The sequence below is a fragment of the Haliotis cracherodii genome, unplaced genomic scaffold (assembly GCF_022045235.1).
Source record: "Haliotis cracherodii isolate W230 unplaced genomic scaffold, xgHalCrac1.p SCAF_14, whole genome shotgun sequence".
In the NCBI taxonomy this organism is placed as follows: domain Eukaryota; kingdom Metazoa; phylum Mollusca; class Gastropoda; order Lepetellida; family Haliotidae; genus Haliotis; species Haliotis cracherodii.
The window spans coordinates 33,261,550-33,383,758 of NW_027266269.1; the positions used below are offsets into that span (position 1 = coordinate 33,261,550).

The 122,209-nt window shown below is 41.0% G+C and overlaps 1 protein-coding gene across 1 annotated transcript; it reads right to left on the minus strand.

Moving 5' to 3' along the window:
* Nucleotides 1-18,930: 18,930 nt before the first annotated feature.
* LOC139460748 (uncharacterized) lies at nt 18,931-100,164 on the minus strand. The gene is made up of 4 exons (XM_071242218.1): nt 99,881-100,164; nt 31,501-31,605; nt 28,053-28,110; nt 18,931-19,637 (listed from the first exon to the last, which is right to left on the minus strand). Exons 1-4 carry the CDS (start codon nt 99,927-99,929, stop codon nt 19,535-19,537), a joined length of 315 nt encoding a protein of 104 aa, XP_071098319.1. The 5' UTR covers nt 99,930-100,164; the 3' UTR covers nt 18,931-19,534.
* Between the last annotated feature and the right edge of the window lie 22,045 nt (nt 100,165-122,209).

Below are 122,209 nucleotides of genomic sequence, written 5' to 3' on the forward strand. Positions count from 1 at the left end.
ACTGACGCAAAATCACGCACAACGACAACGGTATTTATCAGAATTTCTGACTATTTTCGTTGGTTTCAATGAAAAATACAACAACAAAAAGCAGTACACAGATTGTCAGAATGTTTCTGATTACTTACATGTCACATTTATGTATAAACGAACCCTGAGTCAACGAAAGTCCCCTCGTAAAATCCCGCGCACTGTTGACAGTCGACACGCCATTTTGTAAAATTCGGTCACCGGTAGTGATGTCAAACTTCAACATATTTGTTGTACATATTTGGTAATTTCTCTGAGGTCAAGGTCCTTGAATGAAAGTACATACGATCATTGTTAACTGCTTTTTACTGTTTCATGAGTTATAGTTGTAGCACGGGTTGCGATCGGTACCTTTGATCTTACCCGTGCTGTAGTAGTAAGAGCACAGTTTGTTAAAAACAACTCGTCTTGGTGTGTTGTAACTATAACTTACAACACACCAAGACGAGTTGTTTGGGCAGTAAGAGCACGGTTTGGCTTGGCATTTGATTGACAGACAAAAGGACCGAGGGGCGGAGCCCTGAGGTGATTCTTTTGTCTGTCATTCAAATGCCAAGCCAAACCGTGCTCTTACTGCCCAAACAACGAGTAGGTGGGGTGTTGTAAGTGACTTGTAGCACGGGTTGCGACGGTCATTCCAAAATTGCGCGAGTTTGTGTAAAATTTAGTGACGTATAATATGACGTTAACTTTTAACGTTAATGTTTAACTCTTAATCTAATTGTTAAATCATGTGTAAACTTTGGAATTTTCAAAGGCACATTAGAAATGTCAACTATTAATTTTCCGAATTTAGCAAAATGCGTTCTGTGTCCAGTTGTTTTTATGTTTGACAGTTACATTGTAATCTTTTAATTAAGTTATAAACATTTCTATAGTTTTTTGTTGTTTATTTACGTTTTTACTCCTGAACACTGTGTACAACACTAAAGAAACATTGTAAGTTTGAAATTTCTGAAGCCAGTAGGCGGGGCTTGCTGATCTTGGCATCAGCCAATGGTAATAATCTTTAACAAACCGTGCTCTTACCACCATGATACAACACGGGTAAGATCAAAGGCACCGCTCGCAACCCGTGCTACAATGTAGATCTTGCATATCTTTTGTACATTTTTTTCACACAATTAATTTCATTCACGTTGGATATTAATCTATGTTCAATATGATATCATACGTAGATTTAGGCCACAACATATATGAACGTTTGATAATCTCCTGTTTGTTTGAACAATGTTCACATATGAAGTTGATAAGTTTATAGTGTCGTACACGATATTTCTTTAATTTGAACAAGTTTACATATGACAGGTACATTAACATTTCATCTTTTATGTATTTCTAGGGAGTGTAATAGTCAATAGTATAAGTTCATATAAATAGTGTCCATGAATAGGCGTTTCATTTTATTTTATAACTAAAACTGACGATATAACATAACCAAAATCGATATTATTTTTCGTTAAATTATATGCACACATTTCTTGAAGAATTGGCTTGGTCTTGGAAATTTTTTTATGCCGTTTGATATACAGAACAGTGATATCTGAGGATTCGCCATGAGCGCGTTAGTCGCTATGGTGATTGTGATTTGGGTAATTATTTCATTGTAATTTTTTTTAATTAAACATTAAAAATCCCAATAATTCCCATGAATAGAGAAAATCAAAATATTTGTTATGAACTTTGTATTTCAATTTGCGTCCATTGTTAATTAGTATGCAAAACTGCTGAGTAATTATGTATTCCTACACAGTGATTCGGTCGCTTGCTTCCGGGAATTCAAATCATATTTTCACCCTTTGACATTTGGTCATGTGACCCAAATTAGCCAATCACAACACAGAACACACTTTCTATATATAGGTTTACAATTGTTGTTTAACGCCGCACTTAGCAATATTCCAGCTATATGACGGCGGTGTGTAAATAATCGAGTCTGGACCAGACAATCCAGTGGTTGACAGCATGAGCATCGATCCACGCAATTGAGATACGATGACATGCATCAACCAAGTCAGCGAGCCTGACCATCCGACCCCGTTAGTCGCCTTCACGACAAGCATAGTCGCCTTCTACGACAAGCATGGGTTGCTGAAGACCTATTCTATCCCAGATCTTTATGGTGGTGATTGCTACCACTAAGGTGGGAGTCCCGGATTGCTTTCAAAGGTTTATTGGCTTCCTTCAAGAGGCTGTAAATATTGTTGTCTCACATAAGACATAAAGGATTAGTGACCGTTGTTTATGGTACAATAAAACACCCCCGTGGTATAGTTTCACTCCACTTTTTACTTGTCAGATAAACAAAGGCATGATGCACATAACTCACAGCTGATGTAAAGTGATTGCTGAGTTTTAATGTTCGCGCCTTTAGGACCTCATTGACTTTCTTACAAATTATTTCTATGCTTGAAATTGTGAGTAGCATGTTTTTTGCTGTCTTTAATTTATTTGTCAGTGAAATGTCACCTCAAAACTCCATACCATACTAATGTCCGATGACAGTCACGAGTTACAACTGTCACAGACAATAATGGAACCGAACATTTCTTTGTTACTTGTAAGGGGGCCACGGGTGGCCCAGTCGTCTAAGGAGCCGCGATTCGCTGTGCAGAGTCGCGTCCCTTAGAAACGCCAGAAACCTATGATTGTGGGTTCGAATCCCGGTTCGCTCCCATTATGTTTCTAGATTTGTCAGCACCATACCCGTGCTCGTGGGTTTCACCAAAGCGGTAAACGTCTGAGACCTGCATCACTTCGGGCTTTCCTCCCAAATTAAGCTGATACGCCGTGATATAACTGGAATACTGTTAAAAGCGGCGTTAAACCCAATTCACTCACTCACTCATTGTTACTTGTTAAGCTCTTAATGATCAATTGACACTTGGATGTTTCTGGGAAAATGTAATTTCTTATTCAAAGTTACAGGAGGGGCGGTCGGGTAGCCTAGTGCTGAAAGCGTTCGCTCGTCACGCCGAAGACCCGGGTTCGATTCCCGAAATGGGTACAATGTGTGAAGCCCATTTCTTGTGTCCCTAGCCGTGATATTTCTGGAATATTGCTAAAAGCGGCGTAAAACAGGCTTCACTCACTCACTCAAAATTACAGGAAAAAGGCAGTTTTCTTTCCGATTGTTTCCAAAATAAATTACCCCCATGGACAGAAAATATGGTATCCAGGACATCTTTTTTCTTGGGCTTGAATACCTTGAAAGAATAAAAATAGTATTCTGTCTCTAAACAAATCTCACCCTCTCCACACATGACCATAACAAGCACCGCAGCTCACAGTGACTATACTACAGTAGCGATGTACCTGTAAACATAAAGTGCAAATGTATGAAACATGAAAGCATTTGAGATGCACATCTACACAAAGTGAAATACGTCTAACGACAGTGTTTTAAAGGCCTGACCATTTTAGTATGATTAAACGTATAATTTGAAACACATAAATTCTGTCATCAACATTGTTCAGACTATTTCAGACGTCGATTATGATTCGTCTTTAGCTGCCTGACATTTAAAACACTTGATCTTCAGTGACAGATGTAGACAGTGTATGAATGTTTTTGAGGTGGCATGCGGTGTACTTTTGAACATGTTCAGACGTCAATGTTATTGCATCTGTTGAAATGAATGACGACGTAAACTGGGACTGAAACTAAATTGGTTGGTTGGTTTGTTGTTTCACGCCACACTCAGCAATATTTCAGCTATATGACGGCGGTCTGTAAATAAGCGAGCCTGACCACCCGATCCCGTTAGTCGCCTTTTACGGCAAGTATGGGTTGCTGAAGACCTATTCTACCCCGCAATTGGCATGGGCGGATACAGCTATTTTTAAAGGGGGGGGGGGGGGGGGTGCACAATTAAGATCTATTTATTGTCTTTGGTGGTAATTTATACAGAAATAAAGATTTTTTTCGAAATAAAAAAAATAAATAAAAAGGGGGGTGCGCATCGCCCATGATTGGGACTACGACAAGCATTAGGTTGCTGAAGACCTATTCTACCCCGCATTTTCATGGGTCCTGAAAAGTCGATACTGAATAAGCATGAAATTTCGCATTCTCTAAAACTGACTCCCAGGCAACGATCGTGGCGATCTGTGCCATGTCGATAATGTATCATTGTGCGCACGTGCACATTGTGTGCAACTGAAGAGGGATTGAGAGAGGCGTTTGATAAGCAGGTAATGATAACACATTTATTAACGGTCGTGTTGTTTTCAATGTGACTTGTGGCAGTATCGATAATATTTAAAATGAAAAAGCACGTTCAATGCTCTTAACGTGACTTAGCGCAGTAGAGCTCGTGTTAAGTGGTTATAATTAAATTGGTATAAGTTGTCATTAATTCTGGGCGTTAATGCCAGCATTTCCGGTAGAAGACATGCAGTTCCATCCCGTCACTTAGTGAGTGAGTTAAAATTTAACGTCGCATCGGCATTATTTCAGCCATGCAGCGACGAGACCAAGTTAATATATTTACAATTTATTTTTTTATGCAAAGTTTTATTTAGAAACAAGTTATGAAACATGTTTGAGTATACTTTATTTAGAAATAATTTATGAAACATATTTGAGCATAACAATATTATATAAACCGTTTTAAAACACGGGCCATAGGCCACCAGTAACCAAAGCTAGGCCACCTCACTGGGGATCACTTATGTCTGCCAAATGGATACAATTTAATTCAATCGCTCCAGACAAGTGTAAATCGATTGGAATTCTCAAGCAGATGTTCCTGGTGTACATTTGGATATTATACCATGGGCTAAATATTCTCCACTTCAGACAAAATTATCTGTCCTTCCAGATTAGACGTTCGCGGGGAAGGAGACATTTTCCACTAGACTGGCTACACGTATTTCCTCAATAGATATTTAACTAATATGTAAGGCGAAGAATATTTGCTGAAAACAGGGAGGGTAAACTGGTAATGAAGTCGGTTATGCTGTTGGTTGGTTGGTTGTTTCCACGCAATGGGGATCGATGACATGCATCAACCAAGTCAGCGAGCCTGACCACCCGATCCCGTTAGTCGCTCCTTACGACAAGCATAGTCGCCTTTTACGGCAAGCATGGGTTGCTGGGGACCTATTCTACACCGGATCTTCACGGGTTGCCTTTGACAGTGGTGCTATGCCAAGTAACCACTGCGAGGGTGTGCGCTGCATTACGACACACGTGAAATCCGTTTCTCGGATGTTTCTCGGGCCATGTTTGGATGAATAAACACTGAAGCACATGTACCACATGTGATGTCTCCTTAGGCAAGTGACTTTGTTCGGAATGTGCCTCTGTTCACCCAGCAGTTAGTGGGTACCCGGTAGGATGAGATGGTAACCTTCTGTTAACCTTCTAGCGCCTCACAGGCAGCTTGGGTTGTATACTCCCCAGGGAGCTGAGAATGAAAATCGAGTGCTTACCGATTCATTGACCGGGGTAATAATAGTGTAGCGCTATGAGCATCCACTCGGTGAATGGAATCTGGCGCATTAAAAATGCACTTATTATTATTATTATTATTTTTATTATTATTATTATTATATACTTTGACATACAAAAACGCGGTTCAGACTATATTAAAGACGTTGATGATGAATTGTGTTTAACTGCCTGACATTTCGTATGGATGTTTTTGAGGTGCCATACGCTGTACATTCAAACATTGGCATCTGTTGAAATCAATCACAGTGTAAACTGAGACTGAAACTAAAAGTCGATACTGAATAAGCATTTGAAGTATCGCATACTTTAACAAACTAACCAGCAGGCAACGATCGTGGGGATCTGTGCCATGTCGATAATGTGTTATTGTGTCTGCAAGTGCAACTTGTGTGCAAGTGAGCTGTGATTGAGAGAGGAGTTTGACAGACTGGTAATGATCAAACATTTATGAACTTTACCGGTTTTTGTGAGTGAGTTGTGGCAGTATTGGATGCCTTTGGATTATATTTTAAATGAAAACGCATGTTCAATACTCTTAACGTCACTTAAGCGTAGCAGCTCTCGTGTTAAGTTGCTATAATTACCACAGTCATTAATACTGAGACATTAATGCCACTAGTTGCATAAGAGTGCATGCAGTTACACCCTGTCATTTACGTTAGCCCTATTGATCTTAATTTAATTTAATTGCTCCAGTCTAGTGCTGGAGTGATTGGAATTCCCCAACAGACGTTCCTGGTGTACACTTGAATAACACACCGACGGGCTATATATTCGCCACTATCGACAAAATGATGTCCTTTTAGATTTCAGGAAGGAGTGTCAAGGAGAAGTTTCAATGAGGCTACACTTATTTCCTCAGTATATACTCGCTAGGTTTACCGATATGGAGGGGAAAAGAGTTGCTGTAGGTCTTCTGGAGAATTGTTTGTTGGAATGGCAGGTGCTGGAGGAAAGCATCGAAAAAACACATATGTTAAAATCAGCTGTACAGTGCCGGCGTTATACAAATAATGTTATTAGCTTTAGTCTAGTCAATTAGGAAGGCACAGGTAGATGTTTAGTATATATCAATATATTTGATTTTATAACATAGATACAAATAAGAAATTTGAGAGCTCGATAGTCACATGTTGTCGTTGTACAAAGGCATTGAAAACTGTTCATTGTCATGTCAAATAAGGCCACAATGTGGAGCCGAGCTTAGGATCTCGTCTGACCAGCCCGGGCAGCAATCAAGGCTCTGCATCTCCTCGGCACTGACTGGATAAGTGTACGAATTTTGTCCTGCAGAATTCTTCGCCATTTTGTTTGTAACGCGTTGGCTAGTTGTGGGAGTGTCTGCGGCGTGTTCTGACGTTGACGTACAAGTCGATCGAGTTCATCCCAGAGGTGTTTGATTGGGTGGGGATCTGGAGATCTCAACGGCCAGAGCCGTAGGTGGGACAGTCGAATGTAGCGAACCCGTGCAGGGGTGGTAACTCTTGGTCGGCCGGTCTGCAGTGGAATTTAACTGTGTGTATCGGTCATAAAGGCGGCAAATGGTGCTGTGGTTGACGTTCGTTGAAGTGGCGTGCAACAGAAGACGGCGATTCCCCTCTTTCGATACGTCCTATGGCGATGTTCCGATCGGCGGCGCTGAGTCTTGGCATTTTCGAACTGTCGAAAATGTTGACAATTGAATGACAAATCATTTGCTTTTGCTTGCCTTTTTTATAGCAACTACCACGAGTTACGAATGCCATAACTTAGACGTGCTTTACTGTTTTCCTCCGTGTCATTTTTGAAACAAGTGTGAAAACAATGCCGTTTAAGACATTGCAAATCGACAATGGTTGCGTTGTGACGCACCGTTTGTCGATTATCAGGCCATCAACATTTTCCAATAACATATCCAATTTATAGACCAGATTTTTTTTGTGTGTAGTGAGGTTCAATGAACTACATACTACCTGTGCGTTTCTATTTTTTTTAAGTGTGTACTTTCGCCATCACTCAACTGTCAATTACTTAAATAGATTTAAAATTTAAATGCAAAAGCTTGTCGTACGTTTAAATACAATAAACGCCAATTTGCCAGAACTATGGTTCTAAAATAAAGGTTTGGAATATGGTGCAAACGATTATAGGTAGAGTAGTCAGTTGGCAGTTGGGTGAAAAAACAAGATTTTAGTTCCCACATTTTCCTGTGTACCTTAAACCTTTTCTATTGCACAAAGAAGGTACCTGTACATGATCTTCATTTGGGTAGCAAGCTTGCAAGTGAATTTTCAGGGGGTCCAAATTGCATAAACTGAAGGAAAAATGCATAAATTGATAAACTTGGCTGTAACATTTTTATTTAGTCATTAAACTATCCAAATTATGTCTTTGATTACAGGTAATGTGTTTGGTTATCTGAATTTGGCAAACATTTTGTTTCATTTAACTGTTATTCTAATTCTCAGTGGAAACATTGTTAAAATATAATGTTTTTTTACTTCATTTTCAAATCGTTTGAGTAGGTAAAACACTAATTCCATTGAATTGTGACAATAAAACAACTATAACTGGGCATTAACATCTGCCTGAACCATTGTACTATCCTATACAGGAAACAAAATGCAAACATATTACATAGGGGCTGAGATATTGTATACAATGTTACCCCACCCCCAAAAAAGGAATTGTGACGAAAATTGCTTATTACGATATGGTGGTAGATAATGTTGATGTAGAGGATGAGTTGAATAATTGCAACAATTCTTTAAAACACCAAAATAATAAACTCATAAAGAAAAAGGATGTTTCAAGTTTTTCTGTGAGCATTTATTTTGACCTGTTTTCAATATCAAGATCTAATATAGTTCTTCAACATGGTCATGTAATATATCATATGAAAGCTTTTTACATTGTCTTTTCAATGATATATATTATTTACTGACTCCTGTGGTAAATTGATCCCCAACAATGAAAAAAAGAAATATTGAAAGTATGTATCTCTGGCGACAATCAATACCCAAATTTAGATTTAAATAATAATGGACATATTTTCACTCAAAATTGTAGATACACTGCACTTTTGTCTGAGTATTTCACTAGTTTATCATTTGAGTGAAGAAACAAACATGAGAATACTTGTAGTATTATGAAGTATTAAAAATAAAATGTGAATAATGTCACCTCTAGTCACCGTCAGAGTCTGTTTCACCTGGAGAGGTATGTAAGTTGTTTCTGTTTAGGCATGACATAGCACAACTGCATCCAAGGGAACATCCCATGATGTTCTTGGCGCAGCTACACCTGAATGAGGAGCATCTGCCTGTTTACATTTACATTTACAGGTGAGCAATTCTAGATACAGTGCTGGTATTCGTTTCCAGGTCATTGGGATGAGTTCTATGATATCCTCAGTAGACGTCCATCTATACTCTTCTGGTGGTGGAATGTCAGCCTTTCCTTTGTGTGCAGAACACCACGTGATGCACTGGTGCTGACATCTGAGTAGAGGTTGTGTGGTGGGAGTTCCTCTAGGTCTCCAACTCTGTGGAACATGTCAGCTGTAAGTGTATTAATGCTAGTTGCAGTCGATGCTAGATTGTACACTTTGATGACAAATGATTCTGTCTTTTTCATGTTGAAGGCACCAGTTTCTTCGGTTGGTTGCAACAAATATGGTTGTTAAACTTACCTACTTTTCCAGAAGAGATGGACTCTAACAGTGACTGGAAGCGACATTATTTCACAGCCCTTGACTCTGTGATGTAATTTTTAACACTTCCTAATGCTACAAGTATTCTCATGTTTTTTTTCACTCAGATGATAAACTGGTGAAATGTTCGGACAAAAGTGCAGTATATCTACAGTTTTGAGTGAAACGAGGTCCATTTTATAAAAATACGACTTTGGAGGTTGGTTGGTGTTGCTAGAGAAATTAGCTTTCGATATATCATTTGTTCTATTGTTTGGGATAAGATTACCACAGACATCAGTGAAAAAGGTACATCAGTGAAAAGATAATGTAAAAAGTTTTCATATGATATATTACATGACCATGAAGAGGAACTATATTAGATCTTGATTTTGAAAACAGGTAAAAATGGCGGCCATCTTGAAATTCAAGATGGCCGCCATAAATGCTCACAGAAACACTTGAAACATCATGTTTCTTTATCAGTTTACTATTTTGGTGTTTTTAAGAATTGTTGCGATTATCCCACTCATCCACTACATCAACATAATTTACCACCATATCTCATGATCAATATGCATTTTTCGTCAAAATTGTTTTTTGGGGTTGGGATAACATTGTATACAATATCTCAGCCCCTATGTAATATATTTTCATTTTGTTTTTTGTACAGGATAGTACAATGGGTCAGGCAGATTTTAACGCTCAGTTAAAGTGGTTTTATTGTCACAATTCAGTGGAACTAGTGTTTTACCTACTCACACGATTTGAAAATGATTAAAAAACAGTATTTTTATGAATGTTTCCACTGAGAATTAGAATAACAGTTAAATGAAACAAAATGTTTGCCAAATTCAGATAACCGAACACATTACCTGTAATCAAAGACATAATTTGGATAGTTTAATGACTAACAAAAATGTTACAGTCAAGTTTGTCAAGTTATGCATTTTTCCTTCAATTTATGCAATTTTGACCCTCTGATTCACGCACACACTTGCAACCTTACCGCCCAATGAAAATTGTGTACAGATCCCTCCTTTATGCAACAAAAAAGGTTTAAGGTATACAAGAAAATGTGGGAACGAAAATCTAAACTAAGCCTCTTTTTCCGTGGTGACCAACTGACTTGAGGATCCAAACATAGTGTTCACAATCTTAAAGAAGGTGACACCTTATTAACTGATAAATCTGATACAGCAAATAAATACAGAGGAACTTTAGCTGAACATTCTCTCTCATCAAATTATACACCAAAATTACAGAAATTCATGTCTAGAGACATTGTTAACTGTATTTGATAATATCTGGACAACGGGGAAATATCTCTGCATCGTGGCGAAATGCTGTCATAATACCAATACCGAAAATTTGCTGTAATCATACCGATACTTCTAATCATAGGCCATTATCATTTACTAGCTGTGTTTGCAAGACCATGGAAAGAATGGTAAATAATTATAACAGACTTACATGGTACTTAGAAACAAACAATCTTATAACTAATGTTCAATATGGTTTAAGGAAAACTAGCATTATTACTCTTGACCGTTTGGTTAGATTGGAGACATTTGTAAAAAATGCTGCGATAAATAAACAATATGCTGTTTAAATCTTTTCGATTTAGAAAAAAGCCGACAATACAACCTGGAAAAGTGGGATTTCAAAAGATCTTTACTAGATGGGGCCGTTTGACTTATTTCATGTCACAGTTTTTAACTGATAGAAATTTCAAGGTACGTGTGGGATCCACCATGTCTGATCTTCACGATCAAGGTGGCATATTTATCAGTATATATACTATTCAGTATAAAAATTAATAGTCATTTCTAAGGTTTCAGATTTACCTTTCATTTCCGCTGCAAATATGAAATATTAAAACTATATCTCCTTTCCGCCTGCTTTCTTCTCCTCCTTGGCAATTTGTAAAGCCAAAGGTGGATCTTACACATCTAAACTCAAGAAATCTGAAACAAATCAACTGCAATATCAAAAATATAATCAGTTAAGAAGCGAACAAGACACTTTCCAATCCATATTCTCTGATGGATCCAAGGATGGTTACTATTACTGTTATCAATTGATCCAGAACGTTATCAAATAGATTACCAGAAAATTCTTCCATTTTCACAGCTGAATCACAGGCCGTTCTAAGTGCTCTTGAATAAATAACGGAACATTCTAAACATACGGAATTTATTTTATTTTCAACACAACGTCGTCTTTTGTTGGTTACCAAGCCATGCTACAGGTGCATATATGAAGATGTAGAAAACAACTTAAGACATTAAACAGTTTAATCAATTTTTTTCTAGAGTTGATCTTATCTATGGTTATGAAATTACGATGTTTGTTCGAACGGCACCATATTGGTATCAAATAACAACGTTAACAGCACATGTTATGGCCAAATCAAGAAGGTCCATTAGGTAATCTTACACACACAGTACTTTGAACTTTTCAATATGAAATTACATTTGATTATGAAATATAAGTAGGCGGTTGAAGAATTGAAACGGAATATTTGTATTGAAGGTTGCCTCTGGTGTTTTGCTGTTAAGCCAATCACAAACATCAGTACTTCATCAGGAAGTGTTGCTTTCGAAATTGTTTCCATTATGATTTGTGGCCTTGAATTGAAGAAGTGGGTAGAAAAGGTTTTCAGCAACCCATGCTTGCCGTAAAAGGCGACTATGCTAGTCGTTGGAGGCGACTAAAGGGAACGGGTGGTCAGGCTCGCCGACTTGGTTGACGAATGTCATCGTATCCCAATCGACGCTTATGAATCACTGAATTGTCGGTTCCAGACTCGATTATTTACCGACCGCGGTCATATAGCTGAGTGCGGCGTTAAACGACAAACAAAACGATGCTCATGATGTCAATCACGCGATTATTTACAGACTGCCGTCACATAGCTGGAATATTGCTGAGTGCGGCGTAAAACAACAAACCAACCAATTGCGTGGGTTCGATGCTCATGATGTCAATATCTGGATTGTCTGGTCCAGATTCCATTATTTACACACCGTGATAACGAAATATTGCTGAAAGCGGCGTTAAACAACACACAAACAAACTTTGGTGACCCCTTGAAAAATAAAAAAAACACAGACAATGTTTTTCACTTCATGACTTTCCTGTTGAGAGGAAACTTTATGATGGTTCGATTGCATTCATACCCATGCTGACTGAATCCATGTTTTGGGCCTTTTTCCCAAATTAAGCTGATCTGTCGTGTGTGACCGAAATATTGTTCAAGCATCGTTGCACGCAACTGACTGACCATATATATTTGCTATGTTGATGACCTGGACCCGTCTTTCACGAAGAACACATGCGAGACGATGGAGCTGTTTTTGTTTGTTTCTTTCTTTCTTTGTTTGTTTGTTGTTTAACGCCGCACGCAGCAATAGTCCATCTATATGACGGCGGTCTCTAAGTAAACGAGTCTGGACCAGACAATCCAGTGATTGATATCATGATCATTGATCGACGCAATTGGGATCGATGACATGCATCAACCAAGTCAGCGAGTCTGACCACCCGATCCCGTTAGTCGCCTTTTACGACAAGCATAGTCGCCTTTTACGGCAAGCATGGGTTGCTGAAGACCTATTCTACCCCGGATCTTCACGGGCCTGACGATGGAGCTGATTAAGTCATTATGCCATGGAAAATTATATGTTCTGATTGGACCGGGCTACACAATTTAGGTAAAGCGCACTTAGTGGTGGTGTAACTCTGTGCTGTACCGATTACATGAGTGGTTCCAATGGGAAAAAAGACCGCCTTCGTGGTCTAGTGGTAGAGCGTCCGCCTGGAGAGCGGAAGAACTTGGGTTCGATCTCCGGCCGCGTCATACCAAAAGACGTTACAAGATGGTACTTGATGTTACCATGTCTGGCGCTCGGCATGAAGGGGCTAAAACAAGGGACGAGTCGGCTCCGCGTCGGTATACTGTGTCACATGGTATCTCAGTGTGCTAGCACTATAAATCGGCGTCAGTACGGACTAGTACAAACACACACATACGTGCATTCACGTCGTTATATAAGTGCAATCAATATTCTTGGACGCTACGTAAAACCCAATTTAACCTCACCAAAGGAAAAATGAAACTTTCCATCGACATTTTGTACATCCTATACCCGTGAAGATCCGGGGTAGAATAGGTCTTCAGCAACCCATGCTTGCTGTAAAAGGCGACTATGCTTGTCGTAAGAGGCGACTAACGGGATCAGATGTTCAGGATCGCTGACTTGGTTGATGCATGTCATCGATCCTAATTTCGTGGATCGATGCTCATGATGTCAATCATTAATCACTGGATTGTCTGGTCCAGACACGATTATTTACAGACCGCCGTCATATAGCTGGAAAATTGCTGAGTGCTGCGTTTAGCAACAGCAACCAAACCAGCATCCTATACAAACCTCGTATTTGGTTCATTACAGCGAAACCCCATTAATCCGGACAGTAGCATTCCCACAGAAATTTCCCGGACAAACGGGGTTTTTTTACTGTATATCCAGAGTCCAACACAAAGCGTTCCAAAGCAAACCACCTGCTATCCAATGCAACCTCCTGTTATCCAAAGCTATTCACTTGTAGAAACATTCTTTGAAAAGTTTCCAATTAATGATCGCTCCACACGGGGAATGTTTGGAACACCGGTCGTTCTTGCCTGCCAGTGCAAATTCCCAATCTGAAATGTAAGGACATTTGTGGGAGTCTTACATATGTTCATGAGTGTTTTTAAAGGAGACGCACCGTTGATACCAACGGAAAAAGGAATGGCGAGTATGATTGAGTAGTACTCATTGCAAATTACCGCTGTCGTCAGTGATTAGAATGTAGCAGTGCGTTATACCTAGTGATCAGGTCCCCATTTGGTCCAGCTCCAGTAATATAACAGTGAGCAACCTCCAGCATCAGCGCTGTATCTAAACTATGTGTACTGCATCTCCATCACAATGTTTACCTGCAGTCTTTCTTCTGCCTTGTGGGCGGTGGGGTAGCCTAGTGGTTGAGTTGGTTGCTTTGTTGTTTAACGCCGCACTCAGCAATATTCCAGCTACATGACGGCGGTCTGTAAATAATCGAGTCTGGACCAGACAATCCAGTGATTATTATCATGAGCATCGATCCGCGCAATTGGGATCAAGGACATGCATCAACCAAGTCAGCGAACCTGACCAGCCGATCCCGTTAGTCGCCTCTTACGACAAGCATGGACGCCTGTTACGGCAAGCACGGGTTGCTGAAGATATATTCTACCACGGAATCTTCACGGGTCCCTAGTGGTTAAGGCTATCGCTCGTCACGCCGGGTTCGATTTCCCTCATGGGTACAATGTGTGAAGCCCATTTCTTGTGTCCTCCGCCGTGATATTGCTGGAATATTGTTAAAAGCGGCGTAAAACCTCACTCACTCACTCACTCACTCACTCACTCACCCTTGTTGTAATGGATGGTTCCATGTTTATCATGCTGTATCGAAACATCAAAAGAAAAGATAGATATAGACTTCTTGGTCATTTTGTGGTAATCGTAGCCTATTTGTTGTTTTAATGTTTGGCTAAATTTGTCCGTCATCGCCAACAGATGAAGGCATGACGTAAGCGTAGCTGGGGTCCATGCAGGTAGATAAAGCACTGTAAGTCTCCTTGGTCCCTAGTGTGATGATCTACCTTCAGCTGCTGGCGATCTATAGCACCATGTTGATATCGTGTTGTCCAATAGTAAGATATTTTTAATGTTCTTCAACTAGTTCGAAGTCCATCTGTGATATATTGCTAGTTATTATACTGTCCTTCATCGACAGTTTTTATGAATATTGTATAACTTGTTCAAGTCACACTATGGCTGAAATATTGCCGACGTAATTTAAAATTCAACTCACTCACTCATATTTTAATAAAAACGAAAAAACACTTTCCACATTCACAAGAGTCGATTGTACGAATCTGACAATGTTGTCATACATTTTATGTAAATATACTTATAATGTGGATATTTAATGGGTAGGTTTCTCGCCAGGATAAAGCCAACGGATAAAAACGATATCCGTTGGGGTCATATGCGGATGCAGATGAAACTATCAAAGGTCAAGCAGGGACTACTTTCAGTGCTTATAAACAAGCATGGTGTCGCCCTCAGTCATTTGGCGATCGAGTCAGTATTAACCATCGGGAAACTACTGGGACATTTGCTATTATTATCAAAAGAATAGTTTAATGTACTGAAAATGAGTGTCTGACTGTGACGTAGCTAAGGCGTGTTACAAGTTTTGGCAACTTTGGAGATATATATTGGGAAACAATTTAGCGAGGACCGGGCTCCGTCTTAGCGCAAACGGGCATACCTAAAACAATTGTCAATTCGTTGCGTAATGGTTCACATATATTTCCCCATATATCATATATATTTCAGATGCAATTTTTTAGCACATGGGGTCGTGCGGAATTATACAGTATGATTGAACACATTTAACTGTGTCTTGGGTAAAACTATATTATTAGATGCAAGACATATGTAAAATCACAAATTATTTCTGAGGGATTCTTTGACGAAGTACTTGAAATCATATGCGCATTCTGATTGGTTTGTCGTATTTTCGCACATAACATTCATCGATAGGGGGACGAGTCTTCTTGCAGCATTCGTCACCACTCGCCCCTTTCCGTAACCTGCAAGAAGACTCGTCCCCCTATCGATGAATGTTATGTGCGAAAATACGACAAACCAATCAGAATGCGCGTATGACTTCAAGTTCTTCGTCAAAGAATCCCTCATGAATAATTTTTGAATTCACATATGTCTTGCATCTAAAAATATACCCAATACACAGTTAAATGTGTTTAATCACACTGTATAATTCCGCACGTCCCGATGTGCTTTAAATTGCATCTGAAATATATATTATATATGGGAAAATGTGTGAACCATTACGCAACGAGTTGACCATTGTTTTAGGTATGCCCGTTTGCGCTAAGACGGAACTCGGTGGCAAAAATGGCCACGAGAGGGGCACGAGTCGCTATTCGGCTCGTCCCGGAATAACACGAGTTGGTCACGAATGTTCTTGCAGGTGACGGAAAGGGACGAGTGGTGACGAATGAGGGGAACCAGTCTTCTTGCAGGTTACGGAAAGGGGCGAGTGGTGACGAATGAGGGGAACCAGTCTTCTTGCAGGTGACGGAAAGGGGCGAGTGGTGACGAATGTAGCCTAGCAGGATCAGTTTCCATAACTGTGATTGTCGACCTCTGCGGCTTGGAACCTTTTCTCCAAATAAAAACAGTTAGATTTGGCCGAAATATGTCCGAATTGTTACCTTGTTTCGTTTTGTCGCTGTGTGTACACCTGACTGCACTTCGTAACGTTATGACAGGCCAACAAATGTAACGTCTCATAGACTAGGGTTAGAGTAGCGTCGCTTTGATAAAGGGCAGTTACCCAAGCGGACGGACCGACAAGTAGAAACAATTTGTTTAGGCAATTGTTGTTTTCCCATATGTCGTTAAGAAACAAGCTATATTGAATGTTGTCATTGTTAGACTGACAACATCACGTACAAATGCGCACATTCCTGGAAACCTTGCAATGTTTAGGTGATGTTTGTGAAAGATGGGAAGATTTTTTCTAGCACAGACTATGCTTGTCGTAAGAGGCGACTAACGGAATCGGGTGGTCAGGCTCGCCGACTTGGTTGATGCATGTCATCGATCCCATTTGCATGGATCGATGCTCATGATATCAATCACTGGTCACTGGATTGTCTGGTCCATTTACAGACCGCCGTCATATAGCTGGAATATTGCTGAGTGCGGCAACAAACCAACCAACCAATCTAGCACAGTTAGCGCGCTGACGTCACACAATAAACGACTATGATGTAATAAGTGTCACAGCTTGACCTGTTCCTCCTTTGTGACGGTGTCCGCCATTTGTAATTAAGGATTTCTAATAGACACCCCAAGTGACATGCCACCTGTCTTTCATGGCACGTCTCTGCTTCACTATGGATTAGATGAGCATCAGTGTCGATCAAGTAAATTTGTTTATGTTCATTCAAATAAAAGCTTATAAGTGTACATTGCATATATTGTCCAAAGAGAACGCAGCATGTTATATTCTAACGATAGCCAATGGTTATCATACTTCTCTTGATGTAATTATTGTGTTTTTCAGCAACGCGTCGACCTGGGTTAGTGGTCACACTCTTGGTCGACGCCAACCAGTGTCTTGTAAAAAAGGCTCTACATGCAATAAGACTTATGTTCGAGCCCATATGGACGGTCTGTGACCTTGTTACTTGCTTAACTATACTTTGGATAAGTACGTAGCATAAGTAAAAATATCGAACCCACATTACAATCATAAGTTTCTGGCGTTTCCAAGGCGTCCCCCCCAACCCCCCCCCCCCCCCTCCCCCCCCCCGCACACACACACACACACCAGCCCATGATGATTTCTGATGTTAAACGGTGAATATATTTGTTGTCGACAATTGATAATATATTGAGAGACCCAAAAGATGTCCACATTTTCCTCAGTGAGACAAAATATCTAAAAACAACTGCAAACTTTGATGCGTTGCCTAGTGTCTTTGCATCCCGACTGACGGGATCGGGTGGTCAGGCATGCTTACTTGGTTGATGCATGTCATCGTATCCCTATTGCGTGGGACCCGTGAAGATCCGTGTAGAGAATAGGTCTTCAGCAACCCATGCTTGCCGTAAAAGGCGACTATGCTTGTCGTAAAAGGCGACTAACGGGATCGGGTGGTCAGGCTCGCTGACTTGGTTGATGCATGTCATCGATCCCATTTGCGTGGATCGATGCTCATGACATTAATCACTGGATTGTCTGGTCCAGATTCGATTATTTACAGACAGCCGTCATATAGCTGGAATATTGTTGAGTGCGGCGTAAAATAACAAACCAACCAACCAACCAACCAACCAACCAACCAACCAATTGCGTGCATCGATGCTCATGTCAATCACTGGTCCAGTCTCGTTTATTTACAGACCGCCGTCATATAGCTGCAATATTGCTGAGTGCGGCGTTACACAACAAACAAACAAACAAACATTATACCCCGAGCCGACCAGTCTTGTCATGTTTTCATGACAAGTTGGATTTTAGTTTTAATATAGGGTGGGTTCACTTATTGAGCATAACAAATAAACTGTTAAATATTCCCTTGCTAAACATTGCATGTCTATATGTAAAGCACATACTGAACTGGTGCCATTTGATATTAAGGAGTTTTAGAAATGTTTATTTTAGAATTTCCATTGCAGCTATTTTGACATGGGCTAAAATAAATGTTGGGTCAGTTACCTGGTTTGGGACCATAACGTGTTAAAAATGGGCGGGGGATATAGATCACTTCGTCGACTATACGCTTGTCTCCTTTATGCCGGGGGCACGGGTGGCCCAGTCGTCTAAGGCGCCGCGATTCGCTGTGCAGAGTTGCGTCCCTTCGGACACGCCAGAAACCTGTGATTGTGGGTTCGTATCCCGATTCGCCCCGATCATGTTTCTAGTTTGTCAGCACCATACCCATGCTCGTGGTTTCACCGAAGTGGTAAACGTCTAAGACCTGCATCACTTCGGGCTTTCCTCCCAACATTAAGCTGACACTCCGTGATATAACTGGTTCCCTGCGGCCAGGGGTTCGAACATCGACCTTCCGTTCGTCTATCCACTAGACCACGGAGGCGCTTCTTTTTAACTGGACTAAACCACTAACAAACACAGCTTTGGGTTTGAAATCCTTTATGTTTCCACTCTGACCGACATGACCATGAAAGACGGGAAAGATTAAACGGGATACATCAATAAGAGGATGACTTACGAATACAGTATAGTATGTCTTATACAAGATACATAAGAATTGTAGGCGTCATAAGTTATTCTTACGTTACGGAATACAATTGGGGTCATATTATGATCATAAATGAATTATGTGTCCGCTTAATGACACAGCCGAAGACAGGGGGTCTTGTATCCTATAAATGCTATCTTTAAATATAGTCCTTGTAGAATGTACGTTTGATTTAAAGGTTTAGATTCACTTATGCAAAAGGAAACAAACACGTGATCCTTTCCTAACAAAATGGTTCAGGCATGTCCAAATTGTCCATGACACTCTTAGGATTAGAGTTGTTTGAGAGGCACTCCCAGGCACTGTTGAAAAACGGGGTTTCGAAAGTGTTCAAATTCCGAAAAATATTGCATCATTTCTTTCCTGAAATGACACGGTCTCGTCCATGCGGCATGTAGGTTCCGGACCAGGCTCAAACCAGCGATATCACTTAAAAAGGTGGCGAGTCCATGACGTCACTTCCGTGGTGATTTTGTAATCACCAGTTGCTATAGAAACCGGATGTATCTTCTCGTCGCCGTTTAGCAGGAAGAGCGAGCTTGTCGGGCCTGGATGCGGATTTTGATGAAACTTCTCCCAACCTAAAATAGATAATGTGATCAGTAGATATTATACGTGCGTGCGTGCGTCCGTGCGATAACTTTTTTGGCGAGTGGTTCCGCAGGATTTGGGGAGGGAGGTATGGAATGAGTCTTTGTCTCAAGATCATTATTAAAAAAATATTAAAAAACATTTTTGGGGGTTGGGGTTAGGGTTAGGTTTAGGTTGCACTAACCAAATCAACGTTTATAGCAGTACGGTGGCCCATAAGGGACATGGAGTCTGTTTTTCAATATTTTGATATTTCACTTACTTTTATCATAACCTTTTTCAAATTAACACAATTTTTCATTCAAATATGTGATAAATCATGTATAAAAACAACCGAAAACATGGAGAATGTACTTTCAAGTAGCTATTGAATCGCTGAAATGTGAAGCGAGAAGGACAAAAACTAAAATGAAAATGTCAAAAACAAAAGCGAAAATGTCAAAAACTAAAATGAAAATACACAAAACTATTTTCACCGCGGTGATAATAAGTGGAAATACTTTATGAGCCACCGCAATAGCAGGGATTACGGGTGGAAATCTTTCCGCACTACAACCAGGAACAGAATGCATGACTTCGACGAACAACCATGGGAATAAACTAAACACAATACAATGCTTGGACTTCTTACTGACAACCATAATGATTGCTTTCACTGCGCATTCTCTTTATTGTCGACCCGTGAAGATTCCGGGGTAGAATAGGTCTTCAGCAACACATGCTTGCTGTAAAAGGTGACAATATTCCAGCTATATGAAGGCGGTCTGTAAATAATCGAGTCTGGACTAGACAATTCAGTGATTGACGTCATGAGCATCGATCCACGCAATTAGTTTACGATAACATGCATCAACCAAGTCAGCGAGCCTGACCACCCGATCCCGTTAGTCGCCAGTTACGCCAAGTATTGGTTGCTGAAGATCGTTTCTACCCCGGATCGTCACGGGTCTCGATATTATGAGCTATGTTCAACGCCGTCAGACAACGATGACACGCAGTCGCAGACAACCTGATCCATTTACAGCATTCACCGTTCGCTGGTGACCTATCCTACATTAACACATCATTAGACGAGGGTATCGACCTACCCAGTGTGTACTCCACTGTGTCATAATCGCTTTATCTTCCACATGGACACCTTGAGTACATTATGGCTTGTGTAACAATAGCCAGATGCCTGTCAACACTACACCTTCAGTGTATTTAATCAATCCTCTCCTGTTAATGACGTATCGGACCAAGGGCAACAGGTGGAGCTGTGTTGGATCCCCTCTCACATAGATATTCATGGAAATGAAAAAGCAGACTCACTGGCGAAGCTAGCTCTAGACAAAGCGGATATACAGCCTATTCCCTTTAGTAAACTAGAGATAAAAAGCAAAATCAAAGCCTCCATAGCAAAAAGATGGCAAGCCCAATGGGACGCAAGTAAGATCGGCAGATGGCTATACAAAATTCAACCCAAGGTCCAACAAAAGCCAAACTCATACTCAAATGAAAGGAAAATTGAAACTGCTATCTCACGCCTCAGACTTGGTCACAAAAAGCACTATGACAAGGTTTGCTCATCTTGCAATCAGGCTGAAACCATTGAACACCTGTTACTAGAATGTCAAGACCATGCCCCAGCCCGGGCTAGGTTAAAACAAGAATTGCAGTTAGACCCGCTATCTGTCATAGATCTCCTAAAGCCAAGAGATGCAATAGCGAAGGCCAAACTAACTCTATTTCTGAGAGATGGACAGCTGCTCGAACGTATATAAACAGAGCAGCCAAGGATAAAAATGAAATCATATCAATATAAGAAAATAGAAATCATATCAATGCAAAAACAGAAATTATGTGAACACCGAAATCACAATAGATATGTGAACCCTTCTCACACACAGGAGTCCCAAAGAGGGACAGGACAGCCAAAATTGCCTAGGCAGAAGGCGACCTCTTAAACACCTAATGCAACAACAACATTAATGACGTGCATTAACCAAGTCAGCGAGCCTGACCACCTGGTCCCGTTAATCGCCTCTTACTAATATGTTAGGCAAAGAGTATTTGCTGAAAACAGGGAGGGTAAACTGGTAATGAAGTCGGTTATGCGGTTGGTTGGTTGGTTGTTTCCACGCAATGGGGATCGATGACATGCATCAACCAAGTCAGCGAGCCTGACCACCCGATCCTGTTAGTCGCTCCTTTCGACAAGCATTGTCGCCTTTTACGGCAAGCACGTATCTACCCCAGATCTTTACGGGTTTCTCACCTAATGTCAAAGGACGCCTATCGATATGTAACTGATTCATACAGATTTATATTATCTAAACGTCATAAGAATACTTGCTTTTGTAACACTGTGTTTAATCCCCGGGGATTTCCTTTCATGTTAGAAACTTGATATTTTGATAATGTTAAGTTTATACTAATTTTTTTATATTAGCTTTGAAAAGGATTCGAATTTCAAATTGTAGAACGCATTTAGAAACCTAGTTCTTTGTTATATTTATCATGTATAAAGTATGATTACAAAAACATACCCTAAGGTGTCTCCTATGGTCATAACTTCAATCATCATTTGCTATATATGCCTGTTTTCTATGCTCAGGTGTCACATATCCAAACTACGGCAAAATTCAGAGAAACACAGTTTCTCTCCAGATAATTTTAATCATCGTTTCCTTCAAATATTTTTGATACGTTAAATTTCATATATAAACCATGCCCGTGACGGGGTACGCGTGTTCTAATATTCAGGTAATTAGGTCTTCAGCAACCAATGCTTGTCCTAAGAGGCGACTACGGGATCGGGTTGTCTGGACACTGACTTGACTGATGCATGTCATCGTATCTCAATTGCGTGGATCGATGCTCATGATATCAATCATTGGATGGTCTGGTCCAGACTCGATTATTTTCAGACCGCCGTTATATAGCTGGAATATTGCAGAGTGCGGCTTTAAACAACAAACAAAGAAACGACAGGGATTGGTTGCTGAAGACCAATTCCAACAGAATCTTCACGAGAGATAAAGTCAACAGCTCGACTACATGGACCTGTGATAACGTTGTCATAATATTACAGATCTGTAATGCGACCGTCTTGATATAGGTACAATATATTACTGGCTGACTTACAATGCAATATCGACTCCTATTATCACTATCCGGAGAGTCTGATCAGAGTTGTAATTTTGTCATGTTATAGTGTTAATATACAGCTTGGTACTTATACTAAACCCAATATACGCGTGAGTGATAAATGATTGCAATTATCCCATCATATTTAGCGCTGAGATGTATCAGCTTTGAACATGATTTTTTGTCTGAGTATTCGGTGGTAGAGACGTCAGTGAATTATGAAATCAGGCCCGATACATGATGATATAAATATGTCACTGATTTAAATTGATCTAAACTGATCTTTGAAGTAGGTCGTCGCTATCTTCGGATTAATGGTGTTGTAAAACGAACGTTTTTTTACGGCATTTGTGATTTTAAGTGATCTCAAAATCGATTTTACCTTGGAACCTAATTGATAATTTCACTTTCACGAAAACAGCCATTATGACAGAACGCACTTTACGGCAAAGAAAATGTTCAATTACGTTGCGAACGGAAAGAAATACATGCTATTAGCCAACAACTGGTCTGATACCTCCTTTCAACATTTGAAGTTCACGATGCTCTATATACGTGTAAAGATTTTTTCAATTGCTATAACATTTATATTAAGCGCTCTTACATCGCCAATACATAGCTCACACAGCGCTTACCATAAATGGCGACTATGTTTGCTGGAAGACTAACGGGATCGGGTGGACATATAGCTGGAATATTACGGAGTGCGGCGTTAAACATCAAGCAACAAATCTTACATCACCCATACATTGTTCACACAGATAAGAGGAGTCGCGCAGATTTGCGTCCCCTAGAAAACATATGATCAAGCAATTGGTTTCGAATCCCGCTTTGCTGATTATGTTTCAAGATGTGTCAGCACCAAACCCGTTTGATTTGTTTGTTGTTTAACGCCGCACTCAGCAATATTGCAGCTATTTGACGGCGGCCTGTAATAAATCCAGTGATTTAAATCATGAGCATCGATCCACGCATTTTGGATACGATGACATGTATCAACCAAGTAAGCGAGGCCTGACCACCTCATCCTGTTAGTCGCCTCTACAACTAGCATCGTCGCATTTTACGGCAAACATGGGTTGCTGAAGACCTATTCTACCCCGGGTCTTTACGGGTCCATACCCATGTGAGACCCACATCCCTTTCCTACCACACGAAGCCGACTAGCCGACCTGAACATTACTTTTGAACAAAAGGATTTCAGCGGACATTTTTAGACCGTATTATCGATACAGATTGTGTCGATACAATGCCGCCCTAACACCAATTATCGAGTAAATGGGGTTCTGGTGAATATACTAGGAAGGGGAAGACCCACCTCGTTCAGTGTGGGGTAGCCTAGTGGTTAAAGGGTTCGCTCGTCGCGCCGAGGATCCGAGTTCGATTCCCCACATATGTGAAGATTGTTTTATCCCTGCAGTGATATTGCCAGAATATTGCTTATAATAAGAGACATGAAACCCAACTCACTCACTCATGCTTGTTGTCAAGTCTATTTGCCGTCATAAAGCTGGAATTTTGCTGAGTGCGGCGTTAAACAACAAACCAACCAACCAAGTCTTTTTGAATGACTACCGTTGGTTCCAGTTTGTGCCATTGTGCCCCCATGGCATATATAAATTATCGTGTCTGGACCATAAGCATCGATCTACGCAACTGAGATTCGATGACATGCATCAACCAAGTCAATGGGCTGTCTTGACTTCTCTATAGGGGCGGTCGGGTAGCCTAGTGGTTAAAGCGTTCGCTCGTCACGCCGAAGACCCGGGTTCGTTTGCCGATATGGGTACAATGTGTGAAGCCCATTTCTGGTGTCCCCCGCCGTGATATTGCTGGTATATTGTCAAAAGCGGCGTAAAACCATTTTCACTCACTCTCTGTACGGTTGACATTACATACAGTTTTTTTTAGATGTTTCTCTCTTAAAATGTCAATATACAATACTCTACTCGAAATTCGGAATAACGGATTATCTGACCCTCGTGAATGAATGATGTAAGTCCCTCCACAAAGACTGTGGATTAGCGGCATGCATTCTCCCAGGGCAGATAATCCGTAGTGCCTTGTAGCTTTAAGAATGGCGACGCAGTATAATATCTAGTTCAAATGTAGTCTATATAAAACGTGACCTCTCCTTTGACAAATACATCTTACTTAACAATAATACATCCATTCCTCTTATTAAATTAAGAACTTGTAAATCACAGATTTCCTGTAGAAACCCGAAGATGGAAAAAAAATCGCTAGAGAAGATGGCACATGCCACGTATACCCTTTCCCTGTAGTAGCTGACGAATGTTAAACAACAAACAAACAAACATAAATCGACACTTTCTAACAACAGCAATAGACGCTTGAGTGAGTGAGTGAGTTTGGTTTTACGCCGCTTTTAGCAATATTCCAGCAACATCAAGGCGGAGGACACCACAAATGGGCTTCACACATTGTACCCATGTCGGGATTCGAACCCGGGTCTTCGGCGTGACGAGCGAACGCTTTAACCACTAGGCTACCCGATCGCGACCGCCCCTAATAGACGCTTGAGAAACTTTACCACTATACTAATGAATGAGTTCTAACGCCTTTAATTTATACATGCGTTGCATGTACATGGCTTAAATAGGTCTATTTATATCATCTAATTCTAAGTTTATATTGTTCTCGAGTACCGCCGTGGGTGGATTTCAGTAAATAAATATAGATGAATCTGAATGTTCTCTATTCCCTTTCACTTTTACATGTAACACTCGCCTTCCAATATACCTTTAACACGAACCGATTCTAATTTGGTCACATATTCTTTCATCTTCTATCTAAACTTGGAAGTTTCGTTCCTTATTCATTATTTACTGTAATTATCATGTTTGTATGGAGGTATTTTGGAAGAGAAAAGAAACGGACCATGACGGATGGCGTAAATGAGGTTATATAATTAGAAATGCTTTTATATTCAATGTTTTCAGAACACCGTTGAGACTCGCGGTGTCAGAGGTTGATATATCGCCAAGGCATTCACCTGATATCTGATGACGTAGAATGGGCCCCGTAACTTAAACATAACGTTGATGTGTGGAAAGACATATAGAAATAAATAACGTCTCCTGTATGTTAGACGAGCTGCATAATAATCCACCTCGCGTGTAACAAGAAGATAAGTGTCGCACGGTGCTGAAATAACATCAATTATGATGAAACACCTTCCTCATTCCCCCTCAAGCGATTAACACTGGAGCAGTTCAGTTGATATTACCGAAGCCTGTATTTCTAAGATATCGGCTCGCGTGCGAAAATACATCGAAAGGACCCGACACATAAAAAGCAATCGTGCTTTAATTGGCTACAACGGTATTCAGTCTATATTAAATTAGGCTCTAATCGTATAATTATAGCGTTTCTATCGAAGGTATCGCTGTCGAGCACTGTCAAGAGTGGGCCCAATCTCCCAAGTGACGATCAGTCTATTCCACCCGTGAGTAATAAGCAATTAAACCACTGGGCCCCTAGCTTTGCTAGGGTAGGGCAATCAATTAACGGCTTTCGGCGTCTTGACGTGAACCCCCAAAGGTATCAGATTTCCTATAGGGTCTTCACACAGCTTCAAAACTCCTTCGCTAGCTCATTAAGAGACCTACAGAACACCAGCTAATTTCAACAGGCGCCCAGCTATAACAAGGTCTGGTTACAGGAATATGAATTGCCCCCTCGGGAGATTATATCGTGGTCTTGTGGGCGTATGGGGATCGCGATTTGCCCATCCATATTTGGGAGACAAGGAATGTGACCTGCTGGATATCTCTTGACATTAGGCAGGAGGTCCCGGTGTACAAGAGGGAGGGTTTCAGAACAAACCTTGCTTGCCACATATCCTCTTTAAGCAAGGAGCTACATCCCATTTTGTTTGCATTCTTATTCGGAAACGGATTTCGTATCCTGTGGCGTGTTAGTAGAGGCACCTTGAGTGAAGCCATTAATAGGCTAAACATTTGCATTCACAATAACATTATGTGATCAGTTTTCAAAAGAAACTGTTTGGGTATTTATAGACATTAATGTTATTTCCGACTATTCAGTAATGGACTTTGTCCAGGGAATGTTTAACATGGTATTGTCCTTTCAAGAGCATCCACCGTGTTGAAGATTATTGCACTTTAGGCGCTTCTTTATGTGATCAAACATAACGCAACCAGTGGCTAAATCGTTTACGAGAAGCTTACTTTCGAAACAAACACATATCATTTTGCAGTGGTCATTAGATTTCCGAGTACCGTGATATAAGTGGGATTTCAACACTGACCTCCAAATCCGTGGTCGGACGCCTAAAGGCGTAAACCCGTGAGTATGCTGAGTAGGCAATGATGTCATTTGTGGTAAATGGTAGGTATTGATGTCGGAGGTTGATGAGGCAGTGACATGGCTTGGTAGTGGGTTGCATTGGTGTGGTTTGTTTGTTTGTTTGTTTGTTGTTTAACGCCGCACTCAGCAATATTCCAGCTACATGACGGCGGTCTGTAAAATAATCGAGTCTGGAACAGACAATCCAGTGATTGACATCATGAGCATCGATCCACGCAATTGGGATCGATTTCATGCATCCACCAAGTCGGCGAGCCTGACCACCCAATCCCGTTAGTCTCCTCTTATCTCAGCGAAATAGAAATAGTTAAAAAATTTGGCATAACAATATCATTTATACAGTTTAACGACTTATCAGAAGCATGCATCGAAGAATACGTGCATGTCTGGCCATTTCGAATTGGACCCCCGACATCTTTACCGGCCTAGTGCGCCATCATCTCATCACACCAACCACTATAACCCATATTTTGTTTGACTGTTGTTTAACGCCGCAATATTCCAGCTGTATGGCCGCGGTCTGTAAATAATCGAGCCTGGACCACACAATCCGGTTTTGACATCATGAGCATCGATCCACGCAATTGGGATCGATGACATGTATCAACCAAGTCAGCGAGCCTGACCACCCGATCCCGTCCGTCGCCTCTTACAACAAGCACTGTCGCCTTTAACAGCAACCCATGCATAAACTAAGTGTGGCCTTCAAATAATATTGGGTGAAATGATTAAAAGATGAAATTAAATGAATATTTCCCTTCCCCTTTGAGGAGTTTTTTTTCATCACTGAAATTAGTTCAGCCGACAAGAACAAAAGAAGATGATTAAATTCAATGTGAAAAACTTCGATTCGACGTGTTCAAGTTATGAAATAAACGTCAATGGTGTCTCTATAGATCTGTATGTAGATTAATAAGACTCACCTCGGCGGGGACGCCAACGCGGCATATAAAGTTCTGTATAGATTCTGTGATGTCAATCCTGTAAAAGAAATAGACAGGTTATTCAATGCTAGATATGACGATACACCAGTCTCACCGAACCGTAAACACGCTGGAAATATGGATGTGTGTACAGATGTATGTATAGCTGTGAAGCTTCGAGTAATCCGTTGTTCGTAACAAGTCGAGTATTAATGTAATACTGCAGATATGGCTTGCGCAGATGGCGGTCCTCCTGTGGAGTCGTCAACTTTGGTCTACCGCTTTGGGGCCTGTCCCTTGTGTGCTCTGTATCGCTGAAGTAGTCTGGCAATGCTCCGTTGGCCTCACCTTCATGTTCTTGTAATATGGACCTGCGTGACCCCCATCAGCGCATCCCAATACCCCTTTCTCTCTCTGCCCTGCCATCGTCGCCAACACCTGCAGGGATCATGTAAATCCTGCTGGGGTCCATGCAGGTAGCAAATGTACTGTAAGTCTCCATGGTCCCCAGTATGGTGATCTACCGTCAGTTGCTGGCGATGTATAGCTCTTTTTTATAATGTATTGTCCTGTCTAGTGATGTATTTTTATGGTTCCATGCTAGTTTTAAATAATAATCTGTGATAAGTCTAGTAATTTTACTGTCCCTTGTTGACTGGTTTTTATAGTTTACACGTATTTATTATGTATAACCTTTGAAAGTTACGATATAGCTGAAATATTGCCGATGTGACTTAAAATCTTAACTCACTCACTCACTCACTCACTCACTCACTCTCTCTCTCTCTCTGCCTTGCTGGTAACCTTGGCATATTTCTCGCATGCTTTTATGAGCTGTTATGATGTTTTGGGATCCAACCGCTAGATTTTTATACCCTTTATGCATTTAAACAAAATTCTCACAATGTCATTTTTTGTCAAAATGCAAGGACTTCTAACAGATGATTTTGGGTGTGTTTGGGCAATCGTTTTCAAACTAAATTTTGTATCCTTTAGCCATTGTATAAAAACATATTCACAATCTAACAATGTATACTTTTAATTTTTTATCACAATTTCTTACCTCAAAGGATGTAGGCCTAGATCTATACACAATTTTATCTAGTATGTGTGACTTCATGTTTACACTGACCATTATACAACAACCTGCTTTATCGAGGAATAAAATAGTTCCTCATTAGGAGAGGTGACATGAGCGTATGTATGCACAACGTGCTCTTCAGAAACATTTTACACAGCACGTCTTCAAATATCATCACCATTGGATGAAAAAGGTATGTTAAGAACTACTTCTTTAGTAAATCACAATGACATTTACATCAAGTATAAGACGTCAAAATGGCCGACACTATAAACGTGACGGGAGAGATTAAGGAAGTTGTTTTTTAACCTTAGTCGGTTACACGTTTTAGTCATCATTGATCAACTGGCCGATCATTGATAGTTGATTAAAGATGTGTCATATAGGCACTAAGATAAATTCATAGATTGTTGTAGACAGTCACAGACAGCCTAGACACGGATCGAGTCGCATTTATTCGTTTTGTTCACTAGGATGGGTTGTAGCGAGGATATTCGTGAACGGTCATCGGTCAAACTCTCTGACGTTTCACAATGCATACGAAAACGCTGAGTTCAAGTTTAAAGGGTCTAAATGATCAGAGGTGAGGTGATTGGGTTTAACGTCGGGTCCAAGATTATTGCGCTTATATAGCGACGTGCACGCACGTGTATGTGTATGTGTGGCTGCTTGTACTAGTCCGGACTGATGCCGATTTATAGTGCTAGCACACTGAGATATCACGCCGCAGTTTAACATGAATACCCCACTCAGACACAGTATACTGACTCCGAGACGACCAGTCCTTGTTTTAGCCCTTTAATGCCGAGCGCCAGACAGGGTAACAACAAGTACCATCTTTTAACGTCTTTTGGTATAACGCTCTCCGGGCTGACGCTCTACCACTAGATCGCGGAGGCGGTCTAAATGATCAGAAAGAACGCGTCTGTATGTATTCGTGCTAGGTAATTACCAGGGGTTTCCCCAGGAATGTTGAAGTAGTCCGTCAGTGTTTACGACATTTCAAGAACACGTTCTTGTGAAAAAACGTATGAACGTCAAATTGTGTCGTTCATACACTTATGAACGTCAATTTCTGCTGACATGTGACCTACCTGTCGTCCAATGGAAAAGCTGTATATCGTGTAAACTTCAAATTAAAAAATTATTTTCTTTTGATCGTCAGTTTATATGATTGAGATCTCGCCCACAATACTAATATGAATTGTTAACTTTCAAATACTGCCCCATTAAGGTGTGAAAAGTGTCAATGTATCGTCACATTTGTCAGTCGATACATCCGTACTGCTATTTCTAATAAAGAGTTGTTTCAAGACTCTGCGACATAAACCCTGTTCGAGATATACACAGGGGCGGTCGGGTAGCCTAGTGGTTAAAGCGTTCGCTCGTCACGCCGAAGACCCGGGTTCGATTCCCGACATGGGTACAATGTGTGAAGCCCATTTGTGGTGTCCCCCGCCGTGATATTGCTGGAATATTGCTAAAAGCGGCTTTAAACCATACTCACTCACTCACTCGAGATATACACAACTGAAGGTGTTGCTATCAATGAGTTAAGGTTCACTGAGTTCTTGTCACTTAATCGGAACGGCCTTAAGTGAGGCCAATCAATTAAAACGGTTTCCTGTCGAACACCCGGTGTCATCACTTGTTTTCCTTGCTCCACTCATAATTTTCATCGCTATTCGGCCTTTGACACCCAATAGAATCTGTCTGGAGGGATAATCGAGACTTGTTATTTACTGGCATTGACGTTTTACATATTTGATGTTTCATGTCATATCGCGTTTGTGCCATTATAATTGATAAAAATTGTATATTGCTTTTAAAAAATTCTTCGATTCATCAGGTTAAGGTTTGTTTTATTTTTAAATATGACTATAAATTAAATCCGACAACCGGGAATACGACACACCCAGTTAGGCACATTCGGGTCACAATTGTGATAAATATAGTAAGAATTTATCGGGAACGGACTGCGAGCTCGACACAACCGGATAGGTTCTTGACAGCGTGGTTTAACTGTATATAACTACAACGTATCCAATTAAAATGAGTGAGTGAGTGAGTATGGTTTTACGCCGCTTTTAGCAATAATCCAGAAATCACAGCGGGGGACACCAGAAATGGGCTTCACACATTGTACCCATGTCGGGAGTCGAACCCGGGTCCTCGGCGTGAAGAGCGAACGCTTTAATCACTGGGCTATCCCACCGCCCCCTAACGAAAATGATGACACCGGGTGTTAAGTTAAAGAGGGCTCTCTACCCCCCACCCACCCACCCACCACCCCCACCCCCCGAGTCGCGCCACTGTCGGCAGGGTCATTAACACTTTAGTAAGCCAGCACAACATCATTATATTTACCATTTAAACATTCTTGACTAATCTGTCCGTTCTGTTCCACGCAGAGGGCAGACAGGATTATATTGGCTCGGTCGTTTTCTGTTCCCATCTCCTGACTGACTGTCACTGAAACAAACAGAGAACTACATTAAGATAGGAACTCTTTTATTAAAGTAGACCCGTGAAGATTCCAGGGTAGAACAGGTTTTCAGCAACCCATGCTTGCCGTAAAAGGCGACTATGCTTGTCGTAAAAGGCGACTAACGGGATCGGGTGGTCAGGCTCGCTGACTTGGTTGATGCAGGTGATCGATCCCAACTGCGTGGATCGATGCTTATGATATTAATCACTGGATTGTCTGGTCCAGACTCGATTATTTACAGACCGCCGTCATATAGCTTGAATATTGCTGAGTGCGGCGTAAAACAACAAACCAACCAACCAACAACATTAAGATAGGATCTCGTTTATTAAAGTAGATTTCTCTTAGTTTCATGGGGGCACGGGTGACCCAGTCGTCTGAGGCGCCGCGATTCGCTGTGCAGAGTTGCGTCCCTTGGGCACGCCAGAATCCTTTGATTGTGGGTTCGAATCCCGGTTCGCTCCGATTATGTTTCTAGGTTTGTCAGCACCATACCGGTGCTCATGGGTTCACCGAAGTGGTAAACGTCTGAGACCTGCATCACTTCGGGCTTTTCTCCCACATTAAGCTGACACGCCTTGATATAACTGGAATACTGTTAAAAGAGGCGTTAAACCCAACTCACTCACTCACTCACTCTTAGTCTTATGAGTTGTTCACCCATGAATACGTCTTCAGCAACCCAACGCATGATGTCAGCAACCCATGCTTGCCGTGAAACGGGACTATGCTTGTCGTAAGAGGCGACTAACGGGATCGGGTTGTCAGACTCACTGACTTGGTTGATGCATGTCATCGTATCCCAATTACGTGGATCGATGCTCATGATGTCAATCACTGGATTGTCTGGTCCAGACTCGATTATTTACAGACCGCCGTCATATAGCTGGGATATTGCTCAGTGCGGCGTTAAACAACAAACAAACAAACAAACAAACACTCTTCTTAAGGGATAAAACAAGCAGCGTCAGAACAGACAGAAATGATGCAGTGTGGTACAGACACCATGGTGCCAGTATCAGCGACAAAGCATCGAGTGAGATTAATCACATTATCACGCATCACAATAAATAGTAGGTATTGCTTTCAACAGAAAAAAATGCCCAATTCCCTCCTTGATGTCATTCAATTACCAGCCTCAACAGCAATTCAGTGGGGACAAGATGGCTATAAAGAGCCCAGGACAGCAATATTGGCCTCATATTAACACAAGCATCACCATAGTGGTGACACCATGTTAGAAGTCGTTGCTACAGACGCGTGCGATTCCCCTCTGAGATCCAATGCATAGCGAGTGTTAACTCGATTAAGCGGCCGCTATATAGTGCATTTACTGCATGTTTTACTGGTGCATGCACGTGGGAGGTATCAATACTGGGAGGAACGGGGGAAAAAAAAGCCATTTGGGTCAGTTCTGGTGAGATGACCGGTGCAAGTGTTTGCGCATGGAACGGATTGCAGTTCCGCTGTTGTAACTTGCTCAATAACCGAGTACAATTTTCATTTTCATTCCTATGCAAATAACAGTCAGATTTTCTCACCGAGTATGTGTTCTTTAACAGGGCGTTCTTTTGTGTCAATCACTGACATGTATATCATCAAGTGTCAACCTTGTGAATTGTGCTCCGTAATGAGATATGTGTCATTTATGAGATAACGGTAAGTGTTATGTGATGTCTTATCGCATACGTGTTCGATTTATAGGCATTCGGTTATATCGAACAGATTCAAACATCGAATTAATCGGAACTGAGATCTAGAACACAAACTGTTTAATAAATATTTAGAGAATAACGTAATAAGGTAATAACAACGAACGAGTACAAATTCTCTTTACCGTGGGAATGTGACCGCCTCCGTGGTCTAGTGGTAGAGCGTCCGCCCGGAGAGCGGAAGGTCCGGGGTTTGATCCCGGCCGCGTCATACCAAAAGATGTTAAAAGATGCTACTTGTTGTTAACCTGTCTGGCGCTCGGCATTAAGGGGCCTAAACCAGGACTGGTCGGTTCGGAGTCAGTATACTGTGTCAGAGTGGGATATTCATGTTTAAGTGCGGCATGGTATCTCAGTGAGCTAGCACTATAAATCAGCATCAGTCTATACAAGCAGCCACACACACACACGTGCATGCACGTCACTATATAAGTGCAATAATCTTGGACGCGACGTTAAACCCAATTTCACCTCACCTTGGGAATGTTTGTGTTTTGAACAATAAATCCCTTTTATTATTTGATATAAAACTATATTATATTTGTATTTCGGAGATGAAAATTGTTTTTTTCGTCAGACTAACGGGTGTTATTTAGTAAACTGCCGGGCAAAAGAAAGTATACACCATGTTTGATGTGGCTAAACGTTAAACAAACAAGAAATGGTTCTTCCATTGTGATATCATACGGGTATCATAGCTGTGTTCTGGACTTAGTTTGCAGTGTTTGTGACGACTGTTTTGAGCCAAGTAAGAACAGTAAATGTTTGGTCAAATTCATTTATCAAGCCTATACATTTTGCCCAGGAGTTAAATATCTGGTGCCAAGAAATACCATTTTGTACCAAGTGTGCATCGAATGTTTAAGAATTCGGAACAATTGAGGAAAAATAATGCGACATTTTGAAAACATAAAACAGTGTAATTTTCGAATGAGGAAACAAATGTATTTCATAAAAAGTATTTATTATGTGAGAAATTCAGAAAATGTTCAGGCTTCCAATTTCACTTAACAACGTTTCTCAGACAGTCAGATCGTGGTGCACACTCAGGATTTTTGTTTCCTATGAATTGTTCTGTATAATGGGATAAAACCGTTTTATCAACTTATAGGAACATGATTAATGTAAAAACGCATTATATTTAAATTCATGTTCTTTCTTTTCTGTTTTTCTTTCTTTGTTGTTAAAAGGCGCACTCGGCAATATCCCAGCTCCGAATATCCGAGTTTGATCCAGTCAAACCAGTGCTTGATATCATGAGCAATGCTGCACGCCGTGGGAGAACGGTGGCACGCCATCATTAAAGACACACTTTGTGACAACCTGATACAAGCTGCAGCCTCACATGAACAAAGAGAGCTAAAGATGTATTGTTTGTTTGTTTGTTTGTTCTTTACCGCCGCACTCAGCAATAGTCCAGCTATATGACGGCGGTTTGTAAATAATCGAGTCTGGACCAGACAATCCAGTGATTGACACCATGAGCATCGATCTACAAAATTGGTATACGATGACAGGCATCAACCAAGTCAGTGAGCCTGACCACCCTATGCCGTAAGTCACCTTTTACGACAATAGAGATGTATTACAACCCGGGAGTGGTAACGCCATCTAAGTACATCTATACCTATAAGTATATATAATAAGTGAGTGAGAGAGTTAATTTTACGCCGTTTTTAGATATATTACAGCAAGAGCAAGGCGCGGGGCACAAGAAATGGGTTTCAACGTTTTACCAATGTAGGGAATCGAATAATTGTCTATGAGTGATAGAAATAAAGAAGTACATGCAATTGCTACTTCTGTATTCTGCTTTAGAAGAGATGTCACATCTTCCCGAGGCAAGGGAATTAACTGACTGTAAAAGTCCAGTTTCCACCCTTGCCGAACTTTCCGGAAATTCTGGGTTCAATCGTAGCGCCACCATTGATGACACCACTATACCGCTACAAGTATGCACAACCACAAGGCGGGCAAGGGTGGCCCAGTCGTCTAAGGCGCCGCAATTCGCTGTGCAGAGTTGCTTCCCTTGGGCACGCCAGAAGCCTATGATTGTGGGTTCGAATCCCGGTTCGCCCCGATTATGTTTCTAGGTTTGTCAGCACAGTACCCGTCCTCGTGGGTTTCCCCGAAGTGGTATATCTGCATCACTTTGGGCTTTCCTCCCACATTAAGCTGACACGCCATGATATAACTGGAATACTGTTAAAACTCACTCACTCACTCACAACCATAAGGAACTACATCTTTTTTCGGTTTACGCTAATATCTTGGGTCAATACGGATATTCCGCAAGCCAACTGTTTTTATTCAGGAAACACGTGTCACAATGGTTCCGGAAATGTTCAGCGTAATTTCCACAAGCGTACCACAGTCCGCAAACGTTCCGTAGTTTCCGGAACTGTGCCGCGATGAAGAGGTACGTAGCGCTAAGATCGCTTTGAGGAACGTGGCCCTGTAGTGTAATATCCACATAAACTTTTGTGGCGATTATTGCAACACATCTTCTGTCAGATGAAGATTGAATATCAGAGTCAGTTGCATATCTTGGTTACGTACTTTCGCCACCACGTCTGCGATGATTAAATTCTATGGGCGAACCTGACTGTGTTTTAATACGACACCAATGAACATTAGGCTATATCGATACATGAAACATTAAAAAATAGCATTTGTTTTGCAGAAAAGCGATACGTTTAGAAAAATAGATATAGGTTTTCTTCTTCAAGGCCAACAAGCGTCTGGAACTCAAGAAAGTATTAGAAACAAGCGTCACAATATAAAAGGTAGGTATGTGGCATTTAGCTTACATTACTTCAAGCAATGGTGGCATCAGAAACACAATTGTTCATTCGATTCATTATATCAGATTCAGAATCAGTGGGTGAGTGTTTGTTTGTTGTTTAACGCCGCCCTCAGCAATATTCCAGCTATATGACGGCGGTCTGTAAATAATCGAGTCTGGACCAGACAATCCAGTGATCGATCCACACAGTTGAGATACGATGACATGCATAAACCACGTCAACGAGCCTGACCATCCGATCCCGTTAGTCGCCTCTTACGACAAGCACAGTGGGTGAGTGGTTTTGGCGACAAATCCCTTTACCTATTCACAAGAAATCTCTGCTAAAAGCTGGGTCGATTTTAGGATTCCGAGTATATCATGAGTGTGTGTTTATGATTCACTAGCAAATGACAACTGGGGTTTATCGAAATAAATTAACGTATCCTGTCCCACTGGTAACACCCGTCACAAACACGTGCAAAGGCAAGTCAATGGCTCATTATGAATGTTAAGGAGGGTGGACAGATGGTTGTGGGATCGAATCATGTATTCTCCTTGTATTTTGGTTTCCGTTAGGACAATACCCATGCTTGTTTTTTACGCCCAAAAGGAATTCGAACCCACGGACGTAGTTTCCGGGGGCCCCTATTTCACTACGACTACAAACATCCCGAATCACTCCGAATAGGACATTTTTCATGTTCGTAGATAAATCTCAATCATTTCTTAAAATTCTTAAATGAATCTTATTTGATTCCCAAACAATCGTACAGTTCGCGGGAGTTCGTCGAATCGGCGAGACATTTTTTGTTTGTCCAAAACGTTCGTGGAAGGTTCCCCGAATTGCAATCTCCTGGCGGTATCGTAATCGATTCGTAATTAATTCTTATGTTCCGTAACAGCTTCGTAATCGATTCTTTTGCATTCTTTGCTATTCTTAGCGATTCGTGGCTCCCAAAATGTCTTGTCCTCAACGCTAAACATCCCGAAACAGCCACGAATGTCACGAGTCAACTACGAATCATGTAAGAATTAAGTAAGAACAACATTCGGCATATTCGTAACATAGTCGTATGTGATTCTTACAATTCGTGCATGATCCGTACATGAATCTTATAATTCGTACATGTTTCTTAACAAATTCCTGGCATTCTTCATATCTTTCAACCTGAATAGCCACGAAAGTGGCATTATTGGCCGAATCATCACGAATTTCGAAATTCGAGGTGATTCGAGATATTCGTGGTCGTAGTGAAAGGGGGGGGGGGGGCATAAGGGAGGCAAATCTGCACAACGAATTAGTTGACTTGGATACACGTGTACCCAGCTGAATGCGAAAGAAGCCTTTATGTATAATTCTATGAATGTAGTGTCACGGCAGGTCTTTTTCATACGGGAGGAAATACATTCGTACCCACGATCATTGGATTCTGGCACGGAGAAGGGACGCAACTCTTCACGGCGAACGTTGTGTCAGCTTAAGGTGGGAGGAGATCCCAAGGTGGGTCAGGAGAGATGTATGTCTCATTGTGTTTTTACAAAACTTTCTTTTGTTTCAGAAAAAGACCTTACTTTTTTTAACAGCCAGTTATTTATTCCGTTCACACATAATTCTCTGTTCTCACAGTTAATTCTCTTTTTATGTACTTTTGCTGCCGCTCAAACATCTCCTTGAGCACAAACGTCTCACACTTTAAAGCTTTGCTTTGAGCTTTTTGACCCATAGCATTGGATCTTGGTGGGAAGTCAGATTGTAATTAACATACAAACTGTAATATCACGAAATTTGTCGTGTAATGAGAAAACAAATTGATCCTTTTAATGAACTTTGCAAGTTGGCCTTTTATTGAAGTTTTCTTTATTACTGAAAAATGAAAACAAATTTCTCGAGAAGACAAATACGATGTTCTCACAATTTTAATTTCATCAACATCTCATTTCTGGGTCAGCTAAACTTTAAACCAAGCAAGCAATATGGTACGTGGAACACACACTTTAATATTGGAAATAACATAATTCATAGAATCAACGGAGGTACGGGTGGTCCAGTCCTCTACGACATCGCGATTCGCTGTTGTGACTACGAGTTGCGTCGCGTGGGAAACCCCAAACCTATGATTGTGGGTTCGAATCCCGTTACGACCCAATTTTGTTTCAAGGTTTGTCAGCACCATACCCGTCCTCGCGGGTTTCATCAAAGCGGTAAACGTCCTAGACCTACATGACTTGGGGCTTTCCTTCCACATTAAGCTGACACGCCGTTGTATAACTGAAATACTGTTTAAAGCGGCGTTAGAATCCAACTCACTCACTCACTCACTCACTCACTCGTAGAACCAAGAAACTTTTCTAATTCGTACTGTCGCAGAAACAAAGGGACCCTCTCTTTAGTTACACAAGTAATTTGACATGGAGACGGAGGCCCGTCGTCTAAGACTCCACAGTTCGGTGTGCTGCGTCCCATAATTATGAGTTCGAAACCCAAATTCAACCTGATTGTGATCCTAGGTCTTGTCAGCACCATACTTGCGAGCGCTACTCACTCACTCACTCACTCACTCACTCACTCACTCACTCACTCAGTCTGCAAGCCCATAGTGATACCACTGATTTTAGCTTTTGTCGCCCCACGGAATCTGTTTCGGCAGATATTCCACACTGATTATTCTTTCGCATAGATGTTGTGAATTAGAAATTCCTGTACATTTCCCTTGATCTATAAATATTGTATCTTGTATTTATTATCCAACTAAATCACTTCTGTTTATCACTACTGAGTCAAAGCCGTTTTGAATTAATTATGTCTATCTCACAAAACAACGTTTCTCAAATGAGTACGTGAATTGACGGACAAGACGTGAGGTGATTTGGTGAGATATGTACATAAATTGTATAAAATTGTATATTCTTCAAATTGTACTATAGGCCTGTTGTCTCTTCAGTACGTGAAATAAAGATTGAACAGACGGACAAGACAAAGTATGAAATCCTGAAATTGGATTTGACCAAAACATTGCAATCGTAACTTGGCTGAAAACAATCGCCGAATCACTGCAAACTTTAGGCCCAAGACACAGCTGTTTGATACCCGTATCAAATACATCACCATCAAATAACCATTTCTTGTTTGTTTCATGACTAGCCACCATCATGGTGTATACATTCCTTTGTCCGGTAGTGTAGTACCTACAAAATCATATTCCATATAACAAAATATATGCCGTTGTATGAGTGAATAAAGACAAATGTATAACTGATTTATAATTGACAACTTGCATCTCCAAGCGCCAGACAGCAATTTGACATCGGGAACAGCAATAATTCACAAAGAGCGCAATATTATTTCTAGACCGTCAGCGCTCTGCAGTATCCCACTACAATAAAACTAACGCGATTTACGGCAAGCTTTCCTCTCGGCTTTCCACATGTTTGAAGACATTTCCCAATATTGATGTACGATCACATTCTAGCACTATACTAATGCGTTTAGCTCCCTGTTGTAGCCTCCCCAGTCGACCTACATCAATATGGGTGTTTGACAACAAACATCAGAACATTTGTTGGACATTATTTGTCTTCCCAGTCGGTGTTCTTAATTGATTTCCACTACTCCCGGAACTGTTAACGTGATTTAGAAACTAACTTCGGTTTTCCCTTTCCCGAAAAGCCAAGGCAACAAGTGAAGATGTTTCTGGTGCCGTGGTCTCTGAGTTTGGCGAGCGTGGCGGAGGGGTCGATATTTTTTCTTAATCACGGAAGCGTTTCAGCATCATAAAACAACGACTTCATGTAGCTTGCTTTTCATTACCTGTCGTGTAAATAATAGCGTCTAGGAGAAGGGTGAATCAAATTCGTTGCTGTGGTGGTACGTATTTATTGAGTAGACGGTGTTGGGACAACGTAATAAAACAATGTCTGTTGACAGATTAAGGTGGAGGGCGAACCAGTGTCAGATATCACACCACTGTAAATCAAACACGCCTTTGAGATATAAGCTTATTTCCAAATATTGTGATCATCATTTGGGTTTAAAGCCGCTTTGATCAGTTATGTCTGAGCTAGTCGGTTTAATATTGGAGAAAATCCAAACGGAACTCGGGTCTTACATGGCTGCGACTTAAGCGAAATCCGGGCATGGTGAGTGAGTGAGTTGGGTTTAACCACTTCGGTGAAACCAACGAGCACGGGTATGGTGCCGACAAACCTCGAAAAATTATCGGTGCGAACCGGGATTCGAACCCAATTGTGCGGCTGTTTCTGTTTTAAGTTTTTACATATTCCATAGTTTGGTAGCTCTTTGCTGGTTTTATTTGGTAAGTCTGGTGATGGCAGATAAGGTATCATAGCCGGAACGATTCTGGAATTGATTCGAACGAATGTAAGCGGATCTTCTCAACTAAGGGAGGTAACTATGAGGGGCGTGCCAGTTCTCCTACGTTCTCACTGTTGCTGGCTGCGACAAATGGAGCTGAACCGTGGACATAGACCCTGTGTTTAGAACTCGAATCGGTTGTATTGGCTATTTAGAGTGTGTGAGTGGTTGTTGTTCAACGCCATAGTCCAAATGTATATCACGAAGGCATTAAAATATTCGAATCTCGGCTTCACAAACCTGTGGTTTATGAAAAAGAGCTGCGTAGCCACGCCATTGGAGTACGATCAGACGCAAGTCACACGCACGTCACACGCAAGTCACACGTAAGCCACACGTCAGTCACACCCAAGTCACACGTAAGTCACACGCAAGTCACACGTAAGCCACACGTAAATCACACGCAAGTCACAAGCGAGCCACACGCAAGTCACACGCAAGTCAAACGCAAGTCACTCGTTAGTCACACGTTAGTCACACGCAAGTTACGATCAACCAAGTCATCCATCCTCACCACCTGATCCAAGTGACTTTATAGTCCTAACAAAGTGTAAAATATGTCAGTCCTTTCTTTAACAATGTTCTGATTTGTAAGCACTTACAATATACAATTCATGCTCTGGGAAGTGTTCTGGTGATACGTTCGCGTCGCCTTACACACTGACATTAATTAAGACCATATCCGTTGTACTTACACCTACCTGTTTGAAGGCTGTCGCCTCTCTCACTAATTAAATCCATGATAGAAGTGTGTCCAATTGTACTCAAAGGGTACTATCTGTGTGATCGATGGATCGTCGGTGTTGACATTTATTAATGTAGTAACACAATATGCCGAGCGGTTGATGCAACTGTGTAGCTTCCATGATGGACAAGCTTAAGACTCGGTGTTGTGCGATTGAAAACAGTGAATGAGTTGTTTTTAAAGCCGCTTTTAACAGTATTCCAGTTATATCACGGCGTGTGAGCTTAATGTGGGAGGAAAGCCCGAAATGATGCAGATCTCAGACGTTTACCACTTCGGTGAAACCAACGAGCACGAGTGTGGTGCTGACAAACCTAGAAACATAATCGGGGCGAACCGGGATTCGAACCAACAATCATAGGTGTCTGACGTGCCGAAGGGATGCAACTCTGCACAGCGAATCGCGGCGCCTTGGACGACTGGGCCAGAGTGGGTTTGATGTATATCGAGCAAACGAGCACATATCTTACAAATGACTGTGCATTTTTTTCTATTTTTTTCTGAAATAAATTAAAAGCGTCACTATGCTTTCCATAATTTAAAGAAATCTCCACTAAAAGTAGAGACCGTTGCACGAGTCCGACTATATCAAAAGCATGTAGTTCTGATAACAGGTGTTACAAACACATGCAAAGGCAAGTCAAATGTTCACCTGAAACTCCATTCGCTCTGATTATGGTTATCGAGTTGTTGTCATCTTATGTATGATACAATAGTGCACATTAAGCACGTCTTGATAGAAACCGCAAGCGGCATTAAAACCAAATTACACACATTAGGATCACTACAACAAAACTATGACTATGTATTCGATTTTAAGTTGTGAAAACACGGGCAACCAAGGCAGGCTGCTCTGGTTCGTGGACTGCGACACCTGCCTCCTGTAGGGAAAAGATGAGGTGCCTGTAGCTCTTATTACAATCTAATGTATGGACGTGAATGAATATCTACCTTATTAATTAGTAAACGATCGGTGTTTTCTATTCTGTCATATTCACTAAGTCATTATGAGGAGTAACGAATCGATAGATCACGGACAGTTAATAATAATGAAATTAAATGTTTCCTTTCCACCGAATATCTTCATTAAGCCACCATGAGGAGTAACGTGAGTGACTATGGTTTCACGTCACTTTTAGCAATATTCCAGCAATATCACGGCGGGGGACACCAGAAATCGGCTTCACACATTGTACCCATGTCGGGAATCGAACCCGGGTTTTCGGCGTGACGAGCGAACGCTTTAACCACTACGCTACCCGACCGCCCCTGAGGAGTAACGACTCGATAAATAATAATAATAATAATAATAATAATAATAATAATAATAATAATAAATCATATGATGCACTAGTGATACCAGATGACAACACTACATACGGGTATGTGCATTGCATAATTATTCCGATCAACCGAACAGTGTGCATACCAAATTCACATCACAAGACTACAGCCGATAAGACGCTAAAAGGTTTGCAGTCACATTACCAGCTCAGACTACGGGGTACCCATTCGCTACTGGGCTAACAGAGGCAGATTTGGAGAAGGTCCCTTCGAAGACACCACATGTAACCCGTATTTCAGTGAGGACAGGGCCGAAGCCCTAGGTTCTCTCAGGAGTCAAGCTTGCCGAGGACGGTTCATCCATCCAACAATTCTCCGCCGCCAGCTTTGCCCGGCTTCGCCTGCCTTTTGACCTGTCAGCTATACACGTGGCCAACCAACTGCCGCCACAAATCGGTAGTGTGATGCCAAGTTGTTACCTCGACCCGCTGTTGTTAACACAAAGGTTTCAAGAGTAACTCTGTAATGCTAAAAGACCACCCCTTGGGCATATGATGGACCGTCTGTCAAAGCTTGTGTTTGTGAACTTGTCCCTTGCTTGTAAGTGGCACTTATGGCTTCTTGAAACATGTAACGAGTTGGGGCTGGGAACGAGCAGCTTGTTCTTCCCAACGTTACAAGATGTCAGTTAAAATGACAAAAAGTGTGAGATTAATTGAATGCTTTCTGCAGGTGGTTGTGGGTGTAATTGTGGAAAATGAGGCAAAAATAACCAACTTATTTTAGGCAGGATAATCCACCGTTTCACGATGTAGAAAGGGATATTGTTAAGCAAACAATACTGTGTGCCGCAAACAGCTTGGTCAACGGTCATGGTTTAGAGGAATGTGGTGCTCGAAATATTTTGAGTGAGTGAGTGAGTATGGGTTTACGCCGCTTATAGCAATATTCCCGCAATATCACGGCGGGGGACACCTGAAATGGGCTTCACACAATATACCCATGTCGGGAATCGAACCCGGGTCTTCGGCGTGACGAGCGAATGCTTTAACCACTAGGCTACCCGACCGCCCCCGAAATATTTTGAACTAACTGCGGATGGATATTCTATCTTCAATATGAAACAATGAATTCTTTGAAGCTGCCATATTTGGCATATTTGAATGACTATTATATTCTTTATCAATTCAACTTAATAAAGCTACCATGTCATACCACAAGATGATTAAAGATATTATCACAATTTCATGTCAGAATGATGAGATCTGATTGGTCAACGTGATCTTGATGAAATACTATGTATCCCGCCTTGGAGGGAAATATATTTATCTTGCTTGTCGTAAAAGGCTACTAACGGGATCGGGTGGTCAGGCTCGCTGACTTGGTTGATGCATGTCATCGATCCCAATTGCGTGGATTGATGGTCATGATATCAAACACGGGATTGTCTGGTCCAGACTCGATTATTTACAGACCGCCGTCATATAGCTGGAATATTGCTGAGTGCGGCGCTAAACAACAAACCAACCAACCAACCTTATACCCGCTTCGACGCAAAAATCCTCACGCCTTTTCCGAGTCAATGAAAGTAGCATAGCACTTATCTGTAGGTTTGTCGTAAGAGGCGACTAACGGGATCAAGGGTCAGGCTCGCAGACTTGATTGATGCATATCATCGTATCCCAGTTGCGTAGATCGATGCTCATGATGTCAATCAATGGATTGTTGGGCCACGACTCGATTATTTACAGACCGCCAAACATATTGTAATATCCGTTACTGGACATTCTTGCCACTGACATTAACTTGGATTGTAATCAAGACCGCGTCGCAATGGTTAGTGATAAAAAAACCGACTGGGCCTAGCTGGAGATGCCTACCAGGCCATGGATGATGATTCTAAAATGAAACTGCGAACAGATTGGTACTTGATTCAAAACTAAACAAGTGAACGTCAAGGGGAGGTACCAACATAGCAACGTGAATATTGCGAAGTTTTGTCACAGAAGTAGACATACTCCGCTCATGGCTAGATCCTCCTATCGTACGCGGATGCAGACATCGAGTACAGAGGAAAGCGTAACACACCATGATCAAGGCCAGAGCATAACCAGTCTCGATTATCCGCCGAAACAGATTCCATTGGGCGTCAAAGGCAAAATAGTGGTGACAAATATATGAATGAATACTGAAAATCAGTGATGACACCAGTTGTTCGTGAAAACTGAAAACATGTTCTGTACTACCGGGCTCATCCGTCAAATTGTATAAAATGTAAGTGTTTGTTTGTTGCCTGGCGCCTCACAACAATTCTACTGTCGCACGGCGGCGATTAACAATCGAGTCTCTACCAGACGATGAAGTGATGGAGAGGCAGTTTAGTTGTTTTCTGACAACAAGCATCATTTTAAAAAAAACTAAAAACGGTAGGTTAATTTTGAATGACGTCTCCAGTTTACAAGTGAAGGGTACCGCTTCAGATATATGTCCCTTTTGCAACACATAGGGTGGGAGCATTGTTAAAGTCTCGGGCCAAACATTTCTTTTGTAGTTGACTGAACATAACTGATAAATATGACTGAATCATATATTTTCTGAATGAATTAGTTGAATACGTGGAGCATTTATTTCGATTTTCATTTCGCACTCTTTTCAGTAAAAGCTCACCCTTGGTTCACGGTCTGAATTCGCGCTAACTTCAAGGACTTTGTCCCCCTGGTCGCTACACTTGTAAATATTGAGTCCGATTTTGAATTTTTTTTAAATGTTTTTTACTGAATACTTGAGTAAGGTACACCCCGATGTGAGCTATATTGCGGCCACATGACGGTAGGGACACCTCCTCACATTGTATCTGTGATATAAATCGAACCCCGGGACTTCGCCCCACCCCCCACACAAACTACCTCATATACTTCAAAAACGTGCATATCTTTTTGGAACATGAGAGCAAGATATGTATAGAGAGTTTACAAACAACCTAAAACGAACCACGAACATTAGCAGCCATTTTACTCGCATCCTGTCACTTGTTGCAAAACGTCAAAGCCAGAAACTAACCAGTCTCGATTATCCCATGATAAAGATTCCATTTTGCGTAAAAGGCAAAATAGTGGTGAACATTATATGAATGGCTCACTAAAAATCAGTAATGACACCAGGTGTTCGCGAAAAAAAGGGAAGCATAACCTGCTCTACCTGCATAACCCGCTACTCACACAATTAGCATAAAAAACATATGTGTTTGTCATCTGACCCTGCAAATCCTGGCCATTTAACATAAAGGGCAGTAATCAAAGGATTACAAATATGCTTCACATCATGTAACCCCATCGAGGTCATTTTCCTTAAACCGAAATACTAAACCAAATCAGTTTCTCTTTTGTCGTCAATAACCTAACGGGTTGAATATAGACCATTACGTGGACATTCTCCATTAGCTAGATATTGGCACGTTATGCCGGATTTGGTATTTGCCCCACGGGGAGCGAAGGGGAAGTAAATGTATAAATACTCAACGGTAAATACTGGCACCTAAACGCTAATAAGCAGATGTCCATAAAGTCACAACATCAAACACTATAATACAAGGCAGTTGGACATAAAACGTCTGTAAAAATGCCGTATCATTAGGATCGGTGTCATACGCAAATGACTCACTTCCAACATGTCGGTTACAAGTCCGATGGGGCTCTTGGGAGTGCAATCCTAATGTGGACCGACATTATCTGCATCTTTTATAAAAAGGTATATACACATGTAAATATGAGTTGCACATTTGCTATCAGAAACTTAAATGACAAGAAAATCCCTAGATCCATAGAGATCTGCTACTGCTCTAAAGCAATGCGATTAATTTAAGGTATAAAATACAACTAATGTATAGTTTCCAGAGGCCATTTTTACCAGTGCAATTACCTATCAAGTACCCATATTATAAATGTCGATAAAAATGTTTGAAACCATAAGTGTGTCTTAGAAAATGTGTGTTATTTGAAACGATTAGTTACGAACACCGACTTGCTATTTTTGCAATTGCTAGAATGATGTCTTATTTTTTAATGTGGAAACGTATGACGTCAGAGTTTGTAGATGGGCTGAAGATCAGGTTAATGGAATGCATCCGATATCCCCGAGGCAAAATACAATCATAAATGTTCATGAATACTTGTAGAAATTAGACACCAGTTATCATTAAGATATGGTGGTTGATCACATACAGTTTTCTATTTCATCGCTATAAGCAATGTAATAATGTAATAGTATCACAAGAAGCACATTTATTAATGTGCTTTAATTTGTATCCCATGTTTCTCTGTTATTACGAAACCAGATCGTTACAAGAACGAATTAGCCAGCGAAAACGACAGCCTCCGTGGTCTAGTGGTAGAGCGTCCGCACGGAGAGCGGAAGGTCCGGGGTTCGATCCCCGGCCGCGTCATACCAAAAGACGTTAAAAGATTGTACTTGTTGTTACCCTGTCTGGCGCTCGGCATTAAGGGGCTAAAACAAGGACTGGTCGGCTCGGAGTCAGTATACTGTGTCTGATTGGGGTATTCATGTTAAACTGCGGCATGGTATCTCAGTGAGCTAGCACTATAAATCGGCATCAGTCCGGACTAGTACAAGCAGCCACACAAACACACACACGTACATGCACGTCGCTTTATAAGTGCAATAATCTTGGACGCGACGTTAAACCCCATTTCACCTCACCTCACAAACCAGCATAAGTCAGTGTTTATTCTCATAAGCCATGATTGGCGCACGAATAGAAGTAAGCAGGAGTGTCAACAAAAAGTATTATTATGTCAAGCCTAATTAACATAAACTACAACTATGTTGTACTCCTAAAGTTTCATTGTTAAGAAACCTCAGCAGATTTTTCTCCTGTACACTAGATATAATATATTAGAATTGTTTAATATATATACTCTCATCCGTTTGACCAAAATCTACTCACTGTGGGTTACTGTTTCAGATGCTGCCATCAGCTTCATTTTGAGAAAATAAGGTTTGGGTGACGCTTACCGATTAAACCCACGAGCACTGATGCAGTTCTACGTTCGGCTTTCAGACAGTCGTATATGATGCAACCCTTCTGAACATTCAATAGGAGCCCAACATCATTAGGGTCAAATGATAAAACAAACTATCCATCAACGCGAAGCTTGCCCTTTTTTTAGCTACACAATTGACTCGCCTTTGCATGTTTTTGTGACCTTGTCACCATTGGGACAGGATATGTTCACTTTTGTTGCCAAAAACCTGATGTCATCACTATTTGATAGTCGTTGTAAACACACGCTCGCGATCTAGTGTGAATCATATAACAGACTTCTTTTTACAGTGATTTTCTTAAGATTATGGAAACGTTTTGTCGCTTTTTTTTAAACAAGTAAGCCACCTTTTCCATCCTGAATCCCAGTATCTGGGGATTGTTTTGGGGGATTTGCATAACCTGTAACACTCTTGAGATCAAGTGCTTATAAAACAACCCACAATCCATCTCCTACAAAACAAGCATGATGCATTGGTTTGTTTACTTTCGACAATTTACTGTGACCAAGTGGGGATTGTATTTAAAGTCAATGACATCTTTCACACGAATACTTTTCAAAAACGACGGGGCAGAATACTATTTCAATTGCCAGTAATAAATGTCATTCTCTAATTAGAAGACTAATGAGACAAAACTGTCTCATTCACAGGTCTCATTACAACGCTTTTTTTGGTCTCGAGTGTCTGCATGTGCAGAACGTGTTGCAATTAGCCAATCAAAAGCGTTCGTGCCAATGGTTCATTCCCCGGCGCTGATCGATACGGGAGTGAGTAAATCAAACAGCGATTACTGGCGTTTATTGGCCTAATAATTTCCATCGTGTTGAATTAGGCAATTGATTGGGTAAACAGGCCGTCGGAACAGAGACAGGATTGTGAATTTATATTCGAACTTGTAGAGACTGTCTCCCTCCTGGTAATAATGTTATCATGATACCAACGAAGCTCTTCAGCGATCTGATAAGGCCAATTGACCCCAGTCACAGAATATTTAAAACCCAGTGCTGGAGAAATGTTACTCTCTAAAGCGATATCACCAAAAAAAGTTTTAAAAACTTGGGTATTTTTCAATTATTGATTTTTCTGTACAATTGCCCTTCATACAAATCGGACTAATTTGTTATTCAATGTGAGATAATCTTACCACAGACTATCTCAAACTGGATGCCTAATTTTTTAAACAAGCAGAGTTTTATTTCCGTCTGTATTCAATTTCAAGATCAATTCCAATAAATTTGCAAATTGGTCTCTCTTATCAGGAAACTAGTGCTGCTGAAGATGAAGCAGCATCAAACAGCAGCTAAAGGAATACAAGCGCGGGGAGCAATCCGAAAAGGATAACAAACGTTGTTAAACAGAATTCTGGAATTATTTCTGCGTGTGGCTATTTTTCATGATTAAATATCAAAACAATTTTGCTTAGTTTTTTATCAGCTTCATGCTAATCAAGCGTTTGAAGGTTTTGTTCGTTGTCATGGGTGCACAGACATCTTTCATCGACCCCACATCTGTATCAGTGCAGGTAATATATCAAATTTCCATTTTTCGAGAATTATTTTAGGATTAACCGTAAATATTAAATGCCAACGCCATAAAATGTCTCGACTGTGAGTACAACCCCGATGGTTGTACACCCACATTTTCTTTCTTTTTCAGTTTGTTTGTTTGTTTGTTTCTTGTTTAAGGCCACTCTCTGTAGTATTCCAGTTATATGACGTCGGTCTGTAAATAATCGAGCCTGGACCAGACAATTCCAGTGACTGATACCATAAGCATCGATCCACGCAATTGAGATACGATGACATACATCAACCAAGTCAGCGAGCCTGACCACCCAATCCCGTTAGTCGCCTTTTACGACAAGCATAGTCGCCTTTTACGACAAGCATAGTCGCCTTTTACGACAAGCATAGTCGCCTTTTACGACAAGCATGGGTTGCTGAAGATCTATTACCCCGGATCTTCACGGGTCTTTTTCCAGTAAGACATGGAGGCACGGGTGGCCCAGTCGTCTAAGGCGCCGCGATTCGCTGTGCAGAGTTGCATCCCTTGGGCACGCCAGAAATCTATGATTGTGGGTTCGAATCCCGGTTCGCCCCAATTATGTTTCTAGGTTTGTCAGCACCATACCCGTGCTCGTGGGTTTCAACGAAGTGGTAAACGCCAAGGACCTGCATCACTTCCGGCTTTCCTCCCACATTAAGCTGACACGCCACGATATAACTGGAATACTGTTCAAAGCGGCGTTAAAGCCAACTTACTCACTCACTCCAGTAAGACATGTATCAGTTAGATTGAAATGGGGAGGTTAAGAGTGCTTGACCAGACTGGGACATGTGCGCCACCCTCCGCGGTATCATTCCATGTCCAATCAGTCCATGCTTTTCCAGATTCAAATTCTTCATTTCTCCACTGACCACCGACGATGGTACAATAGCATACATATAGGACAGTGACACATATAATATGTACATCAAAGGGCTGTGTGCATTTAGATAAATACAAAAAATAAATTTTCGACAGACGTTTAAGCTCGTTTAGTTAAGTTGTTGAAAATAGGCTTTTTAATGAAAACAAATTTGACCAAGTTAAATATCTGCTGGGAATATGTGAAAGTCTTTTGTTTTCATAAGCTTGACGTCGAAATTTTTAATGAAATTCATCAGCTATTGCCGGGGAGTCACAGAGTGAACATAGACGTTGTTCTTTGGGTACATTATTCCAGTGGCCAGTCCCGACTGGTAAATTGTGTTATTAGTGCTGAATTTTACAGCCGGTAATAAACAGATTTAGGTAGATAGAGATTGTTTTCAAATAAAGGCATTTCTTTAAGATGTTTATAATGGAAACATTTTGAACTCGAAAATATTGAACTTCTCCAGGATTGTAATAAATGATTGGTCAATGATCAAGAACCGACAATTGCATATTCTGGCGGGGGAGAGCCTGAGGGGCGGATTAACGTTTCGGCCACTGTTTCACGACATACAGCTTGTCCCCCGTGATGATGCGGGCTGGGCTTCAGATATCCATGCTTGTCTTTAGAGTCGACTAATGGGATCGGAGCCGTGAAGATCCGAGGTAGAATAGGTATTCAACAACCCATACTTGCCGAAAAAGGCGACTGTCATTGTCGTAAGAGGCGACTTTCGGGATCGGGTGGTCAGGCTCGCTGACTTGGTTGATGCATGTCATGCATCCAAATTGCGTGGATCGATGCTCATGATGTCAATCACTGGATTGTCTGGTTTTAACAGACAACTGGAATATTGCTTTAGTGACGGATATATACGGATACCCGTGATCATTAATGTACTATTTTTGTTTTTGAATTCTCCGAATATTTCGATTTCAAACCATACACGAACAACGCTGTGAAATGTGATTAAGTAAAATATCAAAGTAGCTATATTTACGGTTAACCTTATTCTCAGAGGTCGTTTTCAGCTATTCTGCTGACCACCTCCTAAGTGGAGTTGTAGAGCATCCGCCCGGAGAGCGGAAGGTCCGGGATTCGATCCCCGGCCGCGTCATGCCAAAAGACGTTAATAGATAGTACTTGTTACCCTGTCTGGCGCTCGGCATTAAGGGGCTAAAACAAGGACTGGTCGGCTCGGAGTCAGTATACCGTGTTTGAGTGGGGTATTCATGTTAAAATGCGGCATGGTATCTCAGTGAGCTAGCACTATAAATCGGCATCAGTCCGGACTAGTACAAGCAGCCACTTAAAAACACACACGTACATGCACGTCGCTATATAAGTGCAATAATCTTGGACGCGACGTTAAACCCCATTTTACCTCACCTTACCAGTAATTCTGCTTTAACTGCGGGTGATATCAAAGAACAGACCATGTCCCGTAAAACCCCAAACTCTGAAGTGCATCTCTGTGTGCTTGATGGAGTTTTATTTGACTTCAAAGTGAGCATTGAGAAGGAGGTACACACATGTATATTTCCCTATGCAGGTGGCATAGTAAGATAACTACTGATAACCTAACCAGCCGCCAAAGAAACTTTACACTTGAAAACTGGATCTGAAAAATTACAAACGTCATTAAAACTTGGTTGAAAACAGTCGCCGAAACGCTGCACATTTATATTTCGTGTCAAATACATCACCATTTAATAATCATGTTTTACTTGTTCCAGGATAAGCTATCTTCAAAGAAAGGTGGTTACTTTCCTTTGCCCGGCAGTGTATTGCAAATGATAAATTGTGGGTTCATCATCGTTCGATGTTTAAGATTTGAAACCTAATTAAGTAGCAGACATACGTGTATCATATCTCTGCAAAGTGCCTATAAGTTGCAGCTATTTTAGCAAATAATTAGATTGCAATGCAGTATTCATCATATCGGTCTGACGATAAACTCTACCAGATCGTCGTATTGATTACCACACAACAATAGCTTTACCCGTCAATGACACGTTTCAACTCCAATGACATGTAGAGCGTCTAATAATCAGAATTGTTTTGGTTATTAATTATATCGATTAAACGCTAGCAGAAGGATACTTCTTTACGAAATCTTTACGAATACAGTCCTCCTGATTATAACACACACACACACACACACACACACACACACACACACACACACACACACACACACGGGTATAATGCCACCGCAGTGCCAGATTCCCTCGTTATAATGCTAATGGAAATGGATTTCAGGACACAAGTTCCAATTCCTTGGTTATATTGCCATTATCTTAATTTTGAAAAAAAAATATGGCAATGTAGAGGAGATTTTTCCCTCTTCTAAATTAAAAAAATAATTGCATTGATTTAAGTTGTTTTGACAGCTAATCCTCCCACAGACAAGCATTCACTTTCTTAAATTGACAAACAAATATAGTTTGATGTTAATTATGGTATCCTTATCTGTAGGCTTGTCGTAAGAGGCGACTAACGGGATCGGGTGGTCAGGCTCGCTGACTTGGTTGATGCATGTCATCGTATCTCAATTGCGTGGATCGATGCTCATGATGCAATCACTGGATTCGATTATTTACAGACCGCTGTCCTCTACCTGGAATATTGCTGAGTGCGGCGTAAAACAACAAACAACAAACACAGACGATAATGTAGTGTTTTCCGTTGGACACGAAATTGGGCATTAAAACCAGGTGAGGTGAGGTGAAATGGGGTTTAACATCGCGTCCAAGATTATTGAACTTTTATAGCGCCGTGCATACATGTGTGTGAGTGTGTTTGTGTCTGCTTGTACTAGTCCGGACTGATGCAGATTTATAGTGCTAGCTCAATGATATACCATGCCGCAGTTTAACATGAATATCCCGCTCAGACACAGTATACTGACTCCGAGACGACCAGTCCTTGTTTTAGCCCCTTAATGCCGAGCGCAAGACAGGGTAACAACAAGTACCATCTTTTAACGTCTTTGTATTTTGGTATGACGCGAGTAGTCGGTTCTTACTTCAAGCATCGTACTGGGCTATATCCTGGATCATATGTTTAGATCATATATTTAAGGACCTCATCCCACAGAGTGAGTAAGTGAGTATGATTTTACGCCGCTTTTAGCAATATTCCATCAATGTCACGGCGGGGACACCAGTAATGGGCTTCACACATTGTACCCATGTCGGGAATCGAACCCGGGTCTTCGGCGTGACGAGCGAACGCTTTAACCACTAGGCTACCCGACCGTCCTCTTCACACAGAGAGTCACATGTTGCTGAATAACAGCACCTCGTCTGTTATTGATGTTGTTCAACCTCGACTAAAAAATATATAAACGATGCATCCAGAAGCCTATATTACACAATACAATCTGAATACAGCGTACTTGGTGTAACTCATGGCTGATGGATCGAGGCCACTGTCATTAGTTATGTTTCCGACAAAGCCACACCATCTGTTCAATAGATGAAACCTTATAAGCCTCCGCTGAAGCCCTTGTTGGATACTTATAACCAATTGCAGATCAAATTTGGCATAGTTTGTCATAGCAGTTGTTTAAGTACGAGGCTGTATTGATTGGCTATATGTCGCTGTCTTGGCTTAGCGTGCTAAGCAGCTTCAGAAGACGATCTATCATGCAAAGACGAACGTGCAAACACTTTCTGCTTCCGGGGACGTGGTGCATGGTCGGGGGTGTATTGCTGTGGATCTAATGAATATATTAGTTATCATATTAGAATAACAATGCCGAGTGAAAACTATCAATCACCATCCTCATCCTCCTCCTTGAATTATGAATTATCATTATTAATCATCATCATTATTATCATCAATTATCTTCAGCACCATCAATTGTCATCAACATTATCAGTTATCTACATACTATTACAATCATCATCATCATGTTCATCATCATCATTATCATTATCAATTATCATCATTTTTATCATCAATTATCTTCAGCACCATCAATTTTCATCATCAACATTATCAGTTATCTACATACTATTACAATCATCATCATCATATTCATCATCATCATCATTATCATTATCAATTATCATCATTATTATCATCATTTATCTTCAGCACCATCAATTTTCATCATCAACATTATCAGTTATCTACATACTATTACAATCATCATCATCATATTCATCATCATCATTATCATTATCAATTATCATCATTATTATCATCATTTATCTTCAGCACCTTCAATTTTCTTCATCATCAACATGATCAGTTATCTACATATTATTACGATCATCATCATCATCATCATTATTATTATTATCATCATCGCCATCATTATCATCCTATTGCTTTTATCATTGTTATTATAAAATAAAAAAATGCAGCAAAGAGGGGTTGGTTGATCCTTGCACAGTCAGACTGATTAGGTTCATCATCAGCTCAGGGACCTTGCCTCTAAAAGCATCCAAGACAGGAAATGCGACTTCTCCAAGCAAGCGCTGTCTTGTCAAACCTACCCAGAACTTTTCGGAGAATGTGAAGACTCCCCAACACTGCAGCCTTCAGCAGTACCCAGATTGTCAGAGGGGTTGTATTCCTGGCAGCAAACCCGGGTAATCTCCCAATGTCAGTCAACAGATTGGGAGGTACCAAACCTAAGGCACTGAGAATGGGGAGTCGGACAACTTGGTACTTGGGATACAAGCGAAATCAATCACATTGGTGTCAAAAGGGACAGAAAGTTAAGTAAGAAAGTAAATGATTTCATTGGATTTATCCAAAAGGAAAAGATCTCGTTTGTTGGCCTGGATAGGTCTGAGGCCGTAAATGGGCCTATTCCTAAGAATTTTGTATTTATCATTTTCCCTGACGCCCTCTACATATTCCGGGTCGTACAATAGATGGAACTCTGTGTCAAAACCACAAGCATTGCGACGACGGTAATAAAATGATCGCTTTAAATAAGTCATTTATATTTCGCTCAGGGGCATGCTAAACGCGATATTAATACCCCGGTCACTTGATCAGTGTGCACTCAAGAATTATTCTCAGCTCCTTGGGAAGTATGCAACCCAAGGCGCTAAAACGTTAAATAACCACATTGCCATCTCATCCTACCGGATACCCATTCACTGCTGGGTGAACAGAGGCACATTTCGAAAAAAGGTACTTTCCCAAGGAGACGCCACATGCGCTTCAGTGGGGGGCAGGACTGTCTATTTGGTACGGCTATTGCAAGGCTGTCGCCAATATTACAATTGCTTGCGGCGACAGACAAAACAACCGGACAAAAGAGCTCATCACATTGATCATGAAACAGTCATCTCACTTGAGCCTGTGAACATAATGACTGGCACATTCTAGGCTTCTCAAGACACAATTAACAAGCTGGTGAAGGAAGTGTACGTTCTCAAGGATTAAAAGTACAAATGGATAATTGCTAATGGTAACTAAAGAAGTTATAACAAAATTGTCTAAAAAGACATATTTTGGAAATATTTCCGTTTGTCATCTCAATTATGTTGGGGTTTTATTTTGCGTTTGTTCTGTTGAAAATACTGAAAACAACTAAACTTCATTAACTCGGAAGTTGTTATTACTTCGAGTTATCCGCATTTCGAGACAAGTGGAGTTTCACCGCATCCTCGATATCTACTCGAGTTTGGGGCATGGATGGCGCATTTTTCTAAGGCGCTGCAATTCGCTGCTCACAGAAGCCATTCGTCACTACTCGCCGCTTTCCGTAACCTGAAAGAAGACTCGTCCCCCTATCGATGAATGTTAGGTGCTAAAATAAGACAAACCTATCAGAATGCGCGTAGGACTTCAAGTACATCGGTCAAAGAATCCCTCAGGAACAAGTTTTTAATTTACATTTGTCTTGCATCTAAAAATATTCACAAGATATTTCACAGTTAAATGTTTTCAATCATACTGTAAAATGCGATAAGTCCCTATGTGTTTTTAATAGCATCTAGAATAATTTTGATACAAGTATATGGGGGAAATATACAATGATCACATATCATTCCTCGACGTGTTGACAATTCTTTTAGCTTCGCCCGTTTGCGCTTCGACGGAACGCAGTCGCAAAAATGGACACGAGAGGGGCACGAGTCGCTTTTCGGCTTGTTCCGGAATAACACGAGTTGGTCACGAATGGCAGTGTAGCGTTCCTTGGGCACACCAGAAAACCATATGAATGATCGTTGGCGCCAATCCCGGTTCGCCCTGATTTTGTTTCTTGGTTTGTCAACACTATGCCCATGCTCGCGGGTCCCACCAAAGTAGTGAACGCCTGAGCTGCGCATCGCTTCGGGCTTTGCTCCCATAATTAAGCTGACACACCTTGATACAACTGGAACAATGTTAAAAGCCGCGTAAAACACATCTTACCGAGGCAAGAGTGTTAACTGACTTCAAAAGTCCAGTTTCAACCCTTGCCGAACAAGGCTGGAATTCCTGGGCTCGATCGTAGCGCCACCAGTGGCTATTACGAGTTATGTCCCTTCTATGCCTCGCCTAAAGACCAATCCGATTCCACCTCTCGTATCACTAACATTTGCTTCTAACACAATGGCGGCGCCCAGTCAAGACGATCTGATCGACATTCAAGATGTGTATTGTGAATAAACGATTCTTGCATCGCGAAGTGCATCAAATCATATAAACACCTTGATTAAAAACATGAAAAGATTTAGAAAATATCTGTTGACAAAGAGTTAGCGCTGCACATGCTTTGCAAATCCTGCAATCGACCGAAATCAGTATGACAGTTTACGAACCGGATTTCGATTTAGTCCTGCGATTTTGATTGGATTATGCAAAGACTCGTTAGTCCAGCCAAAATGTAACTCCATAATACCAGCCTAGTTCGGCAAAGGTGGAAACTGGACTTTTACAGTCAGTTAACTCTCTCGCCTCGGGAAGATGCGTTAGACCACTCACTTACTCTGATCGAGTTGGTATTATTATCGCACTTCAAACTATTAAAAGGCAAATGATATTGAAACTAAATTTTGAAATAAATACAAAATTTAATTGTTTCAAATATGTTCAGAATCTATTTAATTGTCATCAATTTGACACAAGATATTGAATTATTGACAAAGCAGCGACAGCAGTGACAACATTGTCTCATTTATCTCTGAAACGATCTCGTTGTAAGTGTCTTCAATCTTTCTTGAGTATTTCGAAAGTACCAGATAGAGTTACCAACTTGGCATATATCAATTCCTTATAACACAAGCAGGTACATGATGGAACATTGTCATACCACCTCATTAATATTCAATGTCGATAGGATCAACGCCAAGCCATCCAATAGCGTCACGACGATGACACATGAATATCGATTTATGCGCGGCTTGGATTAATCTTTGCCTAACGTTGCCTGAACATGGATTAATTTGTTTACCGTTATGCTAATCGCTAATAATTATATGCTTGTAGTAAATTAAAAAGGTACGGAGAATAATATGAAGTCACTTTTAAGTCATGTTGTTCCCCTCTTCAGAGAGTTCATTGAGAGAGGTGGATGGAATTTGACGTTGATGTACACGTCTACCAGTGACGTCCCAGACGTTTTCAATGGGGGAAAGGTCAGAACTGAGTTGTGACTGGGAGCTTGACATGGGTGTATTTCCCTGTAGTTTCACCTCAAAACAAAATATCTCCTTCTGTTTTTGTATGGTATAATATAATGCAATAATGCCAAATCTCCGTTCCAGCTATCTGTACGCTACGAGTGAGTGAGCTAATTTGATTAAACACTGCTTTGTCTAGTGTTTCACTCAAGTAAAGGCGTGCCAGCGTAATGTTGATGAGTGAGTGAGGTGACCTATAGGGTTAACAGATGCAGGTAGTGCTGTCAGGCCGACACCTATAGGGTTAACAGATGCAGGTAGTGCTGTCAGGCCGACACCTATAGTGTTAACACATGCAGGCAGTGCTGTCAAGCCGACACCTATCGTGTTAACACAGGCAGGTAGTGCTGCCAGGCCGACACCTATGGGGTTAACAGATGCAGGCAGTGCTAACAGGCCGACACCTATAGGGTTAACAGATGCAGGCAGTGCTAACAGGCCGACACCTAAATGGTTAACAGATGCAGGTAGTGCTAACAGGCCGACACCTATAGTGTTAACACATGCAGGTAGTGCTGTCAGGCCGACACCTATAGTGTTACCATGTGCAGGTAGTGCTACCAGGCCGACACCTATAGTGTTACCAGATGCAGGTAGTGCTGTCAGGCCGACACCTATAGGATTAACACATGCAGGTAGTGCTGCCAGACCGACACCTATAGTGTTAACACATGCAGGTAATGCTGCCAGACCGACACCTATAGGGTTAACAGATGCATGTAGTGCTGTCAGTCCGACACCTATAGTGTTACCAGATGCAGGTAGTCCTGCCAGGCCGACACCTATAGGGTTAACAGATGCAGGTAGTGCTGTCAGGCCGACACCTATAGTGTTAACAGATGCAGGTAGTGCTGTCAGGCTGACACCTATAGTGTTACCAGATGCAGGTATTGCTGCCAGGCCGACACCTATAGGGTTAACAGATGCAGGCAGTGCTAACAGGCCGACACCTATAGTGTTACCAGATGCAGGTAGTGTTACCAGGCCGACACCAATAGGGTTAACACATGCAGGTAGTGCTGCCAGACCGACTCCTATATTGTTAACAGACGCAGGTAGTGCTGCCAGGCCGACACCTATAGGGTTAACACATGCAGGTAGTGCTGTCAGGCCGACACCTATAGTGTTAACAGATGCAGGTAGTGTTACCAGGCCGACACCAATAGGGTTAACAGATGCAGGTAGTGCTGTCAGGCCTACATGATAAACAAGCTGTTTATGCCCGTCCGAGATATTCTTAAATAATTAATATTCATTTAAACCTGATAGAATGTATACGCTGTGTGGGACCCACGGCATCATTTGAACATACCGCAAAACCTCATTAAGTCGAAGTCATCATTTTAAAGACTTGGTATGCCGAAGGTCCTGGCAGAATCGTTATCGGAAATGGATGTAGGTGATAATTGGAGATATCCGATATAGGGTCTTCCATACATGCTGTTTGCTAGTAAGAATAAAACGACATATCAAACCTCCCGATTGTCCTCAGTCATGATAAATCAAGTCCCAGTTTCACTATCGCCCAGTGCTGTCGGTAGTATCGATGGCAGTGCTAACTGTTTAGAAATACCATAGATAAGGTACTTTGTCTTCAAAATACTCTTAATTGGAAGAGACACTTTGGCATCTGTCATTATGTCGAATAACTCTAGAAATTAGTCTTTGTAGAATCGTGGAGGTACCTTACAAACTGGCATGATACTATTGCAACAGTTTACCATTAAATATCTTTCATAATCTCAAATCTATTGCAATAGTCCACATGCCATTTCTCCAAATATAATGCCACTTTATTCCAGTTCTATAAGGGTGTTTCAGCTAAATGAGAGATTAAAACCAAGTGTTACTTTGATAATATTTCAGTTATATCAATGCGATTCATCTGAATGTGAGAATAAAACCCATTGTCATACGTGTCGCATGAACACTAACTATTATCACTGTTGAATAGTGATTCAGAAACATTCATATTAACATAGTCGGAAAGGTACAATGGAGATTTGATATTATTATGTGAATGGTGTTGCTGCTTTTATTTACCACTTCCCTGAAACGAGCGAGCATGTGATGACAAACCAATCGATTGGTTTGGGTATAACACTTCAACTGAAACAAGAAATAAATACACGTAGTCTGATCATGTTATAAAATTGTCTAAAGGGATTTTTTCAAATCAATCGAATTGAAGTGCTGTAAGAATCGTGAACTTAAATCGTCGTAAAAGCTTCGTCGGGTAAATAAAGCTATTTTTCTTTAAATGGAAAGTGTTTGTGTTATAAACGTGCCAAAAGAAAGTATACACTTGGAAATAGGACTCGATCAAAATATTACAAACGTTATCGAGACGTTACTGGTATGAGAACAGCCAGCGAAGCACTGCAAACTTAAGGTCCAAAACATTTGTTAAATGTGACCCACCAGGTTCAAAAGGACCTTGAAGATTCCGGGGTAGATTTGGTCTTCAGCAACCCATGCTTGCCGTAAAAAGGCTACTATGCTTGTCGTAAAAGGCGACTAACCAACCAAAAAACCCAACCAACATAAAGACGTTTGACGTCATCTTACTTCAGTGAAGATCGCCATGTGTGCAGACTTTACAAATATATCTCATTTTTCTCTCATGAGTTCGTAATGTAATAAAACATTATTCAAAGCCTTTCAGCAAATATATCTACTTTTAATTCATCGGACAATATGCCTAAACACTGTAATTATTACATAAACAGTTATAAGTCGGAATCCACATGTTTGATGTTATGTAGGTACCTTTCAAACTGGCATGATACTATTGCAACAGTTTACCATTATATATCTTTCATAATCTCAATTCTGTTGCAATAGACCACATGCCATTTCTCCAAATATAATGCTAGGTTATGTATCTCTGAAATAAATATGAATTTGTGTGTAGTTTTAAATATAATGAAAAGTCAAAATGTGATTTTTCACCCATTTAGGCTCCAGGTGGGTCACATGTTATTCCCGTATCAGAGACATCAATGTCGCATAATCACTTCTTTTTTCTTTTTCGCCACCATCGGACGTGGGTGTGTACATATGTATTATCTACAACCCGGCAGTTCATCATTTACCAAGTGTGTCACGTTACCGCAATTTCTTCATGAAGACTATATTACCACGCAAGCTCCTTCCCATGGATTTTATCCTGTCTACGTGTTTAACATTACCGCAATTTCTTCCTATAGATAATTTTAACCTGTAGGCTTTTTCCCATTAAATGCTCACGTCGATGTGCCTCACATTACCGCAATTTCTTTAAGAAGACTTTATTAGCCTGTAGGCTTTTCCCCATTAAATGCTCACGTCGATGTGCCTCACATTACCGCAATTTCTTTAAGAAGACTATATTAGCCTGTAGGCTTCTTCCCATTAAATGCTCACGTCGACGTGCCTTACATTACCGCAACTTCTTCATGAAGAAAATATTTGCATGTAGGCTTCTTCCCCATTAAATGCTCATGTCGACGTGCTTCACATTACCGCAACTTCTTCATGAAGAAAATATTTGCATGTAGGCTTCTTTCCATTAAATGCTCATGTCGACTTGCTTCAGATTACCGCAATTTCTTCATGAAGACTATATTACCCTGCAGGCTCCTTATCATTAAAATGCTCATGTCGACGTACCTCAGATTACAGCATTTTCTTTAAGAAGACTGTATTAGCCTGTAGGTTCCTTCACATTAAAATGCTCATGTCGATGTGCTTCAGATTACCGCAATTCCTTCATGAAGACTATATTACCCTGCAGGCTCCTTAACATTAAAATGCTCATGTCGACGTGCCTCACATTTCCGCAATTTCTTTATGAAGACTATATTAGCCTGTAGGCTTCTTCCCACTAAATGCTCATGTCGACGTGCTTCACATTACCGCAATTTCTTCATGAAGACTATATTACCCTGCAGGCTCCTTAACATTAAAATGCTCATGTCGACGTGCCTCACATTTCCGCAATTTCTTTATGAAGACTGTATTAGCCTGTAGGCTTCTACCCACTAAATGCTCATGTCGATGTGCTTCACATTACCGCAATTTCTTCATGAAGACTATATTACCCTGCAGGCTCCTTAACATTAAAATGCTCATGTCGACGTGCCTCACATTTCCGCAATTTCTTTATGAAGACTGTATTAGCCTGTAGGCTTCTACCCACTAAATGCTCATGTCGATGTGCTTCACATTACCGCAATTTCTTCATGAAGACTATATTACCCTGCAGGCTCCTTAACATTAAAATGCTCATGTCGACGTGCCTCACATTTCCGCAATTTCTTTATGGAGACTATATTAGCCTGTAGGCTTCTTCCCATTAAATGTTCATGTCGACGTCCCTCACATTTCTGCAATTTCTTCATGAAGACTATATTACCCTGTAGGCACCTTCACATTACATGCTCATGTCGACGTGTCTCACATTATCGCAATTTCTTCGTGAAGACTATATTACCCTGCAGGCTCCTTCACATTAAATGTACCTATAAATATGGAGATCTACTGTAAATGTTTCTAGCAAATACTACAATTTAGCTGCAGCTCACACAGGTTCATGATTGAAGTTGGCAGGCACAAAAATATACTAAAATGTTGAAGATTATATAGACAATGAATTTCACTTTTTACTTGTATGTTGTAAATAATTTAAGGAAAAAATACATTTAACAAAAATGCTATGTACATCCAAATAAATACAAGTTTATCTCGTTAATATCACATGTGAACAAAACCGGGATTCGAACCCACAATCATAGGTTTCTGGCGTGCCCAAGGGACGCAACTCTGCACAGCGACGGTGCCTTAGACCACTGGGCCACCCGTGCCACTTAACCTGCAAGAAGGCGATCAGCATCACTGATTTTAAAACGACACCAGCAGAGTTGAAAAATTTTGAAATTGTAAATCCCGATACCTTATGTTAATATAACAGCAATATGAGATCGTTTGGGAAAGTTTGAAACTAATATAGAGTCAGTTCAAGATTTATTGTATTGAGTAAATTATGGGTGGTTTCCTGTATAACGCACATCATCGTTACCAAATTTCCAACTTTGCGTGTGTGTGTCTTTTCGGGTAAATAATTGACTTGCATTTGCATGTGTTTGTGATGGTGTCGCCGGTGGGACAAGATACGCTCATCTGTTCGCGAACACCTGGTATCATCACTATTTGATAGTGATTTATAAACACGTGCTCGTAATATAGTCAGAATCGTACCATCGACTAACGTATAGTACAGATTAGTATAGATTAGATTGGTAAATATTGTATAGATTTTCTTATGAATATGGAATGGATTTGGGCGCTACTATTTGACATACCGTTACTTTATATTAATTTAGGTGATATGAGATCCTTTTGAGAAATGTAAAACTAATACATCAACAGTTTAATACTGCAACGTATACCAATAACATCATTGTTTCAAATAACTGCATCCATATGTCTATATTAATCTATACCAAGACATGATAAGGCCATTGTTATGAAAATGATGGCGTCGTTAACTAACTGTACCGATAAAGCTTGTGACTGCTTGATCGGTATCAATCTTTTTACCTGAACGGTAGAAATTAGAGCGCCTTGCGTCTTTCCCGTTACGTTCTCGTGCTTAAACAGATCAGATCACCTCAATGTCACCTGTATTGTATCCCTGGTTAACATCATAACCCGTGTACCTAAATGTGATAAAACTAATATATGGGACCCGTGAAGATCCGGGTTAGAATCTTCAGAAACCTATGCTTGTCGTAAGAGGCGCGGGATAGGGTGGTCAGACTCTCTGACTTGGTTGATGCATGCCATCGTATCCCAATTGCGCAGATCGATGCTCATGACGTCAATCATTGAATTGTCGATTTTTCACACACCGCCTTCATAGAGCTTGAATATTGCTGAGTGCGGCGTTGAACAACAAAAAAACAAACAAAAATTAATATTAGGATCGCTTTGCAGCTATATTTGCGGCCTGGCTTCTGGTGTGTCATCGAACCTCGCGGTGTGCATCGTCGCTCATGCTATCAACCACTAGTTTACACGATTATATGACATAGTTCACGAAATACCGATAAAACAAGATTCACATTCTTGATCTATATCGAGGCGTTGACAAACGTCAATATCCAGTGTTTTTTAATTACAACATGGTTTCAGTTTTCTTTACATGGCAATACATGACACAAGGTGACAACGTGATTCCTTTCAAGACATTCTGCTTTAGCTTTAACATAGCTAACTCAAAACTACTCAAACTTTCTCTTTACCTGAGTACTGAAATATCAGTTTGTTGCAACATAAAATACAACCTGATCATGTTTCAAAGACGATTGCTTTGTCGACTGTTGAAAGGTAAATGTCATAAACCCTCCGATGGTGCTTTCTATAAAAGATTACCTGTCCGTTTGTTTATGAAACTTACTGATACTCGTAAATGTCATATGATAATACACTTACAAAAGTGGAAAAATTGTCTTGCACCCGGAGATTCAAACAAAGGGATTGGAAATGTTAAGAGTGTTCCATGATGCAACGAATTTTTTTGTCGACGAAAAAATAAAAGCTTACAATGTTCTGGTAATGTCAGTGGGTTGAGGTTATTCGATCCGAGTGCCGCATGTTAGGATCACGTGATAGGAACCGTCAAAACGAGGACTGGATGAGTGAGTGAGTGGGGTAACGCCGCTTTGAACAGTGTTCGAGATGTATCACCGTAGTCCGTTAAAATGACGATTGGTGTAAGAACTATGGTATGTTATCTCTGCGAGCTAGAACAATAACACACACACACACACACACACACACACACACTCTCTCTCTCTCTCTCTCTCTCTCTCTCTCTCTCTCTCACACACACACACACACACACACACACAAGCACACACACACACACACACAGACAAACACAAACACACACAAACACAAATACACACACACACACACAGATTCTCCAAAATCCATACATACACACAATAATCTTGAACGCGACATTAAACCCGTTTCACCTCACAATCACACAGCTTAATTGTCCGCGATGTTTATTCACAGAATAGCTCACGAGTAAAATATATTCCCTCAAAGAACATATTTCACAGACATAAACAGTTGTAAAATTACAGTTAAAAATGATAATAAAAAGGAAGCAAGAGACTTTCGTCTTTTTCAGACTTGAAACTGCTATAATCTGGACTTGCCAAATATAGATTTGCATGGGCATATATCTGTTTTAGGGTCTGTATGACAGACAAGGAATACCTAACACTAACGGCACTTTTCACCTTCCACTCAAGCCCACGAAACCAGGGCCCAGGTAAGTGTGTAGATATCGACGTACATAGTGTTCGAGTAAAATGTACAAGATAACGTTATCGAAGTAGACACCCCCAAAGTGACGAACACCGTTGGATCAGAGCCTTTTGGTGTGCACTAAGTAAGGGTAACTGTCAAATTCATCAGTAGCGTTTGAAAAACTTGAATCAATCTTGCTGGGCCTGCCATTTGGCCCGAACAGAGCACCGCTTTAAGATCGCTGTAACCCCCATCAGGCCTGACGATAATTCGGTGTTTGGGTGTGAAGAGTGCTGTCCATTAACACACCACGCAGAGAAGGTCATCGTGATGCTGTACACTCGGGCCATCAATGATGACAGAGATCGACATCCTATTAGCAATACAGATCCGTATAGATTGGTTTTATATGTATGTGAGAATGTAGGATTTAAACTTATTACTGAGTCTTGGTTTTCCTAACGCTTGACTTAAGGTTATTTCAACGTACATGCATGGGTTCTGTAAAAGGTATTATCCTCACAATAATCGTCGTCGTCGTCGTCGTCGATGTCGTAGTCGTCGTCGTCATCATCATCATCATCATCATCATAAAAGCAGCTAAGAAGGTTTGGGTGATCCTGGTAGAGACAGGCTGGTTAGGCTCATCATCAGTTCAGGGCCCTTGCCCCTTCTAAACGCAGCCCGGACAGCGAATGGGACTTATCCAAGCAAGCGCTGCCTTCTCAGAACCTTTCGGAGAACATGAAGACTCCCCAACACTGCAGCCTTCTGCATTACCCAGATTGTCAGGAGGGTTGTATTCCTGGCAGCAGACCCGGGTACTCAACCAATGTCAGTCAACAGATTGGGAGGTACCAAACCTAAGGCACGGAGAACAATGGGGAGTCGGACAACATGGTATTCGGGATGCATGCGTGACATTTCGAAAGCACATCTTTGACATGTTTTTTTCTCGAATCTTGTCAATCACATTTGTGTCAAAAATGACTATGATAATGATTATTTGGACAGTTTCTAAACTTTTGGGTTTGATTCCAAGATTCGCACTGATTATGCTACATTTTGGGTTTGTATTATAAACATAATGTACCCATGACGTTGGTTCCATGACAATGGTAAATGGAAACCAGCTGCACCAATTCAGATTTTCCTCCAGATCTCTCCGTGCACCATACGCAGGACAACGGATAAGCTTTCAAGTGACGATATATCTACACACATTTACAATCGCAAATTGTTTTAATATCTCTTTATATCAGTTTGTAAAGAAACAAAAGTTTGCCACTAACGTGGCTATATGTCCCGCCCCTGTTGCAGAATTTATGACATAATTAAATCTAAACAAACCCTAACCTTTTTTTAACCGAGGTGGAACTTGTCATGGAAATTGTAAAACAAAAAGAAGAGTTTGGAACCTAAGTCCATCTTGTTGCCATGGAAACGTAAAAATTAAAAATTTCTAAAATATCTAGATAGCAAAAGGCACCAGTTCAGCATGTACCTGACAAACCTGCACGGTTTATGAGTTATGCTCCGGAAATGAACCCTACCCTCACAGAACCTAAGTCCATCTTGTTGCCAAGGAAACGCAAAAAATAAAAATTTCTAAAATTACTAAATAGCAAAAGGCACCAGTTCAGCATGTACCTGACAAACCTGCAAAGTTTGATGCAAATATATTGAACGGTTTATGAGTTATGCGCCGGAAACGAAACGTGACGGACGGACGGACGTATGGACGGACGGACGGACGGGCGGACGGAGCCCGTTTCTATATCCCCCGCCAACTTTGTTGGGCGGGGGATAAAAAAGAAATAGTTTCAATAACAGTGCACGACGCCATGATGGACCTGGTGTCCTCCGCGTTAATCCATCTACATGCCTGTCGATGCCCATGCATTGCAGCAATTACATTTTCTGAAACCCTAACGTGATTCATGTGTCAAAAATAGCATAGCTGAGTTTCTTTATATGTAGGAAGTACCAAACATGGCAACTATATATTTCCCCTTGACATGTGTTCCCAGTCTCACAGTACACACATGGCGGGTATCAAAGGAGAATATCCCCTACTATGCAACGTTATCGTCGAAATTGATTGCTAATTGCTGAAACAATAAGAGGAGTTTCTAGTTTCGAGGGGTAAGGGAGGACGCGGCGATCGATGGATGCTAAAAGCTATACTTACACACATGTCATGGCGAAGGTTGCCAGTACACAGGTATTGAACGTATTGTCAAACAGTATCCACGGAGGTTGCCACCGTTCTGGAACTGCATTTTTCTGGACGAGTGAGAGAGTATGGTTCTATGCCGCTTTTAACAATATTCACGGCGGGGGACACTCGAAATGAATTTCACACATTGTAACCATATGGGGAATCGAACCCGGACTATCGGCGTGACGTGAGTGAGTGAGTGAGTATGGTTTTACGCCGCCTTTGACAATATTCAAGCAACATCTCGGCGAGGGACACCAGAATTGATCTTCACACACTGGAACCATATGGGGAATCGAACCCGGGCTATCGCCGTGACGTGGGTGAGTGAGTCTGGTTTTAAGCCGCTTTTAGCAATATTAAAGCAATATCACGGCAGGGGACACCAGAAATGGGCTTCACATTTTTGCACCCCTGACGGAAATCGAACCCGGTCTTCAGCGTGATCACTGCGCTTAAACTACTAGGCTACCCGACCAGCCCTTTTGAGGGAGTGATTTTGGTTTGGGTGAGTTGGATTTACGCTGCTTTGTGAACTAATTACGACGGAAGATACCAGGAATTAGCGTCGCTCGACTTGAGAATCGAGCCCAGGCTTTAACCACAAGGCTCATTCATCGCCCTCTTGTATGGGCTTGACGCTGCGTTCCTTGTAATCGCGTTTTTGGAAAGTATTTGAACAAATGATATTTTCCCACTGTCAGTTCCACGGATAAAAGATATTTGCGTTTTATGGCAACTGTTGTGTGGGTTATGTTCGAGTTCTCCGAGGTTCGGGACATCCAACAATGTGAATATCTGTAAACCAAATATCATGTTATGGAAGATGGGTATGCAGTAATCGACTCGCTCGTTTCATGTAAAGTGTGCTTGCTGATTAGGCTTGGATATTGGCGTGTTGTTTAGGGTTGTTTACAAAACAGCCTGACTTGTATTAAACTGGATGAGGTGAGGTGGTGAAATTGGGTTTAACGTCGCGTCCAAGATTATTGCACTTATATACACGTGCATGTACGTGTGTGTGTTTGTGCGGTTGCTTGTACTAGTCTGGACTGATGCCGATTTAAAGTGCTAGCTCACTGAGATACCATGCCGCATTTTAACATGAATACCCCACTCAGACACAGTATACTGACTCCGAGCCGACCAGTCCTTGTTTTAGCCCCTTAATGCCTAGCGCCAGACAGGGTAACAACAAGTACCATTTTTGAACGTCTTTTGGTATGACGCGTCCGGGTATCGAACCCCGGACCTTCCGCTCTCCGGGCGGACGCTCTACCACAAGACCACGGAGGCGGTCGTATTAAACAGGGACAATCGTAGTAGATACTTATATATGAAGTGAGTTGAAAGTTTGGCGAGTGTGGGTATGTTGACGCTATTCTATATTTTGAACGGTTCGAAAAATCAGGGATACCTGGGACTCTCAAACGGGTTCGATACAACCGGGAATTCGACACATCAACATCCGAGTATAAATGATGGTAAATATAAAAGGAATACGCAGGGAGTTTGAGACATTCGGGATTTCGACACATCCAAGTTCGACACAACGAGGCTCGTCTGTACTTGTTTATACAAGCCACGTGACAAAGAGCTACGAGGAATAAAGAATTTTCTCTAGGGGGTATCAATTACATATGCCTACTGTTTTTTGGAAGAACGTGCTGCCGTCATTCACGAGAGACAAATACTCCGTCATTCCGAGCTTCAAGCTGGTAATTCTATATCATTACGCAAAGTCATTTTATGAAGCCAAATTGCGAAAAACATACTAAATTTCAACTCAACTGAGAAACGTTACTGGATGTAAGGCGACAAAAATATTTCAATAATCGTAATCTCTACTAAAACCAGATTTCCTTCCGACTATATCAAAAGCATGTATCAAACAGTCAGGGAAACCTATTGACGACGTAATGTTATCAATTTGTCACGCAACGGGCACAAGATGGTGTCACTTCGTATCGATTACAGCAATAAAGTCACGTGACTCCTTATCGGTTGAGGGGCCCAATCCTCCAAGGCGCCGCGATTCGCTGTGCAGAGTCGCCTCCCTTGGGCACGCCGGAAACCTGTGATTGTGGGTTCGAATATCAGTTCGCCCCAATTATGTTTCCAGGTTTGTCAGCACCATACCCGTGCTCGTGGGTTTCACCGAAGTGGAAAACGTCTGAGATCTGCATCACTTGGGGTTTTCCTCCCACATTAAGGTGACACGCCGTGATATGACTGGAATACTGTTAAAAGCGGCGTTAAACCCAACTCACTCACCTTATCGCTTGATCAGACTATCTCTGAACTGCACATATGTAAATATTAGGAAGTAAGTGAACTCGATTAGATATTAACGTAATGAAGTAAGTATAATATTGGAAACTAAAGTTCTGTTTGAAATAGAAATAAATTGAATAAATGAATAAATAAAACAAATTTTGGCCCTCACTTGTGATTATTTAAAGGAAGACAAAATGAGTGGCATGTATTAAAATACCAGCTTATAAAATGATAGTCGTTAATTAACACATGCTTCTGATAAACGCGGAATCGAACAATGTTTTAATGATTAGAGAAAGGATATTGGGTTTTTTATTTTACTAATTTTACCGATGGCCATAGCCATTCAAGCATCTTTGTAAAAATCAATTACACATAAAAGTGTCAGACAAAATACGACCCATCGACACGAAACAATAAACAGATCATGCCGTGTTGTGATCAAAGTCCCCCTGTAAAGCGTTCTTATTAAAACTCTACACGCGGCGGGAAATACAGGCGGCGATAGTGGGTTGCTTCGAAATCCATACACAAAGAGAACCATTTGTAAATTGGGGCAACGCTATGGACTCCAAGAAAGAAGTTGGCCTCGCCTTGAAATAAATTAAATAATCCATACTGAAATACCCCTTTTAACAACTGCAAATATCGTGCTGAATATGTCAAGAATGGTCTTCCATTGAAACGTTAGGACAGGGCAATGGTAACTGTGACGTCACATTGCAACACGACATGCACGTGTAGCATGCCATCGAGCCATTTTTCAATTGCAGCACCTGTACACCGCAATGGTGGGTATGTATCGTCAATGTCATGCATTGTTGAAGCAGTATCTGTGAACAGGGCACGAAGAGCACGAAGACTGTTACCAGAGGCGCAAAGATGGCGTATTATTGGTATCCATTCGACAGATATGATCTACAAAAGCCTAGGACGTCAACAAGGGTATCATTTTACGGTAATCAGAAGACTGGTACAAGACACGGGCAAACCAATGCTGTACAGGATCTCCCACGGCTAGAAAGACCTCGCATGACGTCAAGACCTGAAGACATGCCTCTACGTCGTCAACCACTTGCATCTGCTCCTCTTCTGAAGCGCCAATTGTTACCCAACCGACTGATGTCAAGTGGGGATCGACTGCTATCGACGGGAATGAAGTCCTGAAGGCAAATCAAGCGTCCCTTCCTTACCTTATCATTTGAGAATTTGTTTAGCATGGTGGAGAGCTTGGAATCTGAGGACTTGGCGAAGAGTCCATTGGTCCGATGAGAGCAGGTTCTGCTCCATGTCATAGATGGCTGAGTTATGGTTTGGAGGAATAGAAATACGGCCCACCCACCAAAGAACGTAAGACCTACGACCCAGTGTGGGAGAGTTTCGTTAATGGTTTAGGGTTGCCTGACCCTCTGAGGACTTGGCGAAGAGTCCATTGGTCTGATGAGAGCAGGTTCTGCTCCATGTCATGCATGGCGAGTGATGGTTTGGAGGCATAGAAATACGGCCTACCCACCAAGGAACGTAAGACCTACGACACCGTGTGGGACAGTGGTTTGGGGATGCCTGACACACTGAGGACTTGTCGAAAAGTCCATTGGTCCGATGAGATAAGGTTACTGCTCCGTGACGATAGAGGGTTTGGAAGCACACAACTATAGCCTACATACCAAGGAACATAAGACCTTCGACCCATAATGTTGGAGGTTCGGTAACGGTTTGGGGTTGTCTGTAACACGATTGTAAGCTGGATCTTGCCACCCTCCAAGGACACCTCAGTGGTGATCGGCACATTCGTAACGTCCTGCAACCAGTTGCTATTCCACATTTTGACAACCACTCACTCGCCACCCGACCGGTGTACATGGATGAGAATGCCAGGCCACATCGCTGACAAGCAGTGACTGCGTTTCTCCAGAATGACCCTGAGGCGACTCTGTCGTGGCCAACCTTGACCTGACCCCGCTGGAGCATATTTGGAACATCTTGGGTACGGGCACTGGACCCATCGGTACAGAATCTGGCCCATTTGGAATCAGCACTTCATCGGGAACGGCTGCAGTTGCCTATTCAGCAGATATGACGACATACTGATGGGATGAGACGAATGCTGTAAGATGTTATCTGGGCCCGTGGCGGGTTTAAACGCTGTTAATAATTTGTGTCATGAATGTAATCTTTGGACTGAAAATGACATTTTTCATCATCAAATCAAGATGTGGAATTGTGTTCCTGACTCTTCACATCCTTACTTATTGTGGCTACTGTTTTTGCACAAATAAGGGCGGTCGGGTAGCTTAGTGGTTAAAGCGTTCGTTCGTCACGCCGAAGACCCGGGTTCGATTCCAGATAGGGTACACTGTGTGAAGCCCATTTCTGGTGTCCCCCGCCGTGATATTGCTGGAATATTGTTAAAAGCGGCGTAAAACCATACTCACTCACTCACTTGTGCACAAATACACAAATGCCTCTGTGTTTGTGTTATAATCATGATTAAAACTCAAGCCAGGATAAACGCTCTATGTTTTCTTATTGTCAGAGGGTCTTCTTGCAAACCACATTCGTTTTTCAAAGGTTATGTTATCAAGGTTTCAAAAACAACACTCGGAGGACTGATTGCAAAATATACAGGGATGCATAAAAGTACATTTACATTTAATAATTTCACGTTTATTCAAATATTTCAAATAAATGTCAGTGATGGTTCTTTTAATCTGACTTAAGAAATAGTTCATATCTAACGATGGCCTTATTGTCTCTCTGTAAAAACATTTTCTCCTTGCCAACTAGTCGTAATAATCTCGTCATTTAGTCATTATAGTTTTTATTGATTTGTAAGAAGGACTGTTAACGCTACGAATTAAAGGCCATGAACATGAAACCACCAAACGTATCGTTTGTCTGTCTGTTTGTTGTTTAATACTAGAAAAAGCATCTTTCCAGCTACATGTTCGAATCTGGAAAAGACAAGACAGCAATTGATCATGAGCTTCGATCTACGCAATTAGAATGACATGCATCAACCAAAACAGTCAGCGAACCTGACCACCCGATACCTTTCGTCGCCTCTTACGACAATTGTTGAAGATCAATTCCAACTGGGATCTTCGCGGTGAATATTTATATGATAAATGCTTATCAAGTTGTTCAACACTCCATGTGGGCACACGCTAACCCAAACATCCAGAGCGATGCAAGTAGCCGCAAGTAGCCGCAAGTAGCCGCAAGTAGCAGCTGGTATCGACACCTTCAACACCTATGCAACACCTAGTACACATGGTTGAAAATAACGACGCTAGCGACATACACGCCGTTGGTGACGTTATTGATGAAGAAATAATGAATATAAGATTCTATCTGGACAACAAGGTCAATCTCCACAGCTAATTATCACTTGATGGTGTCTCATATATTGTTAATTGCAAGGAGTGGCAAAATCACCTTCGTCGAATTCCATCCAAACATAAGCTGCCACTCAGTCATGTAACTGAAACAGTATTCAAGCCGACGTTAAACCTACTTATTTAATGTTGGATTGTTTGGTTGGTGACAGGATGATTTTTCAGTTACTGCTTCAAAACTCGAAATTCCTTCTGTTGGAGGAGGAACCCTTGTTATGTCAAGTATATTTTGGAACTAAAAGCCAAACACGCACCTGCACTTGCACCTGTATCTACAGCCGCGCACGCACACACCAGAAAAACAAATGGTCGTATCTACCAGATTTCTGACGAACATCTTTTCTGAGAGTACCCACAACAGAAGGGTAAAAGGGAACGCTATACGATACATTTCACAAGGACCGTTGCCCTTTACATATATATCTTTAAATGTGCATGTTCATGCTTTAAAGAAAAAAATGTTTTTTTAGATAACACCACATTTGAACGAATAAAATAATTGTTTTGTGCTATACAGTTAGATCAGCTTCTTCAGAATGTCAACGAGCGAAGCAAACAAACGGAGGACAGGAATATTATATTCTTAATCAATAATGAGAAACTAATTCAAACTTTCTCCTTTTCTTTCATGCAGTAAATGTCAATTCTGTGATCTGTGTAGTCAAAAATAGACACAGTGACATTCACAATGACATGGTGTAGAGTTTAAAATGGAGGGAAACATCCGGGATTAAACCATCTGACACTAAGCAGCTACATAACTCTTTTGGAAGAATATTAACGATGTTAATTGTGACGTAAGACGCTGGGAATACTTTGAAATTCTTAAGATATTCTATGAGACAGCGGTATATAACTTAAGAGAACCCGCCGTTATTTGTAATTTATTGTATAATTTACTAATTTACTGCTGGGGATGGAGCCAGTGAATGTTCCTATTTTGTACACATCTCATCTTCCCGAGGCAAGAGCGTTAACTGACTTTAAAAGTCCAGTTTCAACCCTTGCCGAACTAGGCTGGAATTACTGGGCTCGATCGTAGCGCCACCAGTGGCTATTACTAGTTATGGCCCTTTTAAACCACTCCTATGGACCAATCAGATTCCATCATTTGCGTTTGCTTCTAACAAAATGGTGGCGCACGGTCAGGACGATCTGATCGATAATCAAGTTCTATATTGTGATAAAACGGGTCTTACATCGCGAAATGTATCAAATCACGTTAGCACCTTGATCAAAAGCATGAAAAGATTTGGAAAATATCTGCTGACAACGAGTTGGCGGTGCACATGTTTTGCAAATCCTGCAATCGATCAAAATTGTCACGATAGTTTACGAACCGGATTTTTATTTCGGTGCGCGATTTTGATTGGACAATGCATAGACTCGTTTGTCCAGCCAAAATGTAACTCCACAATACCAGCCTAGTTCAGCAAGGGTGGAAACTTGACTTTTATAGTCAGTTAACTCTCTTGCCTCGGGAAGATGTACACATCCATATATCTAACTCCCTTGTAAACAAAGTTTTGAGGTTTCTAACATGGTGTAGTCTTATCTCACATGGAGTGTCATTATACCGCATGGAGAAGTATTACATCGTAATAGTGTGGTATTATAAACTGTATACACTCACGTTTGTTTCTGGCTAAGGGCGGTCGGGTAGCCTAGTGGTTAAAGCGTTCGCTCGTCACGCCGAAGACCCGGGTTCGATTCCCGACATGGGTACAATGTGTGAAGCCCATTTCTGGTGTCCCCCGCCGTGATATTGCTGGAATAGTGCTTTAAACGGCGTAAAACCATACTCACTCACTCACTGTTTCTGGCTAATAATGAAACAAACGAGAAATGGATATTCTATGGTGATGTGTTTGATATAGGTTTCATAGTTGTATTTTGTACCTGATGTTTTGCAGTGGTTTGGCGATCAGAATAATAACGTTTTGATAACGGTTGTTATATTTTGGTCAAACTCAATTTTCCAGTGTATGCCTTCTTCTGCCTGGCAGTGTATTACATAGTGTGGTATAGTACCGCATACATAGGTATTATATCTCATGAAGTGGTACTGTAATACCTTGACAGGTTGTAAATCAGAAACAAAGGTATTGTATCACATGGATTGGCACCGTATCACATTGACATGTATTATATCCCACGGAGTGGAATTGTTCACATTATCATGTATCATATGGAGTGGAATGTATTGTATCACATTGTCAGGCATTATGTAACACGGAGTGGTATTGTATCACATTGATAGGAATTATATCACACGGAGTGGAATTGTTCACATTATCATGCATCATATGGAGTTGAATTGTAGCACATTGTCAGGCATTATGTTACACGGATTTGTATTATCACATTGATAGGTAGTATATTACATGGAGTGGTACTTATCACATTTACAGGTAGTATATTCCACGAAGAGGTACTGTATCACATTGCCAGGAAGTATATTACATGGAGTGGTACTGTATCACATTGCCAGGTAGTATATTACACGGAGTGGCATTGTATCACATTGCCAGATAGTATATTACATGGAGTCGTACTGTATCACATTGCCAGGTAGTATATTACACGGAGTGGGACTGTATCACATTGACAGGTAGTATATTACACGGAGTGGTACTGTATCACATTGCCAGGTAGTATATTACACGAAGTGGTACTGTATCACATTGACAGGAAGTATATTACACGAAGTGGTACTGTATCACATTGCAAGGTAGTATATTACATGGAGTTGTACTGTATCACATTGCCAGGTAGTATATTATATGGAGTGGTACTGTATCACATCGCCAGGTAGTATATTACATGGAGTTGTACTGTATCACATTGCAAGGTAGTATATTACACGAAGTGGTACTGTATCACATTGGCAGGTAGTATATTACACGGAGTGGTACTGTATCACATTGACAGGTAGTATATTACACGAAGTGTTACTGTATCACATCGCCAGGTAGTATATTACACGAAGTGGTAATGTATCACATTGACAGGTAGTATATTACACGAAGTGGTACTGTATCACATCGCCAGGTAGTATATTACATGGAGTGGTACTGTATCACATTGCCAGGTAGTATATTACACGGAGTGGTACTGTATCACATTGCCAGGTAGTATATTACACGAAGTGGTACTGTATCACATTGCCAGGTAGTATATTACATGGAGTGGTACTGTATCACATTGCAAGGTAGTATATTACATGGAGTGGTACTGTATCACATTGACAGGTAGTATATTACACGAAGTGTTACTGTATCACATCGCCAGGTAGTATATTACACGAAGTGGTAATGTATCACATTGACAGGTAGTATATTACACGAAGTGGTACTGTATCACATCGCCAGGTAGTATATTACATGGAGTGGTACTGTATCACATTGCCAGGTAGTATATTACACGGAGTGGTACTGTATCACATTGCCAGGTAGTATATTACACGAAGTGGTACTGTATCACATTGCCAGGTAGTATATTACATGGAGTGGTACTGTATCACATTGCAAGGTAGTATATTACATGGAGTGGTACTGTATCACATTGCCAGGTAGTATATTATATGGAGTGGTACTGTATCACATCGCCAGGTAGTATATTACATGGAGTTGTACTGTATCACATTGCAAGGTAGTATATTACACGAAGTGGTACTGTATCACATTGCCAGGAAGTATATTACACGGAGTGGTACTGTATCACATTGGCAGGTAGTATATTACACGGAGTGGTACTGTATCACATTGACAGGTAGTATATTACACGGAGTGGTACTGTATCACATTGACAGGTAGTATATTACACGAAGTGTTACTGTATCACATCGCCAGGTAGTATATTACACGAAGTGGTAATGTATCACATTGACAGGTAGTATATTACACGAAAGTGGTACTGTATCACATCGCCAGGTAGTATATTACATGGAGTGGTACTGTATCACATCGCCAGGTAGTATATTACATGAAGTGGTACTGTATCACATTGACAGGTAGTATATTACACGGAGTGGTACTTTATCCCATCGCCAGGTAGTATATTACACGAAGTGGTACTTTATCTCAACGCCAGGTAGTATATTATACGAAGTGGTACTGTATCACATGGGCAGGTAGTATATTACACGGAGTGGTACTGTATCACATTGCAAGGTAGTATATTACATGGAGTGGTACTGTATCACATTGCAAGGTAGTATATTATATGGAGTGGTACTGTATCACATTGCAAGGTAGTATATTACATGGAGTTGTACTGTATCACATTGCCAGGTAGTATATTATATGGAGTGGTACTGTATCACATCGCCAGGTAGTATATTACATGGAGTTGTACTGTATCACATTGCAAGGTAGTATATTACACGAAGTGGTACTGTATCACATTGCCAGGAAGTATATTACACGGAGTGGTACTGTATCACATTGGCAGGTAGTATATTACACGGAGTGGTACTGTATCACATTGACAGGTAGTATATTACACGAAGTGTTACTGTATCACATCGCCAGGTAGTATATTACACGAAGTGGTAATGTATCACATTGACAGGTAGTATATTACACGAAGTGGTACTGTATCACATCGCCAGGTAGTATATCACATTCAAGATTAATGGTATTTTACCACAGGAAGTGTACCTAATCATATGGAGTGGTATGCGTGCATGTCAGTTTGAGACATACAATACAATACATCAATGAATCAATATGCAGTGCATTACAATCACCAAATGGTCGCAGGCCATAAGAGTTTCTAGTTTCAGCACATGTAACACATATGATGTCATGGCAAATGGATTTGTTCGGAATATGCCTCTGAATTGAATGGGTACCCGGCAGGGGGATATTGGTTTGTATACTCCCCAGGGAACAGAAAATGGAAATGTCCACACTGATCCGGCTTCTAACACGGACTAAACGTGTCCGAGGAGGTATAAATTGGAATGTGCGCTATGCAAATTCGTAATATAATACAATAACAATCACCCGCGTTTACTTCAGCGGCAACACGAAGTTGAAGTTGTGGCAATGACAAATGACCACCTCTGGCACTGATGAATATAAATGATGCAAAGCATATTCATTCTTTGGTTGACTTGTATGCAACCAATAATGACCGAAGACGACCAAATATAGCCGAAAATAAATTCATTTCATTTCGCACCTATTAAATCTAAATAGAACGTAACAGTATCTTTTTATCTGCCATGTACCGTTTTTTCTCTATATATTTCGGTATTTCAAGCTTCTTAAGTTTTTTTGGTTTTCTTAAATAACAAACGTGACTGAACGTTCGTAGTAACACCGTATCTTTGTTGTGTTGCTCAAATACTAATAATGATTAAACAGATGTAACATGTAATTTACTGCACACTGATGCAAATGAAGACGACACCACGTGGCGATGATGTAGTGTATTGGGGTATCACCTATAGGCATCGAGGGAGACGAGGTTTGAGATATTATGTTCTAACGGCTTGCAATTATCATAATAACTCTTTGCTATTCAGCTAGCGGGCAATTTTCCAGTAATACGTGCTCTATATTATATTAACAATTCCAAAAATGAGTTGATATATAGAAATAGTTATCGTTCGAATAATAATGTTAGGTGCACGTCTTTAACAACGAGATATGGATAAATATTCCCTGAGAGATTATGACGCATACATTATAGCTGTCTATACCTTTTAACATGTATTGGTAGGAGGTATGATTTCTTTTAAATATGGGTTGAGTGAATGTTATTTGACGACACTCAGCACTACTCGGGCTTAATCACGGAGACGTTAGAAGAATCTTACTCACTCATTCACTTACTCAGCCACCCATCCATCATCAAACCCACCCACCCACTCACTCACTCATCCACCCACCAACCCAACTCATTGAGCAGTTACACGCCCACGAAAACGCCCACGCACATCACACTCCACCAACTCACTCATAAACTTTGACTTTTACACCTATCAATGTTTGGTAAAGTTGGCCAATTTCAACATTACATGTCTAACACTTGATTAACACGCTGCGCGAGGTAACCAATGGTTTATTATCCGCATACAATCCAGACCTATGACGTCCTCTCCACAGAGCGTCTCTTTGGCTTAAACCATTTCAAGTGCAGGGGGAGGGGTGTTTAATCCCCTGGACGGATCTACATCAAAGGAATGATCGTGAGAATATAGCCTGGCTATTGTTTACCGTTGTTTTGAAAGCAAGATATTACTGGATTGAGAATTAGTTGACACACCTGTCATTGGCGTAATAAGTTTCACATTATAGGCAAATCGATGCGGAAGGGACACACTACTATGGAAAGGTATTACTTGTTCACGTTATATGGTGTTTTTATTAAGTGAGTGAGGTGGGTTTAAATGAACGATTCATTTATTTGACGGTGTCGGCTTTATGCGGAGGTAAACCCGAAATGAAGAGCATGAATATAGTCTTCATCGGGGCGAATCGCAAAAAACATTATCACCGTATCCTGCAATGGCAAAGGGACGCAACTCTGCGTCGTGTAACATTATACCACATGGTGCGTTATTGTATTAATGATAATGTCTGGGTTGAATACAATTTATGTACATGGGTACACAAATACACATTATATTTTATAGAATAGAAACGATAAAACGCTTTGTAAATATGGAAACTGCTGGACGGTACGGAAGTGAGTGTCAACCATGGCCTCGCCTCAAGGAGAGGCTTTCTGAACAACCACTACATCGATTTCATGTGCAGTGTGTTGAGCAACCTTGCAAAGTTCTTCGCTTGGATGAAGTCGGATTATTATTATGTACATATTAAAATTTTTAAAATGCAGGAAAGAGGGTTTGGGTAATCCTAGCACAGTCAGACTGGTGAGGCTCATCATCAGCTCAGGGCCCTTGCCCCTCTACACGCAGCCCAGACAGCGGATGGGACTTCTCCCAGGAAGCGCTGCCTAGTTAAACCCACCCAGAACCTTTCGGAGAATGTGAAGACTTTCCAATACTGCAGCCTTCTGCATTACCCGGAATGTCAGAAGGGCTGTACTCCTGCTAGCAAACCCGGGTACTCTCCAAATGTCAGTCGACAGATTGGGAGGTACCAAACCTAAGGTACTAGAACAACTGGGTACTTTGGATGCAAGCGTGACATTTCGAAAGCGAGGTCCGCATATTTGCTATGTTTTTCCTGAATCTTGTCAATCACATTAGTGTCAAAAGGGTCAGAAAATTCAATAAAATCAATGATTTCATCGGATTTATCCAAAAGGACAAGATCAGGTTTGTTGGCCTGGATAGGTCGAAGGCTGTATACAGACCTATTCCAAAGAATTTTGTATTGATCATTTTCTATGACGCCCTCTACATATTCTGGGTCGACCCATGGATGGGGACTTCTAGGTCAAATCCACAAGCATTGCGATTGAAATGATCAAGCCACTCCATCATGTCGCTTACAATAACTGTGTTTGTGCCAAAGTTGGGCATCTACTGACAATGTATTGGACAGTCTCATTAAATTCATTACATAGTCTACATTTAAAATATGCAAAATCACATATTGACGGTTTCGAGGGGGAAGTGACTGGTCCTGTGCAGCAAACAGAAACCCTTCTGTTTCACTTTTCAGGCCAGTCGACTTCATCCAAGCGATCATCATCATCATCATCATCATCATCATCATCATCATCATCATCATCATCATCATCATCATTATCGTCGTCGTCATCATTATTATTATTATTATTATTATTATTACCATCATCGTCATTATTATTATTATTATTATTATTATTATTATTATTATTATCATCATCGTCATCTTCATCACCACCACCATCACCATCATCATCATCATCATCATCATCATTATTATCATTATTATTTATACATCATGGGTAATGGCCATCGTTTCCTTTGGTTGTCATGGCAATCGTAAGTATGGTTGTCTTGTCGGGTAATTATTGTTGTGAAGCATTATGTCACAGCCGTCACGTTAATTAATGGTGCCAGGCCGTGGAAGAGTACGGATGCATCTCCGTCAATCAATACAACGTCGCAGAGAGACACACAAACAGATGTCTGCTCGTGCCATTATTTATGTCAGAATAATCACATCCTTTTTAATCAATCATGGCACAGAATTTGAAAAGATAACGCTCAATTTGTAAAACAAAAACACTTTTAGGCGGCTTGTCTACGTTAGCGTCTCTTGGTTCCAGAAACGACAACCGTGAACACACTCGAACGAGAATAATACAATCAGCTGTTTTTGGAGGAAGTATTATATCAATTTATCTTATGTGCAATAATTATGGACGGAATTAATTTCAGTATATTGTGACCACTTTGTTTATCCAGTCATACAATTTCATTGAAAACGATAACTACTCTCAATATAAACTGGTAAACATATTCAAATGATTTCTCGCAGATACAAGTCTTCAGCCTTGGCTAATGGCATCATAAGAACGCATTCGGGCGAGGCAAGAAAGAATTAAATCCCCTCGCTGGTCCAGCGTCTGGTCGATGTAACGTCTGGTCGGAGAGCGGGTGTTATGTTGCGACCATCGCTAATAAATACACATGATACGAACATCAGCAAAACTGTTGTTACGACCTTCACTAATACGCATGATACGAACATCACCAAAACTGTTGTTTCAACCTTCACTAATACACATGGTACGAACATCAGCAAAGCTGTTGCTGCGACCATCACTAATACACATGATACGAACATCACCAAAACTGTTGTTGCGACCTCCACTAATACACTTTATACCAACATCACCAAAACTGTTGTTGCAACCTTCATTAATACACATGGTACGAACATCATCAAAACTGTTGTTGCGACCTTCATTAAAACGCATGATACGAACATCATCAAAACCGTTGTTGCGACCTTCATTAAAAAGCATGATACGAACATCATCAAAACCGTTGTTGCGACCTTCATTAAAACACATGATACGAACATCATCAAAACCGTTGTTGCGACCATCACTAATACACATGATACGAACATCACCGAAACTGTTGTTACGACCATCATGAATACACATGATACGAAAATCATCAAAACTGTTGTTGCGACCATCACTAATACACATGGTACGAACATCACCGAAACTGTTGTTGCGACCATCACTAATACACATGGTACGATCATCATCAAAACCGTTGTTGCGACCTTCATTAAAACGCATGATACGAACATCACCGAAACTGTTGTTGCGTCCATCACTAATACACATGATACGAACATCACCAAAACCTTTGTTGCGACCTTCATTAATACACATGGTATGAACATCATCAAAACCGTCGTTGCGACCTTCACTAATACACTTTATACCAACATCAACAAAACTGTTGTTGCAACCTTCATTAATACACATGATACGAACATCACCAAAACCGTTGTTGCGACCTTCATTAAAACGCATGATACGAACATCACCAAAACCGTTGTTGCGACCTTCATTAAAACGCATGATACGAACATCACCAAAACCTTTGTTGCGACCTTCATTAATACACATGGTACGAACATCATCAAAACCGTTGTTGCGACCTTCACTAATACACTTTATACCAACATCATCAAAACCGTTGTTGCGACCTTCATTAGTACGCATGATACGAACATCATCAAAACTGTTGTTGCGACCATCACTAATACACATGGTACCAACATCATCAAAACTGTTTTTGCAACCATCTCTACTGCAAGCGTTACCATTCCGGTTCTCAGATCAAACACCATATCTTAAGGCCAACCCCATATCTGCAACTACAACATCTACAAAACTCTACGTACCTTCAACACAGATCAATATTATCGACAGTGACGAATTCATATACGATGAAAACCCTGCGTTAGAGCTATGCACAGGTTTGTGACAAAAACAACGATTTCATTTCTACTCATCGCACTTCCTCCAGATTTCATAAGTCATATGTTTAAAAATAGGCTACATTTATCCACGTCCCGTAACGCTATATCTTTGACCCGATGACATTTCATTTCATAGAAATGAGCTTATTCCGCAATAAATACGCGAATCATTCCAGGGGATCACATTTCCAACGATAAAATTGCAGCCCTATTAATAGCCATGTACGCTCCGGTGAAATGATTTTGTCTATTGCAAAATACTACTTCCTTTTTCCAGAAAAGGACAAAGACTGTTAATGCATTGCAGAGGTGCCTGGCAACGCCCGAGCAAACATATCGTAAAGTTCATCTTTGATGGAAGCACTCGACATGAAACCATTCGTACAAGTACTTAAATTCACCAACACAAGTAAATGTGTAGGCGCGACTGTTGGACTTTTAGACTTTATTTGAACTGATTCACGGGTATAACTCTATCTAGCATGTTGTTGAATATTGATTCAGCGTGTTCATTGTGCATTTATGTAATTCTTTAGTTGACTTTTTAATATGGTTCATTCCACTCGCTTCCGTTGGTGGATGTATCCCAGAATATGTCAGTCGTAATAACAGTTCAAGCCGAAGTGGTAGGTGTAGTAGTTGCAGCAACGGTGGTAGCAGTAGTGGTAGTAGTGGTAGTAGTAGCAGTAGTGGTAGTAGTGGTAGTAGTGGTAGTAGTGGTAGCAGTAGTGGTAGCAGTAGTGGTGGTAGTAGCAGTAATGATGGTAGCAGTAGTGGCAGTAGTGGTGGTAGTGGTGGTAGTGGTGGTAGCAGTTGTGGTAGTAGTGGTGGTAGTAGAAGTAATGATGGTAGCAGTAGTGATGGTAGCAGAAGTGGTAGTAGTGGTGGTAGTGGTGGTAGCAGTTGTGGTAGTAGTGGTGGTAGTAGAAGTAATGATGGTAGCAGTAGTGGCAGTAGTAGTGGTAGTAGTGCTGGAAGTAGTGGTAGTAGCGGTAGTAGTAGCAGGAGCGATGGCAATTGTAGTGGTAGTAGTGGTAGAAGTGGAAGTAGTAATGGTAGTAGTAGTAGTAGTAGTAGTAGTAGTAGTAGTAGTAGTAGTAGTAGTAGCGGTAGTACTGGTAGTTGTGGTGGTAGCAGTGGTAGTAGTGGTAGTAGTAGCAGTAGCGATGGTAGCAGTAGTGGCAGTAGTAGTGGTAGTAGTGCTGGAAGTAGTGGTAGTAGCGGTAGTAGTAGCAGGAGCGATGGCAATTGTAGTGGTAGTAGTGGTAGAAGTGGAAGTAGTAGTGGTAGTAGTAGTAGTAGTAGTAGTAGTAGTAGTAGCGGTAGTACTGGTAGTTGTGGTGGTAGAAGTGGTAGTAGTGGTAGTAGTAGCAGTAGCGATGGTAGCAGTAGTGGCAGTAGTAGTGGCAGTAGTGCTGGAAGTAGTGGTAGTAGCGGTAGTAGTAGCAGGAGCGATGGCAGCAGTAGTGGTAGTAGTGGTAGTAGCAGTAGTACTGGTAGTTGTGGTGGTAGTACTGGTAGTACTGGTAGTTGTGGTGTAGCAGTAGAGGTGGTAGTAGTGGTAGAACTAGTGGCTTGGACGGTACCCGTGGCAGCAATATATAGTATCAGAAGAGCTACGACACCATCGACAGTAGCGGTAGGAACAGGGAGGACCATGGCAGAAGCGATGAAAAGTCATGACATCTATGGGGGTTGTGGTAGAAATAGTCATGACGTCTATGGCGGTTGTGGTAGAAATAGTCATGACATCTCTGGCGGTTGTGGTAGAAATAGTCATGACATCTATGGCGCTTGTGGTAGAAATAGTCATGACGTCTATGGCGGTTGTGGTAGAAATAGTCATGACATCTATGGCGGTTGTGGTAGAAATAGTCATGACATCTATGGCGGTTGTGGTAGAAATAGTCATGACATCTATGGCGCTTGTGGTAGAAATAGTCATGACGTCTATGGCGGTTGTGGTAGAAATAGTCATGACATCTATGGCGGTTGTGGTAGAAATAGTCATGACATCTATGGCAGTTGTAGTAGAAATAGTCATGACATCTATGGCGGTTGTGGTAGAAATAGTCATGACATCTATGGCGGTTGTGGTAGAAATAGTCATGACATCTATGGTGGTTGTGGTAGAAATAGTCGTGACATCTATGGCAGTTGTGGTAGAAATAGTCATGACATCTATGGCGGTGGTGGTAGAAATAGTCATGACATCTATGGTGGTTGTGGTAGAAATAGTCGTGACATCTATAGTGGTTGTGGTAGAAATAGTCGTGACATCTGTGGTGGTTGTGGTAGAAATAGTCATGAGATCTATGGTGGTTGTGGTAGAAATAGTCGTGACATCTATGGTGGTTGTGGTAGAAATAGTCATGAGATCTATGGCGGTTGTAGTAGAAATAGTCATGACATCTATGGTTATTGTAGTAGAAATAGTCGTGACATCTATGGCCTGTTGTGGTGGAAATTGTCATGACATCTATAGCGGTTGTGTTTTAGAAATAGTCACGACATCTATGGCGGTTGCAATGGAAATAGTCATGACATCTATTGCGGTTGTGGCAGAAATAATCGTGACATCTATGGCAGTTGTGATAGAAATAGTCATGACATCTATGGCGGTTGTAGTAGAAATAATCGTGACATCTATGGCAGTTGTGGTAGAAATAGTCGTGACATCTATGGCCTGTTGTGGTGGAAATTGTCATGACATCTATGGCGGTTGTGTTTTAGAAATAGTCACGACATCTATGGCGGTTGCAATGGAAATAGTCATGACATCTATGGCGGTTGTGGTAGAAATATTTATGACATCTATGGCGGTTGCAATGGAAATAGTCACGACATCTATGGTGGTTGTGGTAGAAATAGTTATGACATCTATGGCGGTTGCAATGGAAATAGTCACGACATCTATGGTGGTTGTGGTAGAAATAGTTATGACATACATGGCAGTTGCGGTAGAAAAGTAATGTCAAAGACAGCTGTAGAAATAACAATTATAGTATTGACAGTAGCAGTAGATATACTAATGACATCATGGACAGTAAAGGTTGTCAAAATTATATCAAGACATCACAGGCAGTGGAGGTACAAATAAAATGTCAGCAACAACAGTAGTGGTAGTAGAAGCAGCAGCAGTTACCACGCCATGCAGAAGCGGTAAAGTCAGCAGCGACGGGAACAACGGCTACGTTGACAACAGAGGTTGAGGAATTCAAACAGGAATATGAACTATGTAAGAACAACCATCACGTGCATATTATTTCCGCACCACCAATTACCATCTGGACGCCTCATCTTCAATGCGCATTTTGCTAGGTACGTTCCTTATTTCCCAAGGGCGTATGTGTAGTAAGTGATATACAAAAGTAACTGAACGTTTCATATTCACAATAATATGTTTCGAAGTGAACTACTTAATGGCGAAACCAAATTTAAGAAAAATAACAAAAATGGTCGAAATTCAATGCTCATGGGAAGAGCTGGGTGATTATGGTTATTATTATTGATGATTCGTTAAATAGAATTCAGGAAAAATGTGCGAATCTTTCAAAGTAGTCTGTGAAGAAATGATAATTGGATAATTACTTAGTTCGTTACATGTAAGAGGGGAGAATTAATTTCAAAGTTCGCTTAACGCGTGTTAACACAAGACATTCAATTGTAATTTCGATTGTCAATGTGCAAAGTATCTCGGTAATGCTAATCGTCCCATATATATGTTTTTCTTTCACGGCCCAGTGTTTATATAGCATTCCCTTACTTAAACATATAAGTGACAAACAGTTTCCGCAATCATAAGGGGGCACGGGTGGCCCAGTCGGACTAAATGTGCACGTTTAAAGTATGATAGCTAAAATTGATAGAATTTTCATAACAATGCCTACAGAATATCAATTGAATATCTGTCCGCTTTCCACCAACGACGGGATGCTATCTAACTATTGCTATGCGACGTTATTGGCGTCACGTTTCTTGTTTGTGACGTCATCCTACAGTATATTTTATAACGTTGCCATTTGTAACTCAGTGACCTCCCTTTTAAGCTTATTTTCTCTATAATTTTTATAAATATAGTCACGAACGTGGTTTCTTTAATACATAATTTTCTTTTCTCATCACAATTAATGATATTGAAACAGTGTCGAATAACGAATTTCTGTACCAGAGTTGCCATGTGAAATAGGGGCGGTCGGGTAGCCTAGTGGTTAAAGCGTTCGCTCGTCACGCCGAAGACCCGGGTTCGATTCCCGACATTGGTACAATGTGTGAAGCCCATTTCTGGTGTCCCCCGCCGTGATATTGCTGGAATATTGCTAAAAGCTGTTATTGACGGTATACGGTCTCATATCAGGTCAGTAACAACCATCTTGGATTTTAACTGACGGTATACGGGCTCATGTGGGGTCAGTAGTTCTGCTCTCTGATTGGTCAATCTCAATTTGAGGCATAATTAACTATAGTATCACTCTGAACATTTAGGCAGCTAGATTTGAAACAAATAAGGCGATCCTAAGTCTTTGAAGGGGCACGGGTGGCCCATTCGTCTAAAGCGCCGAAATTGCTGTGCAGAGTTGCGTCCCTTGGGCACGCCAGAAACCTATGATTGTTGGTTCGAATCCAGGTTCGCCCCGATTATGTTTTTAGGTTTGTCATCACCATACCCGTGCTCGTGGGTTTCACCGAAGTGGAAAACGTCTAAGACCTGCATCACTTCGGGCTTTCCTCCCACATCAAGTTGACACGCCGTGATATAACTGGAATACTATTAAAAGCGGCGTTAAACCCAACTCACTCACTCACTCACTCACTAAATCTTTGAGGGAACATGGACTCAGTGAGGAGATGCTTGGGTCTCCGTGGATTTGACCGCGATAAATTGTGTTTTGAACTGACTTTTCAAAAGTTTAAAAAATCCACAAAAAAAGTTTCAAATCCACAGGTAGCTTTGGTATATATTCTAAACCTAGGTACATGTAGGTAACTATATTAACTATCCTGGCAGGGCGAAGGGGTGTAACTTTGCTTTAAGAAATCTTGCACTTTAAACTAATAGGCTTCCAGTGTCCACAGTAGTAGTAGTAGTAGTAGTAGTAGTAGCAGCAGCAGCAGCAGCAGCAGCAGCAGTAGTAGTAGTAGTAGAAGTAGTAGTAGTAGTATGAGTAGTAGCAGTAGTAGTTGTGTTGGTGTTGGTGGTGTTGGTGATGGTGGTAGTAGTAGTAGTAGTAGTTGTGGTAGTAGTAGTAGTAGTGGTGTTGGTGGTTGTGGTTGTGGTGTTGGTGTTGGTGGTGTTGGTGATGGTGGTGTTGGTGGTGGTGGTAGTAGTAGTAGTAGTAGTTGTGGTAGTAGTAGTAGTAGTAGTGGTGTTGGTGGTTGTGGTTGTGGTGGTTGTGGTGGTGGGGTGGTGGTGTTGGTGGTCGTAGTAGTAGTAGTAGTAGTAGTAGTAGTAGTAGTAGTAGTAGTAGCTCTCGTTGTTCTTGTTGTTGTTGTTGTAAATAGCAGTCTGTAAATAATCGAGTCTAGAACCGACAATCCAGTGACTGACATCATGAGCATCAATCCATGCAATTGGGATACGATGACATGCATCAACCAATTCGGCGATACCCTTCGTCATCTCTTACGACAAGCATGGATTGCTGAAGACCAATTCTAACCCCGTTCCTTATGATGCACATGTCTGGTTGGTTCAAACAATATGTAGCAGGGCAAACATAGCTACAAAGTTAATTACTGTTGTAAGTAATGCATTTAATAACATAATTATGCTGTAGAAAAATGTTGTAACGACATTAGAGCTGATATATTTCAAATAATATTTTCTTCAAGCATCCCTGGGAAATTGAATTTATAACGACAAGAAATGAAGGTTCGGTGATGTGAATGACACTGACAGTTGAGATGCGTCACTATAGGTTTTAATGCAAACGTATTGCAAATGAAAACTTGAGCTGAACTTTATAATCATTCCGCATCGGGACCAGAGGGATGTGCCATATTATTCTTGAACACGACAACATTCCCAATTTGAAAAAAAACAAACCTGGAAGATTGTAACATTAAAAATGAAGTAGAATGTCCGATTTAAATTCAGATAAATTAATGATGTATCTTTCCAAATTTGAAAGATAATGAGATAAAATTTAATATCGCATTAGTGATGTTTAGAGGATTGGGTAGTGGCACGGAGCTGTGGTCTAGAGACCAGTATTAAGTAATAACACAAACGTGGTAATAGGTATGTGTGTGAGTTGAGTTTAACACCGCCTTTAACAGTATTCCAGTTATGTCAGCTTAATGTGGGAGGAAAGCCCGGAGTGATGCAGGTCTCAGACGTTTACCACTTCGGTGAAACCCACGAGCATGGGTATGGTGCTGACAAACCTAGAAACATAATCAGGGCGAACCGGGATTCGAACCCACAATCATAGGTTTCTGGCATGCCTAAGGGACGCAACTCTGTACAGCGAATCGCAGAGCCTTAGACGACTGGGCCACCCGTGCCCCCTTGTAATAGGTCTATAGGTTTACTATTATCAGCTAGATACGCACGGATGACTATCAAAAGGACCATTAAACCAATTTGCACTGACAACGAACTCTGATTAATTAAACCAGACCAAATATACAAGCCTCTTACCACAAGCATAGTCGCCATTTACGGCAAGCATAGGTTGTTGAAGACCTATTCTACACCGGATCTTCACGGGTCCAGCTATAAAAAGAGGGTTGCTACATCAACACAGTGACAAGATATTGACAAGTTGCCAAACAGCAAATTAAGTCGGGAGCGACCAATAAACACCTGGGAGTTATGTAACTCAACACTCTAATGATTTCAATAACGTCGGCTGGGTAAACAGCGGGAAATATAATAACGTCGGCTGGGTAAACAGCAGGAAATATAATAACGTCTGCTGGGTAAACAGCGGGAAATATAATAACGTCGGCTGGGTAAACAGCGGGAAATATAATAACGTCGCCTGGGTAAACAGCGGGAAATATACAGAGGGCCTATCCCTAAAATAAGTAGTAGCAGTAGCAGAAGCAGTAATAATAATAATAATAATAATAATAATAATAATGATAATAATAATAACAGACAAACGCCCGAACAGCAAGCAGTAGTAGTAGTAGTAGTAATAATAATAATAATAATAATAATAATAATAATAATAATAATAATAAATATAGCTGCAAAGCAGCAATGGCGGGCTCCAAGCTATACTGTGCACAAACATCTATGTTCGAATCCTCAAAGGGTTTCCTTGTACCAAATCCCTCAAATGTAGGCACCACTTGTAGGGTATCACCGTTACAAAATTGTCGTGTGCCGGGGTGTCCAAGTTTGTTCTTACCCCATTTCCGACCTCGGACATGTTCGAATCCATTAAGGGTTTGCTTGTACCAATTCCGTAACAACATAGTCACCGGAAATCGCCACAACGAAATTGGCGTGTTCCAGGGGTGTCCCAAATATTAATCAAATATTACCACCAAAGGTGTTACTTTTAGCATGCAACCAAGAACAAACAATAAGATGCATATGGCACACTAACTTCATGAAAACTTTCAATAGTTTCTGTGGAGAACCTTACAAGATATGATCTTCAAAGGTGAAAAAAATGATCAAAATCAAAATCCAATAGGTCCGTCGATATAAAAGATATCCAAAATCGGCTAACAGAGTTTGATGTGCTATGTAAGGAGACCATTCTCAGAAAGTTTGAAAACATTTCATGCAATGGATTCAGAAGAGTATGCATTTAAAAACAGGTACCCAAAAGACACTGTGAAAACCTTGAATCCAATATGGCTGCCAAACCACGTGACCAATGACCAAAGTCAAAGAACATAAAATGTCAAGCATCCAAAGCAGCAGACACATCTAAAGTTTGAAAGTAATTGGACAAGCGGTTGCGGAGCAATAGGGCTAAATATAGCTTTAAAAATTGTTTATTTTTCAGTTATCTGCCCTTGGTCTTTGGGCCTACGGCCTTGGAATTTGTGTGGTATCTGGTACATAAGTATCTGGATACACATACAAAATTTGAACGGAATCGAGACAATGGTTATTATGCTAGCTCTGGTACAAAAATCGGCGGAACAATAATAATATTAAATCGAACGATAGCACTGGGACTCTTCAGCTTTTCGGCTTCGTGACTCTTTAACAGGCTGTAACTTCTTTGTCAGTTGAGCTCCAGTCAAATGGATGAGCGTTCTGAGTTCGTCGGGGCCCCGGGTTTATGTCGTATTGCTGAGATAAAGTGCTAAACCTGTTTCCGACCTCGTCCATGTTCGAATCCTGATATGGTTTGCCTGTACCAACGCCGTCAAATGTAATGAACCGCTTGTCAGATATCCCCACATGTGTCCCAGTGTGTTCTTAACCCATGTTTGACTTCGACCATGTTCGAATCCTCAAATGGTTTGCCTGTACCATCGCCGTCAAATGTAATGAACCGCTTGTCAGACATCCCCACATGTGTCCCAGTGTGTTCTTAACCCATGTTTGACTTCGACCATGTTTGAATCCTCAAATGGTTTGCCTGTACCAACGCCGTCAAATGTAATGAACTGCTTGTCAAACATCCCCACATGTGTCCCAGTGTGTTCTTAACCCATGTTTGACTTCGACCATGTTCGAATCCTCAAATGGTTTGCCTGTACCAACGCCGTCAAATGTAATGAACTGCTTGTGAGACATCACCACATATGTCCCAGTGTGTTCTTAACCCATGTTTGACATCGACCATGTTCGAATCCGCATGTGGTTTGCTTGTACCAACTCATGCAAATGATAGTCACCGTTTGCAGGACATCACCGCTACGAAATTGGTATGTGCAAGAGTTAACCAGTGTGTTCTATACCCATTTACCACCAAGACAATGTTCGAATCCCGATAATCGCCTCTTAAGACAAGCATGGGTTGCCGAAGACCAATTCTAACCCTCATCTTCCAGGGTAATATACATACTGCAAAAGACACTTGACGGTCCAAGGGAAATAACCCTAGGTGTTCTGAGCGATGTATTCGGTATTTTGTCAATATTACCACCAAGCGGTGTTACTTTTAGCATGCAACCAAGAACAAAATATGATGTACATATGTCCGACTAACTTCATGTGAACTTTCAATAGTTTCTGTGGAGAACCTTACAAGATATGATCTTTGTATAAAGTAAATATTCGGTGAAAAAAATCATCAAAATCAAAATCCAGTAGCGCCGTCACCAAGAAAGATATCCAAAAACGGCTATGCCTATTTGTTGTGTTCTGTATGGAGACAATTCTCAGAAAGATTGAAAGCATTTCATGCAGTGGATTCAGAGGAGATAGTATTTGAAGACAGGTACCCAAAAAACCCTGTGAAAACCTTAAATCCAATATGGCCGCAACTAAAAAAGATATCCAAAAACGGCTATGGCTATTTGTTGTGTTCTGTATGGAGACCATTCTCAGAAAGTTTGAAAGCATTTCATGCAGTGGATTCAGAGGAGATAGTATTTGAAGACAGGTACCCCAAAAACCCTGTTAAAACCTTTAATCCAATATGGCTGCCAAACCATGTGACCAATGACCAAAGTCAAAGAACAAACAATGTCAAGAAACTGAAGCAGCAGATACATACAACGTTTGAAAGTAAACGGACAAACGGTTGTGGAGCAGCAGGGCAAAATATATCGTCCAAAAATACTTGTTTTTCAGTTATCTTCCCTTGTCCTTTGAGCCTATGGCCTTGTGTTTTTGGGGGAATCTAGTACTCAAAGGTCTCCATACACACACAATATTTGAACAAAATCGGGCCAGTGGTTATTGTGCTAGCGCTGGTACAAAAATCGGCGGAATAATAAATAATAATAATAATAATAATAATAAATAATAAATCGAACGATTACAATAGGGCTTCCAGCCTTTCGGCTTGGAGCCCTAATAATAATAATAATTATAATAGACAAACGCCCGAACATCAAATTAGTCTTACAGACTAAAGACCCAGACTAGGCAAGGCAATTCTAAACTTTCCGAAAGTACAAGGTACTTGACTTTAGGAGTAAATAGTAAATAGGTACTTGACCTATAAGACAATCTAGACAATCGCGGGAAAAATGGTTTCACACGGATTACTAGGAAAACGGGGTGAGTACCAGATTAAAACTGACAGTCATTATGAAATGACAGTCAATAAGAAATGTACTTTACCAAAAGAGTAAATAGTAAAAAGGTACTTGACCTAATCTAGACAATGGCGGGAAAAATGGTTTCACGCGGATTACTAGGAAAACGGGGTCAGTACCAGATTAAAACTGCCCCGTAATTAGTTACGACCGAAACCTGGCTTACGAATGATCACGCAGTAGCATGACGGAACCGTAAACGGTCTAGCGATACCCGGGGATAAAGACACATAATTTTGCCAAGAGTTTCATACGAGGCACGCGGACCTCGGAGAAAGCAGCCTCTCTGGTTCAGTACGGGGAATGCTATAGAATGGCGAGCTAAACAAGTAAATGCGGTCTTTCCTGAATATTCTCATAATTTTCGCGTCCATTATCTGTATCTTTTCCGACTGTCCTGTCTCTCCCACTTTTTGATGCAATCATTCAGCCATTGCGTTATCTTCGTTGCCCAGCTACATCCATGGGGAACAGCTCACTAGACACTTCACTCTTAAAAATATAGTCATCAAGTTGTGAGAACATGTTCGAATCTCCAGAAATGACGTCATGAAAGAACAATGTTTCATCGGAAAGAAGCCACGCTTCGTTCTTAATTGTTCTTTGCGATTTATGGCGTGGCTATCTAATGTTTTATCATAATACATTTTCAGTTGAATATAACTGTATACCAGGCTGCGGTGGTTTTACGGAACTTTCGATACTGGGCCTGTGTCCACAAAGCAATCTCAGCGCTACGACCATCGTAACTCATATACTTTCATGTAGAATTACGAATTGTCAATCACAGCGCTGGGGTCCCTTTGTTGAACGGTGCCCTGCCCTTCCGTTTTATTAACTATATGTATTTATTTATTGTTTAACTATGTTTTAGTCACACGTTACCCGGTGGACTATTGGGGTGAGTGAGTGAGTGAGTGAGTGAGTGAGTGAGTGAGTGAGTGAGTTTAAGTTTAACGTCACATCGGCAATATTTACATTATTACAAAATATACATTCTTTATGAATACATTCAGATTCTTTCAAGACCTGTCGACAATGGACTGTAAAACAACTAAAGTATCACATATTTGTATTTAATACCCGCATGTAAGCATACAATGTGACTATTAAAGATCACCAACATCCAATGTTAGGCCACCACACTAGGTGCCATGTGGACTTACGGTCCCTCTGCAACCCGCATCGTACCCCAGCATGATTTACACCATCCCTTAAGTCAATGACGATTACTGCAGGGTTTAGCCGGAGATTAAAACAAACTAATATTCTGCGAGTAAGACACTTGCGGACATAAATAATACTTTGAATGTCGTGGGCTTGCATACCCCCACTGGGGACAGACCCGTGTAGATCATGGGTAGAATAGGTCTTCAGCAACCCATGCTTGCCGTAAAAGGCGACTTTGCTTGTCATAATATAAGAGGCGACTAACGGGATCGGGTGGTCAGGCTCGCTGACTTGGTTGATGCATGTCATCGTCTCCCAATGGCGTGGATCGATACTCATGATATCGATCGCAGGATTGTCTGATTATTTACAGACCGCCGTCGTATAGGTGGAATATTGCTGAGTGCGGCGTTAAACAACAAACAAACCAACCCTCAGGGGCACGAGAAGTTTACTCTACTGCAACCCCGCATCAAATACATCACCTCCGAATAACCATTTCTGGTTTGATTCATTTATATCCGGGGCGGTCGGGTGGTGTCCTCCCCATTGGCCTACTTCCCATTTGGCCTCCTCCCCATTGGCCTACTTCCCATTTGGCTTACTTCCCATTTGGCCTACTTCCCATTTGGCCTACTTCCCATTTGGCTTACTTCCCATTTGGCCCACGCTTTTAGAGGATTTGATAACGGTAAGTAATCGGTTGGTTGATCACTCACTAATTACCCGTCTCCCCCAGAGTGATGAAAATGAACCAGTCCAACAACAGAGAAATGCAAGCTAACAGAATCTTTTAAATGTAATTTAATAAGCATTCCTACTGCATCTGCTAATGCCAAGGAAGATATTTCTCCTTGCTGGTGTCTGTCTCGGAGTCGGGACAGCTGACCATCGAGGTACACATATTTTCTCCTCCGCGGTGGAGGCTTGGCACCATGGGCCAGCAGGGCTAGATGTCTGGTGTGGCTAGCTTCAGGGGATTTCAGGACATCCAGGAAGCTGAACATTGTTGGATGGGCAGAGTTCATCTTGGCATCCAAGAGGCTGTGCCATCCTTCCAGATGATTATTAGTTCTTGGATCAACATTGTCATGGTGACTCCAAATTTCAACACCAAATCTAGCATCATACCCAACCCAGTTTGACACGACATAATCCTTGAACAGTTGAAATGCAGGACTCTCAACCTCAGCCTGCTCTAAAGCCTCAATAGCTTCGAACCATACGTCCTGAACATGCAAAGTCTATTTGTATTGTTTCCGGGTCGACCACCTCCCTGTGACTGTACATACTGAAAAGCCTGTGTGAATTAACAAGTTCTAATTAAGCTCAAACCAAACCATTTTTGTAAATAGGGGTGTAGGTTGTTTAAAATAATCTGTGGTTGGCCAAATGGGAAAGGTCATTTCTGTTTCTTTAGGCCATTTGGGACGTAGGCCAAATGGGACGTAGGCCAATAGGGGATGCACCGGTCGGGTAGCCTAGTGGTTAAAGCGTTCGCTCGTCACGCCGAAGACCCGGGTTCGATTCCCGACATGGGTACAATGTGTGAAGCCCATTTCTGGTGTCCCACGCTGTGATATTGCTGGAATATTGCTAAAAGCGGCGTAAAACCATACTCACTCACTAACTCATTTATAGCCACAATCAAACAAACACACGTGTATATTTTCTTTTACCCTATAGTTCATATCGCAATTATGTCATTTCAAATTGAATCACGAGAAAAGTTGCACTTAAAAAATAGGAAAAATGTTTCATAGATTCCTGGAAATTAGAATATAAAAAAACTGGCACAAATCCCTAATTATGTATTTACTTTTCAATATGTAACTCTCGTATCTCGTGTAAAACGCATGACAAACATAGTGACCATTATTCAGAAGCTTATCCTAAAGAAATTTGTCCTTTATAGGGCTTACATGTGTATTGTCAGTGAAACCTCGTTCATCCGGACGGTACCGTTCCAAGTCAAATCGTCCGGATTAACGAATGTCCGGTTAGAGATGTATAAGTAGTCCCCAATAATAATTGTTCGGGAGACGGGGCCTAGTTACGTTGAATACAGTGATTAATTTATCGAATATCTCTAACAGACTAATATACAGTGGTGCATTCTATCGTGGACCTTCAGAAATGTTTCTGAGCTATATGTGTATATTCATGTAGGCGTCGATCCTCCGGATCAGATTGATTGATAAGATACGATGTTTAAAATGATTCATCAAGAGAGCGCCTCAAGTCCGGTCAGCGCTATCTTAGCTCTGCAACACCGCTGCGCAGCGCAGTGCGTCAGAGCGTTTGTTTAACCCACAATTGTCTCAGAGCAGCTGGACGTGAAACTCGAAATGATGGTGAAACAATTTTGATTTTAAATTGTTTTGTTTTTTAATTAAAATCGTATGACAGAAAATATCTACGATGACATGTTGCCTGTCTGTTTAATTAATGTTATACGTTACTGTAGAGCCAATGATAAGAGTAACGAACATGAGTGAGTGAGTATGGTTTTACGCCGCTTTTAGCAATATTCCAGCAATATCACAGCGTGGGACACCAGAAATGGGCTTCACACATTGTACCCATGTCGGGAATCGAACCAGGGTCTTCGTCGTGAAAAGCGAACGCTTTAACCACAAGGCTACCCGACAGTCCCGCTTCTGTAGAGTGTTGAACAATTTAATGCATTTCTCATGTACATATACTCTGTAGATATACGGGTTAGAATTATTCTTCAGCAGCCCATGCTTGTCATTAAAAGGCGACTAATGGGATCGAGTGGTCAGACTCGCTGACATGACTGATTTATGTCATTGATCCCAATTGCGTAGATCGATGCTCGTGATATCAATCACTGGATTGTCTGGTCCAGATTCGATTATTAACAGTCCGCTGCCATATAACTGGAATAACCATGGATTTAGACGTTGTTACAATATAACCAGTACAGTAAACTACGGTTATAACGAACTCAAAGGGACTACTAATTTTAGTTCGTTATAACCGCAGTTCGTTATAAGCATATATACAGCATAACTACAGCAAATAGTCGGGACCAAAAAGTAAGTTCGTTATATCCGTCAGTTCGTTATAAGGGTGTTCGTTTTAACCGTAGTCTACTGTAGTTTAACCCTGGGATTCATCAACATAAAACCACTTGCTGAGTGCGGCTAAAGCAACACACGAACAAATCATATAAATATACATATGAGAATATAATAAGAGAGAACGTAATAGATTTAACACTGCTTTGGGCAGCATTTCAGTGAAACCCACTAGCAAGAGTATGGTGCTGACAGATCTGGTAACATAATCATTGCGCTTCAATGATATATTGATGTGTTAATCTCTTTCTGGCGATATTTCAGACAGCATCATATGCCTCAGGTTTGTTTGATCGGGGTAACATTATTCAAGGCATCGGTGGAGTTCTCGGAGAGTTTTGTAGCAGATATGTAAGCGACATTTCCATGTTTCACGCATCAGTGATCAAACTTATGTCTGATGCGATTCCCTATTTTGATTTTATGAATGTTCCCGTGTGTGGTTGGGTGAACAATTGACTTGCCTGTGCGTGTGTTTGTGGCGGGTTCCACCGATGGTGCAGGATACGCACACTTTTTGCGGATACCCGTTGTCATCACTTGTTTATAATGATTCGTTGACACATGCTTATGATATAGTCGGAATCGTACAGAGATTCAGTATGATTAAGGGAACGGTTTTGTCGCTTTAATAATTAATTAGCATATCTCCCTCGAGCGCAAACTCGAAGCCCTGGAGACAAATAAGAGTTATCGAGTTATCCGCTGTTCCAGACATGCGGAGTACAGATATTATACAAAGTACCGTTAATGATTCTACCGGGGACCATAGCATCACGTCGACTTAAGCGATATTTAAATATCAAGGAAGATTTCATATGAACATGGAAATGGTTTTGTCGAGTTTATTTATATTACCCAAGACATATTGTACAAGGCCATGATTCATTTGTCCAGAAATCAGTTATTGCCAGTACCTTCAGAATTAAAGATGTTCTATTGTACTGAATTTATCGAATATTCTATGCCCGTTCAAATAAGACCATATTTCTGAGCAGCAAAGCATCAATAGTTTAATGTGAATATTGAAATCGGTACATGTTTTACTTGCATAGCCGATATATCTCGTACAGGTAATACAATGTATATAAAAATGCGACAACAACCATCTCCATAACCATATAAGAAGAAGAAGATGAAATGCCTGCTGAAAACAGAGTACGTTGTACGATTCCGACTGTTTATAAGTAAACGAGAATTCTAGCTTAGATATTCCGACACAATACGTACCTACCTATATTCATGGAGACGTATTGATTGATAGTACAGGTATTGCTGTGTCTTAAGTAAAAGACATATATATTCACACTGGCACGTCAAGCCCATGGGGTAAGGGTCTACACCTAGGGTAAAACGGGATGCTCACCGTTATCAGTACGTGGCATCCCCCTGTTCAGGCACATTATAATGATTCATCGAGAGACTCAAGCACTGTGCTTATTATAAAACATATTCACAACAGCTTACACAATTCTGAATAATATTTGACAAGGAATAGGTATATACATAAATATTAACGTGTTTCCCTTGTACAGGCGATGCCGGAGCTTCGGATGAACTCAAATGACAAGTCTTTAAATGGCATTTAGAAGTTTAGTTACGAATCAGCCACAGTGTTGATGTTCAGTTTCTTTACTATGCATGTAACGACTTTCTGGTTTAGATATAAATAATCTCCAGTTATAATCAAGAAAGTCGAAGGCCATCATCAACCTTCTTATTTGTTATATATAGTTACACTGATAGAGAGATTACATCTATATTGGGGGTAGCAACTGTAAATCAGAAAAGGTCACGTTTATACATTGATTCAGGTACACGGGTGTCCCCAACATATGAAAATATTTCATCATTAAAACTTCTAGTTGATCATGTTTGTACATTCGTCACAACGGCAAAATCTGACAAAAGTATGACAATATTTAACCATTATAACTTAAGTTAATTCTCCGTACGCTCTTCTCCGTTAAAACAAGGCAGTTACATATACTGCATAAATCCAAAGGGTTGCAATGTTAAGTTAGAGAGACATGTTTGTACATTCTTCAAACGGCAAAATGTACCAGGTGTGCGAAATATATGAAAACATTTCATCATTAAAACTTTTAATTGATAATGTTTGTACATTCGCCACAACGGCAAAATGTGCTAATTATCCGTACACTATGTAACATTTATCTAACGAGTAGCAATGGTAAGTGAGAAGACATAATGGTTCTATATTTGTTACAGTGGCGAAACATGACAGATGTGCCAAAAATATGAAAAACATTCGCCACTATAACTTAAGTAAGTTATCCGTACAATCTTTCAGTTAAACCAAGTCTACACATATTACATGTGTGCAACTGGTAGCAATGTTAAGTGACTAGAAATTATGTTTGCACTTGACAAAATGTGGCTGGTGTGGCTATCTAACGAGTAGCAATTGTAAGTGAGAAGACATAATGGTTCTATATTTGTTACAGTGGCGAAACATGACAGATGCGTCAAAAATATGAAAAACATTCGCCAATATAACTTGAAGTTAGTTATCCGTACAATCTTTCAGTTAAACCAAGTCTAACATATTACATGTGTGCAACTGGTAGCAATGTTAAGTGACTAGAAATTATGTTTGCACTTGACAAAATGTGGCAGGTGTGCCAAAAGAAAAGATCCTACCTTGAATGGACACTACGATGACGAGAAGTGCTACAGAGAGGTTGGTCATGTTGCCTGTGGTCCCTGTGTTGGTCCGCTGTGCTCTCAGTATTCCCACCCCTTACAAGTTGTGCCTTCTCCTTCCCTGTTGTCAGTGGACGAGTGTATAGAACGAGCTCTTTATATGGCACAGCGACACATCAATAATGCACGCCAATTCAATAATACCACACCAGCTGTGGGAGTCGAGGAAACAACCTGTGCCGCGAGGGTCAGCTTACTTAACAATCCGGGTGCCCTATTTTGACGTCGAAGATGCCACCCCCGACATTTCTATTCAGTAGGAAGGCTTGCCCCGCCCATTTGATCACGTGATCTGTACTGATTTGAGCGTGCGGACTCCGAGCGAGGTAAGCCTTCCCACGTTGAGATGGAACTTGGATCTAAATCGGGAGGCAATACGCTCCGGCTTCCAGGACGATCAGGGAACGAGTTCTAATGTAGTAACGTTTTCGCTTACGTGTTAATGTAGGACATTACGCAATAATATAAAATCCTTTACCGCGTCAAGTTGCGTTTAAGATAGCTCTGTCTATAAATCTTGAGTTGGAGGGATTGGTTACTCGTCTGTTGAAACAGCACACGACATCCTCCGAAATCTTAGCTAGGTATTATTGTCACGTAAATCTTTGAACAGTGCTAGTTTTCAAATGTGTTTTGTGCCGTCAAAAAGAATACTTCACGGTAATAATCTTAAAAAATATATTTTTTCTGTCACTCAGCAACTGCCTAACAAATATAAATATCTCGTTAATCCGGACGATTGCTCTTCTGGATTAGTAATCGCCAGGATTAGCACATGTCTGGATTAGTGAAGTCCGTGTCATGATGATGAGACGCACCCAACTGTTTCGAAAGCAAGACGGGTTCCGAATAAATAGTGTCCGGACTGACAAGGTTTTGCCTTGTAAACTATTTTCGCGTCGTTGTCTATTTATGAAAAAGTATGTATGAATATTTACCTATATCTCTTCTACCTAAATGTCGCTAAAGAACCTGCAAACGCTTCTTGTCACCACAGGGATCCTACTAATGTTAACGTCGTTCTACTCATAAGAAACTGTTATTTTTTCACATCGATGGCTATAGGATTTCCATGGGCAGTTCATATTAAAGTACTGACCTTTAAACGTGGCTATTATTTCTAGAAGAAGAATACTCGTTCGCTCATTTGTCTCATTTCGCTTATTTACTCAGTGAATAAGAATTTAGAAAAAAATGTCACTTTTCATCAGCTAGGTCTACGCGCAAAAAATAATTATAATTAAAGGCTCAACCCATTTTTTTTGTTCAATAAGTCTAAACACCATTATTTGAATTTATAATTCACAACACTAAACCCTCATCCGTATTGATGAATCAAGGCCTAAACTTTGGGTATACGCTCACCTTTTCGCGAACACATGGTATCATCACTATTTGATCGTGATTCATGAAAACAAGCTCCTCGGAATCGTACAACCAACTCTGCTTTATCCAGAGATTTCTGTTGGATATGAAAACGGTTTTGTCGCTTTATTTATTATCATAGTTAAAAAAACAGCACTAAATGTGAACTTTGATTTATACTGTATAAAAACGTTCTTAATAAAAACGTCAAAGCAACAGAATAACCAGTCTCAATTATCCGTCAAAACAGACTCTATTTGCTAAACATGGCCTGCCCGGTAGGACCCGTCAAACAAGGGTCTATCTTGAAAAATCACGAAAGTTAAATTTGTATCTATATTAATTAATCCCAGTTTTAAACAATGGTATATGCTAATAGAAATGTCCTGAAATCATGGTCTGTATTGGTAAACAACAAAACTAAACCCTTCTCTATAATGATGCGTCCCCGGCCTAAACTTTAGTATATATTGATAACAAAAATGTCCTATATTCATGGTCTATACTGGTAATTCACAAAACGAAACCCTAATCTATCAATATGTTTCCCTGGCTTAAATTATGGTTGACATTGAAAAAACAAAAGTCCTATATTCATGGTCTTTATCAGTAAATCACAAAGCGAAAGCCTAATCTATCATAACCCACCCCTGGCTTAAACTATGGCTTATATTGATAAAGAAAACGTCTTGAAACTATGTTTTATGTTGTTGAGTCCCAGGCTTAAAACTATCACTTATATTGATGACAAAGTCTAAATTCATGGGGTTTTTCCAGCCATATTACAGCGGTCTGTAACGAATAGAGTCTGGACCGGACAATCCAGTGATTGACCCCAAGACCATCGATGTACGCAACTTGGATACGATGACATGCCTTAAACAAGTCACCGAACCTCACCAAACGTTTCCGTTAATCGCATCTAAGTACAAGGAAGCCCGAGCCTAGACTATGGTTTATATTGTTACAAAAATGTCCTTAAGCTGCGCTTTATTATAAATTCTTTTTACAAATTTGACGCTTCAGTGACAAAAATGAGGTCCGATGCAATTCCCTATTTTGACTTACCATATGTTCCCATGTTTTTTTCAGGTGAACACTTGACTTGACTTTGCATGAGTTTGTGACTGGTGCCACCGGTGGGGCAGGATCCGCTCACCTTTTCGCGAAAACCTGGTATCACCACTGTCGCTTTATTTATATAACTATATTGAAGAATCTCAGCCTGAGGGTACGGTATTGATAAGCCATAGTTGCGGGTAAGAAATCACAAAGTGAGTGAGTATAGTTTTACGCCGCTTTTAGCAATATTTCAGCAATATCACGACAGGGGATACGAGGGCATGCAAGTCAGCGAGCCTGACCACCCGAACCCTTTGGTCGCCTCTTACGGCCAGCATAGGCATATAGCTGGAATATTGCTGAGAGCGACGTCAACCAACAATCAAACAAACAAATTCGTCATCACGCAGTAGGGTTTAGCTTTGTGATTTCTGAGGCGGTGGGGCGGCCAACTGGTGAAAATGTTCGCTCGTCACGCTCAAAGCCCGGGTCGATTCCTCACATGTGTGACCACTCGATCCCATCAGTCGCCTGACAAGCATGGGCTGCTGAAGAATAATTCTAACCTGGGCCTCCACAGAGTATATGTACATGAGAAACGCATTAAATTGTTCAACACTCTACACAAGCGGAGCGGTCGGGTAGCCTAGTGGTTAAAGCGTTCGCTTGTCACGCCGAAGACCCTGGTTCGATTCCCGGAACGGGTACAATGCGTGAAGCCCATTTCTGGTGTCCCCCGCTGTGATATTGCTGGAGTATTGCTAAAAGCGGCGTAAAACCATACTCACTCACTCACTCGTTCAGTTCTACCCGACGTTGAAATGAAAATGTTATTTGTGCCGGATTTATACCTTGAAGTTGTTTGAATATTACTACTTTCTTTGTTTAATATACACTCTTCAAAAAGAAAAGCACGGGTAGTATGTAGTTCATTGAACCTGACTACACAAAAATCCGGTATATAAATTGGATATATGTTATTGGAAAATGGTGGTGGCATGATATTCGACAAACGGTGCGTCAAAACGCAGCCATTGTCGATTTGCAATGTCTTAAACGGCATTGTTTTCACACTTGTTAAAAAATGTCATGAAGGAAAACAGTAAAGTTATTTCGTGGTAGTGGCTATCAAAAGGCAAGCATAAGCCAATAATTTTTCATTCAATTTGTCAGTCAACATTTTTCATGTTAGAAGACTCAGCGCTGCTGATCGGAACATCGCCTTAGGATGCATCCAAAGAGGGGAACCGCAGTGCTTTGTTGCATGCCACTTCAACGTCCACCACAGCACCATTTGCCGCCTTTGTGACCGATACACACAGTTCAATTCCGCTGCAGACCGTTCGAGAACTGGCCGACCAAGAGTTACCACCCTTGCACAGGATCGTTACATTCGACTGTTCCACCTACGTCATCGCAATGACGCATCCCTGGTTTGAGGAGGCTATCGGACCAGTCTGTCAGGAACCATCATCGCGAGGCTGGAATCCGACCCAGAAGACCAGTTGTCGTCCCTGTTTAGCAACAGATCCGTCGACAGCGACGCTTGCGTTGGTGCCATACCTTACCACCAATGGAATTTGAGAAACTGGAGACGAGTGTGGTTCTGCGATGAATCACGATTTCTTCTTCACCGGCGAGATGGAAGACCACGTGTTTATTGTCGTCGAAATGAGCGTTTTACGGGAATTCGACAATTTCGGTGGGAGCTGTTTTAACAGGACAACGCTCGACCGCACACAGCTCGTGTCACGGTAGACTACCTTAATAATGCCAACATCAACGTCTTTTCCTGGCTATCGACTCCAAATCTCAACCCAATCGAAAACCTCTGGGATGAACTCGATCGACGTGTACGTCAACGTCAGAACACGCAGCAGACACTCCCACAACTGGCCAACACGTTGCAAGCAGAATGGCGCAGAATTCCACAGGACAGAATTCGTACACTTATCCAGTCAGTGCAGAGGAGATGCAGAGCCGTGATTGCTGCCCGGGGCGGTCACACGAGATACTGAATTCAGCGTCACCTTGTGGCCTTATGTAACATGACAATGAACAGTTTTCAATGCCTGTTTACAACGACAACATGTGACTATCGAGTTCAAAAATATCATATTTGTATTTATGATGTTAAATCAAATATATCGACTTTATTAGGTACCATACATTTTCTAAAAATCTACCTGTGCGTTTCATTTTTTGAATAGGGTATATGCTAGATTTCAGAGAACTGTTTTTTCTAACTTCTTAATAGCACACACTGACAGAAAATGTTTGTTAAGTTTACTAACTTTGTTAGTGAATTGCACTGTCTACTGAGGTACCAACATGTTAGTTGACTTTACTAATCAGTTAGTTTTGTTTATACCAGGTGGCTGTCGTCACTAAATAAAAGACGTTAAGAAGTGAGTGAGTATGGTTTTACGCCGCTTTTAGAGATATTCCAGCAGTATCACGACGAGGGACACCAGAAATGGGTTTCGCACATTGTACCCATGTCGGGAATCGAACCCGGGTCTTCAGCGTGACGAGCGAACGTTTTAACCACTTGGTTCCCCCACCGCCCCCGTTAAGTAGTAATATGATTTTCAGTTTCCTGTAGGAGAAAATACAAGGTAACAGCAACAACACAATTATAATTGTGTAAATTGTTTATATTTAGGGGGACACGGGTGGCCCAGTCGTCTAAGGCGCCGCGATTCGCTGTGCAGAGTTGCGTCCCTTGGGCACGCCAGAAACCTATGATTGTGGGTTCGAATCCCGGTTCGCCTCGATTATGTTTCTACGTTTGTCAGCACCATACCCGTGCTCGTGGGTTTCACCGAAGTGGTAAACGTCAGAGACCTGCATCACTTCGGGCTTTCCTCCCACATTAAGCTGACACGCCATGATATAACTGGAATACTGTTAAAAGCGGCGTTAAACACAACTCACTCACTCACTCAGTTTATATCCAGGTGAATTTCGAACCTTTGATTCGTCGTCCGTGACGCCCCAACCTGTGCTACTGAGACTGTCGTCGTCGCATGTGTCAATTGTCCTAATAACCATTAGATGGTTTATTTGTACATGTTTATGTAAATTTTGTACCACGTTTGTAAGTCCTGGTGGTATATGTGAATGTTATTTCAATATATAATCTCATCCATATTTGACTTATAGCCTGATGAAATGGTTTTGGGTTGGTTTCTTGTTTAACGCCGCACTCAACAATATTTCTACTATATGATGGCGGTCTGTAAATAATCGAGTTTGGACCAGACAATCCAGTGATTGACATTATGAGCATCGATCCACGCAATTGGGACCCATGACATGCATCAACCAAGTCAGCGAGCTGACCAAACGATCCCGTTAGCCGCTCTTACAACAAGCATAGTCGCCTTTTACGGCAAGTATGGGTTGCTGAAGACCTATTCTACCCGAATCTTCACGGGTCGCCTGATGAAATGCATGTTTTTAACATGTTTTGAGGTGTTTAAATTCTGAACATGTTTAGGTTATGGGGATGTTTCGTTTAGGTGTTGTTTATGCTATGATGCGATCGCTCCTCTCATGTGTTAAGACCCTAAACGTGTTTGAAAGAGGTGAGTGAGTGAGTGAGTTGTTTGCGTTTATGGAGGTATAATTTTAAGACTAGCGTAAACACTGTGTAAGGCCGCGGATTAACGAAACTGTACACTCCGGTTTTTACGTTTAAACTTCCATTAACGCTAAAGCATATTGAAGTCAACTCTTGTAAATAAATACGCCAACAATCATAACTTCACATGCCACTTATTTAAGATTAATCACAAAACTCTATAAAACAATAATAAAAAAAACGGCATCGTTCAGTAACAGACCACAAATCACTGACCAATCTGGGATACGAAATGAAGGGCAGCTGATCCTGTAAATATTCGAGTATGGACCAGACAATCCAGTGATTGACATCGAGAGCATTGATCCACGCAATTGGGATACGATGACATGCATCAACCAAGTCAGCGAGCCTGACCTCTGACGACAAGCATAGTCGCCTTTTACGGCAAGGATGGGTTGCTGAAGACTGAAGACCTATTCGAAGACAGATTATCATTTAATAGTGATTTGAAAGAATCTGGTGGTTCTTAACCATTGTTATTAGTATAGGTCAGTCACATCAGTCGTTGACAGCAATTAGCTATACATTACTATATCCGTTCAGTCACATCTTTCGACGGCCCCCCCCTATCTCATATTAGTATATGCAGTTGGTCCGCTCTCTCCTGTACTATCTCATATTAGTATATGCAGTGGGTCCGTGTACGTTTTGGGGTTGTTTTTTTTTTTGCTTTTGTTTTTTTGGGTGGGGTTGTGTTTTTGTGTGTTATTGTGTGTGTATGTGACAGTGGTCAAGGTCAACTGGGCAGCTGTTTGTAGAGACAAATTTTATCTTCATACAAGTAGATTTACATACCTGTATATGTCAACGTCTGTCTTTGACGGTAAGGATCCTTACTAAGTAAGGATACGATATATGGATGAACAACTTCTTTATTATAATTAGGAGCGAAGCTCCGGTGTAGGTTCTAACACCGTTATCAAGCAAGTTTAACAACCCATGTATGTGCCAGGTGATCATAGAGTGGTTGTGATTTGGGATGCCCCGGGACAGCTGGTCTAACCCTAGCTAAGCTAAGGGGGAGATTTCATTCCCCCCGCTCGTCTCAATCCTAAGGTTTTCATTGCAAACTTCACTTAATTCTTTTCGGTCGCTGATTCAAAACACGTTATTATATATTTTCTGTCAAAGGAAGGGCCGAATAATTGTCTTTTCACAACCAAGTATTTTATAACATTTCCAAGCATGACCAGCGAACAATACATTCGGGAGATAAAACTTGATGACAAATTCTTATTTAATTCACTTCTTGAATCGGACATATATAAATTAGTTGAGCATACCCCGTATAGGGTGCCCACTGTATTCATTTTGAGAGTATTGTGGACAAGTAATCGTTAATATCAGAATTTACAAATCAGTGGGCGCGGTGGGGTAGACTATTGGTTTGTGAAGAAATAACAAATCTCACTTCCATGCGGGTCTTGGAATTGCAGGAAGCATGAAGAAGCCAATGGTTATGCAACAACTGCCGTACTGCATTATCGCGTTATATCATAGACGTCGCGACATTACCTCCCTAGTATTAAGTATGGTATTATAAGTACATAATACGCATAGAGTACTATTTATATTAATGGGTGACATGATAAGGCCTCAGAAACATTATACCTAATGGCCAGGGACACATGAAAGAAGATGAGAATACAAGTAACTCGGGCGAACAGGAGTGTCGCATTGCACAGTGAGAGTACAGCACCACTACGATCAGTTAGTAGAGATTACCACCTATCTTTCAAATTCTGAACATGTTTGGGGCGGTCGGGTAGCCTAGTGATTAAAGCGTTCTTCGGCAACCCATGCTAGCAGTAAAAGGCGACTATGCTTGTCGTAAAAGGCGACTAACGGGATCGGGTGGTCAGGCTCGCTGACTTGGTTGATACACGTCATCAGTCCCCATTGCGTGGATCGATGCTCATGATATCAATCGCTGGTTTGTCTGGTCCAGACTCGAATATTTACAGACCGCCGTCATATAGCTGGAATATTGCTGAGTGCGGCGTTAAACAACAAACCAACCAACAAACAAACCCTGGAAATCAAGGAAATCACCGACGGGTGGCACCAATAGGGAGAAGTTGGTATCAGTAACAATTGTCATGTATTCAAGTTCTTCAAGCGGGTAGAGTTTAAAGTTCTTGTCCTTATGTTTACAGCTCAGCATGGACTGGTACCAGGATACCTCGATCTCCTTGAACCACAACGATTTTGAAATCCCAAAGAATATCTGAGCACCTTCCCCTTGCAGTAAAGAGTGAGTAAGTGATTTGGGTTAACGGCGTTTTGAACAGTATTCCAGTTACTTCACGGCATGTCAGCCGGTCTCAGACGTGTATACCACTTCGGTGAAACCTACGATCCTGAATCAGCGCCCTTTCTCATCGCCTACCAATTCATAGGAAAAGCTTCCCACATCATCAGCCGCCTCCTCAAACAGCAAACCCATATTGACACCAACTTCAGCAGCTCCACCTCCCTCAACAACCTACTGAGGAGGAGGTTCCACTACCTGAAGGAGTGGTTTATGAAACTGACTGAAACTGGGGACAATCCTACGTTGGTGAATCATCCCGTCCCATCATCACCAGAATGAAAGAGCATAAAACTTCAACAATCAAATCAGGCAGTTAATCAACCATATCAACAACTGCCCCAATCATAGCATCCACGAGGAAAACGTCCAAATCCTCTCCAAATAAATCCATGAGAAAACTAACATGAGCAGTCCACATTCGCCGCCACAAGCCATCAACCAACAGAAATCAAGGCCATTTCAGCCCATCCACCTCTGAACTCGTTAAGCAATAATCACCCCACATATGTACACTTAATCCTATTTAATTGGCTCCCTGGCTATTGGCTATTCTCTGCCCATCATGTCGTTACAGTATTATCCTTCTGTTGTCTACTCAAGTTAATAACTCTCTTGTATGCAATTATTGTTACTGTTAATCCTCTACTGTTAATCCTCCACCTACCATATATATTCTGTACCATGTTCATCATTCAGCCTGGCTTGCTAACGGCATAAGGTCGCCACAAACGTCGCCTTTACAGTAAAAAAGAAGTTGTTATCCATTAATTGTCTGTCTTTTCTAACAACGTAACCAAGGCAACATATCTTCGAAAGCCTATTGGGGCCATTTTGGTAGAACAAGGATATTCTTTTCAAAATCGAAATTTCCAGTCAATTCATTTATTTTTATAATTTTGAAATTTCTTTTACTCGCTTCCTCGATAACATTTTTTTCATTTCGATTATTTTTTCGATATTTCAATTATATTTAAAAATATCAACTTCAATTTTTTTCTCGTTACTTCGATTATTTTCTCGATATTTCAATTTTATTCAAAATATCGAGAAATATTGGAAGCAAGGGAGAAATATAGAAATATTGAGATTTGAAAATAAAACTGAAATAACGACAAAATAATCTACATTTCAATTTTAAAGAAATATAATTATGCTCAGTGGCAACATTAGGTTTTCGTACCTCACTACAAGCCTTACGTAATCGTATGCGTAAAACTGTTCTTATGTCAAAGATGAAGCACGGGTATTGATAATTTTTTAATTTCTATTCTGATTAAAATTTTAAAATCAGTGATGACAGCAGGGGGAAAGGGTAAGCGTATCCTGCCCCAGTCGCTCGCACACACCACTCACACACACCACTCACACACACCACTCACACACACCACTCACACACACCACTCACACTGCATAGGGAAGGAAGGAAGCGTTAGTTACCTGACGCCGCCCAACCGTACTCCTGCCATGCGACAACGCGCTGTAAATATTTTTAGTCAACTGCAACAAAAAGGGATGTACCACCGAATTCCTGTCTCAAAGATTAACCATAATCCTCAATATAATCGAGGAAGGATTGTCTTTATATACGCATGCAGAAACCGTTTGAGACAAGTGGAATAATTAAGGCCAGGTGGATTCTCAAAAGCCCAAAGGATTTGCTGCTTTCAGTCCCAATGGTCCCATGCGATGGTCCACTTACAGCTAAATGGTCGATTCCCAACTTTTACAGTAATTATATGTTATCCATGAAGAAGTCAAACATTTGACATATTGTTTTCTCGGCAAACATCAGACAAATATATGATTAACGCAAAACATTGGTTGAATGGTTTTACATTTGAGTTTCATAAAAACGTTTTCATCTTTCCTTCCAGTGTATTTGGCAACGAAAACAGCATGCTGAATACTGCAAATACGTTTTACTGAGACCGATTTTAGCAGGGAGCGTTTTTGAAAACATGGATTTCCAGAATAACAATCATTTTGTAAAGGTAAGTTTATTGAAATTTGGCTGATAATGTTAACTTAACAAGTTCAGGTGGTCTATAATGGGGTTTTTCATACACGTTCATACGGTTGATAAAGTCGACAGATATTGTTCGCTATACACATGCAGTCGACCAATAATGTTCCGATACAAGCAGTCAGTTGATAATTTTCACTATACACATGCAGTCGACTGATATTGTTCACTATACACATGCAGTCGAGTGATAATGCTCGCTATACACATGCAATCGATCTATAATGTTCCGATACACATGCAGTCGGTTGATAATTTTCACTATACACATGCAGACGACTGATATTGTTCGCTATACACATGCAGTCGACCTATAATGTTCCGATACACGCAGTCGGTTGATAATTTTCACTATACACAAGCAGTCGCCTGATATTGTTCACTATACACATGCAGTCGAGTGATAATGCTCACCATACACATGCAGTCGGTTGATAATGCTCACCATATGCATGCAGTCGGTTGATAATGCTCGCCATACACATGCAGTCGGTTGATAATGCTCGCCATACACATGCAGTCGGTTGATAATGCTTGCCATACACATGCAGTCGGTTGATAATGCTTGCCATACACAAGCAGTCGGTTGATAATGCTCACCATACACATGCAGTCGGTTGATAATGCTCGCCATACACATGCAGTCGACTAAAAATATTCGCTTTACACATGCACTCGACTGATAATGTTCGCTATACACACGCAGTCGGTTGATAATGTTAGCTATACACATGCAGTCGACTAAAAATATTCGCTTTACACATGCACTCGACTGATAATGTTTGTTATACACATGCAGTCGGCTGATAATGTTAGCTATACATATGCAGTCGACTGAAAATATTCGCTTTGCTGATGCAGTCGACTAAAAATATTCGTCATACACATGCAGTCGACTGATAATAGTCGTCATACACATGCAGTCGACTGAAAATATTCGTCATACACATGCAGTCGACTGATAATATTCGTCATACACATGCAGTCGACTGATAATATTCGTCATACACATGCAGTCGACTGATAATAGTCGTCATACACATGCAGTCGACTGAAAATATTCGTCATACACATGCATTCGACTGAAAATATTCGCCATACACATGCAGTCGACTGAAAATATTCGCCATACATATGCAGTCGACTGAACATATTCGTCATACACATGCAGTCGACTGATAATATTCGTCATACACATGCAGTCGACCGATAATATTCGTCATACATATGCAGTCGACTGATAATATTCGCCATACATATGCAGTCGACTGAAAATATTCGTCATACACATGCAGTCGACTGAAAATATTCGTCATACACATGCAGTCGACTGAAAATATTCGCCATACAGTGGGTTGATACTATTCGCTGTATGCATGCAATCGGTTGATAATGTTCGTTTTACGCATGTAGTGATAAAGGACATGCTCATGGATACCCAGAAACTAGACCTCGACTCAACAACAAATTTAAACATGTCTTCCTCTTTCTCACGCCCCCTGTAAGTGGTCGGATTCAGCGCCATATTGATTTGAGTTGGAGGAGAAAAACCGATCGAACTGATCAATATTGATCTTTGGACCGGATCAAAAGAACTGTCAAAATGCCACTGCGAGACACAGCAGAGATGAAGATTAAGGCATTTGTATGTGAAAAAAGTAATCGAGTATAGTACGTGTATGGCGGCAGCTATTATTTGGCTAATACTCTGTGATTAGCCGTAGTTTCCCCATTAGTGAATTAATTGGGTTAACTACGTACGATGCCGGATCTCAGTTATATCAAAACCCGTGAAGATCCGGAGTAGAATTGGTCTTCAGCAACCCATGCTTGCCGTAAAAGGCGACTGTGCTTGTCGTGAGAGGCGACTAACGGGATCGGGTGGTCAGACACGCAGACTTTGTTGATGCATGTCATCGTATCCCAATTGCTTAGATCGATGCTCATGATGTCAATCACTGTATTTTTACTGGTCCTGTCTCGATTATTAACAGACAGCAGCCATATAGCTAGAATATGGCTGAGTGCGGCGTTAAACAACAAACAAACAAACAGTTATATCCATGCGCGTCAGCTGAACATGGGATCATTGCCCGTAGTGCATGTCTTTTCACAACGAGAAACCCACGAGCGCGGTGCTGTCAAACTTTCTCAAGGTCATGATCTCAATCAGGGCGAATCTTGGATTAAGACATGATGAATTGCCATTAATTGCTGTAATTCACCTGAATTTAAATACTTTTGAGTATAGGTCTCAGGTTTTTTTACGCGATGCACAGATGTAGAGATTGGACGCAGACAAAGACATACCGCGTCACGAGGGTCGCACAATAATATTCATTGTACCTACAACGCATCAAGAGCAGTTATGGGTGTCTGCTATTTCATCCACCAATCATAACCACTGTCCACATGATCATTGATTAATTCCAGGCTCTCAAGTTATGATCTAAACTTACTGTGCACAACACTATTTCATTACCTTACAGTACCCTAATATTGCCCGCAGGGACCCTTAAAATTAATTATTAGGGCCCCATTGAACCCCACTTTAAGTCAAGGTCAAACATTGACAATCGATGAGCGGAGTGGAGCGGCTTCAGGTGGAGATCCTGGTGGCAGTAGCAAATATTCACTCCCTAACTCTTTCTGACTACGACGCAGTATGTGAGCTGTATGTCGTAGACACGTCATTGTAAAGCGGTATACATCGCCTAACGGTAACTGAGAATTATCCACAGCCATGCTGTGACCAGGAACTGTCTTTTCAGTCTTGCAAGACCCATGAAGATTCTGGGATAGAATAGGTCTTCAGCAACCCATGCTTGCCGTAAAAGGTGACTATGCTTGTCGTAAAAGGCGACTAACGGGATCGGGTGGTCAGACTCGCTGACTTGGTTGATACATGTCATCGATCCCAACCGCGTGGATCGATGCTGTGATATCAATCACTGGATTGTCTGGTCCAGACTCGATTATTTACAGACCGCCGTCATATAGCTGGAATATTGCTGAGTGCGGCGTTAAACAACAAACCAAACCCAAAAACAACAGTCTTGCAAATGTACTTGAGTGTTATATATTAGGTGCCTGGACATTTAACGTTTTTTTAACGGGTATTATAGGTTAACTTTCGCACATTTACACATCGCGTTTATGGGTTAAATGGGTTTAGATAGAAGGCGCTAAGAGTGTATTCCGGTTCGGATTTAAACACATTCCTAATCATGTTTTGATCCAAGAATGTCTTGCCTCTGATTACACACATTTTGACAATGTACGTGTGAGAGGGTTGGGGGTAGCAGACGGACGGTCTTTTCAAAATCTCCCCTCAACATATGATATTAAAATAGGCAATGAGGAAGTGAGGTGAGGTGAAATGGGGTTTAACGTCGCGTGCAAGATATACTTATTTAGGGCCGACAAGTCCTTGTTTTTGGCCCTTAATGCCGAGGCCAGGCAGGGTAACAACAAGTTCCATCTTTTAGCGTATTTTGGAGCGGCCGGAGATCTAACCCACGACCTTCCGTTCTCCGGAGGGATGCTCTATCGGATACGGTTGTATGAGGAAGATAGGGAGGAGGCATGGGTTTGTTTTAACGCTCTTTCGGCAGTATTACAGTTATATCACGACGTGTCAGCTTGATTTCGGAGGAAAGCCCAAAGTGAGGCAGGCCTCAAAAGTTTACCACTTTGGTTAAACCCAAGGGCACGGGTATGTCGCTGACAAACCTAGAACATAATCAGGACGAACAGGATTCGAACCCTTGATCATACGGTTCTGTTGCACCCCATAGCCGCAACGTATACATGTACCGTGGTTCGATTTCGTTAATTTCCGTAGCACCGTCTCTATGTACTTAAATAGTTGTGAAATGGAAACGACATGGAGAGCAATGAACCGGACAGAGCTAGTAGAATGCAGGGGCAATGGGGTAGCCTTGTGATTAAAGCGTTCGCTCGTCACGCTTAAGACCCGAGTTCGATTCCCCACAGTGATAAAATGTGTCAATCCCATTTCTGGTGTCCCCCGCTGTGATATTGCTGGAATATTGCTAAAAGCGGCGTAAAACCATACTCACTCACTCACTAGTGAAATGCAGACACAAAGCAAACATCGTTCTGTTATAACAAAGATACAGTCCGTGTTATGTTTTGCAAAGGTTTTTCGTACAGAGAAAACTAACAAACTAAAATGTAAAAAGAAATAAGGATTGTCTGGCTTCAAATCCCATTTAACAACGTTATCAAATCAATGGAATGTCTCATCATACATCAATGGTTTTACTGAGCGGTGTTTAAAAGCATGTAATCACTCACTCATTCATATATGGCATCACGTGACTTACTTCACGACCCACAAAGTTAAACCAGTGATGTTATACAATAGACAGTGTCCAAACACTGGAGGGGTGGTTTGATTGGTTAATCAGTTAGTCTCGCTCAACTCTCGCGGGTAGAACGTGAAACTGTGTATAACCTTATACTAACTAGATTACGAGTGAGACACACACAGACCTAAAGTAGTGAGGTAATGGGTTTGATCCTCTGTCTAAATAGTATTTAACACTATTTCATAAATCAATGTCATCTGCGTCTGGCATAGAGACAGTGCTAGTCGTGACGCCTACCGTATTTCTCGTTTTGGTTCACAGGAATAAATGATGATCTTTCTCATACTTGGCGAACTCATCTCGTTAAATGTTTATCATCTTCGTAACACGGGTCAATATGGACGTGTAACAGGAATCAATATATAGGGGACTGTCTGTCAGGGACTGGCCATTTGATTATCGGGTGAAACTGGGTCGGCTGGGAAATTATCTTAACAACACCTTTCCCTGAAAATTCTTGAAAGAAATTCATCGTACTGTTGGAAATAAATTTCTGCCATAAGAATTTCATTGGCAAGATGTATTCATACGCATAGTTTTAAATATATCTGGTTTTGTAGCTGTAGCTGAAGAATCTCTAGTCTGAATACGGAATCCAAGTCCACCTTTCACCACTGGCACCCCCACCAAGCCACCCCCCCCCCCCCCCCCCCACCCCCACCCCCCCCCAATCACCCACCAGAATATGGTCAGTCCCTTACACACGTTTTTGAAATGTCTGTAACTTCATGGAAATATAGATTTTAATTACGATATGGTAGACAGCTGAGGAAGAAGCCGACCCACTGATATTCAGGGGTCGCTGGTTGAGGCTCATGGATGCTGAACAAAATATACTTTGGCCTCATCTTTTGCAGAAAAGAATAACTGTTCGCTGGAGATGCTGTGTGTTCTGAAATAAAGGTATTGAAAAAGTTGTTCGGAGAAAAAAATGGTATTGTTGACTTGAAGCATATTTGTGATGAGATAAAACATTTAGTCATTTTTGCTATTTAATATATAACATATAGATGAAAAAGACTAGGAACGCCCTTAAGAAGCAGCGAGTTGAGACCGTGGCAAGACCGATCAAGTCTATTTATTATCATTATCATTGGCACTGTTGCTATAGACTAAATGTCTTGAGCCATTGTACAACACCTTCATGAAAACCTATGTCTTGTCATGTGAAACACAGAAATATGCTATCGTACTCATGTGATATGGCTTTTGAATATAGGGGCGGTCGGGTAGCCTAGCGGTTAAAGCGTTCGCTCGTCACGCCGAAGACCCGGTTCGAATCCCGACATGGGTACAATGTATGAAGCCCATTTCTGGTGTCCCCCGCCGTGATATTGCTGGAATATTGTTAAAAGCGGCGTAAAACCAAACTCACTTACTGCTGTTTGAATATACAGCAATTTTATAACAGAAAAACCCATCAGTATTTAATTGGTCGTCTTTATATTCATCACCGTCTTTATCAATGTCATCGGTATAATCATCCCCTTTGTCATCGTTATCGTTATAATTATCACCATTTCCATTGATATCAGCGTTACAATCATCACCATTGCTTTCGTTATCAACTTTATAATCAACACCATTTCCATTGTTATCATCGTTATAATCAACACAGTTGCCAACGTTATCATTATTATAATCGTCACCGTTTCCATTGTTATCATAGGTATAATCATCACTACTGCCATCGTTATCAGCGTTATAATCCTCACCATTTCCTTTGTTATCATCATTATAATCAACACCTTGCCAACGTTATCATCGTTATAATCAACACAATTGATATTGTTATCATCATTATAATCAACGCCATTGTTATCGGTATCATCGGTATAATCAACACCATTGCCATAGTTATCATCTTTATAATCAACACCATTGCCATTGTTATCATCATTATAATCAACATCATTTCCTTCGTTATCATCATTATAATCATCACCATTGCCATTGTTATCATCATTATAATCAACGTCATGGCTATCGTCATCATCGGTATAATCATCACCATTGCCATTGTTATCTGTGATCTGGGGTTATGAAAACACTAATATAATAAAACACGTACAATAAAAATCCTTAAAAATGGCAACAGAACATAGGAACTGGGCCCAAAATTATTTCGTAAATTGTGAACAGAAAACCTTTAAGCATCAAAATCTCAAAACGAATAAGGACGTTATGACATGGGACCTCAACGAGAACAGAAACCCTAAGAGTATCTTATAAGGCTTGATAGATGAATCAACAACGCTGTTAATGGCTGTGCTTAATGAGATTGAAAATATACTTGATCGCTGTGGATTGAGTTAAGCGTTACCCCGGATTTCGCTTCACGGCTTGCATCAAAGGTAGAAATAACACTGAAAGGTCATTCTTTATCATGGAATACATGTAGTTGTAGGCGGTCAAGCTCTAAGGGAAACTAGTACTACTATTGTTCCATTTCAATTTTGTCCAACTAAATATTTACCTATCCCAAAAATTATTTCATATCCCCTACTTAAGTTTTGAACATAAAATCATAACCTAACTTTAGAAACAGGCTGATGGCATGGTCCCGGCTGGATAGAACGTGCCATCTCTAGATCTGCTACCCGCAAGCTTTTGGAAACGAATTTCATTATCTCTTTAAACGTAACGCCCTCGAGAATGAAAGATTAATATATTTAGGTAAAGATTTTATATATATATATATATATATTATGTATTTATGTTCAACTTCGTAAACGACGTTTATGTTCAAAGAAATAAAAGCTACTGAAAAAACTCTCAATGCGAAATTGTTCACCATCGTACCATCTTGTCATGTGTTTTATGTAATACATGCATGTAAATTATGCTTTTCTACCAACATTGGTTGTTCTTATGCGAATACAGGTTGATTGTTAGAATAATTATTGGAAACTTCATAAACGCCTAAGGACGGTGGGGTAGCCTAATGGTTAAAGCGTTCGCTCCTCACGTCGAAGGCCCGGGTTCGATTCCCCACATGGGTACAATGTGTGAAGCCCATTTCTGGTGTCCCCGCCGTGATATTACTGGTATATTGCTAAAAGCGGCATAAAATCATACTCTCTCACTCTCTCACTCATCCAGATATATGCAGTTCTAGAACGGTGGCAACCTACGTGGATACTGTTTGACAGCAAGTTCAATACCTGTGTACTGGAAACCTTCGCCATTACATCTGTGTAAGTATAGCTTTTAGCATCCATCGATCGCATTTACTCCTCACGCCGAAGGCCAAGGTTCGATTCCACACTTCTGGTGTCCCCCGTCGTGATATTGTTGGAATAATGCTAAAAGCAGCGTTACACCATACTCACTCACTCACTCGTAACCGCGTACGACAGGTGTTCAGAAGCATCACCTGTACATTGTCTTACATTCTCAGTTTATCGAATGCATACATTGCGTTATTCAGTTCAGAACGAGCCGAGCTTAATGTGAATTAAGAGTTTCAGTGGCGGTGTCCTCCCGGGGCTAAAAGGCACTCATGGAACTAACAGCTGTCATGCTTTTCAGAGGGAAGAATAGTCCGACGCACCTTGGATACTGGACCGTGACTCTCAATTATCAGGGGCGGTCGGGTAGCCTAGTGGTTAAAGCGTTCGCTCGTCACGCCGAAGACCCGGGTTCGATTCCCGACATGGGTACAATGTGTGAAGCCCATTTCTTGTGTCCGCCGCCGTGATATTGCTGGAATATTGCTAAAAGCGGCGTTAAACTATACTCACTCACTCACTCAGTTATCACAATCAACCATAGCCCGAAGTATCAAAGTCATCGTAATAGCATCACCGTAGTTTAGGGTTTCCCTACAGCGTACACACAAGATCTAATTTAACTTTGAACTGAGGAAAGGGTTTGGGGTTGTTACTACAGTGAACTATTCAGCAATTGCTAATGGCAAGCTTAATATGGCAATAATTACTTTAAAAACTTTACGTGCATGATGAAGAGGATCAAGCAAATAAATACAAAATGCAAATTGTGTATTCATCAAATTTCAATATTTGCTATCTTCTCTGTATAAAGGGTAAAGTTCATCGTTGAAAATGTGTACGCACATTCGCATTTGGTTCACACGATACCTTTGGCTCAATACTCATCAACTGTCTTACCTAGTAACTCGCTTAACTTGTTCTACACACATACCAACCGCCATCAGCTGTTTTACCTAGTAACTCGTTTAACTTGTTCTACACACATACCTACCGCCATCAACTGTCTTACCTAGTAACTCGCTTAACTTGTTCTACACACATATCTACCTCCATCAACTGTCTTACCTAGTAACTCGTTTAACTTGTTCTACACACATACCTACCGCCATCAACTGTCTTACCTAGTAACTCGTTTAACTTGTTCTACACACATACCTACCGCCATCAACTGTCTTACCTAGTAACTCGTTTAACTTGTTCTACACACATACCTACCGCCATCAACTGTCTTACCTAGTAACTCGTTTAACTTGTTCTACACACATACCTACCGCCATCAACTGTCTTACCTAGTAACTCGCTTAACTTGTTCTACACACATACCAACCGCCATCAAATGACTTGCCTAGTAACTCGTTTAACTTGTTCTACACACATACCTACCGCCATCAACTGTCTTACCTAGTAACTCGTTTAACTTGTTCTACACACATACCTACCGCCATCAACTGTCTTACCTAGTAACTCGTTTAACTTGTTCTACACACATACCTACCGCCATCAACTGTCTTACCTAGTAACTCGCTTAACTTGTTCTACACACATACCAACCGCCATCAAATGACTTGCCTAGTAACTCGTTTAACTTGTTCTACACACATACCTACCGCCATCAAATGGCGTGCCTAGTAACTCGTTTAACTTGTTCTACACACATACCTACCGCCATCAAATGGCGTGCCTAGTAACTCGTTTAACTTGTTCTACACACATACCTACCGCCATCAAATGACTTGCCTAGTAACTCGTTTAACTTGTTCTACACACATACCTACCGCCATCAAATGGCGTGCCTAGTAACTCGTTTAACTTGTTCTACACACATACCTACCGCCATCAACTGTCTTACCTAGTAACTCGCTTAACTTGTTCTACACACATATCTACCTCCATCAACTGTCTTACCTAGTAACTCGTTTAACTTGTTCTACACATATACCTACCGCCATCAACTGTCTTACCTAGTAACTCGTTTAACTTGTTCTACACACATACCAACCGCCATCAACTGTCTTACCTAGTAACTCGTTTAACTTGTTCTACACACATACCTACCGCCATCAACTGTCTTACCTAGTAACTCGTTTAACTTGTTCTACACACATACCTACCGCCATCAACTGTCTTACCTAGTAACTCGCTTAACTTGTTCTACACACATACCAACCGCCATCAAATGACTTGCCTAGTAACTCGTTTAACTTGTTCTACACACATACCTACCGCCATCAAATGGCGTGCCTAGTAACTCGTTTAACTTGTTCTACACACATACCTACCGCCATCAAATGGCGTGCCTAGTAACTCGTTTAACTTTTTCTAGACACATACCTACCGCCATCAACTGTATTACCTAGTAACTCGTTTAACTTGTTCTACACACATACCTACCGCCATCAAATGACTTGCCTAGTAACTCGTTTAACTTGTTCTACACACATACCTACCGCCATCAAATGGCGTGCCTAGTAACTCGTTTAACTTGTTCTACACACATACCTACCGCCATCAAATGGCGTGCCTAGTAACTCGTTTAACTTTTTCTAGACACATACCTACCGCCATCAACTGTATTACCTAGTAACTCGTTTAACTTGTTCTACACACATACCTACCGCCATCAACTGTATTACCTAGTAACTCTTTTAACTTGTTCTACACACATACCCACCGCCATCAACTGTCTTACCTAGTAACTCGCTTAACTTGTTCTACACACATACCTACCGCCATCAAATGACTTGCCTAGTAACTCGCTTAACTTGTTCTACACACATACCTACCGCCATCAAATGGCTTGCCTAGTAACTCGCTTAATTAGTCCTACACACAACTACCGCCATAACCTGTATGACTTACCGACTTGCCTAACTAGTCCTACACACACACATACCTACCGCCATCACCTGTATGACTTACCGACATGTCTAACTAGTCCTACACACACATACCTAATACCATCACCTGTATGACTTACCGACATGTCTAACTAGTCCTACACACACATACCTACCGCCATCATCTGTATGACTTACCGACATGTCTAACTAGTCCTACACACACACATACCTACCGCCATCACCTGTATGACTTACCGACATGTCTAACTAGTCCTACACACACATACCTACTACCATCACCTGTATGACTTACCGACATGTCTAACTAGTCCTACACACACATACCTACTACCATCATCTGTATGACTTATCGACTTGCCCAACTAGTCCTACACACACATACCCACTACCATCACTTGTATGACTTATCGACTTGCCTAACTGGTCCTACACACACACCTACCGCCATCAACTTTTGTTACGTTCTGACTATTAAATAACCTCTCACTACACTCACTAACAAAACCTTTTTACAATCTCAATATTAATCAGGTTTCGTTTCATAAATTCCACATTTTCAACATTCCTCCGTGGAACACTGCGACGAGTTTTCCTTTTGACCTCCCAAATAGCTGCCCTATTTGTCAAACTGCACAAACGATTTCCCGTCATTGCAAGATATTATAAATAGAGGATTTCAAAGCATACCATTTAGTTACCGAGGTGTGTTCCGTCGCTTATCCCAAGAGCAATAGGATTGCTCATTTCCATGGCTTGATTAGAAATAAATGTATTTATCATTATTTATTGAAGTGATTAAATCACTGTGGTTTCCCAAGCGTTCTGCTTTATGAGATTCTTACTACGTTTTTCCTCGTTCTGAAAATTTATGGAAAAGGATCGCAATAACACGAAAATAGAGAAACCATGAATACAAAGCTCTAGTGAGAGTATGTGATTTTCCTCAGAATTATATTTAAAAAGATATTTTATTTAGAAATTTCAAAAGCGCTGTTGAAATCATACATGTCTATGTATTGTCATGGTATAATATGGTGAAAGTATATTGGAGGTAAGGTGAGGTGAAATGGGGTTTAACGTCGCGTCCAAGACTATTGCACTAATATAGCGACCTACATGCACGTGTGTGTGTGCGCGCGCGCGCGTGCGTGCGCGCGTACGTGCGTGCGTGTGTGCGTGTTTGTGTGTGTGTGGCTGCTTATACTAGTCCTGACTGATGCCGATTTATAGGGCTAGCTCACTGAGATACCACGCCGCATTTTAACATAAATGCCCCAATCAGACACAGTATTCTGACTCCAAGGCCGACCAGTCCTTGTTTTAGCCTGTTATCACCGAGCTAGACAGGGTAACAAAAAGTACCAT

What these genes read in the sequence shown, in the direction of transcription:
- LOC139460748 (XM_071242218.1), bottom strand. Translation starts at nt 99,929, where the DNA reads ATGACCAACCTCTCTGTAGCACTTCTCGTCATCGTAGTGTCCATTCAA. An exon ending in TAGTCAAGAATGTTTAAATG is followed by an intron (nt 28,111 to 31,500) that starts GTAAATATAATG and finishes TTTCTTTTACAG; the next exon opens with GATTGACATCACAGAATCTA. An exon ending in GCGTTGGCGTCCCCGCCGAG is followed by an intron (nt 19,638 to 28,052) that starts GTGAGTCTTATT and finishes TATCTATTTTAG; the next exon opens with GTTGGGAGAAGTTTCATCAA.